Raw genomic sequence first — 144,179 nt, 5'->3', positions numbered from 1 at the left:
TTCAGGCCCACGTGTCCTCGTAGCATTTTACTCAGACCTCTCTGTTACTATTATCTCACTGTGTTATCAAAGTTTTTTTACAAAGCCTTTTTCTTCCTGGGATAGAATTCCTCAAGGGCAGAACTCACGCTTATTAAATGAATGAATGGACGGATGAAAAATGGTGACATATTATTTCTCCCAGGACAAAGAGATGATGGCTCCACAAGCCCTTACGCTCTACCCCCTCCAGCAGCAGTGATCATTCATTTAGTTTATTGGCTTGAACTGAATTGTCCTTACTGACAAACCACAGTAAAGTGCCATCCTTCCCCCTTTTTGATCACGACGTCCAGAGAGAATTTCTTTAAATTCAAATGTCTTCTGTGGGAAAACTGAGAGGATTTTACTGAGATTCAAACATACCAACAATTAGAAACTGATAAAATGCATATATGAATGACAAGACTGTGTTGCTAAAGTTGCTTTTACACCTCAGGGTGTTCTGCCACTCACGCGTTAAAAAAGAAGAAAGCTACCACCCAGAAAGGCTTTGAGCACTGAGTGAGATAACACGCACAGATCATCAGGGACAGTGCTTACTCACTTCATCCTTTCTCCTTCAAGGACATTTCCTGAGCTCCTACTATGTGCCTGATAGACAGTGTTTTGGGCACTGATGGTAGACAGTTAACAAAATAGATCAAATCCTCCCCTCAGGAAGCTGACACGTGAGTTGGGAAAAGGGGGCAGGGGGTGGGGAGTATGGCAAGGAGAGATTCTGACAAATGAGCAAATGAATTGTGGTATGGAGCAAAGCAAAGGGGACAGGAAACCGGCATGCTGGGAAGGGCTGATTCAGCTAGGAGAGCCCTCGAGGTCCTCTCAGAGCTGTGACACTTGAGCAAAGAGCTGCTGAAGTGAGAGAGTGCCCCACGACAATGTGTGGGGAAAAGCATTTCAGAGAGGACAGGGAAGATAAGAGGACAGGAAGATAAAGGCTCCCCTAGGGTGGAAAGATGCCTGGCTCAGTAAATGCCTCAAGGTGTTCCTTCACACCTTCGATTCCACACCTGAGCCCTTCGGTTTTCCCGATGTGGCTCCCATGATCCCATTGATTTAAGCTATGTAAATATTGGCCATGTCTGTGTAGAGATACCATCAACAAAGACCTGGCCCTTGCCATATGCCTCCAAGGCTATAAAGAAAAGTAGCCAAGGTGAAGTTCTCTGTGGCAAGACCATTCCCGCTTCATGACTACGTGATGTTGTAAAGGATGACTGGCTAGACCACAGGATCCTACTTAACGTCTAAAGGGGATGGAATGTGGGACATTTGTAATAGAATGCAGTGGAAAACAACTCTGTTAGCAGTGTATAACACAACGTTCTAAATTCCATTTCAGCTCTGACAGTCTGTAATTCTATGATATATAAAAGGAGCAAAGGGAAAATTCATTACCTGTACTAGGGGTTGAATGAGTCTTTGTGGGTTGACCTGGAGACCCACAAACACTTAGAACACTCTCTCTACAGAAAAATGAGTTCTGGGTTTCAAATGCTAGGCTTATAGACATTCCACACACAGACCATTCATGAATCAGAGCCTCCCCCCGGGGTGGGTGAGAGCGTCCCTGGTGGCAATGGGCAGGAAGGGTTCGAGAACAAAGCCCAGAACCACGGTAGCTGCAGCCTTATGGGGAAACACTCATGACAGAGAACCCAGTTATAGAGTCCTCGGGGAGCTGCCAGCCGCAGCATCACGTGGCTACTGGTGTCACCACGGAAGGCCAGCAAAACGGGCTCTGTAGGGTACACGGCAAAAACTCTGTGGCCAATGGACGGGGCTCTGGACAGAAGTCTAAAAATGTTAATGCGCTTTTCTCTCTACACTTTAGGGGTACGTGCCCTTTTTTCCCAGAACAGCCTGAAGTGTCATCTGTCTCTAGGATTAAGATGGTTACAGCAGAAACGCCAAGTGGCAAAGAATCTGATATTTTGAATAATAGCTTTAGTTATTCAAAATAGGATTTTGTAGCAACACACTAAGCCTAAAACCCAGGCTTAATTCAGAGAGGGAGAAAGTTGTTCCACATTCTTTTATTTCCTTCTTTGACATATGAAAACCCATAAGGACCATAAAAGTCCACATAGGAAATAAAATAGAGATGAGAGGAAAGTCTTTGTCTCTAGACCCAGGCGCTGGTAGGAAAGGGAAAGAAGTTGATGGATCAGGTGAGACGAGCTTCTTCATACTCACTTGGTACCAAGATGCTTGCACCAGTGACGGTGAATCAGCTCCCTGCTTCATTCATCGAGAAATCTTCAAAAGCCTTAAAAATTTGGCTGAACTACACCCTGTGCTTACTGATAACAGCAAAAATGGAATGACATTGAGGCCAGTATGTTCAGTCCAAATCATCCTCTTTATTAGGTGTTACTATGGATGCTGATGCGTAACAGAAACATTTGTTTCTTGAGGGGGCACGATGGTGGTCGAGGGGGGAAGCTTGAACTGTGACGGGAGCTCGTAGCGTTTCTGCAAGGTGGGACTCCGGAATGCTTGAACTGTGACGGGAGCTCGTAGCGTTTCTGCAAGGTGAGAAACCACCTTAGTCCCAGCTCTCGTCGGTGTGAACGGGACAGCCCACTTGCTTCTTTGTTTGACGTCATCAATATTTTTAACAATCATAACACTTCCATGCACAGAAGGAAGGCAGCAAGTTCTTCAATGTTAGAGCAGATCAAAGGGCACACATGCAAGTTAGGAGCTTGGGATCACGGTTTCTACATACGTGGTGACAATAATTGTAAGTGAGGAAGATGGTGATGCTGGTACGGCCCACCGAAGAAAGGATGACGCGCCTTAAGTGTTCGGTAGGATGTTTTGAATTTTTCCACTGAAAAGATGTTCACACATAGGAAATCGATGGATATGGAATCCATTTCTGTCATCAAAGAGCTTTTAAATATTCCATAGTTATGAAGAAAGAAAATACTAGAATTTTTTTTCATTTTTAATTAAACGTATTCATATTTAATATTTAAAATATCAGTAGATGGTACATATAGTTCATAAATAGATATACATACACTGGGGGTAGGGGCTTTAACAGTTTTGCTAATTGGGATGCACATTCCATAACGTTTGGAGTCCACCAGATTACAAGATACAAATATCTGGATATTTTAGCCTGATGCAATTAAAGATTTGATTTCTTTAGTTCCCACTTGTACTGATTCCTTGTGGTTATGTCCCACCACAGGTGTGTATCTATATGGAAAGAGAATGCTGAAGATACAGACCCAATATCTCTAGACAAGTGACCATGATTTCTTACGCCGAGGTACTAAAGTGCTTTCTGATTATGATTTAGTTCGCCACATAGCTTAACAACAGGAAAAATATGTGAAGAGTCCAGTCCATTGAAAACCCAGTTGCTGACATTTTGCTCTTTACTCCAGTCTCCTGAAGCGAGTCTCCAATGTGTGTTAATCTCTCAGAGCTGGAGGAATCTGAGGCCTTCCTTGTGGGGATTCTGGAATGAGGTGACCCGTCCATGAGTGATCCTGCAAGATCTGCCAGCCACCAAAGGCTTTCTTTTAAACCGGTGGTTTCCAAACTGTGCTCCCAGAGCCCTGTCCTTCCCCGATGTTCTCCATTCCACCCCACCCCCAACTCACGGTTCTGCCTTCATCTAGTGTGTATTTTCAGCTTTGGCATAAGATTCGTTTCTAAGAAATGACTGCCCTACCCACATGCCACCATTTGTATCTGCTCTCAGTGCTGAGTTCCCTGGTCTCACCTAATCCCACCTGGAGATCTACAGACATGTCTTTTCTTCAGTGAGTGTGTCTTTACCAGGCTCCATTTGTCTGTCCCCATTTCAGGCTGGGGCTCCCTGCTCTGGGTGCTCCTGGCTGAACACTCCTCCCCTCTCCCGCCTCGGATCCTTAGGAATTCCTGGACTCCCTCAGACGGCACCTCTGTCCACTCCCGCCTGCAGAGGCTCTCTGGTCCTCCGAAGCGCCTATAGAATCTAGCCCACTCTACACAGTAGCTGCTTGGTCAAGCTGTGTTGATGTGAATTACTGATGAAGGAACAGGAGGAAGTGTTAGGAAATCCCATCAAAGGCGCCAGTAATAAGACTTTAATTGACTAAAGGGTTGTCCCAGCTTAATATCTGTTTTCTGGTTGCTATGGAAACCAGGCACTCTGTAGTCCTCCATGTTTTGAAGCCCAGAAGATTGAGGACAATTGGCTAGAGAGAATGCAGCAAAGAGACCATTGCTGGAAAAGTGATCTGGCCTATTACTCAATTTGCTCATGGGTAAAGCCAAGGGGACAGACTAGATGACGTCTCAGTCCCTGGGCTGGTATTCAGCCTGTGTGTCCCCACAAGAGTATTCCAGGTCTTAATATGTTGAAACACTTTCCTACTGGTGGGTAGATGGCTGCTGGCACATTTCCCCGCAGGGCTCCCCTGCAACCTCCCTATCCTCCCTGTCCAGACCCTTCTGCGCATTCTCATTCCTTCCAGATCTCCCAGATCGGGCAACAAAGGTCTAAAGCCTGACTCAGCAGGGGACTGCCAGACCCAAGCCAGCCCTGTAGACATGCCATGCCCACCCTGGTCAGGCCCGCACCATATTCAGCAATCCAGCCTCCTTGAGTCCACAATGGAATATGGGGGTGGCCCTCCTCGGAAGGTTTGGCTGGGTGGGAAGAGGAAGACTTGCTCAGGTCCGAAGCCCAGACTGTGTCTCCATCTCTGTACTGGTGCATTGCTCAGGTAAGGCCTGGGAAAGCAGGAAAAGGCACGATCCACAGGGACAGGCTTGGAGTCTGCAGCCGAGGAGAGGCGAACACATCCGAGCTGGACAATTCATGGTTCGGTGGGACATTCCTCTGTGAGGGCTGACTTTAAGCTGCTTGTGCAGATGTATTTAGTTGACCCAGGCCATGGCCAGTGCATTGCAAACTCAAGGCTACTGTTGGAGATAAAGGAAAGGTTTGTATCAAAATTCAAGCCGCGGGAAGGGATTTGAAGCTCAAGTCCACAGAAATGTACCTGAAGACTCAGAGAATTAACTGGATTCACTTTTCCTTCCTTTCACATCCTCTTCGGTACTTGTATTGATGGCTAAACCCTGGCATGATATCACAGTGTCGTACAATGTTTTGCAGTCTGCACAGGACTCTCACGGGCACAATTGTATTCGCTTCTCACAACCACCGCACGCTGGGCAGTAATGATTATTACTCAGTTTACAAATGAGGAAACCAAGGAATCTCAGAGAGTTGCAATAACCTGCCCGCAGTCCTTTTGAAATCAGGCCCTCAGACTTTAAATCCAATGTTTCCTATTATATTGTGTTGTTTCTTAAAGTCCTTTGAACAAAGACAGGGCCCTCTTTTGTTTGACTTAGCGGGAGGCAGCCCCGTGAAGCTTTGTGATGTCTGCTCATTCCTTTTTTTTTCCCCCCAAAATTTTTATTTATATATTTGACAGAGAGAGAGCGCGCGTGAGCACAAGCAGGGGGAGCGGCAGACGCAGAGGGAGAAGCAAACTCCCTGCTGAGCAGGGAGCCTGATGTGGGACTTGATCCCAGGACCCTGGGATCATGACCTGAGCCAAAGGCACACACTTAACCCACTAGGCCACCCAGGCATCCCTGTCTGTTCATTTCTGAGACAGCTAGATGAGGTAGAGTTTGCAAGGAAATGTCAGGCGCTTGCTGCTTTATCAGTAAAATGGTACATAAATGCATGAAACTCCTAATAAAAAATACAGGAACCCATCCTTCTTTTGTTGTAAGAACTTACTGATTTCTCTATGGATAAGTACAGTTCATTGCAATGTTGCCTTTTTAACAGCAAGTGAAATAAACACGAAACCCAGCAGTAGAAAATTCACTTGTTGGATACGTACCTATAAGCAAGGAGAAAGAATAGGATGACAGATTTAGTTCATGGGGAAGAAGATTTCCCAGGATTTGGAAAGAATGCAGAAGAAAGAACGGCGTAGTACTCTGATGGAAGTGTTGGGAGAGGCGACAAATTCAGGCGACACAAGTTTGGTAAGCCTGCTAAGGGAAGGCATTAGGAGAAACCTTCAGACATTCTCATCCTCGCCTGTCTGGGGTTTCTATGTGGATTGTCTTCTGTGGAGGAAAAGACTGAATAACTTTTCATGTAATTTCCTGGTTTTATGACCGCCTTACCTGCCATTTGGGTCAGGAGGGGAAGACATTTCTGTGCTTTCAGTGGCTGGTAGGTGAATTCCTCTTCACGGGAGGCTCATCCTTGTTGGGGAAATACTCAGTTGGGCCACTCAGAGCAGATTAGTCTGGGACGGGGTTGGGGAGACTGGCCAAGGCCATGATGCCACAGGGAAAGGGCAGGCGATGCAAGGAGATGGGATTGTCTGCTCCCCATGGACGGAGGGAGGTAGAGTTAGGAAGTGGGGTCGGAGGAAGAGGAGAAGGGAAGATATAGGAGATGTCAGGCTGTGGGGTGTGGCATCCGATGACCCCTTGGACTCCTCTCTGACACTATTAACTTTTAGAGATGACTGAATAGAAGGACTAGTTACAGAAGCTTCCAAGGATCTGAGTTTCCAGGTTGAGAGGGAGACAAAACAAAGCAACATTTGTGAATGTAGGAGCCCAGCCTAAATGCCCAAAGCACAGCTGGTCCTAGCTGACAACGGGGTTCCATAGTTCGTCCCTTTAAAACATTTTTTTTTTAAATATCTGAACCAGTACACATTGTGTGCTTTGTTAGTATTCAAATTTGGGGTGAGCTGTACCAGGTATCTTTTTGGTTCTCCTCAACTCAAGGCACCATGATTCCTTTTATGCTCTAAATTGTAGTTTCTGAAACTCTGGTCTTTGAAGGCCCTCCAGGTGGTCTGTGGTTGCCCAAATGCAATGAGTAGGTTTTGTTCGAAGAGTATTTTCTGCTAGAGATTTGAACTCTCCATAAAAAGCATACAGAAATAGATATTTGATGATTATAACCACAAAGATGGTCACATGCTAAGCAGACACTTCAAATGGTGTGGTTGTGGTGGTAGTGGTGGTGGTGGTGTGTGTGTGTGTGTGTGTGTGTTCCATGGTTGTAAGCAGAGGTTTTGAGGTGGGTGGTCCAAGGGATTCTTTCAATGTGGTTCACAGTCTGAAATCTCACTTGGGATGAAGCGAAGCCAAACACTTATAAGACACCAAGAAATCAAACCACTTTGTTTGAGAATCTTTAAAATTGGTATTTAAAACTGATACTTCAATTGAGAAAATATCTTGACCCTAAACCTTTGCAATTTCATTTCTGACCATAATGGAAGGATATCTTGGCCACATAACCCTCATATCCAATTTTATTTCTAGTAGTATAAGTAGCTACTCAGCTTTGAAGTTTAGTGCTGAGCCATATTTTAGGGGAAGGTTTGGGAAGAGATTGGCTAGGAAATCCATCCTCAGAAAAGGTCTTTTGAAAACCTTCATTAATCTTTATCACCATACCTATCTTCTAACTTCGTTGAAAAAAAAAGTAGTATTCTACCCATGGGTTCAAAACCATGGCAAGAATGTAGACCATTCAGATAGCAAGAACTCGTGGCAGTAGAGTTTTATTTTATCCCCAGATCATAAAAAACAGACATAGCTACAGGATGATGAAAGAAAAAACGCCAAGGACACCTTCAACAAACCGAGGTGAAAAGGAATTCCCAGGATTCCATACCTTCATGATTTGGCTGTGTGTGCCAAAACCTGAGATAGCAGCAAGACTTGAGAGACGAGGGAAAGACTGGAAAGATCTATGAGCCTGAGTATCTATAAATGACCAGCCTAATTCATCCCTGAAAGAAGAGAGCCATGTTAGGAGAACCTAGGTGAGCAAATTGAAAATCATCCAGTAAACAAGGCTCCAGTCGGTAAGATGGCGGCTGGGCTGTGCCGCTGTGGTGGTCTGGATCACAACCCCTCAAATACGCCCGTGTTCTAGACCCTGGAACCTGTGAATGTGTTTCCTTACATGGCACGAGGGACTTAGTAAAAGTAATTAAGTTAAGGATCTTGAGATGGGGGAGGTTATCCCAAGCTATCCAGGTGGGCACAATATAACCACAAGGGTCCTTATAGGAGGAAAGCAGGAGGATCACAGTCAGAAAGGAGATATCACGACCGAAACAGAGGTTGGAGCGACATATTTTGAAGATGGGTGAAGGGACCACAAGCCAAGAATGCAGGTGCCTCTGGAGGCTGGAAAAGGTAAGGACGTGAACTCGCCCTCAGAGTCAACAGAGGGAGTGGGGCACCGCCAATACCTTGATTTTAACCAAGTGGAACATATTTGGGATTTCTGACCTCAAGAATTGTAAGCTACTAAGTTTGCATTTTTAGCCACTGAATTTCTGGTGATCTGTTATAGCAGTAGTAAGAAACGAATACAGTGGAAACCACATCTCCCAGAATCCCCTTTCCCGTATGTCCTGGTTAGAGTTGGCCAAAAGACAAACTTGGACAAGATTCGGGAAGTGAGAGTAAGTGAAGTAAGAGCCATTTCTCTCTGACAGTCTTTGTGATACGGTGCCCTGCAGGGTCCATCCCGGTTGGCCTCTCTCTCCTGTGCTACATGTCTAGCTCTTCCAGACGACGGGCCCTGCTGAGCCATGGCAGCCCTGGGCCTCCCATCAGGTGCTTAGGTGTGAACCCACGAGGCCATAGCAACGCTGAGGCAAGAGCTTCCTAGAGATTCCCTCTACGAGTTCCCCTTCATGGCCCCGCTTCAGCACTGGACAGGCTTTTTGGATTCCATTGCATTCTCCTACCTGTCCTGTAAGATCAGAGCCTTGGGAGGACTTGTTCAATAATGTTGGTGTTTCTCCAAGTGATTCTACCATTTACTCTGCAATGAGTGGATTTTTCTATTGCCCCACAACCTCAACAACACTTACTACGGACTGATTCATTTTGAATAATCCATAAGCTATGTGCTGATCTCTCCTTGCGGCTTTGCATTTCTCTAATAACTGATGAGGTTGGGCATCTTTCAGTATTTTCAGCGGCCTTCTGGATCTCCTTGTTTTTGAAGCACATGTGACTTTTGCCTGTCTTTGTACCAGGTTGTCTCCCCTTTTCTTACTGATTCATGATTCTTTATATACTCTGCATATTAGCCCTTTATCAGTATTCTGTATTGCAAACATCTTCTCCCAGGATGTGGCTTGCCTTTTCACTATCTTTAAAGATTTATCAGTCTTTTTTTTTTTTATGGTTAGTGCTTATTATGCATGCTAAAACCCAGCAATTCTTCTTCTGGATATGTGCCCTACAAAAACTCTTGCACAATTCTCCAGGTACAGGAATACTCACAGAAATGGAGAGAGAGAAACCTAGAAGCACTGTAAGTGTCCATGAGAGAGGAGATGGGGACACCTGAGCTCTACGGCTCAGTCCGTAGAGCATGTGACTCTTGATCTGGGGGTTGTGAGTTTGAGCCCCATGCTATGGGTAGAGTTCACTTGAACAAAGACAAGAGAGAAAGAGGAGATGAATCCAGGTGGGCGTGTCCCTACACAGTAATGAACTACAAACCCAGGTGTCCCTATGGATTTGTCTCAAAAGCCTACCGTTAACGGAAAAAAAACAATTCCTTTTATTAAAAATTCAAAATCAGCCCAAGTTAAATATATTATTTAGGGAATAAAAAAAAAAAAAAAAAAAAAAAAAAACAGAAACCCAGAGGTGTTAAGCTCTAAAGAGAAGGAAGGGGGTGATTCCTACAAACCTCAGGATCATGGTCCCCTCTGGAGGGAGGGAGGGGATGGGAGGCGAGACCGGCACACGGGCTTCTAAGGGGCTGGCGACATTCTACGTTTCAACCTAACGGGTGTTGGCACAGCTCTTTCCCCTTATTCTTCTTCTTTGAAATGAACGTATGTTTTAGATAGTCATTGTTACGTGATCTATTTTCCCAATAAAACATTTTAACAGGTATTATTCTCCAAACGATCATATTTGTCGTCCTGGGTTAAGGTCGCTGAAGATAATCGAAGATTCACAATACTTTAGTAGGCCAGTTGTGCAGTTGTCTCATCAGAGTCAGGCGGGCCGTGGGTTAAAACTACGGTGGGCCAGCCGCCCCACCCCCACCCCTGCCCCCGCCGCTTCTGAATCAGAATGTCCAGGGTGAAGCGGAGGGATCAGGGATCGATGTCACTTTCCCAGGTTTGGGAGGGCCCAAGTCCCCCACCATCCTCAGCCTCAGGAGTGGCTCTCTACTGCCCTCTCGTGGCCAGTCTTCCCGTCCAAACTGAGCAGAGTCAACCAGCCAAGAAGGTTTAAACGGTGCAGACTCTGTCTCGGCATCAGTGGTCTGTCCAGGCTTGGTGGCAGCTCTGAGGACTCGTACAACTGAACTAGATGCCAGCACCCACTAGCTTGTCTAGTATTTCTTTCTGGAGTCCTAAGTGCTCTAGGCTGGCTTACTTGCCTATAACTTAATCCATGCTCCTCCTGACACATGATCTCCTGGACCCAAAGTCCCCTCCTACCTGCTCCAGACCCTCTTGCGGCTTGGTCCTCCCTCCCCACGGGCATGCCGGGACTCTGTATGCTGCCTCCCCACCTGGAATCACCATCTGCACACACCTGCCCAAATTAGCGGCCTCCTTTTCCGCCTGAACAAACATCTGGTGTAAGTAGATCCTCCCTAATCCCGGGCTCTCCTGCACAATTCCATCCTGCCCTTTGGCTTCTGCAAGGCCAGCGCTATTAATGGGGTAAGGCTCAAAAGCCACAGAGAAATGCAGCCCTGAGGCAGAATTTTCTGTGTCCGCTGCTTCTCCATCCCCATCCTCCATCATCCTTTTCCTCTTTCTCTTCCTCAATCAGTCAGAGTTTCTGATTCCTGACACAAAGCTTGGAATGGGCAGGTTCATTCAGAAAAAATCCTAGAATTAATGTCACTCACAATCCCAGGGCAGCAGCTCCTTCTGCCCATGGGTCCTGTTTCTGTGCTTTAATAAACCACCATTTTGCACAGAAAAAAAAAATTGTGTCACTTAAAGGAACAGCCTGGATCAGACCCCGGGGGCAGAATCCAAGTGTGTAGAGTCCCTGCTCACTTCGCCCATCTCTGTCCCCAGATGAGACCCCGTTAGAATCCTGAGTTTGCTGTACATGGTCATTGACCCCTCTTGAGCAAATAAGTTCTCACTTCGCCCCCATATATTGGCTCCCCCAGGAGCCAATAACCTGCCCAATAGAAGGTGGTGTAATGTAATAATTAAAAATGAATTTAGAATAGGAATTGGATTGGAATCTCTGCCTGCTTATATGCTTGGTAGTCTTGGGACATTGTTTTAACATCTTTTTTTTTTCTAATAATATTTTTTTTATTATATTATGTTAGTCACCATACAGTACATCCCTGGTTTTTGATGTAAAGTTCGATGATTCATTAGCTGCGTATAACACCCAGTGCACCATGCAATACGTGCCCTCCTTACTACCCATCACCAGCCTATCCCATTCCCCCACCCCCTCCCCTCTGAAGCCCTCAGTTTGTTTCTCAGAGTCCATAGTCTCTCATGCTTCATTCCCCCTTCTGATTACCTCCCCCCTTTCTTTATCCCTTTCTTCCCCTACCGATCTTCCTAGTTCTTATGTTCCATAGATGAGAGAAACCATATGATAATTGTCTTTCTCTGCTTGACTTATTTCACTTAGCATTATCTCCTCCAGTGCCGTCAATGTTGCAGCAAATGTTGAGAACTCGTTCTTTTTGATAGCTGAGTAATATTCCATTGTATATATGGATCACAACTTCTTAATCCAGTCATCTGTTGAAGGGCATCTCGGCTCCTTCCACGATTTAGCTATTGTGGACAATGCTGCTATGAACATTGGGGTGCATATGGCCCTTCTCTTCACTACGTCTGTATCTTTGGGGTAGATACCCAGTAGTGCAATGGCTGGATCGTAGGGTAGCTCAATGTTTAACTTTTTAAGGGACCTGTTTTCCAGAGCGGCTGTACCAACTTGCATTCTTTAAATCTCAATTTCCTCCCCTGTATAATGAAGATAATAACATTTAACTCAATATTTGTTGTGATTATCGAATGAGAGCATGAAAAAAACGTTTATCACATTTTATACTCACGGAAATACTAAAGAAATACACTTGTTATTATTTATTATGAAGTCCAGGCCTGTTAGGACTCAAAGCGCTGTATCTTAGGGGCAGAGTCGTTTGGAGCCCTTGGAAGCCTCTGTTGCCCAAAGGCTCCGCTTGGAACAGCCTGCAAAAGGGTCCAGTGTGACTCCATCCTGCTTGTCTCCTCCAAACCCCAGCAGGACCCTGGCCCAGCAGCTGGATTCACACCCTCAGCCCAGAGATCACCCGCCCCTCCTGTCAGGTAGGCCCCAACCCTGCTCCATCAGGAGAGGCAGCCCCCTTTCTGTCTGCTCTCCCGCTGGCTTGCTCCCTCCCCTTCCCGCCTTCTCCTCACCAACATTTTCACCGGGTACAGTTTTCCCCACATCCAGCTGTTGTCACTCAGAGTCTGGGGACGGAGGCTTCTGGGTCCGCAGAACACTGTGCTTCCTAACCGGTGTCACATCATTACATGCTTCAGATGTAACAGTTGACTCCCTCAAAGCAACTCTTCAGAGCACCCCTGGGGGAACAAAACAAAACAAACAAAGAAGCAAAGCATTTGTGATGTGCTTGAGAACACTCAGCTGTGAAGCCCTCTGTGCCCAGGTCAGCATGGCCAGCCCACTTCTGCTCCCGCCCTCCACCTTGCCTTGCTTGCTCAGTGCTTTCTTCCTCCTGCCCTCACCGCAGGTCAAGTCTCTGGGGGAGGAGCACGGAGCACTCCTTGGGCTGCCCCTCCTTGAAGATGGCAGCCCCAGGCCTGCGAGATGGCCCATTGCTAGGGATGACAGAATTGACCAGAACGCACACCCGAAGCAGCCCCCGCCTGGCTCACTGGCGACGTTTCCTTAAGCCATCCCTCCGTTCTCTAGGACACAGAGCCTGTCGTGTTGTTGAGAACACCGTGAGCACGCTCGCCTTGCTTCTAACCACAAAATAAGCTCATTATTCATCATTAGACATGGAGGTCACCAGAACCCTTGTGGCAATGGTGAGATCTGAGTTACAGGTCCAGCTCTGCACTTACAGACTATGTGACCTTGCTAAGTTATTTTTCCCTCTCTGGGCTCCTCATCCGTCAGATGAGGGGGGTGGGCTGGATGCTCTCAGAAAGCCTCTTCAGCTCTCATGGGTCACCATCAGGTCCACCAAGGCACAAGGTAGTCACCCCTGCTCTTTCCGTAGCACCACCCTGTGGAGAAGCTCCAGGCACTCGGACGGACGGGTCTGTCCGCTTTGGTCCTCCACACAACTTCAGGGCTAGGTCCTTGACTCATCGATGACAGAGATCCTTTAAGGGGACTTGCTTCAAGCCACAAAGTAAATCGATGTCAGAGGCAGAACAGCCACTCGGCTCTCCCTCTCACCTTTGTTTATTCCATCAAGCCAGCCCAAGACTATAAACGACCCTTGCCCCTGCCACCCCCAGAAAAAGTCCTCCTAGCTCTACATTGTGCAAAACATCTAACTTGAATTTTAACCTTCAGCATGCTGTGGCTTTAACATAGACGGTCGCTGTTCAACACTCTTCCTTTAACCTGCATGAAACAACACTTAGAAATTGTGAAACTATATCCATCAGCTTTTTCTTCTCATGCTTTGTTTTTTAAAACACAAGAACTTCAGTTGCAGTACACGGCCCCACGCCACTGAGGCCCCAGTGGGCGCTGATTGGACGTGGGGTACTCGGGATTCGCGTCAGGAGCTGACTGCTTTATAGGCACAAGCTGGCTGGCACAAAACCCGCACTGACTCAGGGGAGTATTGAATCCCCGCAGACCAGTCGGGCTCCCAGGAGGAAAACCACTGAAAGCAAACATTTTTTTTCCCCAAAGGCAACATTATCTTATCTCTGACTTTGTTCCCTTATCTAAGAAGAGAGGATCGAATTCTTCCTGCTTTCCCAGAGCAGTGCTCGTGCTGTTGGAAGCAAGGCTGGTTTCTTATTTTCCCTCTATGATAGTCACAACTGGCACACAACTGTGTTAGGGGAAAGTCGGGATTTGGAAAATCTCGTGGTCAGGAAGTCTCTCTTTAGATAACTCTGCTTTATTGGGTCACCATTATTTTTATGAATAGGCTGGTTTGTCTCAGAAAGTTCTGCTACCCCACCCAGGTAGGAGAGTGGGCAAGAGTTTCTAAAAGCCCTAGGGATAGAGTGGAGAGCTGGGGAGCAGAGTGCTGGGAGGGCCAGAGAGCAGAAAAAGCTTATGCTTGGGACCCAAAAGAAACAAAATGCCAGACCTTGAAACCAAAGGCCAGGGACACGAGCAGCTGAAGGCAGAGCCTGAACCCAAGGACGGGGTGGAGATAGGGCTTGGGGGGGTGGGTGGGCAGAAACAAGCTCCCTGGAATGAGAAGCGAATGGGAATGGAGCATGGCCACACTGGCGAGGTGCCAGGATGACACAGGAGCCTCCCCAAGAGCTTAGCTCACCCTCAGGGAGAATGAGAGAAGGTGCATCAGAGTGGAAGATTCCCGGATTTAAAAATCTAGAAGTAGCTGAATTACCTTGAACGGGTGATTTTGACCTCTTCCAGTGCATCGCTAGCCAGGATGAAAAGAGCCTCCACCAAGCTCAATCACAGATTAAGAGCGCAAGTGACATTTCTGCATTTTTGAATCTTACCACTGAAAGTCCTATCTGCTCTATTAGCAATATTTTGCTTTATTAAAGAATGTCGTAGTAGTTCTGCATAAGGCTGCACTAACTCCCTAACTCCCACACTGTTTGTGAAGGTAAAAGCCAGAATCTTTGTTTCTTTTTTTAAGGTGCCATTAGACATGGAGCACCTCCTCAAATGTTTCATGTCCAACATGAAATTTGTTTATATGTGTACAAAGGAAAAAGAGTAAATGCTGTTTTTGTATGAATACAAATATGATTTATACAAAACAAAGCTCCTTCTTGACCTCCTATATTTTTAGACCTCTGTTAATCATGTTGCTGGCAACATAATATGTTGGAACACATTCTCCTTCTTCATACAGACTTTGCTCCTTCAAGTGTGAAATCACAATAGCAGGAGAGCTAGCTCATGATCAGACGCCCTGTTCCCTAAAGTCAGTTAATTGGCTAGCATTACTCTCAGGGGATAGGAAATATCTGGGCCTGAGCTGTTCTAATAAGACGCCAGGTTTAGAAATCTGACTCACTTGTATTGAAATATATAAAGGGAGACACCAGATCTGTTCATGAAGCAATTTTGTTTGCTTACCCAGAAGTTTCTTTGCACAATTGCCTTCCTATTCTGGCTGTTTGACAGAGTCCACCTCCTACAGCAGAGGTGCAAATGACAGTTACTTGTTTTTCTAAAACAGCTCTCTTTTGGCAATGGCATGGGTATGAGCAGTTATGGCCATGGAGACATAAGGAATATCCGGGGAAATTTTCCTTAATCATAAAAAGAAAGATGCAGGAGGATAGCCTCCTTCTTCTTTCCTGCCTTTAGAAGCAGTTGTGAGAGGGCATGATTCCTGGAGCTGTGGCAGCCATCTTGCAACCATGAGGATGCAGGCCTAGGATGAACGTCAATATGCTGTGGGTTGCAAACTGGAAATATAGAAAGTGTCTGGCTCCTAATGATACTGTTGAGATGCTGAATCAATCAGACCTCCAGACTTTTTGAGATGTGAGATAAGAAAAACCTTAAGAGTTTAAGACACGTCAAGTTGTCTTTCTATTACTTGCAGCCAAGTAATACGTTGAAAGTCATCGGAAAGAGAACTAATTTCCACCAGCTGTGAAAATAGAGTAAATATATTTTAGTCTGTGTTCTGATTTTCCTGCTGTGATTCTCTGGTTTTAGTGTTATTAGAGTCCTCTTCTCTTTCCCCTCCATCCCATTCTCCAGAGGTAAATGCTTCATTCTCTCTGAGGGTCCACAAGCCCAGCTCCCAGCTCGCCTGTCCTCTCAGTACCACCCCCTCAGTGCTTTGCCTCGCATTCTGGATTTGTTCCTGATAGAGGTTTCTCTGGCACTCTGTTTGCAGTGCTTTTAGACAGCTCTTGCATGGTACCATGACAGACCAAATAAGTGACTGCCTTATTATCTTGAATATGTGGCTGTTGTAAACATACACGAGCACAGAGTGGAGAGCTTCTGTACTATTTTTTGTGACCCCATCTCCACCTAGATTTTCATTCTTTGTTTTCTCCTTCCTTCCACAGCTCTCAAAGTCCCTGTGTACTCCCTTTAAAGATCTAATCGATGATCTCAAAAAGTGAGTCTAATAAGTGCCTTAAGCCATAGGGTACAGGATAAACAAAAAGTACCAAGAGGCATATTCCCTTTGAGTTGGAATCTTGAGAACGGGAACAAGTGTGGGCCTTTCTTACCCTTTCTCATCTTTGTGCTCGCCCTCTCTTTCTCTCTCTCACTCACAGGAGAAATTGCTTGAAGAACCTCTAATGAAGTACTCGATTTCCCAAATCTGAATTTCATTTGCTTTCTTTCAACATGGTCTTCGAGCTTCTTTTTGCATAAAACACCAAAAATGACTAAAGACCAGATTTAACAGTGGTTCCTCCAGTATAAGGCTGCCTGACCTCATTTTTACTTTGGAAATTCAGCAGATCACCATCCCTACTGCAACAAGCAATGGTTCTCAAAGTGTGGTCCGTGCGACATCAAGTCAGAATAATATTTTGAAATGCAAATTCCTGGGCCCCATCTCAGAGCTAAGAATCTGAAGACTTGTAGTCAGAGAATCCATAAAATAAGCAAGCAGTCCAGTTGATATATACGCACATAAATATCTTCAGTTTACCAATCTTTCAGTTTACCATTTTCATTACAAATGCTACCTAGATTTAGTGGGCTTTGCAAAGCAGAAACCAGTGACGGTAAACCTTGTTGAAGTATATATATATATATATATATGTTTAGAAAGAATTACAAACACTGGATAGTATAATTCTGATGAGAAAAGTAGTTTGATAAACAGAGTTAGCTTGAGGGAAAACTTAGGTCTCTGAGGTGAGGTCAAAAAAGTCCATTTAATTTTGGAAACTTGAGTTCTCCTTTCTCAGCTTCCCTCCAATTCCATATCCCATGACCAAATAGGCCTTTCTCTTCTGTAACCTACCTTACCTGGCATTAACCAATTAAAAAAAATTTTTTTTTTTAACAATCACGTAGGCTGGTTACATATGTGCAAACTTGTCAAAACTTCAGGTTGAAAAGTAAAGAATTCAGATGCCAAGGCATTTTAATTTACCCGTCCATCTATTTATTCATTCAATACATATTAGTGAATGTCAAGTATCAAGGATAGAAAATGAATAAGATATAGCCCATGCTTTTAAGAAAAATTATCTAAACTTAGAAATGAGGAACTCACCTCACATTCTTTTGATGTTTGGGCGTTGCTTAACAAGCCTGCCCAGGGAGTATTTAATTCTTTAGGAAAATGTACGTGTGTTTGACTGGGCTACTCACTGTTAGTTAAGGGCTGAGGTTCCATGATGGGACCTGTTGGCTTATAGATCTACCAGCACCTAGTGCATGAATATCCTACACATTCTACAAATAATTGTCTAGTGCCCAAATTCGGCAGGACTGAAGTTGGAAAACCCTGTTCCAAAGAGCTTCAAAGGTAATAATTTGGGAAATCAGAAGACCTTTGTCCTCTTCGTGAGAGCAGTTTTAGTGGTTTCTGCCCTGGGCTGATAAATGGTTGGGGAAGCAGGAAACGAAGTCTGTGAATGGGAAGTTTTCTCTTAGTTTCTGGTTGTGCCCGGTGTGAGATAAGGGAGAAACACCAGAGGGGAGGCAGGGTTAACAAGTTTTTGTAGGTGGGCGCCTGGGTGGCTCAGTCATTAAGCGTCTGCCTTTGGCTCAGGGCGTGATCCCGGTGTTCTGGGATCGAGCCCCATGTCAGGCTCCTCCACTGGGAGCCTGCTTCTTCCTCTCCCACTCCCCCTGCTTGTGTTCCCTCTCTCACTGGCTGTCTCTATCTCTGTCAAATAAATAAATAAAATCTTAAAAAAAAAAAAAGAAAGAAGTTTTTGTAGGAAGGATAATTGATGGTAGTAAAGTATTTAAAAATATTTGGATCAACTGAAATTTTCATTTTTCCTTTAGCTATTTGATGCCTTTGAAGCCCTAACCTAAGCCACAATGACAATAGAGCATGTTGTTGAAAGATCTTTGCAGTTTTTACACCTTAAAAAGGGGAGAAAAAAATACACCTTATTTTTGGTCGTGTCTTCAAAATCGCAAATATTTAGCAAAGGAAAAGAATAGAAGTGCCTTTATGGCGAAAGTTGGATTCTCACAATTAATTTTTTTTTTTTTTGGAATTACTGTCGCTCTGTAAAGTTGTATTGCATTTTTCTATGTGAATATCTACATGATAAAATTAGTTTAACAGTCTTTCATTTATTCATTACAGACACCCCTTGAGTTATACTTCTTATACCATGAGTGACTAGCCAGTCATACGTCTAGGAGAAAAGTTCCTTCTGTTTGAGAAAGGCGAGGTTTCCATTACAGAGAGAGAGAGAGAATAAATGTCATTACTGTTGGAATTGTCTTTTTATTTTATTTTTTTAAGGAGCATAGAACAGTTGTTTTGCCTCAGTTGAGAAATCAAAGAGCCCTGTGGCTGAATGGATAGTTCTTTCCTTGCTAGAAAACTCAGCAGAGGCTGTGGTTGGAGGTAGGAAGATGTTTGTTTGTTTGTTTGTTTGTTTGTTTTAATTAGTTGGTAGGCAGATGCCATAGCTAGAAGATGGGGTCTCTCTTTTCATTGGACAGATATTAGCTGTTGCAACTGGCAGGGACAAGTCCACGTTATTTTTTTCTTTCTCCCTAAGTGGAAACAGCTAAGGCCATAGCTACAGATGGGTGATATCCTAATATCAGCAGTTCTGAGTGAGAATTCAGATGAAACCATATAGTTTGTTTTCATATAGATTACGAAGGATTTTATGGGGTTACTTAGAAAACAAACCACAGTTTATAGTGTGATTTTCGTAAGATCTGTCCCAAGTTCCAAACAAACTATAATTATTTTGGACCCTAATACCTATGGGTTACTCACTTGCTTTACGGGGCAAGCTTTCCTCTAAAATCATTACAGTGGTGAATTTCAATTTTCTTCTTTTTCTAGGTTCACTTTTCTGTGTCTTAATTGTAATGGTGAGAGTATAATCTTTATAAAATGGAAAAAGTTTTAACAATGGTTGGTGAATTAATGTGTCTCTATTGGGCACAAGAGTGGATTCTTCCTATAGATTTATTTGCATACAAGAGGCTGTCTCTACTGAGCAATTTTTTGAAAGAGATCTGTTTCTAAGGCGAAAATAACTTGTCTTTATATAGTCTGAGGACAGTGGGTCTGGGAAACTGCTAACCTACATTCTCCCCAGCTGAACCTTGTCCAAAATTGACTAACCACCCAAGTTCAAAATGAAATCTTTTGTTCTGCTTATGTATAAGTGTAACTATCCAGTTATTTTAACTAATTTGTACAAACACTATTTTGCCTAACTGATGAACATTTGACTTTGTTTTGAACCTGCCACAAGGAAACTGACCTTGGCTTGTGAAGTTGAAACACAAATCGTCAAGAATGTCCCTGAACATTTTCTCTCAAGATGAAGAAAAAATGCAGAAGGGAGGGGCAAGATTCCTCTTTACTCTGAATCTGTTGGGTTCCATTTTTGAGTGAATCCAAAGCTGTGCTTGGAACAGGCTGACTACAGGAAACCAGTGTAAGACTGTGACTTAGAAAGCCCTTTGCAATTTCTGAGGAAATTTCATTCCTATCCTTAAGTGTCCTGGAACAACTGCTAATCATCACTGAGCAAGGTTGGTATCAATCGGGCAAAGTATATGCATTTCTGAAAATGACTGTTTCTTCATTGAACAAAAACTTAATTTTTCTAGCCAAACAGGAAGTTTCTAACAAGAATTCCATATTTCAGTGAGGTCGTTGTATTTTTAATAAATGGTTTCAACATTGGATTGCTAAGTAGTATTACATAAATATTGTTGCTAATTTTTCTTTCCTACGTGTTTTTCTAAAATTCCATTTAAATTTTATTCAGCACAGGAAAATTGGATCAACTATTTTATTGGATTTAAGTGATTAATAGTTTATTACACTAACTACTTAGTCTTGTGGAAACAGTTAAGAAACTTACTCATGCCTTCTTCAAACAAAACATTTTTCCCTTGGAAGGTCCAATCTAGTCACAGTAATCTCAGAGTAATTTCATAATTTGGGGGGGTAATTTTCTTGTGTTCTGGGGCCCCCTAAGAGGAAAAATGCCCCCCAAGACACCCCATCTGCATTAGACACAGTATTATTTTTCCTCTTTTCCGCAAGCTTATTCCTAGCCTAACCTGACCATGCTAGGCCCACCATAATTCTGTATGTACCCTGCGGCTTAGAGATAACAGTTAACCCCTGGAGAGAAGCTCCCCGGGCGGGTAAGGTGCTCTGATCTGGAGATTCAGGCCCTCTTGTAAGAGGAGAAGCGAAGGCTGTGAACCCCACCAATAACTCACATGGGAGAGGCAGACTGGACTGTGTCACCTGCAAACTTCTGGATGTGCTTATGAAAGGTGTTCTGATGAGCCTCCTTCGAATGTTCTATCAGGCATCAAGATGGCTGGCCTCACAGGGCGTGGTTGAGAGGAAAGGCTCTCAGACAAAGCTCGGTTTGGTTATTGCCTTTAAAAATGACTGTGTGACTGGGGCCAAGTTTCTTCACCTCTGCAAGCCTCTGCTTCCTTACCTGAAACATTACTTATCTCACAGGATTGCTGGGACGGTGGACTGAGACGATTCATACGAAGACGGAAGCAGGAACTCAGCGTAAGACGCAATCAGTATTTTTGCTGTGGCTGGTGTTGCTGTTGGCTCTCGTCTGGCCTCCAGGTCTGATTTGGGAAACTTGGAGCTTCAGTTGCGCCGGCTGGCTTCCCTCTGCGCCTCTTTGTACGGCCAGCCTTGGATCTCTCGCTCTTCACGGTTAGTGTGTTCTTAATTTTCAAATAATGTCTTCAGTTATTGAGCACCAAAATACTTCCCTGACCCCAGCCTGGAGAAGAAGGTAGATGTTGCTGTTTTGAGGTAGGAACTGGGGGTGACGTGGTCATACTTATTATATTTACAGCTCAACCTGCAGTTCACAGAAGTTCAGGTTGTACATTAGAACCTTCGGAGAGCAAAAATATAATGTATTGGAATGTAAATGGCAATATCTGACCATCACCAATTCCTGAGTCTTAAAGTAAAATCCAGGTCAAATTTCTAGAACAAAAAAAGAGTTTATCTTCTCAAGGAAATGGAGGCAAAACTCTTGATTACCTTCAAACTAAACAGTTTCATCGCCCTTAATGGTCTGTTCTCTGAGTAAGTTGATAGGTGATAAAAAGGTTTGGAAATAATTACACAAGGAAATATAAGAATAGTTAACTATAGAGTAGATTGATAACTGTTACAGGGCTAAAACCAACTTGGTCATTCGATTGCTTTCTGGAAATAAAGCCTCTTAGATAAAACCCAAGAAACAAACAAACAAACAAACAAAAACAGAAAAGAAAAGAAAAAAAAAAAACCCTGATAAACCCATAACATGCACTTTACTACAGGAAGGACTACAAATTTCTTAATGCTTTTCTCTTGACTATCCATATTACCTTCAAAACTTTTTTTTCGAAATATTTGTTTAACACTGGCTATGTGCACTGTGCCAGGCACTGGGGATACCAAGACAGATACACTCTTGCCTTGAAAAGGGTCCCAATCTCAAGGACCCCTAGGCACTGACCAGGCCGTAATAATACAGTGCACAAGAGAGAGGTGTATGCGAGGCAGCAGGGAGGCTTTTGGGGTTTGTTTAAATCCTTATCCTTCCACAAAAGTTTTGATGGGGCCATGGATGGATACATCGTTTGGGGAGGAGAAAAATGTACAGAGTAGCTTCTCAAGGGAAGCAGATTAAAGTGGAAGAATTGGTTTTTGACAAGCAGTGAACAGTAGTAGTGTATTCTAGGCACAGAGAGCAGCCTGAAAAGGACACAGAGACTGGAAAATCTGTGGCTGATGGAAAGATGATAAGTCCGTTTGGCTATAGCCGAAGTATGGGATGATGCCTGGTAAGAAAAAGCTGGAAAAGCAGGTGAGGAAAAACTGCGAAGGGCCAGATAATGGTAGCACTGTGCTAGCTGTGATGGAGGAAAGTGTCTTCATCAGCTCCAGCTGCTTTAGCAAATTACCACAGGCCGGCTGGCTTCAAGGACACTTATTTCTCACAGCCCCAGAGGCTGGAAATCCAAGGTCACGGTGCCAGTGTGGTTGGGTTCTGGTAAGAGTCCTTTTCCAGGGGGCAGACAGCTGGCTTCTCACTGTACCCTCACGTGGCAGAGAAAGAGAGCTCTGGCCCCTTAGTCTTCTTATAAGAGCAGTAATCCTATTCACAGGGCTCCAACCTTGTAACCAAATTATCTGCCAAAGGCCCCGCCTCCAAATCGCGTCACTTAGGGGATTAGGGTTTGATAATATGAACTTTGAGGGAACACAGACCTTTGTCCATGGCAAACAGAAACTCTGAAACTCCTAATGGTTGTTTCCCACACCCCCCTTTAGTAGTTCCTTTGACGCTACACTCGGGTAAGGGTGGGGGAGTCATTTCTTCTTTTTTAGGTTATCCCTACAACAGTGCCCGGCAAGGATAGCTCCTCTCTCTGCTGTTTAGTTTGAACTTTACCAAAGATCAATGGCTACCACTATCTCAGTTTCTACCTCTCAAATAATTTTCCCTGAGCAATGAACGGAATCAAAGATACTGGCGGTAGGCCAAGGAGCAGGCACTACGTAGGCATACAGAAGTCCAGCTATTTCACCCTCCTTCCTGAACCTGAATAACAAGTCAGTGCCAGCTGCCGTCTTCCTCTTGGAGCAGAGAGTTGGTAAGGCCTTGTTCTCAGTTCACACTCCGTATTTTTCTTGAGGACCTCTTCTGTGCTGTGTACTGAGGACACAGCAGTGGGCTGCTTTTGGAAAAGCTAAAATTGCAAGATGCTTTAAGCTTCTTTTAAGTATTACGGTAGAGACAGTATAGTTACTTTTGTATCTAAATCCCATTTAAAAAAAAAAAAAACCTATTATCACCCTGAATAACAGGTTTACGTTACACAGTATTCTGATTAAACAAAGCAAATATTAGCATTATATTGTAATATCCTTGCAAACCATAAAATGAGAATGAAAGTGGTTTTTGGAATGGAGTGCTATTCTAGCTAGTTTCAACTCTTAGAAGTATTAGCTTGCTGTCTTCCAAAATATAACTTTGTTTTAATAAAATGACTGTGGCTATGGGTAGGCTCACTTAATTATTTAATGCAGCTTGCCTAAAACTCAAAAAACACCTTACAGCCTCAAGGATCCTATAGAATCCCCATCAGTAAATAGCATTGTATAGATTATAAAATGAGCCTTTTAATTTTTCACAGAGCAGGATTTTTCTTTTTTTTATAAATAGGAGTGATTCGTTTTTAATTCCATTCAGTACATTGGTGAGGAATTTAGTAATCAAGACTAAGGTCTCTGCAAGCCTAAATTTAAAGCCCAAAGTGTTGGTTGGCAATACAGAAAGGAGTGTGCTGTTTTTGTTTGGCAGAGTTTGTTTTCATCGTACAAACCACAGAAAATAAAGCTGGGTAAAATCTCTTATGTCAAGTATCTGAGAAGCCTGTGGTTTTCAGCTAAAGGCAACTCAGAATGCTGGGGGTATGAAGAGGTTGGGGATTTTAGTTATTAAAATGGAACGTGAGTTAAAGTTAAGAAAACGTGGTTTCGGACACGGTTACTAATTAGTGCAAGACTTCTGCGCAACCCTGTAATGCGGATCAAACTTCAAGGTTGTGCCCTGGGGCGGCGGGGGGGGGGGGGGCAACAAAGAAGTTTGGGCGCGGGAAAAAGCCAGGGGCAGGCGGGTTTGGGAGCTGCAGGGATGGGAAGAACGCGATGGGCCGGGCGCGAGTGGCCCGGAGCCAGGGCGGGGGGCCCCGGGGAGATGGGCTTGGAGGGGGAGGCGGCATCCCGGCAACAATGTGCGGTGGGAGCCGAGGCGCCGGCGGAGCGCATTCTCCTTCTGGAAAAGGTGCGCTTGGCGCCCGCCCGGGTAAGTCGAACCCCCCGCGGGAAGAGGCGGGAGCCGTAGGGCGAGCGGCCGTGGGCTCCTCCCCCGGCGCCTCCGCTATCTGGGTCAGGACGCGGCGGGCCGCGGGGCCGGACGTGGGGACCCGCGGGCTTCGGGCTGCTGTCCGCCCGCCGCTCCGCTCCCGTCCGCCCGGCCGCAGGTCCCCAGTCCCCGGTCTCCGACGGCAGAGAGGCCCGCGGGGCGAACTCAGGTGCGTGCGGAGGTGGGCAGTGGGCGGCTCGGCGGGCGGAGGCCGGACGCGCCGCGGGTGCGGAGGGCTGAGGCGGCACTTCCGGCGGCCGCCGCGGCACTTCCGGGTTTCGCGGGGGTCCCCGCCGCCGACTCCCCGCGGGGCATCTTTCCGCCGGCCGACGCGGCGCTGTGTCCTCCCGGTGGCTGAGCCGGCTGGCGGTGGCTTTCCCGTCCCGGAGCAGTCCTGTCGAGCCGGCGTCTGGAAGCGTCGGTCCTGGAACTCGCCGGTGTTTGCACGCGGGCCGCCCGTCGTGGGTGCGTGGGGAGCCGGCGGGGTGCTGTCGCGGCCCGGCCGGTCCCCGAAAACCGGAGAAGTTGCCGCCGGAGACACGGTCGCCTCAGTAGCCTCCGCTCCCGGGTCTTACCTTTCAGCCTCCCTCAGACATGTTTGTCATGTTTTGCCCTGACTCCGATTCTCTACCTATTTTATATGAAAGGAAGGCCAGATTTTCAGTGCCACAAACATTTGTAAATAAGCCAAACATCAGAGAGCCCTTACTTTAAAAGAAATTATTAAGTAGGAAAAATAGAACCTGATGAAATCGGAGTATCAGAATTCATTAGAAGGTATTAGGTTATCCAGATCGCTGTGAGGAATCTGATTGCCAATTCAAGGTCTCAGAGATAATCTTTTGGGAAACAAACCTCAGGCCTGAGTGTAACCCATGGTGTTCCTTTACCCTTCTTGCAAAATTTTTCATACATCTTCCAAGTACCAGAGTTACATATTTTATGTACTTCCCCTAAGATTCTGCTGATGAATTAAATGAATATATACACCAGATACTGCTGAAAACATTGTAAGCACAATTTCCATTTCTAAAAATTAATTTTAATGTAGAAATTTCTTCAGCGATAATAGTTTGGTGATTATTACTTCAGTAGGATTCTTGGTTCTCATCCGCAAATAATGAATTATGTATTACCCATTAATTTTAGATGACAATATTTTTTATTAAAACAATGTCTCGTTTTCTATCATTATTACTAACACCTTACAAATCAAAACTTGTAACGGGAATAATACTTAGCATTTGATTTTCTAGTCAATACATTTTTTAATTACTGTGTGTTTATACTAAAGGGTAGTGTATACTAATTTGATAACTAAACATATAAAAGTTACATAAAAAATGTCGTATACTGCCTGCAGGCAAGTGTTCTGATTTATTACTTTGCTAGTTACTTTTTTTTTTTTTTTTAAGATTATTTTTAGAGAGAGAGTGTGTGAATGCAGGGGTCAGGGAAAGGGAGAGGGAGACAGTCTTAAGCAGACTCCAAGGTGAGTTGGAGGAGGGGCTCGACCTCACCAGTTTGAGCTCCTGACCTGAGCAGAAACCAGGAGTCTGGAACTTAACCAAATGCCTCACCCAGGTGCCCTTGCTAATTAATTACTATTTTTAATTAGTGGCATTTTTCACATCGGTGGCTCAGAAGCAGGTTTATTTTATACTGATAATAAAACTCAAACATAGCTTGTGCTATCAGTCTCTAACTGTGGTTATTTAAAAGCAATACCTGCTCTACTGATTGATTCTAGCTTTTTCCCCAGTTGATTTTTACAGTTCTGAAATCCTATTTCAGTTGCAAACATCTCTGCCCAGTCAGCATCCTCCTTCATATCCTTATGGATGCTTTCTGAATCTTCATCATCCCGCAGTACATCCAGGAGTTATCAGGGTAATGGTTTTCCTGGCCTACTCGGATGGCCCCTGGGTAAATGACTTAACGGTTGCATGCCTCAGTTTGCTTATCTGGACCTGCCTCCAAGAGATAATGTGGAATTGGTATAATTCCTAAAGAAAAGGCCAAACAAAAATTCATGCTCCTGGCCATGTATTTAAACCTGGGACAGTCTCAGGGATCAGATCGCCTTCCTAGGTAGATTTTGAATTCCATTTATTTACTTGATTAAATGAAAATAATTTCAAATAAGGTTACATTTTTTCATGTAACGTTCAAGGAAGGCCCATCAGGAATGAGCCAAGAAAGCAATCAGAATAGGAAGATTTCTTTTAATAGACCTCCGGATCAGCATGTGAACATTCTGCATTAATCTTTTGACAAAAAGCCAAGATCAAGTTTGATGCATGGTTATTAGATGTAAGGCAAATGGAAGTCATGGGCACGTAGTGACTTTTCTTATTCTCTGTTGCCTTTTTGCAATAATCTTTCAAAATTTAGTTTGGTGATATATTTTTGTGTGTGTGGAAATAAGTGTACAGCTAATAATAATCACCCACAACTTCAGCTGAATTGATCCGTCTACTGCTGGCATGTCTCCTGGATGGGATAGGAGAGGACAAGTCGTTAGATTTACAGTTCCATTCTACCAATTAGGTTAAAATGATTTTTGCTTAGAAAAATTAATTCCAGGTAAACTTCCCTGAGGTCAGGCAGGCCAGATTAAGCACACGGCCATTCTACTAGAATCTTTGGTTTTAGAAGAAGGGATTCTTAATTCTCTTGGATATAATATTCACCAACATCTGAGGTAATTTCTGGAAAGTGATTATTTTAAAATCATTAGTCCTTCTCTTTCACACTGAGACCTGTAATGAAATGGAGCATCCGAATAGGATACTCTCTGTGTTCAATGTATATCATCTATTACTAACGGAATCTGAAAAGATGTTCTCTTAGGCAGACTTCTTGGAAATAATCTTTCTCTCCCGTGGGGCATCATTTGATGCACCACCTTTAGTTGCTCATTTAGAGAATAAGAAGCAATGCCTTGCTCAGGTATGTGGGATCATAGCATATAGACCATAGGAAGGCACATTTTAGGTACACAACTGAATTCAGAATTTGCATCTTTCCAGTGTGCCTTCCCCCATTCTCACCCTCAGCTCTGTATTTTGTTTCCTAGTTCACTTAGAACAATGAAGCAACCACAGAGAACTTCCATAAGCTCCCACTGTCACATCTACCCACCTTCCTGAATCTGTTCACATAATCTGCCTTTTCTTTCATTGCTATGAATGAACGGTTTGTGTTTCCATCAAAGGTCAACGTCTGTGCCTGTGTACTGCAGACCAACCATCCCTCTGCCTTCTCAAGTTTACTGCTGCAGTGATTCTCTGATCTTTTACTTCATCATTGTACCTTCCTTTTTTTAAAAAAATTGGATCTCGTCCATGCCCAAATAGAAATGCTATTATTTCTCCATCTTTCTGGCACCATTTTCCAATATAGTCATGACATCATTTCTTCTCTCCTTACCTGCTTTCTGTTTGCCCTTTTGTTCTTTTTTCTCCCTTTTCTGACTTCTTTTGGATTAATTGAATATCTTTAGTCTTATATTTTTATCTCCACTCTTGGCTTATTATTTATACCTTTATGAAGTTTTTTCAAAGTGTTACGGTTGTTTGTTTAGTGTTTGCCCTTGGATTTACAACTGTACATCTTTGGCTTCTAGTATGACACTGCATTATAATCCAAGACCCTTACAACACGATACCCTATTTTGTCCCCTCCATACTTTGGGCTATTGTTGCCCTCATTTTTTTACCTCTACGTATGTTATAAACCCATAATTGGTTAATATCATTTTTGCTATAATAAGCAAATATTTTATAAAGAAATCTTAAAGTGAGAAAAATGACCTTCATATTTACCCTCATATTTGCCACTACTGACGTAATTCGTCTTCCGTGTAGATTCAGGTTTCTGTTACCATTTTCCTTCTGCCTAAAAAACCTCTGTTAGCATTTCTAGTAGTCCATGTCTGGTGGCAATGAATTCTCTCAACTTTTCTTTGTCTAAAAGAGTCTTTGTTTGGAACACCAGGATGGCTCAGTTGGTTAAGTGTCTGCCTTCAGCTCAGGTCATGATCCCAGAGTCCTGGGATCGAGTCCTGTGTTGGGCTCCTTGCTCAGCAGGGAGTCTGCTTCTCCTTCTGCCTGCTGCTCCCCCTGCATGTGCCCCCCGCCCCGGAAAATAAATAAATAAAATCTTAAAAAAAAAACAACCACTTTAAAAAGTCTTTGTTTTACCTTCATTTTTGGAAAATATTTCACTGGGTATAGAAATGTAAGTTGACAGTTTCTTCCAGTACTTTAAAGATGTCACTCCTGTTTCTTTGCCTGAATAGTTTCTAAGATGATGTCTCTGAGACAATGTCTGCTGTAATCTTATCCTTTTTTCTCTGTACACAATATGTCATTTTTTCCCACTGACTACTTTTAAGATTTCTTCTTTATCACTGGTTTGCAGTGTTTTTGTCTAATTTGGAAATTTTTTGGCTATTTTTCCTTCAAATATTTCTTGTACCCCTTTTTCTTCCCTGTAACTTGAACTATATATGTTTTAGAGTGCTTGATATTGCCATAGGCTGTGCTTGATTTTTTGTTTTTTTGTTTCTTAGTCTTAATATGTGTGTGTGTATACAAATATTTTGTAATCTTTAAAAAATTTTTTTACATTTAAAATTTTAAAAAAAATTTAATTTCTCTGTTTCATTTTGTATATACTATAGACCGGGTGGCAACAGAACATTTATTACAAAACAACAGAAATTTATTTCTCACAGTTCTAAAGCTGGGAAATCCAAGAACAGGGCACTGGCAGATTCATTGTCTTATGAAGGCCCGCTGGTTCATAGACAGCACCTTCTCCTTATAACTTTACAGGGTGGAAGGGGACAGGGATATCTATGGGTTCTCTTTTATGAGTGCCCTAATCTCATTTATGAAGGCTCTGCCTCCTGAAGGCCCTACCTTCTAAGACTATTATCTTGGGAATTAAGATTTCAACATATGAACTTAGAGGGGACACAAACATTTAGTCTGTAGTAGATGGTTTCTGTTGCTTTTTCTTCAGGTTTGCTGATTTTTTTCTCCACAATGTTTTCTCTTCTGTTAATCTCATTCAATAATATTTTATTTCAGATATTTTATTTTTCATCTCCAGAAGTTCTCTTTGGTTCTGCTTAATACCTTCTATTTCTCTCCTCATCATGTTTATGTGTTTCTTTGACATATTTTTAATATTTATATTAAATAGCAAACATATTTGTAATAGTTGTTTTAACATCCTATCTGCTAACTACATCATCTCTGTCATTTTCCTGCTTCTTTGGGTATCTAGTAATTTTCGATTGGATGATCAACATTGTGATTTTATGTCGTTGCATTCTGAACTTTTCAAAGAGTTTTGGACTTTCTCTTGAAGGCACTTAAATTATTTGGGTGAATTAGTTTGATCCTTTGGAGGTGTGTTTTTAGTCTGTTTCAGAGCAAGTCTAAATAGATCTTAACTCTAGGGTTAATTAGGCCTTATTTCCAAGGCATCACCCTTCTGAGATCTCTATTGAAACCCTCAGATATTTGGTAAACACTGTCCACTCTGGCTGGTGGGAATTTGTGTAATCTTTAGGAAGTTAAGTTTATAGCTTCCTGGAAATTGTTAATTTGCCTGGCCTGATGGGGTTTGATGCTATGCATGTTCAGACTGGTATTCAGTTAAAGATTTAAGGAGACTCCTATGTATATTTCTAGAGCTCTTTCTGTACATACTTTACTCACCTTCAGTACTGTGCCACACAAATTCTAGGTCCTTCAGTTTCTCTGAACTCTGTTCTTTGTTCAACTCAGTAGACTACCAGGCTTTGTTTGGTTTTCCCCTTCCTGTGCCACAGTCCAAAAATGCCTCCAATCATAGGGAGATCATAGGACTTACCTTGTGTGTTTCCTTTTTCTTTGGGATCATAGGTGGAAGTGCTGTAATAGTCTGCTCCTTGAGAAAGTGTAAAAAAAAAAACAAATGAAAATTTTGTGAATTCAGATTCCTGTAATGGACAGTTTATCATTATTTGTAACATTTCTCTCAAATGGCTAACAAAATTTAATAAAGTTGTTTACAAAATAGTGCATATTGATGGGAAAATAATTTGGGGAACTTCAAAGTCTGTAAAGAAGCCTCACTACATTTTATTCTAAACACAGAAGTTTATCATAGCATTAATATACTTATTGCCATTTTAAAGTCTGGGAAGGAAAGGGGCTTTATATTATTATAAATATTATATTTATATTATATCATATTTTATATATTTTTATTTATTTAATATTATATGTTTATTTTTATGTATTTAATATTATATATTTATTTGGTTATGTATTATTATTATATTATATCATATTATATTATTGTTTTCCATTAATGGTCTTCTGATTTTCAGAACAGAGATAAGCAATAAAACTAGTGAAGATGGGAAAAGAACAATTATGGTGCATTTAGTCAAAGTAGCTGAGTTTATGTGGAATTAGGCAGGTTAGTGCTTGAGCCTTGAATGTAAAACAGTGAAAGTTCAGATGAAGAAAAGAGTCAAGAAAAGAGATTTTTGCTACTTTGAAAAAGAGGAAAATTTGAAAGAAAATAAAAACATTAAGACTTCAGCCAGAAATAGAAATGTAAGTAGCAGAGGCATTCTGGGTCAAAAGGAGAAAGGAGATGAAGCCTGCATGTGTTAGCATTTTTGCTCTGCATGCTGAATAAAACAGAGATGACGTGGGTTCCAGACTTGCCAGAGCTCTCTGATATATATTATTTTCCAAATCCTTGGGCTTTTAAAATGTTTATTACTCTAAGTATACATGTGAACTGGATGCTAAGAAAAAGCTCCTTGGACTTCCTTAAAGATAGGATAAGACTCAGAAATCAGCATACGAATTTTATACAGATAAAAGTTTCAAACACAGTTAAGCACAATTTGAATTCTTTTTTTTTTTTTTAAAGATTTTATTTATTTATTTGACAGAGACAGCCAGCGAGAGAGGGAACACAAGCAGGGGGAGTGGGAGAGAAAAAAGCAGGCTTCCAGCGGAGGAGCCTGATGTGGGGCTCGATCCCGGAACGCCGGGATCACGCCCTGAGCCAAAAGCAGACGCTTAACGACTGTGCCACCCAGGCGCCCCACAATTTGAATTCTTAAATAGCTTTTTTCCCCCCAGAGATATATAATGATGCTTTTACCACTATTTATCATACTCTTTAAAAATATGATAAAGAGTAAATTTCAGATCAGCCATGTAGAATACAAATTCTGAATTAAAATTGAAACTTTACACTGGACTTCAGTGATATCCTTAAAGTAAATATTTCTATTAGGCCACACACATTTTAGAGGTAAATATAGTATACTTATATTATATTTTAGTTTATGATTTATTGTGTGTGTGTTTGTGTGTGCGTGTGTGTCTACGATGTAGACTTCTGTTGATTGAGAAAGCTTTAATATTTTTGTCTTGGGCAAAGACAGAAACAACATTCATTTACATTTATGCTTTCAATTTTAGAAATAAAATTCAAGAAATGCCTCATTCCACAAACAAAGAACTGATACTTGGCATCATGGTGGGAACTACTGGAATCAGCCTGCTTCTTTTGTGGTACCGCAAGATTTGTAAATCAAGGACAACATTGAATTTACCTAAATTTCTTTCTCTGGGTAACAAGCTTGATTCCGTGACTTTTCAAGATGAAATGTATAATGGCCAAGGAACAGCAGCAATCTTTCAAGGAAGGCAGCTTCAGATATTGGAGAAGTTAAATGAATTACTGACAAATATGGAAGAACTCAAAGAGGAAATCAGAGTTCTTAAAGAAACCATTCCGAAGCTGGAGGAATATATACAAGGTGAACTTGGAGGGAAGATAACACTTCATAAGATAAGTCCCCAGCACAGAGCTAGAAAAAGAAGGCTTCCCACAGTTCAAAGTTCTGGAACAAGTAATAGTTCAGAGGAAGCAGAAAGTGAAGGGGGGTAAGTTTCTTGATGATGTTTCCCATGTTGAATTGATTATTTCATTATTGCTATTATTTAGGGACTTTCATTGTGCATTTCCAGTTATATATTCTGCCACTAGTAAGATTTAAAAAAGAAATGATTACTTGGCTGACATCATAATTAAAACCATATTCAGTAGTGGTCTGTATTTAAGATAGTTTAGACTGCATTGACAAAAAGAATATAAGTGGCTTGCTAGCACCAGGTGCCATATGTGAGTAATGAAAAAGTCAGTAATTGTTTGCCAGAATTGTAACCTATTTATATATGTGGCCACGGTGTGACCCTTTCTATAAGAACTGTCCAAGAAGTGCTCCCAGCTAGAACTTTCCATGATGATGGAAATGGTCTAAATCTAGGCTGCCAATATGGTAGCCATTAGCCACATTAGCCATTAAGCACCTGAAATGTAGTAGTACAACTGGGAAACTGAATTTTTAATCTTATTTAATTGTAATTAATTTAAACAGCCATGGGACTAGTGGCTTACTGAATTGGGCAGCGCAGAGCTGAAAACCTTTGAGAAGGTACAAGTGATTCAGTTTCATCCTCACCATCCTCAATGGCAGTCCTTTGAATTCTAAAACCAAGAACATAAATAATATTCTTTTAGAAGAAAAACAAATGATTTATGAATTTTAAAAAAAACCTGTGCTCTGCTAGTGTTTTTGAGGAGTAAAATAGGCAAGTAAATAAAGAGTCACCAGGGGTTCTTTAGGGCAGGGACACTATGTTTTCTTTGTTATATTCTTAACACCTTATTCTTGTACCTAGCACAGAGTAGATGCCAAGAAATATTTCACAAATGAATGACTGTTCTGCTAAATCACCACGGAATTGGGAGAAGGGAGAAGGGAGGAGGAAGAAGAAGAGAGGAAACAAAGCGTAGGGATAAAAGTGTGTTTCATAGATAAAGAAATGTAAATGGTTGATCAGATCTTTGACATCATGCTAGAATTGGAATTACTTAGCATTTTTATATATGAACTGGAGACATAACTATATGAAGAATCTTTCAGATAGGGAAGAGCCACAAATGATAGATTAAATAACGGGAAGGTTTTAAACATTTGTGTTCCTGAACAACAAGTTGTAGACTGATTTTAAAATTGGCAGTGGGGTGTTTAAAAGGAATTGGAAAGAGTTCTAAATATTCCAGAACTGTAACTCTGAAAAGGCACTGTTAATTATTAAGGGTATAGAGAACGCAGCTTAGTACTCTAATGAGGACAAAGATCCTAACAACATTGGATATCAATGAAAGTTATTGAAGACCAGCAATGATTATCATACCTTTATGTAAATCCAGGGCATTTCCTCATGAGGAATCCTGTGTGCAGCTTTGGCAAGCACATCTTCGAAAGGACATAAGGGAACTAAGGACTAGCCAGAGAAGATCTCCTAGACTGGGCGGAGAGATGGCAGTCCTGGTGTAGGAGTGGAGGCCAAAAGACTGAGTAGCCCTTCATCTAAAATGACACAGGTTAGATAGCGCACAGGCTTGTTCAAGAAATTCTAAAATTCTAGGAAGAGAGGCAACCTTTCAGAAGTTTAAGATAAGTTTGGGACCATCAGAGAAAGACAATTATTATACGGTTTCACTCATATGTGGAATATAAGAAACAGCCCAGAGGACAATAGGGGAAGGGAGGGAAAACTGAAGGGGAAGTCTTCAGAGAGTGAGACAAACCATGAGAGACTCTTAACTACAGGGAAAAAACTGAGGGTTGCGGAAAGGGGAGGCGATGGGGTAACTGAGTGATGGACATTAAGGAGGCCACCTGATGTGATGAGCACTGGGTGTTATACTCAACTGATGAATTATTGAACACTACATCTGAAACTAATGACATATTATATATTGGCTAATTGAATTTAAATAAAAAAAGATAAGTTTGGACAAAGAAAAACAAGATAATTGTGGGACTTAATTAACTTCAAGTAATAGTATAGACATAAGTTGTTTATGTGAGTTCAAGAAGGATTTGTCTAATTTATGAAAGACAGTCATAGACGGCTAATAAAAACTTTAAGATTTAATATCAGGTAAGACATTCCCTTTTCTTGCTCGATCCTGAGTACCTTTGTTAGCAATAGAACACCAGAATAGAGGCAAGGGAGCCCTAGTGACTTGGACTAGATTACAGTGAATGGCCCTTAATAAATTAGAAGGCAACTTTTTCCTATTTACTATACTTCAATAGAATAAACAAAACAAGCAAACAGACACTTAATGTGGATTTTTTTGAGAGAGAAATAAGATACAGAAAGATTTAATACCTCTTTCTAAATAAAAACCTAGAGACAAACTTTTTAAATAAATAATATACTTTTTAAAAACAAGGTTTCTATAAAATGTATTTGTGTAAATTTTAGATTGCCTGTCCTAATAAACCTCCCACGGGACAGAAGTGACTGGTCATGGTAAGATACAGTCCTTGCCCCATTAACATATTTAAGATGAGATATATCCTTGATACAGCAGTGTCCTTGACAGCAAAATTAAAACATCAAATGATAATTACATATTCCCTATGTACTCTTTTGCCAAAGGTTCCTGGAGCTTTTGATTTCTTTCAGTAAAAAAGATGCCAGTCACAGTTTGCTGACACTGTTCTACACAAGAAAAGGGGAAAAAAAAGAATTATAGCCTTAGGTGGTATCAAAAGCTCGAGTGGATAGGTCAGTAGAACGCATTTTCTGCAAACACTATCTTCTGCATGCCTGCCTTAGCACATGGTATCATTATGGATGTATGGATTTATGCCTTTTTTGGACTTAGCTAATTTCATCTCCTTCGTTGTGGAGGTGGTGGTGCCTGAGGCTCAGATTCTCATAATGCGGCCATCAGAGGGTCTGTCAAGTTTTTTCCTTTCCCTTCTTAGCAGTAGTGCGAACATCTTGGAAAGTATCTGTGCTTCTTGGTAATATTATGTTTCGACTGATTTTGTTTTTGTCCCTGCTCCAAGACTTGGAGTCAGCCACTGCCTTGGCGACGTTGATTCCTTTCAGTGACAACTGGTACTAGACAGCAGCAGCTGGGTGTCCAGACACCGACTGTTTGTAGGCACGATGATACCAGAGCATGTGTGGGCCCATTTAGGGTCAGGGTAAAGAAAGATCATTTTAAATATTTTCAAGGTCACGAGTTCACATTGGTGTTTTCAGCTTAAACAGAAGTCCTTCCTTATTTCTGGAAACTTTTTAGCTCATTTTCTTTTTCAAGCTGCTCACTGCTCTTTTTTCTGTCAACCTTTATCTGTATTGCTCTATGGAACCATGGGTTTAAAAGTTATTTAAATCACAATGTTATGTAAAGCTTTAGAAACCTCTCTTGCAAAAGTTCCATCTTGTTCCAGTTTAAAGTAATATCCCATAATAAAGTCATAGTTCTTCGTTTTAAGTGAGCTTTATGAAGAATAGATGTGTTTCAGGGCACCTGGGTGGCTCAGTTGGTTGGGCATCTGCCTTCGGCTCAGGTCATGATCTTGGGGTCCTGAATTGAGCCCCACGTCAGGCTCCCTGCCCCTCGGGGAACCCTCTTCTCCCTCTCTCTCTGCCACTCTCCCTGGCTTGTGCTTGCTCTATCTCTCTCTCAAATAAATAAATAAAATCTTAAAAAAAAAAAAAAAGAAAGGAATAGATGTGTTTCAAAATGAAACATTCCTTTTGGGTAAATCAGGGTTGTATAGTAATCCTACAGGCCTTCTTTCTTTTTTTCCTGATATAGGTATTTTCCTTTTAGTGTTAAGTTCATATGATAGCTTCGGATAGTATCAACAGACACACGATTATTTGAAAAGAAAAACCCCACAGATCTACCCTCAAAGGAACACCAAGCCATAACACAAACCATAATACCTAGTACCTTGGATATTACTCTACAAATCATAGAGGACGGTGATGTCAGCAAGACCACAGACAGAAACAGGCTTTTGAGGTTTTATTTAAAACTATTTAAGCAGAGAGGACATTAGGAGAAGGAAGGGAAAAATGAAGGGGGGGGAACAGAGGGGGAGACGAACCACGAGAGACTATGGACTCCGGGAAACAAACTGAGAGTTTTAGAATGGAAGGGGGTGAGGGGATGGGCTAGCCCAGTGATGGGTATTAAGGAGGGCACGTATTGCATGGAGCACTGGGTGTTCTACGCAAACAATGAATCATGGAACACTACATCGAAAACTAATGATGTACTGTACGGTGACTAACATAATATAATAATTTTAAAAATGAGGAAAAAATAAAATAAAATAAAACTATTTAAATTTTCAGGGCGCCTGGATGGCTCAGTCAGTTAAGCATCCAACTTTTTTTAATTTCAGCTCAGCTTATGATCTTGGGGTTGCGAGACTGAGCCCTGCCTCGGTCTCTATGCTCAGCGGGAAGTCTGCTTGGGATTCTCTCTCTCCCTCTCCTTCTGCCCCTCCCCCTGCTCGCTCACTCGTGCTCTCTCTCAAATAAATAAGTAAATAAATAATCTTTTAAAAAATCTTTACATTTTCATTTCACGAGCCAAAATATTGTCTTTGCTTTTTGTTCATTTACATTTTTTATTCTTGCTATTATTTACTTCTGCCAAGTCAGTTTTACTGTTGGACTTCAATTTCTCAAGCCCTCGAGAGAAAGACAAATTCAGATATTCGTGATGTGGTGCTTCCGTAATCTTTCATGTTGTGGAAGAGCACGTTTGCACACCAAAAAATCGTTTTTTGTTTAGGATTTTTAAAAAATAAAACATTACCGCATAAATGAAATCCTTTTCGTAGTCCTTGCTCTTGGAGGTAACCATTACTTTAAAGTTGGTGCAGATTCTTGCCTTGGAAGTTTGAATGTTTCTCTTACACGTGCATGTTTACATCAACAATGAATAAATGGTGCTTGGTTCTTAAAATTTACATAAATGGCATTATATGGTATATAACATTTTGTAACTTGCTTTTGCATCAAATGTTTCTTTAAGATTTTTCCAGATTGTTGTATGTGAATTTATTTCATTTTTTTCAGTTGCCGTGTTGTATTCCATTGTATGAAATGGCTTAATTTATTTCCTTATGGATGGATGTTTATTTAGGTCACCATTTTTGGTTCTTCTAAACAAGGCTTTATTGAACCCCTTCATATTTCCTTACGCACATGTGGAATAATTTCAAAGTATATACTTAGAAGTGGATGCTGAGTTATAGACCAAATATAGTGCTATGCTGTATTACTAAACTGTTCCTCAGAGTGTGCCGGTGTATGAGAATTCTTGTTTTCCCATACAAATTTTTACAGATAGACTTTTTAATTTTAGGCAACCTGACAGAGATAAAGTAGTAACTGATCATTATTTCCGTTTGCATTTCCCCGAACACTAAGAGGATTGGGCATCTCATCAGTATTTGTATTTCGGTCTTCTTATCTATGAATTTCTTTTAAAAATGAAATCATAAAGGAAGGTAACACTAACAGTTGGTGTCCTCTTCATTGATTCACTGACAATGTCTGCTCGGTGCCGGGCACCCGGTAGGCTCTGGAGGTACATTAGGAAACAAAACAAAGTCCTCTAAGTCAAATACAGGTTTTTTAAAACAATGTAACAGAATGCGAAAGAGAGAGACTGTGTTCTAATTTTAACCAGAGCCAAAGGCCAAGAAGAGAGCAGTCCAGACCAAGTCCTCTTGCATTCTAAACCTCCTGGGCAGGACTTGCCAAAACATGGAAGCCGGTGCCAGCGTGAGCATTCCCCCGCCAGGAGCCTGTGAAAGGAAGCAGCTGAAGGGCTGAGAGAAGCATTTCTTCAGGGAGAGTCGGTCCTGTGCCAGGCATCCCACCAGTATGTGTATGATGCTGAATGCTGTAGGGAGGGACGGCGTTGCTCGGGCAGAATGTATCGCATGGGAAGAGTGAAAAGGTAGAGTGCAGAGCCTTTTGGAACCAGTACCGAGGGAGTGGGCGGAAGTGGGGGAACATGCCTTTGGTGTTCTATCTAAAAAGTCATTGCCAGACCCAGATTTATCTAGGTTTTCTCCTGTGTTATCTTCTCAGAGTTTTATAGTTTTGCATTTTATATTTAGGTCTATGTTCCATTTTGAGTTAATATTTGTGAAGGGTAGGAGGTCTGCATGTCTGACCATTCTTTGGCTAGGCCATATGTCAGGACTGTGGGGAAAAACCCTGAGGAATGAGGTGATGTTCCCCTCCAGGACCAGCAGCACATTTAGCAGATTTGCTTACTGCTTGGGGTAAATATAGTGGGTTCCCTAAGCTCAGCATTCCTTCCTTTGTAACATGAATCTGTACAAACGATGAATCTCCAGGCTCTCTGCATTGCCCTTGTGGGACCTGGGGTCTGGGAGGACCAGCGCAAATATGTCAGTGATCCTACCGCGGGATTCGCTGTGCGTAATAAAGTCCTCTTCTTCTGACCCCTAAGAACCATGTGTGAGACATTAACCGATGAATATATTAGCTTCTATGTAGGGTAAAATCAGATCACCAAACTGACAATTACATGATGAAAATGAGAGAGCATTAGGCCTTTGAAAAGTAATTTGTTCAAAGGTTTCCCAAAGAAGATTGTTAGGAAGGGAACAAAATCAGAAGGTTACGGTAGCAGGGTATTCAGGATATCAAGAACTAAAAAAGTTTATATTCAAGGCAGTGTTTTATGTCATCGCTGGCTTGACACACGTACCTATTATATGGATAGGGCTCCAAGGTGGTTTGGAAAAGGAGAGGACGGTATTTGTTTTCTGATAACTCTGTTACCCTTGTCTTTAAATGGGTATGAGTTGTTTCAAGGAGTTAGAAACAGTGACCCAGCAGATCTCTGTTATTGGGGCATGTGGCCCACACGATCAGACGGCATGCTTTACTGCCAACATAGATAAAGCTGATTTCATTCTGGGGGGCAGTGATGTTGGCTATTTAGGTTTGGGTTTTTTGTTTTGTTTTTTTTTTCCCTTCTCCATATATCTTTGGACCAAAGTCTGTAATGGTGGCTTTTCCATATCACTGGAGGGTATAAAAACCTGGGGTGAAAAGTGTTCATGTGAAAGTAGAATGAATTAGTAAGCCAGGGGTGTGTAGGGCGGCTTGTGAGAGAGTCAGTCCCAAGCAAAAGATTGTGCAGATATTATATACGTTACTGCCTCCATCCTGTTTTCTCCCGCCTTGATTTATTGGCTGACTCCTTGAATATGGTGAAGTTAGAATACGCATTCCCCCTCGGCCTGTGAATTGCAGCTTTTCAGAAAGGCGAGCCGCAGAACAGTTTTATGCAAACCTGATGTCACGAGATTCTAGAGTCTGCTGTCATCACATTCTGTGTTATTGCCATGTTAATTCCACACGCAGCTGAAGCGTTCAGTCTTCTCAACTGTTCCACCTACACAGGGCATTTTGTGGCTTAAGGATGATGGCTTAGGAAGGAAGGGAGAGATTTACTTTGGATTAAATTCAGTATGGGAAAATGCTTAAGGTAAGCCTTTAAAAAGAAAAGAAAAACCCCCACCGTGCCATATGTTTCATGAGCTGAAGAACATTGACGTGCTCATGAACCCAGCTTTAATGCTTCCTTTAATTCCCCGCAATAACTGAGTACGAGGCCTATCTGGATGTTTTTCTGAAGTATTCTTTCCAGAGAGGTCCTGCTTCATCCACGGTTAATATTTTAAAATGTATTAGTCAACAGGGCATACATTTATTCTACCTAACTCCCTTAAATATGGTAGTTCAAGAATCTCAAACAGATACTATGATTTACTATTTTTAAAAGAGGAAGCCCTCTCCTTGCCTTCAGGGGATATTTTCGTTCTCGTGCCTTGTTGTATGTTTTCCCTCGTCTGTCTTTCTGCCTGTTTCCCTGAATCTTTCAACTGATCTTCCCAAGGTTTAATAGATGGGGCAGGTGCTGTGTAAGTAGAGAGAATCTTTTAGACTAGGGCATTTTGGAGGGGGTACACCTGTGTGACCATCCATTCAGCTACCATAATTTTCTCATTCCCTATTGTTTCCATATTGATAAAGTGCATATGACTCTTCAAGAGGCTTGGCAGGTTTCCACCTCTGCTCCCTATTTTTTTTTCCTCATTTGACACTTTTCTCACTCTAGCCGCAGCAAACAGGACCAGAGCTTGCATCCAAATTATCCTGCAGATCAAGTTACTTCAGACCCCCTGAAGCATGAAGCCTCTTCTTTTATTCATCGAACTCTATCTCTTGATCCTAAAAGAGCTCGTCTGTCTGCAATATGTAACATCAGTTCATATAGAGAAAGTAAAAATGTATCTTCAAATTTATTTACTCGCTCATCTTTCTCTGGAAGAAGACATTCCTTACTTGCTAGATTTCAGAAAAGCAATATTTTCCCCGGCCATCAACACAGTAGAGCTAACTTTGATTCTCAAGAGAAAAGAATCTTCAGTGATTTAAAATCTTCCTCAGACCATCTTGGCCTTAGATCCCAAGGTTTTTTCACTTCCCCTAAACTAAGTGTAATTTCCTGTTACGAGAATGCTAGTTTTTTTGATCTTCAATCAAGTGGTCGTAGAATCTTTAATGCAGAAGAAATGGGAATAGTTTCTAAAAACTCAAGTATTACTGGCCCTGGAAAATATCTAAACTCTTGTTCTCCTGAATATAACATTATACATTTTATGAGTTTTGGGACAAAAACTAATTCTTCAACTTATACACACTCTGAGGGTGAAAACTCCTGTCAACACAGCACAACAACCTTAACTTCTCTTCTAGGTGTTATTTCCTATACCTGTCAACTAAATGAAACCGGCACCGATATTGAAGAAGGAGGCCAATCAAGGAAAGTTTCCTTTAATCCCGTTCCCAAAGTCACCACACAGATCATTCTCCACCTGTGGTTCAACAGCATCCCTCTCAGGATAACTGCCCCTGTTTTCCGTAATGTTGGATTTTCTTCATTTTATTAAAAAAAAAAAAAAAAAACAACGCTACTTGCTTTATCCCACCTCAGAAGGATGTTGCTTCAGAGTCCTTTGAAGATGAAAACATTGCTATTTCGTCTCATGATGAAGACAGATCTTCATCAATGCAATTCCTAAAATAAGGTCACCTCAGACTTTCCCCTCTCTTAGAAGGGTGGCTCAAATCAGAAATGTTTCCACCAAGCATGCTCTGTAGAAATCACGGCTCAGCTCTCCTAGAAGAGTCTCCAATCTCACTAAGCTTCACTGCCTCTTCAGAAAAAAGACCTCCACGTTGCAGTCTATATTTAACTTTAATTGCTTTATTTTATTTTATTTTTTTGGAATGATAGCTTATTGACATTCTTGGAATTTGGAAGTCAGAGATTATTAATCTGTTGCAGGCTTTTAACAGATTGTTGACAGGTTGACCAGTCTCAGATTTCTGGATGATTATTGTAAGATTTCTGTGGTCCGAAAATAACATCAAGCATTGATATATAAGTCTTCTAGATGTGTGACATTCTCTGAGCATTTTAACATCTTCTTTTATCCTACCGTAGTCATTAAAGACAGTATTCCTACCTATGTCATCTTGAGCTATATTCAGAAATTCACAAATTTTAATTTGTATCAGCCTTGTAAGCTACATTTCTCATGCCAGATAGCCCAGTGACAGATGATATTTTTACTAATACAAGGATCAAAGGATGAGTAAAAAATATTACAATGGAAATATATAGAATATATTGAAACCAGGTATTTTAACTAAATAATTTTAATACACATTTGTGTGTGCATGTCTGAGACTTCAGAGAACTCTGAGATCAGAGGTAATAAATGCATATAGTCTTTATTTTTCAAAGTGAATATTTTTCAGATTTTTTCCAAAATTTTTCCTTTAAAAAATTTTTAAATAAAAATTTTATTTTAAAAAGTGTCTCCCAAAATTTTATTTTTGAGTAAATATCTTTCAGTTTTTTCCCATTATATCAAAGTCTATAGATATATTTATCAGAATAACTAATGACTGAAAAAAGGCATATAGACAATTTAAAATACTTGTTAGAATATAGTTAGTCTTTGTAGAGGAAAGAAATTGGCCCTATGTTCAATTATATATCATGATAAAATGCCCTCTAAACCTGTATCATCAGGCTAAGATGTTACTTTTACTTTTGTGTTTTTCTCCAAGTTTTAGCATGTATCGTAAAAAAATTTTTTTCTACTTCATTTTTTAAAATTGTGGTGAAATACACATCACATAAAATTTACTGTCTTAACCATTTTTAAGTTTAGTGGCATTAAGTACATCATATTGTTTTGCAACCGTTATCACCATTTTTCTCCAGAGCTTTTTTCATCTTCCAAACAGATCTCTGGACGCGTTAAAATCACTCCGTACTCTCCCATCCCCCCAGCCTCTGGCAACCACTTTTCTACTTTCTATGTGTATTTGATTCCTCTAGGCACCTTAAAGAAGTGGAATTATGTGATATTTGTCTTTTTGTAACAGATGTTTCACTCAGCATAATGTCCTCAAGGTTCATCTATGTTATAACGTGTCAGTTTCCCCTTTTAAGGTTGAACAGTATTACTTTGTATGTATAGACCACATCTTACTTATTTCTTCATCTGTTGATAGGCCTTTTGTTGCTTCTACCTTTTAGCTGTTGTGAATAATGCTGCTGTGAACATGGGTGTACAAATATCTCTTCAAGACCCTACTTTTGGTTCTTTTGACTGTATATCCAGAAATGGAATTACTGAATCATATGGCAATTCTGTTTTTAATTTTTTTGAGGTACTGCCATATTTTTTCCACAGCAGCTACACCACTTTATGTTCCTCCAAGAGTTCATAAGGATTCCAGTTTCTCCACATCGATGCCAACATTTGTTCTTTTCTGGTTTTTGACAGTAACCATCGTAATTGGTATAAGGTGGTATCCCATTGTGGTTTGCATCTCCCTAATGTTTAGTGACATTGAGCATTTTTTCATGTGCTTATTGGCCTTTTGTATATCTTCTTTGAGAAAATGTCTGTTCAAGTCCTTTGCCCATTTTTTAATTGGGTTGTTTGCTTTTTGTTGTTGTTGAGTTGTAGGAGTTCTTTATATGTCCTGGATATTAACCCTTTATCAGATATATGATTTACAAATCTTTTCTCCCATTGTATGGGCGCCTTTCACTCTGTTGAGTGTGTCCTTTGATGCACAAAATTTCATTTTAATTTTGATGTCTAATTTATCTATTTTAATTTTGATGTCTGATTTATCTATTTTAATTTTGGTGTCTAGTTTATCTATTTTGCTTCTCTTGCCTGTGCTTTTGTTGTCACATCCAAGAAATTATTACCAAACACAATGTCATGAAGCTTTTCCCCTATGTTTTCTTCTAAGAGTTTTATAGTTTTAGATTTTACATTTAGTAAATGATCCATTTTGAGTTAACTTTTAATTTTTGTATGGAGAGAGTCTGATGTCATTCTTTTGCATGTGAATATCCAGTTTTACCAGCACCGTTTGTTGAAGAGACTACTCTTTCTCCATTGATTGATCTTGGCACCCCTGTCAAAAATCATTTGACCACATATGTGAGAGTTTACTTCTGGGCTTTCTGTTCTATTGCATTGATGTATATATGTGACTTTATGTCAGTCAACATTATTCTGATTACTGTAACTTTGTAATAAGTTTTAAAATCAGGAAGTGTGAGACCTCCACTTTATTCTTTTTCAAGGTGGTTTTGGCTATTCAGGGTCCCTTGAGATTCCACATGAATTTTAGGATGGATTTTTCTCTTTACAAAAAGCATTGTTGGGGTTTTGAGAGGGATTGCACTGAATCTATAAATTGCTTTGGAAAATATTGACATCCTAACAATATTAGTCTCCACATCCATGGCGTGGAATTTCCATGTCTTCTTTAATTTTTTTCAATAATGTTTTATAGTTTTGAGTATATAAATCTTTCATCTCCTTTGTTAAGTTTATTCCTAAGTATTTTATTCTTTTTGATGCTATTATAGTCATTTTTTATTTGCTTTTTAGATTGCTTCTTGTTAATGTATAGAAACACAACTGATTTTTACAAATTGATTTATATTCTGAAACTTTGCTGAATTTGTTTATTAATTCTTACTCTGTGTGTGTGTGTGTGTGTGTGTGAAATCTTTAGGATTTTCTACATTTAAGATTATGTCATCTGCTAAGAGATCATTTTATTTCTTCCTTTCTGATTTAGGTGTCTATTATTTCTTTTTCTTGCCTAATTGCTCTGGCTAGGACTCCTAGTACTGTACTGAATAGTAGTGGCGAATAGTAGTGGCAAAAGCAGGTACTCTTGTCTTGTCCCTGATGTGAGAGGAAAAGCTTTCAGTCTTTCACCACTGAGTATGATGTTAGCTATGGGCTTCTCATATATGTCCTATATTATGTTGAGGTAGTTTCCTTCTATTGCTAGTTCGTTACACATTTTTTTAAGTAGGCTCCACACCCAGGGTGGAGCCCAACATGGGGCTTGAACTCACAACCCTGAGATCAACACCCAAACCTAGGCCAAGAGTCGGATGCTCAACCTACTGAACCAGGAAGGTGCCCCAAGTTGTTACACATTTTCATCATGAAAAGGTGTTAAATATTGTCAAGTGCTTTTTTTCTGCATCAGTGGTTATGTAGGTTTTTTCCCCCCTTAATTCTGTTAATGTGGTGTATCACATTGATTTTCATATGTTGAACCATCCTTGCATTCCCACTTGGTCATAGTGTATAATTGCTTTCAAATCCTGTTTGCTAGTATTTCTTTCAGGATTTTTGCATCAATAGTCATCAAAGATGTTGGTCTGGTTTTCTTTTCTTATAGTGTATTTGTACGGCTTTGGGATCAGGGGAATAATGGCCTAATAGAATGAGCTAGGAAATGTTCCTTTCTCTTCAGGTTTTTGGGGAGTTTGAGGAATACTGGTTAATTCCTTAAATGTCTGGTGGAATTCACCAGTAAAGCCATGTGGTCCTGGGCATTTTGTTAGGAGGTTTTTGATTACTAATTCAGTCTCCTTACTATTTATAGATCTGTTCAGATTTTCTGTTTCTTCCTAATTCAGACTTGGTAGGTTGTACATTTCTAGGAATTTGTTCATTTCATCTAGGTTATCCAATTTGTTGGCATGTTATCCTTCATTGTACTCTCTTATAACCCTTTTATTTCTGTTAAATTGATGGTGATATTCCTCTTCCATTTCTGAATTTAGTTATTTGATTTTCTATCCTTTTTTCTTAGTCTAGCTTAAGGTTTGTCAATTTTGTTGATCTTTTTGAAGAACCAACCCTTGGTTTCATTGATTTTCTTTCCTTTTTTTAAATTCTCAATTATGTTCATTTCTGCTTTAATCTTTTTCCTTTCTTTTGCTAGCTTTGGGTTTCGTTTGCTCTTCTTTTTCTAGTTTCTTAAGCTATGAATTTAGGTTGTTGACTTGATACCTTTTTAATGAAAGCATTTATAACTATAAATTCACCCCTTATCACTGCTTTCACGGTATCCTGTACATTTTGGTATACTGTGTTTTGCTTCCTTTTCATTCAAGATATTTTGTAATTTCCCTTGTGATTTATTCTTTGACTCATTTGTTGTTTTAGTGTGTTGTTTAATTTCCATATATTTGTGATTTTCTAGTTTTCCTTCTGCCATTGATTTATACTTTCATTTCATTGCAATCAGAAAAGATGCTTTGTATGATTTTAATCTTTTAGAACTAATGAAGACTTGTTTTGCAGTATAATATTTGATGTATGCTGGGGAGTGTTCATGTTCACTTGAGAAGAATTGTATTCTTCTGTTGTTGAGTGGAGTAGTCTGTATTTGTCTGTTGGGTCAAATTGGTCTATAATGGTATTCAAGTCCTCTGTTTGCTTATTGATCTTCTTTTTTTTTTTTTTTTTTTAAAGATTTTATTTATTTATTTGACAGAGATAGAGACAGCCAGCGAGAGAGGGAACACAAGCAGGGGGAGTGGGAGAGGAAGAAGCAGGCTCACAGCGAAGGAGCCTGATGTGGGGCTCGATCCCACAACGCCGGGATCACGCCCTGAGCCGAAGGCAGGCGCTTAACCGCTGTGCCACCCAGGCGCCCCATGCTTATTGATCTTCTATCTGGTTGTTCTATCCATTATTAAAAGTGAGATATTGAAGTCTCCTACTATTATGTTACTGTCTGTTTCTCCCTTCAGTTCTGTCAATGTTTGCTTCAAATATTTAGAACCTCTAATGTTTGGTGCTCATATGTTTATTATTGTTGCATACTCTTGGCAAATTGAGTCTTTTATAATTATATAATGTCCTTCTTTGTCTCTTGTAACTTTTTGACTTAAAGTCATTTTGTTTGATATTAGTATAGCCAACCCTGTTTTCTTTTGGTTATTATTTACATGAAGCATCTTTTTTATCTTTTTACTCAACTCATATGTGTTTTCAGCTAAAGTGAGTCTCTTATAGATAGTACAGAGTTAATCCTGATTTTTAAAATCTATTATACCAACCTGCATTTTTTGATTAGAGAATTTAATCCATTTACATTTAAATTAATTACTAATTAATTAATTAGTAATTTAAATGAGTTACCAAATAATTACTAATTTATTTTGCTTTTTTTAAAGATTTATTTGTTTATTTGAGAGAGAGAGCGAGTATGAGTGGGGGAGGGGCAGAGGAAAAGAATCTCAAGCAGACCAACCCCACCCACCCCTGACCGAAGAGCCCAACTTGGGGCTGGATCTTATGACCCTGAGATGATGACCTGAGCTGAAATCAAGAGTTGGATGCTTAACTGACTGAACCACACAGGTGCCCCCAAATAATTACTAATTTAAAGTGATTAATAGAGAATAACACACTATTGCCATTTTACTATTTGTTTTCTGTATGTCTTATAGGTTTTTGGCCTTCATTTCCTCTGTTACAGCCTTCCTTTGTATTTACTTTATTTTTTGTAATGACATATTTTTATTTCCTTCTCATTTCCTTGGTGTGTATTCTGTGGATATTTTCTTTGTGTTTACCATGGGCATTGCATATAACATCTAAAGTTATAACAATCTATTTTAAATTGATACCAGTATAACCTCAATTGCATACAATAACTTCTTTAACAGCTCCACCCACCATTTAGTTATTGATGTCACAAATTATATCTTTATATATTATGTAGCCATAAACAGATTTATCATTATTTTATGCTTTTCTCTTTTAAATACTGTAAAAGAATAAAAAGTGGAGTACGAACCAAAAATTACAATAATACTGGTATTTATATTTATCCATGTATTTAGCTACATCAGAAAACTTTATATTTTCATATGCCTTCAAGTTGCTGCTAATGTCCTTTCATTTCTACTTGAAGGACTCCCTTTATTGTTTCTTATAGAACAGGTCTAGAGGTAAAGAACTCCCTCAGCTTTTGTTTATCTGGGAATGTCTTAATTTCTCTCTTATTTTTGAAGGACAGTTTTGTTGAATACAGAATTCTTGATTGACAGTTTTTTTTTTTTTTTATCTTTCAGCACTTTAAATATATTATCCCACTGCCTGCAGGCCAGAAGATTTCTGCTGAGAAATCCATTGAGAATCCTACTGGGGATCCCTTAGATATAATGAGTAGTTTTTCTTTTACTGTCTTCAAGATTTTTAAGATTTGTCTTTAACTTCCTACAGTTCAAGGGAGTATGTGGATTTTTAAAAATTTATCCTACTTGGAATTCTCTGACTTTCCTGCATTTGTATATCCATATGTTTCCTCAAATTTGGGGAGTTTTTGGTCATTATTCCCCAAAATAAGCTCTTTATCCCTTTTTCTCTTCTTCTTCTGGTGTTCTAATAACATATATTGGTCTGGTTTATGTTAGTCCACAGAGTTTCTTAGACTTTGTTAACTTTTCTTCATTTTTGACCTTTCAGGTTCAAGAATTTAAACTAAGCTGTCTTCAAGTTTGCTGATTCTTTTTTTTTTTTTTTTTTAAGATTTTATTTATTTATTTGACAGAGACAGCCAGTGAGAGAGGGAACACAGGCAGGGGGAGTGGGAGAGGAAGAAGCAGGCTCATAGCGGAGGAGCCTGATGTGGGGCTCGATCCCAGGACTCCGGGATCACGCCCTGAGCCGAAGGCAGACGCCCAACGACTGAGCCACCCAGGCGGCCCCAAGTTTGCTGATTCTTTATTCTGCTTGTTTGAATATGTTGTTGATTCCCTCTAGTGAATTTTTCAAGTTACTGATTTTATTTTTTCAGCTCCAGAATTTGTCTTATTTTAAAAAATAATTTCTAGCTCTTTGTTGATACTCTCATTTTGTTCATATACTCTTTTCCTGATTTTCTTTTGTTCTCTCTCCATATTTTCCTTTAGCTCTTTGAGTACACTTACAACTGTTGTTTTAAAATTGTTTAAGTCTAAAGCCTGTATTTCTTTAGAGTCAGGTTCTGGAAATTTATTTTGTTCATTTAAATAGTCCATCTTATCCTGTTTCTTTGTATGGTTTCTGATCTTTTGTTGAAAATTGCACATTTTGGAGCACCTGGGTGGCTCAGTCAGTTAAGCCTCTGACTCTTGATCTCAGCTCAGGTCTTGATTTTGGGGTTTGAGGTCAAGCCCCACATTGGGCTCCATGCTGGGCATGGAGCCTACTTAAAAAAAAGAAAGGAAAGAAAAGAAAACTGCACATTTGAAAAAACAGACACATACCCTAGCCTTTGTAGATTGGCTCCATGCAGCAGAAGACCCTCACTAATTAGCCCAGTGTGAGGGCTTAAGGACTTCTCGGGTCTTTTCTAGGCACTAGTTTTCCCTGGGCCCATGTGTGTGTGTTTTTCCCCTAATTATCCCACATACGTGACTGTTTTTAAATATCTTAATTTCAGTGAGTCTTACTCCTGTTCTTAGATGTCTCATGGTATTCCTCTCCCCATAATCTCTTGCATGAAGGCACCCAGGAGTTTGCAGTCCCCCTGTAATTCTCACATGCCACAGTGCCTGCCACTGCTTTTGGTGATCTCCAATCTGATATCCAAATGATGCCTTTATTTCTGTCTGATCTCTGAAGCAAGCAAAACAGAAAACAGTCTCCCAGGAAGCCATTAGACATGCCAGAATGTTGCAAACAAGATCCACTCTTTTCCTTCTGCCCCAAGGGAGGAGCTGGGAATTGGAAACTTCCCATCAGTGCTATATGATGCCAGGGAGGGGTGAGGCAAGGATGAACAGAAACACCATGAAGTTTCCTACCATTCTGAGTGTGGCTTTTTCTTGATTTGGCATTCACTTCATTACTGCAAATCCTTGACTAGCTTCTAAATCTCCCACAAAACTGTTTCATTCTATCTGTTGTCCATCTAGAGTTTCCATGTAGGAATGAGGACCTAGAGCTTCCTCTTCGCTATCTTGCTGACATCAGTCTCTTTTTGCATGTATATATTTTGGGGGAAAAGAAGTGGGGGGAAGTGAGGTATTGGATAAGGCTGAGCAAAAGGAACTAAATCAGGATGCCTGATATGGTGAGATGATGCCATACTGTAACCAGACTTGTTTTTGCCTATTCTGATACAACTCACTACTAATTGACTTTTGTAAATACGCTACTTTACTTTCATAGAAAATAATATCATTTTCTCTTTAGTTCAGTGATACCTTCAGAGATGCTGTTGTTGCTATTGAAGCAAGTAATTGATTATGCAGAGGAAATGAAGGGATAGGGGAAATGGCATAGTTCTTATTCAAATTGGGAGCAGAAAATAGGGCCAGAAAAGTACATGAAGTTGCAAATGTTTGTAAGTAAATTTGACATTTTATGGTAGAATCTCTCTAGACCTGCTAAAAGAGTGTTGGAAAATTCTGTTTGATATCAGATAACCTATGAATTGCCTTTTTTTTTTTTGCCCCCATACAAATCTCAGCTGTAACCCAAAATTAATACGTATGTTTGCAGTTTGCCATGTCTATTTAGATATACCCGATTTTTAAAATTTGCTTTCAAAACTTTCTTATAATTTTTGATAAATGCCCAGTTGTAAGTAGAAGATTCCTATGCAAAGTAGGAAAACAGTTTCCCCACACTTGAGTGTTTCTAAATGTGGGGAAGAGACTAGCTCAGTGTTCTCTTTTGTTTTATTGGCCAGTTTGTCTGTTGTTAATGTCAATAACACACTGACTTCTTATAGCTTTATCCTTTATGCTGTAGTCCTTATTATTATTTAAAAGTGTCTTTGCTCTTCTTGCATTTGCCTTTCCATATTAATTTTAGAGTCGGGTAAGTTCTTAAAAGGAAAAACCATTGTGGTTTTGGTTGGAATTGCATTAAAGTGTAGTTAAATTTAGGGCCATGCAAAATTGGTATAATGTTAAGTTTTTCTATCTATGGATCTTTGTCCATTTATTTAGATATTCTTTAATGTCCTCAAATAATATTTTTTTTTAATTTTCTGTAGAAACGTAAAAAAAAAAGTGGAATTTTTTTCCCCAGATACTGTGTATTTTTCCTGTAAATGTTACATTTTATGAAATAACATTCTCTAGGGATCCCCGGGTGGCTCAGTCAGTTAAGCATCTGCCTTTGGCTCAGGTCATGATCCCAGGGTCCTGGGATTGAGCCACATGTCAGGCTCCCTGCCAACCTCCTCCCTCTGCCTGCTGCTCCCCCTGCTTGTGTGCTCTCTCTGACAATAAATTAATAAAACCTTCAAAAAAAAAAAAAAGAAAAAGAAAAAGAAATTACATTTCCTAACTTGTTTTATAGATATAAGGACATGATTGATTTTCAAAAATTGATCATAAATGTTAATTAGCTTTATTTACTTACCTGTAAATTCTGATAGGATTTTTATTCTATTGCATAAACTTTAAATAATAATAGTTCTGTTTCTTCTTTCCCAGTTCTTTAATTTTTTTTTTAAGATTTTATTTATTTATTTGACAGAGATAGAGACAGCCAGCGAGAGAGGGAACACAAGCAGGGGGAGTGGGAGAGGAAGAAGCAGGCTCACAGCGGAGGAGCCCGATGTTGGGCTCGATCCCACAACGCCGGGATCACGCCCTGAGCCGAAGGCAGACGCTTAACCGCTGTGCCACCCAGGCGCCCCGCCAGTTCTTTAATTTTTATTTGTTTTCTTTTAATATTGTGCTAACAGGACCTGCAGTACATTGTTGAATAGAAGCAACAATATTGAACATCCTTTTCTAGTTCTCGTTTTAAGGAGAATGCTTCTAATGTTTCATCATTAAGTGTGAAATGTATTACAGTTTTGGCATATAACCTTGTGTTCAGAAGTCCCCTTCTACTCCTTGTTCACAGGTTTGCTATTTCTTTGTCCTGAAATGGAACTGAATTTATTGAGAAAAAAATTTGGTAATCACTGAAATGATCATGCAGTTTTTCTCATTCTATCTGTTGTGCTAAAGAAATGTTCTAATGTTAAATAAACTGTGCTTGTAATTCCTGGGAGAAATCCAGTTTGGTTATGAGGCATTCTTTCATGTTTGTTACAGTTTTTTGATATTTTTGATGTCTTTGATATCTTTGGCTGGTATTTTTACATCTATATTATGTGTGAAATTGGTTTATAAACATTATAAAGTTCATTTCTTATACTATCCTTCTTTGATTTTGGTGTCAGTTTTACCAGCTTCAAAAAATGAGCTGAGGGGTGTTCCCTCTGAATTTCTTAGAAGAATTTGAATAAATCTAATTCTTTGGATATTTGATAGAATTCCCCATGAGAGAAACTGACTCTCTCTCTCTCTGTCTCTCTGTTTCTGTCTCTCTTTCTGTGTGTGTGTGTGTGTGTGTGTGTGTGTGTGTGTGTGTTGAAATAGATACACAGATTCTGGTTTAATTTATTTAATGGCTATAGTAATAGTCACATTTTTGTTCTTTTTCCTTATAAAAATAAAATCTTTATTGAGATAGTCTTCATATGCTGTAAAATTCACCCCTTTAAAGTGTACAATTTGGTGGGGTTTAGTTTATTCACGTAGTTGTATCGCCATCACCACTACCTAATTTCCAAACACTTTCATCACTCAAAAAAAAGGCCATGTACCCTGTACCCACTCATTCTTTAGCTTCCCACATCCCCAGGCCCTGTCAACCATTATTCTTACTTTCTGTTTCCATGGCTTAGCTTATCCTGTATATTTCATGTACAGGCCTTTCACTAAGCATAATGTGTTCAAGGTCCATTCATGTTGTATCATGCAATAGTACTTCATTCCTTTGTATTACCAAATAATATTCCATTGTTTACTCATTTTGTTTACCCATTCATCAGATGAAGGGCATTTGGGTTGTTTTCATTTTTGGGCTATGACAAATAAGTTTCTATGTACATTCCTATGCAGGTTTTTGTGTGGACATAGTTTTTCAGTTCTCTTGGATGTTTACTTAGAAGTTTAATTGCTGAGTCACATGATAAGTCTATGTTAAACATTTTGAGGAACTACTGAATTGTTTTCTAAACTTGATGCACCATTTTACAATCCCATCAGCAATGTAGGAGGGTTTCAGTTTTTCCACATCTCTGTCAATAGTTGTTATTGTCTCTTTTATTGTAGCCATCCTCAAAGGTGTGAAGTGATAATTCATTGTGGTTTTGATTTGCATTTCACTCATGACTAATGATATTGAGCATCTCTTCATGTGTTCTTTGGCTATTTGTTTTCATCTTTTGATGAAATATCTATTAAGTCCTTTCTCCATTTTTAAATTGAATTTATTGTCTTTTTGTTATTGAGTTGTAAATCCATCTGTGTACTTGTTGGATATACTTGTTAGATATGCGTCAGATATATGACTTGAAAGTATTTTATTCCATTTTTAAAGTATCTTTCGTTTTCTTGGTGAAGAAAATTTCCTTTAAGCACCAAAGTTTAAAATTTTGTAAAATCTTTCTTATCTATTTTTTCTTTTGTCACTTGTGCTAGACCATTGCCTAGTCCAAGGTCACAAATATTTACTCCTATGTTTTCTCCTGAGAGTTTTATAATATTAGCTCTTACATTTAGGTTTTTGATCCATTTTGAGTTAATGTTTATATATGGTGTGAGGTAAAGTTCCAACTTCATTCTTCTGCATGTGGATATCTATTTATCCCAGTACTATTTGTTGAAAATAAAATTGTATCCTCCACCAAGTTGGCTTGGTTCTCTTGTCAAAACAAATTGACCATAAACATAAGGGTTTATTTCTAGACTCTGAATTTTTAACAGGCCTTTAATCCCTATTCCATATGTCTGTCATCCTTAAGCCAGTACTGTCTTGACTACTGTGGCTTTATAGTAAATTTTGAAGTCTGGAAGTGTGAATTCCCTAACTTTATTCTTCTTTTACAACATTATTTTGGCTCTATTGGGTTCCTTGCATTTCCACATGAAATTTAGGATCAGCTTGTCAATTTCTGGGAGAAAATGTTGTCAGCTGAGATTTAATAGAAATTACTTTGAACCTGTAGATAAATTGGGGGAAAGCTGCCATCATAATAACTAAATCTTCTGATTCGTGAGCACAAGACTTCTTTTCACATACTTAGATCCTATTCTTTAAGTTCAGCAATGTTTGATAGTTTACAGTATATAAGTCTTGCACATATTTTGTTAAATTCAATCCTAAGAATTTTATTCTTTTTAAAAAAGATTATTTATTTCTTTGTTTATTTGAGAGAGAGAGAAAGGGAGAGAGGGAGAGAGGGAGTGAGCATGAGTGGGGGGAGGGGCAGAGGGAGAGGATCTCGAGTAGACTCCCTGTTGAGCCCAGAGCCCTACTCGGGGCTTGATCTCACCACCCATGAGATCATGACCTGAGCCAAAATCATGAGTCTGACACCCAACTGACTGAGCCACCCAGGTGCTGCAGAATTTAATTTTTTTTTTAATAACATTGTAAGTGAAATTATTTTCTTCATTTCATTTTTGGATTGTTTGTTGTTAGATGTATAGAAATACAACTGACTTTTATAAGTTGGTCTGGTATTTTGCAATCTTGTTGAACTTGTTCTTATTAGTTCTTATAATAGCTTTTTATGGATTCATTAGGATTTTTATATGAACAAGATGATGTCATCTGTGATTAGAGATAAGTTTACTTCTTTCTTTCCAATATGGGCACCTTTTATTTCATTTTCTAGACTGATTGATTGCTTTTTTTTCTTGAGCAGTTTTAGCCAATTATATTTTTCTAGGTGGTTGTCTTTCACTTTAAAGTTTAAATTTATTAGCATAAAATTGTTCATGGTAATCCGTTATTTAAATCTATGCTCCATCTGTAGTAACAATGGCGCTTTGTTTCATTCCTGATGCTGTTTATAACAACTTCTGCTTTTCTTTCTTTTCTTACATTCTCTTATGCATGAGATGTATCTTTTTAAAATTCTTTTTAAACTTTATGAAATGCAGAGTACATGCGGAAAAGCATACACATAACAAGTACACAGATGGATTTTCAGACTGAACACAGTGGTAAAGTCAGCACCCAGATTTAGAGACAGAATATTACAATACCTCAGATATTCCCAGCGTACTCTCATCCAGTCACTCCCTGGCACCTATAGGAAAACCCGTCTTGATTTCCAAATGCATATGTTAGTTAAAATTATGTTTGTACTTAATCTAAATGAAATAATGCCCTACGTACTCGTTTGTGTCTAGCTTCTCCCAGTTGACATGATCTTGTGATATTCATCCATTTTGTTGTGTGTGGTTGTAGGCCATTCTCACTACTAAAAACTCTTCCACTGTGTTAATATACCACAGTATATAAGCTTCTTATTCTTTTTTTTTTTTTTTAAAGATTTTATTTATTTATTTGACAGAGATAGAGACAGCCAGCGAGAGAGGGAACACAAGCAGGGGGAGTGGGAGAGGAAGAAGCAGGCTCATAGCGGAGGAGCCTGATGTGGGGCTCGATCCCATAATGCCGGGATCACACCCTGAGCCGAAGGCAGACGCCCAACCGCTATGCCACCCAGGCACCCCATAAGCTTCCTATTCTTGATAGGCATTTGGTACTTTCCAGCTACAGACTATTATGATTGGATAAACATATGTAGACATTTCCACTAGGTTTATACCTAGGAGTGAAATGACTGGATTCATAGACTATGCATATGCCAGCTTTAGGATGTATTGCGAAACATATTTCCAAAGTGGTTTTTCCAATTTAGACTCTCATCATCTATGTATAAGAGCTCCATTGGCTCCACATCCTCACCAATTCTTGGTATTTTTTGTGTTTTCATTTTAGCCATTCTAGTGGGCATGTAGATGGAAATGTTTCCATTATTTTTAAATTTGGGTGTTTTCTCACCTACTCTTTAGTGGTGATTTCTAACTTAGTTGCATCGTGAACAGAAAATATGGTCTACACAACAGATTGTTTGTTACCATTTGTGGCTTGCTTTGTGCCTTGTGTATGTGGCTAATTCATAGATATTCCATATGACATTGTTTTCCGGGGACTCAGTGTCTAGTTCTATATGTGTTGGTTGGATTTGAGTTTGTTAATTTTGGTGTTTAAATTGTACCCTCACTTTTTATTACACTTTATCAAGTACTTAGAATGTTATGTTAAAAATTTACCGTTCTGATAGTGGATTCAATTTCTCTTTATATGTGTTAATTTATGTTTTCTGTATATCTGAGACTTGTGTTTTTAGATGCATAGAAGTCTAGAACTGCCCTTTCTTTATCATAAATTGTACCATTTAGCTTTGGTGTCCCTCTTTAAATTTAATGCTTTTTGCTCTAAAGAATATTATGTTTGATATTAAACTAGTTACTTCCTTTTGGCTATCATTTTCTTATTATATCTCAGGTACGTAGAATTGGGTTGAAAACTACTTTTAGCTCTTACAAACTCTGAGGACTGGTCCATGCATGTGTCACTTTTATTCAGTTGGTTAGTTATTATAAATAATGTAAAAGCTTCCATGAAATTACCTCCTAAAACAAAAGATAGAACCTAAACAATAATCCTTATCAAACCATTTGCCTTCCCTGCCTTCCCTCCCCTGAAGGTAATAATTACCCTGAATGTATAATTTATATTGTTCATTCCTTCCTTTTCTAATATATCATTTTATTGCAGTGTGTGTATATTCCTTAAGATGCATATTTAATTTTGATTGTTTTTATGGAAAGGGGATTGTGTTGTATATAGTTTTAAGAGCTTTTTTTTTCCACTTAGTAAGTTTGTTAAGATTCCTTCATATTTTGCACATCACTGTATTTCTTTCCTTCTGACTGTTGTATAATATTCACTCACTCTTTGATGGGCATTTAGGTTGTTTCTTGGTGTTTGCTATTTGAAAGTACTGCTGTCTCTATTATGCATATCTTTTTTTGCACATATGCAAGAGACCAGGTTATTGGGTCTTAGGGCATGTGAAAGTTCACTATAAAAGATAACTCCAAAGTGCTTTCCCAGCTGGGTTCACCAGTTTGCATTCATATCAGAGCCTGTGGATTGACTTCATCCCCTGCATTTGGTACTGTCAGACTTTTTACATAATATTTCTCTGTCGTCTTTATCTGTATTTCTCTAATTGCTAGTGAATGTTGAACATCTTTTCTTATGTTTATTGACTCTATGTATTTTCTCATTTGGGAAAGCCTATTTATATCTCTCAAGCATATTTCTGTTGAGTTCACTGCGTCTTTTATTATCTAATTTTAGGAAAGCATTTATGTGTTCTTGATATCAATGTTCTCCACATGTGTGTGTTGCAAAACATCTATTCCTGGTTTTTAATTTGTGTTCTTATATTTTTGAAATTGTCTTTTGATTCGCAGCAGTTTTTCATTTTAATATAGCTAAACTGATGAGTCATTCATAATTAATCATTTATAGTTAGTGCTTTCATATCTTGGTTAAGAAAATTTTTTGCTCCCAAAACTAGAAGATATTCACCTATAGTTTTCTACTTAGGGTTTAGAAAATTATTTTTAACACTCAATTCCTTTTATCATCCAGAGTTACTTTTATAATAGTGTCTGAAAGAGATTCATTTTCATTGTTTTCCATAGGAATAGCTATTTTCTTTCCTGGCCCTTCCCTTACTTTCCCAGTGATCTGACAGGCCAGCTCCGTCATGCACCACAGCTCCATATATGGACGGATCAACTTCTGACCTCTTTTATTTCACCAGTCGCTCATCTGTTCTTGTATTCACAGCATACTGGCTTGTATTTTAAAAGAATCACTCAGGCTGTTATTATATAGCTTTCAAGAGATTTGATCATTATTTACTATTTCTGAATTTTAGGTATATTACAGCTAATACTGACACAGAAGAACAGAATTTTCCAGTCCCTAAGGCATTTAACACACACATAGAGGAATTAAATTTAGATGTCCTTCTTCAGAAGGCTGATAATTTACGTATGAATGAATGTAGCAAGATGGAAAGTTTTGAACTACTTTGTGATCACAAAGAAAAGGTAAGAGATATGAGACAATAACGTTTGTATAGTTTTAATTTTTAATTTAATCTGCTATCCCATTCATGTTATGACTGTAACAATTGTGTTACAGTTTACACAAGCCAAGTGGTTGATGCAAAATTTTTCCATAATCTAACTGTAATTTTCAAAAAGTAAATTATAAGAGTTTATTAGGCTCTAAGATCATGAAAATGAGAACCAGAGATATAATTATACACATCTGTTTTTCTTTGATTCTTATTAATTTGCCATATTTAAGATGTACTTTATAAAATAAAGAATAAGACCTACTGCTTCTGTTGGGGCAGGAAAAGCTACATTTTAAGTTTTCCATCTTACAGTTATTAGTGTAACAGCCATCAGTTTTCAGTGTGTTTCTGCTAATGGTCATTTTTCAACATTTAATGTTGGGCTGAATTGAGAAAGCCCATCCCTCCCTCTACTACCACCAAAGAGAAAGAGAGAAAGAAGGAAAGAAGGAAGAAAGGAAAGAAGTGGAAGAAAGAAAGGAAAGAAGGGGAAGAAAGGTGAAGTAAGTCAAGCAGAAAAAGACAATTATCATATGGTTTCACTTGTATGTGGAGCATAAGGAATAACGCGGAGGACGACAGGGGAAGAAGGGAGGGAAGACTGAATGGGAAGAAAACAGAGAGGGAGACAAACCACGAGACTCTGGACTCGGGGAACCAAACTGAGGGTTACAGAAGGAGGGGGTGAGGGGATGGGGTAACCAGGTGATGGATATTAAGGAGGGCACGTGTTGTGATGAGCACTGGGTGTTCTATGCAACTAATGAATCGTTGAACACTACATCAAAAACTAATGATGTACTGTATGCTGGCTAATTGAACATAATAATAAAAAATAAATAATGAAATGAAAGAAAGGGAAGAAGGGAAGGGAAGAAGGAAGGAAGAAAAGGAAGAGAAAATAAAAAAGAAAAGTTCTCAGTATCCCAGTGAGCAATAAATCTTCCTTTCCTGTGAGCAATTTAAGTCTTAAATCCTTTGAGGATTTAGCAACTCTAAACACAATGATTATGATTATATTTGTAGGTAACTTAGGTTAAAAATGGACTGCTCTTTTGAGTATATGTGATCTGTAATGCTCACTGAGGCATTATATTGACGGTAGGTAACTTAGAAAGGAAAATAAAAAGAGGACACGACAATCCAGGGAAAACTTACAGATTCCGGCACCTATCAGTTCTCTCTTCCTTGTTGGTGTAGAGCCCGTGTCTGGATAACACTCGTTAGTTTTAAGATCCAAATGTCACGCTGTATTAAATCACATTTTGTAGCCATGAATATTTGAATTTAAAATGTTGTATGCACATGAATAGATTCAGTCATCTATAAATATCAGTACACCTGCCTAATTTTTTAAAAGTTACAGTGGAAAACATTTATAATCTGGTTAAGTTTCTGAGCTAATCTAATATACCATTCTATCTTTTCTTTTCAGTTTAGGGATGAAATAGAGTTTATTTGGCGGTTAGCTCGTGCTTACGGAGACATGTATGAGCTATCTACTAACGCTCAAGAAAAGAAACATTATGCTAATATCGGTAAGTATTTGGACAGATCGATTCCTCAAGTGACAATCATTATCTACAATAGCCCACTAATGAATTTTAATCGAAGTTAAATTATCTTAGCTAAAACCAATATGTTTAATCTATTTTAATATATCCTAGTACTGAAAAATATACAGTCTAAGGACAGAAAGGATTTCTTAGGACTAAAGTATATATTCTTTTTAAAAAAAGTTTGAGCATATTAGAATAGGCAACTGAAAAACTCAAACTTCAGATATGAAAGTTTATAAAAATCACAGAAAGACGAAACATTCAGAGGTAATGTTTGAGGAGCAAAAGAGGCAGAGGACAGTTGTCTTAGCACAATCAAGAGCACCCTCCCTGCCTCCCTTAATGTAGAACTTCAGGCGCCAGAGAAGGAGCTGCTCAGGCTTCCCTGCTTTTCTCCAAAATTCGTCTTGATAAAACAAGATTAGCCTTGAGTTGACATCGTTTACACTAAGGCATATAGTACACGGTGGTTTACTAGACTTTTTTTTGCATATTTCTGACATTTTCCATAGTAACAACAGAAGAAAAACAGCCGGAATGTCGGATCTTTCCTATATATATATATCTGTCTCACCTTGGCTCTCACTATCAAAACCCTTTCTTGCAAAAAGCCCCTTAGCTGCCATTCTCTGAGCTTCAGCCTAGTAACCTCAAATCAAAACTTCTTTAATTCTTCTTTTATTCCGAACCTCCTCTTTTCCAAGCTTTCTTTCTCTAAGATAGCATTAAGAAACAGCAAAGCATAATGATACCACAGACCTCGTTCCAGTCTCGTTCACTGTCATCTTTATTTCCAAGAAGGTCTTATCTCCACACTCGTAATTACACACCTTCCACTTGTGGATTTCCTCGCCCAATGACTTTCGCACAAAGAGAAAAAACTGATTTATGTTTGTATCTACTGAGAAAATCACAGAATATCTATGTAAACTGTTTCAACATTCATCAATATGAAATACTTTTTATTTCCCCGTAAGTCCCTGCCCTACCCTGAGCCTCAGGGCTCCGCCTGAGTGGATAGGAGATTAGAAATGATAGCAGAATCACATGTTCTCACACTCTAGACCAGCCGATGGCTTTGTGGAGGAAGCAGTATTATTGAAATAATCATACATATAAAGAAACAGACGGAAACCCATTGTGAGGAAAGGAGAATGCAGCACGTTAAGAGTAATAACAGCAAGATATGATGGCAGGGGCTGGGGGTCGATGCAGGGAAGGCTCTCCCAGGGAGGGAAGAGTCAGGGTGAAATTACTTGGGATCTCTATTTTTAAACAGAGTAGAAGTTTAATTGAGTTAATGTATGAGGTGGTAAAAATGGAAAAAGAGGCTGGAGGAAACTGGGGGACAAAAATGGAGTGGAGATTGGAATAGGCTCTATTTAAAAAGGAGAGAAACTTTTATGATGTCAAAAAAAGGGGGCGAAAGCCTCAAATGCATTCATTCAGATATTGAAATATAGTGAAAAGAATTCTTTTTCCTATCCATTTAAGAAATATTTATTTGAAATTACCGTGTCCAGGAACAATGTTAAAATGAGGGGTGGAGGGAGGCGTGACGGGAGAGAGGAGGGAGGTGAATGTGATTCAGATGATGCGCTACTAAGGAACTTGCTAGAAAGATGAACATCAAGACAGCCCAGTCATACTTCAGGGTTCAGGTAGTGAGTGCTTGCGAAAGGTGACGCCACAGTATGCTCGAGCCCAGACCAGCACTGGGGGACACTGGAACTCGGTGTGGGGGAGGAGGAAGTGCGGAATGTTATTCCCCATAAACAGTGTTAAGCCAAGGGAAGGTGTGATCGCGGGGGGCGGGGTGCAGAATTCTTTCGGTGTACTCACGCTGCCATGGAGTATTATGCAGCACATCCTTTGAAGTACTCTGGTCATAATTTGTATTCCAAATATAATATGAATCTCCTATCTAAAGGAACATTATTATAATTTCCGGAATTAAATGATCACTACAAGTGCCTCAAGTAGATCACGAAGTACCATGTTGTAAGGGCACCAGCTTTCCCTTCAGACTCCACCGCATCAGCGAGCCTGCAACACCAGGCTGCAAACTACCCAGCTCCCTTTTATAGTCCCAGGGTAATGGACTTTCTATTTTAGGCGTGTGGTACCGCGCTCAAAGCTCTTTTTGTTCGTTTGGCCAAGTAGCTAAAATATTGATCTTGTTTCTAATATTTAAATGTATATTTAAAACTATGTGTTTCAGCCGTTTATTTAAAAATTGTTCTTTTAATATATCTACGGTGTACCGTCAGTTAGTGTTCAAACACTTCACTTTTTAATTTTCTCCGGTTTAGGTAGATTTCTACACAAGATGGTTCTAATGGATAGAGCTGTAAATGACAGAGTGCACCCCCTTAACAAATGAACAAATAGGATGGTTTTAGAATAAAAGATCCTTATTTATAAAGGTGATCTCAGCCACTTATTTAGAAGAGCATTTTGCAGATCCCTGGGTATTCTCTTCAAGGCCACAACAGCAAAAACAAGGAGATGGTGTAAGACAAAGCAGCCCCTTTTTGAGAAGGATTCTCAGACGGTTCAGTTTTGTTAGGAGCATTTTGACTTTTCAGGCCAATAGACAAACCTCTATCCAAAGTAATTATGACACTATGAAAAGTTACCCTAAAACCAAGGGAAATGATTTGGGACGATTATTTACGGACCGAGCCTGTTCATTATAGTGCGTGACTAGGTAGCACTTCCCTGGGAAGCCTTCCCTTGATATGGACTTAGTCACTCTGTTCCCTGCTTTTGGTTTTTGCGTGCACTTTGTTTGCTTTCAAATAATGATTGAGGGACTTTTCTTGCACCTGGTTACATCACTTCAGCCAGTGGGCTCAACACTTGAGCGTACAGCGAATCTCTAGAGGCTAGCAGTTGAGACAGATTGCTGAGCCCAGACCTTGTTAGGGAGTGAGTCTCCCTTGTAGTCCCAAATTCGCTTTTCTCACAAGTTCCCAGGTGATACTTCCGGTCTTGGGACTATATTTTGGGAACCACTGACCTAATGCAATAATCCACTCCTCCACCAGCTCGCGTGAAGGTACTAAATGTGAGTACATTTGTTTTTCAGGAAAGACATTAGGGGAAAGAGCGATTACTAGAGCACCCACGAACGGACATTGCCATCTGTGGTAAGTACTCAGAACTTACGTGGTCTTTTTAGATCCTCCTATGCCTCTACATACGTTACAACTGATTTTCAAGATATTATTGACCCATTTCACCTGTCTGTCACATTCACTGAAAAACATATTTAGTAGATAGCAGAGTAACTATTCTTATGTATTTTTATATTTTACATATATTCAAAGTAAACTTTCACTGACGATTTCATAAGTGAATCTAGCAAGTGCAGTGCCTCTGAACATGATAAATTCTAATTCAATATAATTTAACGTTTTGTTTGAAAACAAATACCATGAAGGGATACCATGTTTCTAAATGAGATGTAGGAAGAATGCTTCAAAGAATAAAAGACTGTCACTCATTTCTTATACCTTAATGAGTCCATGTGTCCAAATTCTACAGGTCAAAGCAAAGCCATTTTTAATATAAGAAATATAATATAAGAAAGCTCAAACAAAGGGAATTTAATTCGCTGGGTTGGCGAATATCCTTGGGGAAACAAATTTATTCTTGAGTATATTTTGTTTTGGATCCTTTGTATGTTTGGAATTACAAAACACAAATAAGAAGAAATATATTGTTTTAAATTAACACTGTGGTTGCATTTTTTAAAAAGATTTTATTTATTTGAGAGAGAGAGCGTGAGCAGGGTAAGGGGAGAGACTCCCTGATGAGCAGGGGGCCCAGGGCAGGGATCGATCCTGGACTCCAGGATCACAACCTGAGCCAAAGGCAGACACTTAACCAACCGAGCCACCCAGGCGCCCCTGTGGTTTCATTTTTACAGTATCTTTTAGTTTCTTACAGCAATACAGGTACTTCAGGTGCTAGGAAGATAACAATAAGAAGTTAATTTATGACCCTTCTCTTAGACCTAGGTTTCCAGAAATCTACCTCTCTTCGGGATTATTTTTATTCTTCTGGAGCACTTTGAGGCAAAATCTCTCTCAGAATGGCTCCGTTTCTGCAGGGCCTCATTTGCCCCCCAGAAAATTCATTTTCATTCCACCAGCTAACTCTGAAACAGCAGTTTTCCCAAAGCTGACCTGTTTCTTTACACTCTGCCACCAGCAGGGGGAGCTCCACGCACACGCTCATCTTAAAGCTTCTCTGGTCAGGAGTCAAGGAACATTTTTTATGTCGTTAAGTGACACAGGCCAAAATAAAAACACGTCTTTTTAAATTTTATTTAATTAATTATTTTATTTATGTATTTGACAGAGACAGCCAGCGAGAGAGGGAACACAAGCAGGGGGAGTGGGAGAGGAAGAAGCAGGCTTCTAACGGAGGAGCCTGATGTGGGGCTCGATCCCAAAACGCTGGGATCACGCCCTGAGCTGAAGGCAGACGCGTAACGACTGTGCCACCCAGGCATCCCTAAAAACAGATCTTTTGGCGTGCCCTCACTTGGCTTAAGGGAGGCACAAGCCTCCCTCCTGCCCCCTCCCATGAGAAGGTGGGAGGCCGCGCCCACTGTCCGCCTATCCACAGGAATCCTTCTTTACCTTCTCTTCTGTAGCCTGGAGAAGGGTGAAGGGCCGAGCCTGGCAGAACCTATGAATCGTTTCCTCAGTGTGTCACGCACGGGCAGTGGAGCACCTTGCTTTAGGAATTGGAGTACCTGATAAAGTATCGTTCTGTGCCCCTGGTGCCTCTGCCACAACTCTAAGAGAAAGTTTTGCAGTTAACACCCTGGTACCTAGCTTTAAGACCATTTTCCCAGTAGGTAAGGGTCTTGGCTATTATTTCTATAGCCAAATATACCTTCTCACCTAATCTGCAAATTCGTATTAATAAATTAACATATGTATGCATCAAATTTGCAGATTAGTGTCAATAAATTACCATGCGTATGCATTAAGTATTAATAAATTAACATATGTATGCATTCAGGTACTTCTGTTCTTCCACTTTTAGTCGTAACTGTAATGAATTTGTACGGATCAGCCATAAGCTCTTCCTCTCCTCTGATGCTGGAGGTGTTTGGGAGCTGGTTGGCCAGGTTTAGATGCAGAAAGAACCCCCAAGCCCTACTCTTCACTCTGAACTGCCGCTCCTCTTTCTCTCATTCCCGCTGCATTGCTCTCCCTCTGTTGTCCTCTTCCTTCTCCCACACGTACATCTGTGTCCGTGAAGAGTCACGTTGAAAATGTACAGTGGATTTCAGTCTTCAGTTTGAGGGCATTTATCTCTGTAAGCTTCACATTTTCATAGAGGACCAATGTTGCGTCTTCTCTGGGGGCTTCATAAGTACCTTGAAATCCATCTTGTAAGAAGAAATTATGCGTAGCTCTGCCCTAGGAGGGTCTGTCATATGCTATCCTGGCTGCTTTTCTTTTGTTCATCTTCTTGCACTTTTTGTTGTGAACGGATTGCCTTGTTTCTAACTATGGTATTTGACTCCAAGTTCAAATCTCACACACACACACACACACACACACACACAGAGTAATGATCCCATTGTGTTGCACGTGATCTCTTATTCAGTCTCAGTTTTTAATTTTAAAAAAATGTTAAAATCTCTTCAGTTGATAAAATTTAACAAATTCAAATGTCAATTTTAAGGTAGTTCTTAGAACGTATTATAATGTGTAGTGAATACAAGAGTTCTCATTCAAATAGTAGAGGTTTAGGGTGATGAAAAAAGAGAAATTAAAACTTTGACTTGAGAAGCAGTGGTTAAAATTTAGGCTAACTGATTCCACATTTAATTGTAATAAAATAGCATAAAAAGATCTTTTTCAGGATGTTAGGACATTTTCTCATTCATTCAGCATAAATGACAAACTACGGCCCAGGGCCAATGCCTATTTTTGTAAATAGTCTTACTGGCGCCCAGCCACACCTGTGTGCATAGCAGCGAAGTTGAGTAGCTGCAACCTTGACTATCTGACCCCAAAGCCTAAAGTGTTTGCTACAAATTCTGTCGCTTTTATTGTGCCCAGCCTAAAATACTTCTAGAACCCAGAGAGTAAAGTCACCGTGGATTTGCAGTTTGTTAGCCCGATAGGCCTGACCTTAATTACAAATAACGTCTTACATATTTGTTGTGCTCTACTGTTCACAAATTATATCCCCATGGCTTACAGCACATGAATCACAGAGCAACCTGCGTCCGTTTTACAGAGAAGGATGAGCAAGGTAGCGTGTCTAGAAGGTGTGGGGGGCGAAATACGCTGATGAGTAAGCAAGAGTCACACAATAAATAGACAAAAACCAGATCTTTTATTCTTAGATACTCATTATTTTTTCTATTACATTATTTTTCCACTGCTTTCTCACAGGATAAGTAGCATTCATGCTGACTTGGAAGTATGCAAGGAAACTAATGGGGTTATTTTAGTAGTTGTTGAAACAGGAATGTTGGTCATGTATTAAAGATATATTCAGTATCAATGCAAAGAAACACAGAATTTTTGTCAAAGCATGTATGGTGAGCCTGACCTCTAGATGGAGGTAATAGACCATATTGTGAATTAACGTTCTTCAGCGTTCCCGTCAGCTTGGGATGGTTCATGAAGTAAAGTTTTAAATTACATGTTTAAAGATGAACAGCATAAAAGCACAAAAACACACAGACACACAGAGACATAAGTGGAACTGATTGCCAGAAAAGAAGTGATGATCCTTTGCGAAAAAGTGGTCTGGTGAACTTTGAACTTACGAGGTGTAGAAAGATAAACAATATTTTAGACTTTAAAGAAACAGACTTCAGGGGGCATCTGGGTGGCTCAGTCAGTTAAGCATCTGATTCTTGATCTCAGCTCAGGAAAAAAAAAAGAAAGAAAGAAACAGACTTCAAAAAAAGATTATGAAAAGCATTAAGACTGATTAGTCATAAGGAAATGTGCATATTTCATATAATAGTATTCATAAGTCATAGGGTTTTTTTCCCCTTTTTCCTCACTCAGAGTAGCTTGGAGAGTGTGCTGAGAGAGCAGTCCGTGCCTAGCGCTGTGCACAGAGTCATTCTGATGCTGACGTTTAGCATCAGGAGATGATTGGTCCCACCACTCAAGATCAGTGAACATACATTGTTTCCTTTTGATTCCAGCACAAATATTTGGGTTGTTCTGTAAATCTCTGGATGACAAAGTTCAAATAGATTTGACAGATTTTTCTAAAAATGTGACATGATTTGTGTTTTATTTCTTTGCCAGCATATAGTGTAGGGAAATTGAGCTAGTCTGTCTGGATTTAAGCAAGGCATGAAGCTAAGTTTACTTACAACAATCTTGTGGACAAGATGTAGAAATGTGGGCAAGCTTCTGGGTTACCCACATCGAGAGAAGGGGTCAAGGCTCAGCTATCCAACAGAGTAACTTGCGTGACGAGACTTTTTCAGAGAGCCTCTTTGTGACTTCGATGTTGAGGATGGTGATAGCAACAGCTCATATGTCTTGGAACTCTCTACATGCCAGGTAGTATTCTAAGCAATTATGTGTTTTAGGCGTCTTGCCCTCGCAGCGTACGTATGAGATGGTGCTAGTCTCCCCAGTTAGAGGTGAGGAAACTGGCCTCATGTTCACGTCAGGTATTTTTTATTTTTAGGGCCCTTGCGTCCATATGAATACTTCTGTCAAATATTAATGAATGCTTTAGAGATTTTTTTAAATGTTATATTTGATGGTATTTGATAGTATCCTCTGCTTTTATCCTTTTCAGGTATGCGGTTTTGTGTGGCTACGTATCTGAGTTTGAGGGCTTACAAAACAAAATCAACTATGGGCATCGCTTCAAGGTATATCTTGATATTAACAATATTTTAATGTAGCTCTATGTTCCCTTAAAAGATAGAAATCAAATTATTCAGTGAATGAATCTCAAGGAATTTATCTTTTTTATTTAAATGAAGTGACAGTCTTGACTCGTACTGCACAAAAAAGAATGAAACTTTGGGAGACTGAAGACTATTATTACTCTGGATCTTGAAAGAAGTCACACAGTAGATGAGTATGGCTTTTTCAAAGACTGAGGATTAGTCTTTTGGTTATGAGCTCAACAACATCATCAACATGACTGGGACTAATTAGTTACACTCCTTGCCTGTTGATTTGGCAGGAGGAGGAGAATCCAATCTACGGCTTAAACGTAACATGATAAGTGAGTGAAGTAAATAAGGCCCATGCACGTCATTTATAACGTGCCTCTAGCTTTGATAGCTCCATGTAAGTGGTCAGAGTTTGTTTTCCAGCTCCCTATAACCATTAAAGTGATGTCAGGGATGTCGATTTCTCTACCACCTAGTTCTGCTATTCTTCCCCACGTTATACCCTCATCATTTGATATTTGCAAGCATGCTTCCTAAGTATCAGCAAGGCAAGGCATGGGCAGACAAAAAAGTCACTCAGACGTTTTCTGTTTTTAGAGTGACATTTGGTTTTAAGTTATCCATCGCTTAATTAAATCATAGCCACAGTCTGGTTCTAGTTGTGAGCCGTCATTCCTGATAATTGAATTATTGGTAAGACTTACTTGTATTAGTGATAGGGATTGAGGAGGAGGACCAAACAACACGGTAAAGCCTCCTTGACATTACTAGGCACACTCCCATTCAACACTGCCTGAAATCTGAGGGATGGTATTTGTTTTGGATTTTCTTCCAGGAACATCTAGATAAAGCAATCCAATTTTTACCTGAAGAACCCTTTTTGTATTACCTCAAAGGAAGATACTGTTATACTGTGAGTTGAATGTTTTTATCTATAAATCTTGTTTAAGTATACTATGATTACAGGGTATATTTTCAGTGACTTATTCTTTAAGTGTTTTACCTTGTGCCTACTGTAGGGAAAATGATAAGATCAGTACATATTTTATGAGTTTATTATTGATTTGTTTAAATACTGTGTTACATACAGTATATGATTTTATATATATATATATGTGTGTGTGTGTGTGTGTGTGTGTACGTATCTGTATTTTTCCCCTGACCACCTGTCTGTTTCCCCTGGCAGCAGTCACATGTCCCCTTTGTGCTCTCGGTTGGTGGTCAGCCACCTACACGCATGTGCTCTCTGTTGGTGTACTACTCTGTGTTTTGTGAGAGGACTTTTTCATTTATCAGAGTGTGTTGAGCATAAATTATGTGCCCACTGTTCTTGTCTTCAAAGAACTGAATTTAGAAAGGCACATGAAACATATAGAAATAAATCAAGGCAGCTGGCAAGTCTAAGATCCAGTGTCTTAAATGATGTTAGTTTATAGAAAATTAACAGAATGTGAAAATCTGTCTTAAGAGATGCGTGAAAAATTATGCTGAAGAGAAATGCTATTTCTGAATGAGAAAATTAGCATAAGCAAAAGAGGAAGCTTTTTAATTGAGGTTTGAGGATTAGGAACAGAGAAGGAAGCTCTTTTATTGAACACCTGCTATGTATCAAATGTGCAGTTTATACTTGGTATTTCTTATCTCCTTTAATCCTTAAAACAGCCCTGTAAGCAGTTTTTATCATGCCAGTTTTAAATATTAAGAATCTGAGTCTTCATTAAGGTAAAAGACCCCTCAGGCTTAAAAACCATTGACCCTATTTCACATGAGTCTGGGACTTGAATGTACATTATTTGTTGAGGCTTAAAAAAAAATCTGGAAAGACCACATCTACACAAAGGTTAAATAACATGCTACTAAACAGTGAATGGATCAACCAAGAAATCAAAGAAGAAATTTAAAAAAAAAAGGCATGGAGACAAATGAAAATGAAAACACAATGATCCAAAATTTCTGAAACGCAGCAAAAGTGATTCTAAGAGGAAAATGTATAGCAACAGAGGCCTGCCTCAAGAAGCAAGAAAAATCTCAAATAACCTAACCTTACACCTAAAAGAGCTAGAAAAAGAAGAACAACAAAACCCAAATCCAGCAGAAGGAAGAAAATAATAGCGATTAGAGCAGTAATAAATGATAATTGAAACTAAAAAAAGAAAAGAAAAGAAAGAAAAAAGAACAGATCAATGAAACCAGGATTGGTTCTTTGAACAAATAAACAAAATTGATAAACCTATAGTCAGACTCATCCAAAAAAAAAAAAAAAAGAGGACTCAAATAAACAAAATCAGAAAAGAAAGAGGAGAAATAACAACTGACACCACAGAAATACAAAGGATTGTAAGAGAATATTATGAAAAATTATATGCCAACAAACTGGACAACCTAGAAGAGATGGATAAATTCCTAGAAACACATAACCTACCGAAACTGAAACAGGAAGAAATAGAAAATTTGAACAGACCAACTACCAGTGATGAAATTGAATCAGTAATCAAAACTCTCCCAACCAAAAAAAAGTCCAGATGTCTTCACAGGTGAATTCTATCATATATTTAAAGAAGAGCTAATATCTATTCTTCTCAAACTTTTCCAAAAAATAGAATAGGAAAAAAAAAAACTTCCAAATTCCTGATTCCAAAATCAGATGAAGACACAACAACAAAAAAGAACTACAGGCCAGTATCTCTGATGAACATAGATGCAAAATCCTCAACAAAATATTAGCAAGACAAATCCAACAATACATTAAAAAAATCATTCACTGTGACCAATGGGATTTATTCCTGGAATGCAGGGGTGGTTCAGTATTTGCAAATCAATCAGTGTGATATATCACATTATTAAGAGAAAGGATAAAAACCATGTGATCATTTCAATAGATACAGAAAAAGCATTTGACAGAGTGTACAACATCCATTCATGATAAAACCCTCAACAAAGTCGATTTAAAGGGAATATACCTCAACATAATAATGGCATTATATGAAAAATCCACAGCTAACATTATACTCAATGGTGAAGAACTGAGCGCTTTTCCCCTAAGATCAGGAACAAGACAAGGATGTTCATTCTCGCTACTTTTATTCAACATAGTACTGGAAGTCCTAGCCACACCAATCAGATAAGAGGAAGAAATAAAAGGCTTCCAAATTGGTAAGGAAGAAGTAAAACTCACTATTCATGGATGAGATGATACTATATATAGAAAACCCGAAGGACTCCGCCAAAAAACTATTGGAACTGATAAATGAATTCAGTAAGGTCATAGGATAGAAAGTCCCCATGTACACAAATCCATTGCATTTCTAAAAAGCAGAAAGAGAAATTAAGAAAACAATCCCATTTACAATTACAAAAATAATAAAATACCTAGGAATAAACGTAACTAAAGAGGTAAAAGACCTGTACTCTGAAAACTGTAAAAAATTGATGAAAGAAATTAAAGATGACCTAAAGAAATGGGAAGACATTCCATGCTTATGGATTAAAAGAACAAATATAGACAGTCCCAACTGTCTATACTACCCAAAGCAATCTATAGACTTAATGCAATCCCTAACAAATTACCAACAGCATTTTTCACAGAACTAGAACAAACAATCCTGAAATTTGTATGGAACCACCCAAATAGCCAAAGCAATGTGGAGAAAGAAAAACAAGGTTGTGGATATCACAATTCCAGGTTTCAAGTTATATAACAAAGCTGTAGTAATCAAAACAGTATGTTACTCACACAAAAATAGACACATAGATCAATAGAACAGAATAAAAAGCCCAGAAGTAAACCCACACTTACATGGTTAATTAATCTTTGACAAAGGAGACAAGACTATGTCATGGGAAAAAGACAGTCTCTTCAACAAGTGGTGTTGGGAAAACTGGACAGCTACATGCAGAAGAATGAAACTGGACCACGTTCTTACATCATGCACCAAAAAAACTCAAAATGGACTAAAGACCCAAAAATGTTTCTGCACAGCAAAGGAAACAACCAACAAAACTAAAAGACAACCTACTGAATGGGGAAGATATTTGCAAATGACATATCCAATAAAGGGTAAGTGTCCAAAATACATGAAGAACTGATACAACTCAACACTCAAAAACAAATAATCCAATTTAAAAATTGGCAGAAGGATGAACAGACCTGTCTCCAAAGAAGAAATACAGATGGCCAACAGACACATTTGGAAAGATGCTCAACATCACTCCTCATCAGGGAAATGCTAATCAAAACCGCAATGAGATATCACCTCACATCTATCAGAATGGCTAAAATAAAAGCACAAGAAATATCAAGTGTTGACGAGGAGTAGAGAAATAGGTATCCTCATGCCTGTTGGTGGGAATGCAAACTGGTGTAGACACTGTGAAGATAGTACGGAGGTTCCTCAAAAATGAAAAATAGAACTACCTTATGATCCAGTAATCGCACTACTGAGTACCCAAAGAATACAAAAACTTTAATTCAAAGGGATACATGCAACCCGATGTTTATTGTAGCATATTTTCAATAGCCAAATTATGGAAGCAACCTAAAGTGTCCATCAATAGATGAATAGATAAAGAAGAAGTGGTATATTATACCATATAATGGAATATTATTCAGCCCTAAAAAAGAATGAAATCATGCCATTAGCAGCAACATGGATGGACCTAGACTATAATGCTAAGTGAAATAAGTCAGTCAGAGAAAGATAGATACCATATGCTTTCACTCTTATATGGAATTTAAGAAACAAAACAAATGAACAAGGGAACTAAAAAGACACAAACCAAAAAAACAGACTCTTAACTACAGAGAACAAATAGATGGTTATCAGAGGTGAGGTGGGTGAAACAGATGAAGGGGATTAAGAGTACATTTCTCTTGTAGAGCACTGAGTAATCTATGGAATTGTTGAATCACTATATTGTGCACCTGAAAAGAATATAACCCTGTATGGACTGCACTGGAATTAAAATGGGGAAAAAAGGAAGCAAAAAATAAATGATAATATGAATTTTAATTTTGGTGGTTACTGGTTTAAAAAATTTTCTCCTGGATTGCGAATATGTGTACTGGGCCCTCACTCTATACTCCCTCCGGGGTAAGGATCCTTCTATTTACATTTCTGGGATGCTGTGTTCTTGGTGAGGTTGGCAGCAGGGCGTAGGCAGGAAGGAAGCAAAGGTGGGGGCTTGTAGCTCCTACACTGTGTGCAAAGAAATACTATGCGGTCATCTCAGAATCTTGACTCACATAGACAAACAGGGTCAGCATGATTCCCCATCCCCATCCCTTTCTCTGATTGAACACAGATCTGCTCATGAGTATTTCAAATCGATTTGGCAACCAGTGCTTTTAGAGCTCATAGTTTGTTAGAACTATAAAAAGGGGAAGGTAAAATATCAATAAAGATGATCTCTGTCATATATGTCATTTATGGATATGTTTATATTTATATATTCTATGCATATACATACACGTACACCTGCACACACACACGTCTAACTGAGGAGAGAGTATTCATTCAAAAGGTGAGCAACTTTCTAAGAATGATGTCGCCTCCCTGTTTGCAGGTCTCGAAACTGAGCTGGATTGAGAAAAAAATGGCTGCTACTCTGTTTGGAAAAATACCGTCCTCAACTGTAGAAGAAGCATTGCAGAATTTCCTTAAGGTCTATTTTGTCTATCCGTTATTTTAGTATCAAACTGGCTACAACCTGCACCAATCCCTCCTACCCTTCTCCATGTGTAGCTCTCTAACGGAAGCTCCAGGTTGAATCCTAGTTTGGGCGTGTTCCAACTGCTTCCCAGAGCAGCGAGTTATGCCCTTGGTCCTAGGTGCACAGCCCTTGCTACCAAATCCAAGAGCAGCTCTCCAGGTCGTGTGAGTAAATGCAAAAGCATTCATGTCCCAATTAGTAGACTTGTTCCCAAATACTCCCAAGTAACCTAATATAGAAGCAGTTTAATCTTGAAGAATTAAAAGATGCCAAAAGGGAGAGTTATTATTTTAAAAGCCATTCCATAAGTTGCAGACAGTTCTGTGGAACATGGGGCATCAGACCAAACCAGTATTTTCATTCCTGTCTTAAAATGTATAATTGCTAGACTAGTAAAACTCTAAACAGTAATAACGCGCATGTGCATATAATCAGCTTCCTGGTGGGCTAATCCCTTTACCTTTCTCTGGAAGCAATTATAGAATCTTATAGACAATGAGATGACTTTTCTTTCCATATCTACCTATTTCAGATTTGTAACCATATGGACAAAATCAAGCTCTAAACTGTATTATCCAACATATTATGTATGCTCATATTTTTTTGTTGTATCTTAGGGGTTGATCTTGCAGAACTAAGAGGGAATTTAGAGAACATATATTCTAAGATCGCAAATAGGTTTCATTGCACTTTCCATTTCTTTATGAATGGTTAGCGGCTGCTTACAATGCCCTATGGAAAAAATAAGTGTTCTGAGATCAAGCCTGAGCCCAGTGGAAAAGAGTGCAGGGTATAAAAGCACAGGGGCCAGACGTGTCTTTTTTTTGTTTTTTAACATGAGGTTTTTAATTTTATAAATAGGAAATCAAGACCTCAGGAACTTAATTTTTTCTAGGGTCACACAATGGCAGACCAAAGATATGCATGTAGTCTGAGACTGTGTCATCCCCGTTTCTTCAGCTTTTAATCTACCACTGAGAATTAGTTCTTTCATTTTACATTTTATAGGAATTTACATTTACATTTTATAAGATCATGTTATATTTAAGATAGTTCATAGAAGGTGCTAAGCTAATTAGGGAAAATATCATTTGGACTTGAAACTCATTTTTTCACTGTACCGAAGTTATAAATGGGGGCTCAGGTTTTCAGGACATTGCACAGAAGTTCTTAAGGTGCTGATGTACCTGAAATATTTCCCAGATAAAATCAAAAATGATCAGAGACCCAATAATGTAGAGGTAAGGATTGCAAACTCTAGAACCAGACCACCTGGTTAAATCTCAGTCCTGCCACTTACCAACTGATTAACGTCGGTTAAGTTACTTAACCTCTCTTTCAATTTAATCAATGACATGGAGATAGTAGTACCCGACTCATAGTGTTGTGAAGATTCAATAAGTTAATACAAGGAAATTGCTTAGAGAGGGCCCCAAACCTAGTAAGCTCAATAAAAGCTCACGGAATTTTAACTCCATTAAATTGTAAACACCTTGGCAAACCATCTTGGGGGCCTCATCGTTCAGTCATGACTTAGATTCTGTCTGAAAATGCATTTTACGGTATTTGTTAAGGGAGTGAGAAGGCATCAGGAAAGCTTCCGCCTGTACTGACTGTCACAGCTAAGGGTCCTGAGGAGCCCAGAGTGCTAAGGGCGAAGGCTGGGGAGGAAGTAAGAAAACTGGGAAGTGGAGGGGAAGGAACTGGGATCCCACACCCAAGGGGAGTCTGCAACCCTTGGTCCCAGCAGGAAGTTGTGGTTTTGGACCCCAGACTGTAGGACTCCTGTCCCCAACTCTGTCCCTCGAAAGAGGGTTCACAGGGGCCAGGAATGTGTCCCCAGACCATCCAGTTCAGTTCTGTAGAGATCTGGAGCTCTGGCTTTATTTATTTTTTGTTTTTAAAGATTTTGTTTATTTGACAGAGAGAGACAGCCAGCGAGAGAGGGATCACAAGCAGGGGGAGTGGGAGAGGAAGAAGCAGGCTCATAGCGGAGGAGCCTGATGTGGGGCTCGATCCCAGAATGCTGGGATCACGCCCTGAGCCAAAGGCAGACGCTTAACGACTGTGCCACCCAGGTGCCCCTGGAGCTCTGGCTTTAGAATCAGTTTTGGACCAATATGTAGAAATGGTCCCATATTAATTTTTTTTCAAAAGCAGATATTTTTATTTGTGTATACTTGTTAAAGGTCTGATGGGATGCATGTCAAACTGTTGATAGTGGTTACCCCTGGGGAATGAGATTGAAATCAAAAATAAAATTAGAACAGAGAAACTTTCACTTTTTAATTTTAGAAATGTCCGTATTATTTGTATCTTGTAAAACAGGCATATCTTTGTAAATTTTTTAAAGTAACCTTCTTCTCTTGGGTTCTGCGTCTCTCTGGGCTGGGTTCCGGGGTCAGATTGGGAACTTATTTGCATATGCCCTTACAACAGCAGAAGCTGACCCTGACCAAAGATTGATTTAGGTTCTAAGAAGTGCTTTCTAGTAGCAATGCCAGATGCCTGAAAAAATTCTTCTTCACCAGAGATATAGAAAGTGAACTGGTGCATAAGAGTTTAGTAGATGAGGAGTAAAGTGCCTGCATAATACCCACTTATTAAAATCTGCAAGTAGGTCTGCTACTTGGACTAGTTTCATGGGTCTGCATTTTCTTTAAAAATACTTGATGTGAAAAAAAATACTTGATGTGATGGATTTCAGGTATGATTCAATTCATGGAATATGTTGAAATCCTAAGAAATCAAATATTAATGCAGTGGAGGATGCTTGCCATGGGATACCAGTCATCCTGTCCTCATTTCCTAAACAGATTGTAAATTGTGTAGGAATTGTCCTGGGAGAGTATATCACCAACTGTTTTTGTTCTTGAACGGACAAAGGAGAAAGGATAGGTTATACAAAGGAATCCCAAAATCTTAAAATATCTTGTTTTTTTGTAAGGTTTATGAACATAATAATAACTTCATTTTAATGGATAATCTCAAAAGCTCTATTTTCTACCCAGGGGATACTTGAACTGATAAAATTATTCTGATGTAGCACAATCAACCTAAATTTTTAGGACAATTTGGTTAGTATTTCATTTATTGAAATATATCCTCTTTACTGGTTGTTGTTGTTGTTTTAATATTGTCCCATTATTATCTTTTCTGTTTTCTCTTAAAATCAGGTTGAAGAACTACACCCTGGTTTTTCTAAGTCCAATTACTTATTCTTGGCCAAGGTAAGGAAGACCACTGTCTTTAGGTTTTTTTTTTTTTTTTTTTTAAGATTTTATTTATTGGGGAGCCTGGGTGGCTCAGATGGTTGAGCGCTAGCCTTTAGCTCAGGTCATGATCTCCAGGTCCTGGAATCGAGCCCCACGTCAGGCTCCCAGCTCAGTGGAGAGCCTGCTTCTCCCACTTCCTCTCCCTCTCCCCCTGCTTGTGCTCTATCTCTCTCTCAAATGAATAAATAAAATCTTAAAAAAAAAGATTTTATTTATTTATTGGAAGAGAGACACAGAGAGAGAGAGAGTACAAGTGGGGTGAAAGGCAGAGGGAGAGAGAGAATCTTAAACAGACTCTGCACTGAGCACAGAGCCCTACTTGGGGCTCGATCCCATGACCCTGAGATCATGACTTGAGCCAAAATTAATAGTAAGATGCTTAACCAGCTGAGCTACCCAGGTGCCCCAGGAAGACCACTGTTTTAAGATCACTTTGAGTCCATTACATAAAAATGTGCTTGCCTTTCATACTGACTATTTCTCATTTCTAGTGTTACATTGATCTCGAACAAACAGACAACGCTATGAAGTTTTGTAACCTGGCAGTGTTGCTTCCTTGTGTTACCAAAGAGGTAAGTCCCAACAGTGCCAATGAGGGCTGTTATTTTATTAGTCCTTTTCTGGCTTAAATATGGATTAGATACATCTGGATTTTTCTTGCATACTAAAACTTTGGATTTAACGTGTAGTATGAAGTTTTTAAAAATTGCTGTAGGTAACCCTTCACCAGCAGACTCCCTATATCTTTAAGGGACACACAAGTCATGGGCCAGCAGTTAAAACATCCTAATGACTGTTAAGTGTTAGATAGCAGGGAATAGGCTAAGCCCCGCTGGGGGAAGGAAGAGGGCAGCCTAATTCTGGGGAGCCGATGATGACACTGTGATAGGCAGCAGACAAGAAGGCAGGCTGCCCACCTTGGAGCAAGAGCAAGAGACTGTCGTCTTCAGTCCTTAGCTCACAGCAGGGGATGGCTGTCCTCTAGCAGGAAGAAGATTTGAAATCATGTGTTCACATTTTTTTGGTCTTTGAACACCTACCAATAATGAAGAAGAAACTATCGTATGGCTTCTTATCCTTTTGTTCACTAATTCAGTGTTCAGGATGTGCTCTGTTTTAGGAATTTCAGAGTTAACAGTCCAGTCTGTGTTTCTGTGAGCCATATATGGGTATTGTGGGAACAAAAGAAAATCGATAAATGTTCTCCTGTTCCCTTTTCATACCACCAAATATTATCATCCTCTGAATCACAGCTAAAAGAAATAAATGCCTCAGTGGGCGCCTGGGTGGCTCAGTCAGTTAAGTGTCTGACTCTTGATCTCAGCTCAGGTCTTGGTCTCAGGGTCATGAGTTCAAGCCCCACGTTGGGCTCTGCACTGGGTATGGAGCCTATGTAATTAATTAATGCATACGTACATACATACCTACCTCAGAAATAAGCATCCCTCTTCTCTGTTGGAGCAACGCTGGCTCCGATGTTTGTTGTGATCCCAAATATAAGCATGGAAGGCATGCCCACAGCCCTCTAGAATAGCCCACAGTCCTCTACAGCCCAGAATAGAAGTTATATATCCAAATAACTGTAGCTCAGGGTGGAAAGCCTAAAGTGCTAAGAGAGGCACAAATAATTGGTTATGGAAAGAGTGAAGATGGAAATTATTTTCACCTAGAAGAGATCAAGTATCATCAGAGGTGGGCTTTGAAGGTGTGGAGGTGTGAGTGAAGCACATTGCAGGTCATGAACAAAGGCGCGGCGGTGCAAGAGCGGAGATTTGTGTGCTTGGAGGGAACGGGGTGTCCAGGGCAGTCGTGGGAAATATGGATGATGGGGGAAGTGGAATGAGGCCTGCTGGGAGCTTCAGGGTTCGGGGATGCCCACGTCTGTAGACAGGGCTGGTCAGCCTTCCCGGCGCCTTCCCCGCAACGACCTGAGCCAGGTCTAGCTGGCTTCTGGGTTCGGGCTTTCCTGCAGGGTTCGTTGTCCTTTGCCTCAGATCCGTCAGTGGGTTCCGTTGGTCAGTTCTGAGCTCAACAGCACAGGCTCAGTAGTGGCATTTCCCCAGAAGACACGTTATGTAATTCTGGGGGCAGATTTTTCCCTCTGGTTGCCTGCTCCATTTCGGAGATGGGGACCCTACCATGCATTCTTATTAGAATTCGAGATTAGACTACAGAATGATAATGAGGCATAATATGTGGTGTGACATGCAAATATCCGTGCACGAAATTTAGAGCTCTCACACAAGGGCTAAATATCGATGACCCCCTAAGTCTCTCTTCTCCTCTTACCTTTTGTCCTCCCTACCCCACAAGCCTCTTGTCCGTGACTTCAAATACTATCTCCTTGCCAGGAGTCCTCAAATCAGTATCTCTAGACCTCCCCTCTGAGCTGTAGACCTGATTATCCAACTTCCCGTGTGACATCTCTACCTGGATGTTTCACAGACATCTCAAACTTAACTCGTCATCAGGCCTTTGGGTCTGCCCTTCTCCATCTTCCCATCTACTAAATGGCACATTCATTCATCAATCGGGAGTGCTGAGAATCATCCTTGACCCCTCCTTCTCCCTCGGCCCCCAACACAGACATCCACCCAGTCCCGACGTTCTCAGAATTCCTCTCCTAAAACATGCCGTGAGCCACCCAACGGCTCTCTCGCTCTGCTGCCACCACTCCAAGCACAAAAGCCCCCAAGTTCACCTGAACTGCGATGTGGGAGCCTCCCACTGGCCCCACAGCTTTCTTCCTCCCTCCAGTGCATTCTTGGCTCTTCATAGCAGCCACGGCAACAGATTAAACAAACCTCACTCTGTCCCTTCCCTGCTTGAAAAGTCCTAAATGTGTAGCACGTCCTTCACGGCTCTGATGGATGTGCCCCGCTCTCCTCACCTCTGCACCATGCTCTTCCCTGCCTCACACCCTCGGATCCTGTTGTTACCTCTTCCTGCAACACTCCCATCCAAGCCCTCCACTCCCTTCACCACCTTTATTCCTACTCACCCTTCAAGCCTCACCACGAATGTCATTTCTGTAGGAACGACTTCCTTGACGCTCCCAGGCAAGAAAGTACCTCATGCTTTTCCTTCATATCGATTAGCAGGGCTGTGGTGGCCTCGTTATGTGCGTTATTGTTCCACGAGAGTCTCAGCTAGGTGTGTTTCGCTCACCCCTCTATGCCTAGTGCCAGGTGCCAGGCCTGGCATATAATAAGCCCTCGTAAGTCCTGGTAGGAAGAATCAGAAGACTAATACCATGGGGCGCCTGGGTGGCACAGCGGTTAGGCGTCTGCCTTCGGCTCAGGGCGTGATCCCGGCATTATGGGATCGAGCCCCACGTCAGGCTCCTCCGCTAGGAGCCTGCTTCTTCCTCTCCCACTCCCCCTGCTTGTGTTCCCTCTCTCGCTGGCTGTCTCTATCTCTGTCGAATAAATAAATAAAATCTTTAAAAAAAAAAAAAAAGAAGACTAATACCATGCAAATAAAAATACTAGTGCTGATAAGTAGGACTGATTACGAATATAACTAAGAGAGCTGGGCACTGTGGAAATACTTATGTAATAAGCGAAACAGCATTAGTAAATATTTCCCATGTTATTTTTTTTTCCCCAGTGATGTTTCCATTTGTATTTTCTGGGAGGTTTGGGTTTTTTGTTTTTTTCAAGTAGTAAATGTACTGTCGGGAATATCTCAGTTTCTTTTTCAGTTAGCAGATAGACTGAGGAGAGTTATCTGTGGCACCCCTCATCTCGGTAAGGTTTTCCTGACTGAAATATACCCCATTAGTGATTCTGTTGACCAGTCTAGTCATTTCCAAAAAGTCCAGCAGAGTCACTAATGACATTGAAGGCCACTGGGCCATTGGCGTGACCTGTTCGCTTCTTCCTAAGGGCACGTATAACCTGTTCCTGGCGAGGTAGTCACTTGTGAGCTGTCTTCCGCCCCTTTTGGGGAGCTCTCACTCATCACGCTGCACTCGGTACTGGCCATGTCAGCCCCTGGGCTCTAGGGCCCAGATTCATGCGTGTGAGCAGCTCCGTATTCCCAGAACTTGAAACTGCAGTATGTTATTATTCATGTGGACTTTTCTTGACCCTGGGAAGGTAATCTCAGGTCCTGAGAAACATTCTGTTTTTAAAATAAGAGGGATTCCTGTGTCTAAGGCAGGGTGAGAATGCTTGATGAACGAATTCGGGACCACACCAGCAGCCCGGGAGCTATTTGCCAGCAGGAAGCGTCCAAGTTACTGACCTGGACGGCGCTGCCAGCGCTCCGCGGGCCAAGCAGTGCGTAGGGTTGTGTTACCACGAGCGGTGCGCTGATCGGTAAAGGAACAGACTGTTCCTAAACGGCTGTGATATTTTGAAGTGGCATTAATTGCTCTTCTAAGACAAAGCTTAGAGGACAGTAAATAAAGTATACGAGAAACAACTCCAGGAAGAAGAGGACGCCGGGAGCACTCAAAGTAAAGACTGCTGTGTCCCGGCCAACAAGGAAGTTACCTGCGGTTTAAAATCCTGGGCGGTACCTCCATGCTGTTACATAGATGAAGAATCAGCCCACGTATTAGTAACCACTCTTAGCGATAAAATCCTAATCCTGCTTTTAATCTTCTGACTTAGTTAAGACCTCATATTTGATTTTTTTAATTAGGAGATTGGTGCTTCAGAGAAGTTTATAAAATAGAATTAGTCTACAGATGTTCACCCTGCCTTCCTGTTAAGGGAACAGGACAGCGCAGTAATGAGTGGGTCACTTACTGGAACCCAGCAGTGTTGTCCAGGGTCCCATTTGTTAGAAATTCTGATTTGCCAATTTATCTCTGGTATGGATTTATTTCTTATAGATTAAGTCATCTGTGGCATCCACACCTGGAGAATTCATTCTTCCTGGTACATTTTAAAAGAAATTAATAAGCCGCTAAAGGACGGACAGACTTGTCCCACTCTCTGAACAGACGTTTTCATGAGCTGCAGGTGGGGGTGCTGCTCTGCTCACAATCCCCTAATTCTACTCTTTTGGCTCTTCTCTTATATTGATTGGCGTTCTGAAATATATTCTTCGTTAAGCTTTCTAGATATATAATGGTCTTGGTTGTAGTTTTTAAGTTGATCTTAAAAACACCTGGAAGAAGTTTCTAAGATCTCCTTTTAATGATTTTCTTAAAATAACTGATAACACAGCATCGGTTTGGAATCGTTGTTCTTAAGCAGTATCCGGTCTAGTCAAGTTGATGTTGGTAATCCTCACCCAAATGCCAGGAGTATAACAATGTAATATAAGCAAGTCTCTCTCGTACTTGTGCAAAGTCTTTGGCAGAGAGTGGCAATATATTTTCCCATATGTGCTTCTTTCTTGTGGCACTCGTAATCTCTTCCTGGCATGGTAGTTACTTGTGACAAGTCTTCTGTCCCTTGCAGGGAGCTCTAAGCTCATCAACTGCACTTGATACTGAGAAGGTCAGCCCTTGGGCTCTAGGGCCTAGATGCATGCATGAGAACAACTTTCTATTCCCGGAATTTGAAACTGCAGTGTTTTGTGGAGAGTAAGTGTGCTGTCTCGGCAGAAAGATTTGGATAGTCTGAATCTGGGGAAGAAAGGAGTAACCTGAACTCAAAACCATAACCTGAGTCCTCAGAAGATGACATTTGCAAAATATGGCCAATATAGCGAGTGCTTGACACATAATGAAGACCTCAAAATTAATCAGCTAGCTGTGCAGTTGACATGCTATGAAGGAAAAAACTTACATGCAGGCAGGCGAGTATCACACCATGTGAGTGTAACCAAAGTGGCAAAGACTTCAATTGGAGAGTGTCGCCGAAGGATCAGCATAGAATTCCTATGTAGAAAAATGAATTGATGGATGGATGTAGTCAGACGTGCAGCAGCCTCTCCTCTCCCCCTTAGTAGCAGAGATTCCACACTGGAGAGGAGCTCTTTGAATACGATGAACGTGGGGAACTAGCCACGGCTCAACTGACTCAGTCTGTGGTACTGGAGAGAATCCCTACACATGTAATGAGTGTGGCAGACTCTTCAGCCGGAGGGCTGACTTTTGTTTATATGAGAGAATTCACACAGGAGAAGAACCCTTTGCCCGTAATCAGTGTGGAAATGGCTCCGGTAATGACTTATCCTTTAAACAGCGTGAGTGAATTCACACTGCAGAGAAACTATACGAATGTCATCTGTGTGGAAAGCCCTTAGCTGATGCTCTGACCTTACCCATCATGAGAACACACTGGAATGAAACCCTATACATGTAATGAATGTAGAAGAACCTTCAGCCTCAGCTTTAACCTTTACACAAGAGTTGCCACAGGGGAGACACGCTGCATCCTTCAGCCAAAGCTCAGGCCTTGGAATGCACAAACACTGAGCAAAACAAGATGGAAAACAGCAAGTCTTTCCCAGGAGGAAGAAGCCGTTTGAGAAATACCGGATAATTCATGTTAGAGAAGCAATTCAAGGAAATCAACAGGAGAAACCCTTTCCTCACAGAGTAACATTCCAGGACCTGTGAGGGTTCTCACTGTATGAAACACCGTCAGCATCACGAATGAAGGAAAGCCTTGAGTGATCGTGCATACCTTAGTCAGCCTTCAAGTTCTCACACTGGGGAGTCCCTCAGGCTTCAAGTCCAAGTAGAAATGCCTTTATCTGCAGTTTATATAAGAAAACTCCTACAAAACTCTTAAGAACCCTTTAGAACACAATTCAGCATAAAACTTAGACTTTTGGCAAATGACATGGCACTGAAAATAATGTAGTGTAAAAAGGTAGAACTGTAATGCATTCTTGGAAATGTTGAAAGCAGAATTTGGTAAAATGTAATAGGCAGTAAGATAATCCCTCAGTAGATTAATAAAAGTTGTTGATAAAAAAAATCTAATACATTGGTATTTGGCTTCAAAAAGTCATGAAATGTTATGCTGAATAATCAGGCCATTTTCCCTTTGGTAGATCACTGTTGAAAGCTGATCAGTTTCTATTATTAATGCAGCTGTAAACATATTTACAAAGACTTTGTTCAATCAGAAAACAACTTTCAATGTAACTGAAAAATGTAGAACACAAAATATTGTGTTCTAATGATTATATTGGTGTTGAAATATGTATCTACATGGCAAAGGTGAATGGAAACATGGACAAATAAACACACACTATGTGATTCAGATAACTCAGGTGATACTGATGTGGGTCATATATATATACATGCCCTACTTTATAAGACACTAAAAACAAATGAAGGCTTGGAATTCACAAATATGCCTACAAGCATTGAATCAGATGTACAATATGGCTGAAATATTGAGTAGTAGAGGGAGAAAAGAGATGAGAACCTTGTGTACCTTTTTCTTAAAGGCAAGGGGAAACCATTACAGGGTCTTAAGCAGCAAGTCTACACAATGAGGTTTGGGGGAGGGCACACTAGTTACCATGTGGAGACTGGCGGCTTGGAGGGGAGCAGAATTGGAAGAAGGAGTACCATTTAGGTAACTACTACAATAACGCAGGCATGAGCCAGTGACCCGGACCAAGATGATGGCAGTAAGGAGTGAAAGGAGAGCACAAATTTAACAGATATGTGGGTGGTACTCTCTACAAGACGTAGAAATTGAATTTCCAGGAGACAAAGGACTCAAGAATGAGATCTCAGTTTCTGGCTTTAGAAACTGACCAGGGTAGATGGAGGTACCTTTTAAGGATCTAGGGGACATCAGAGAATCAGATTTGGTAGAGAAAGTGAGTTCAGTTATGGACCTTTTAAGTTTGTGTCTGTGAGGTTTTGTAGCCCATAAAGTGATTGTGTATTTATCTTATAACTGAGGCCTGGAGCCACAAGATGGCAGAGATCACCCAGTAAAGCGATGGAGTATTTGAAAGACAGCGGGCCAAGGATCAACTCTGAGAAACACCAACATAATGGAAGGGGAGGAGGAAAAGGAAGCTGCAGGTGAGGTGGAAAGAAGTGGCCACAGGAGACGGGGCCTCAGAAGCCAAAGGATGGGGGAAGTGGTCACCTCTGTCAGACACTCTGAAGAAGTCAGGACTGGAATGAGCTGAATTTAATGGTGTCTCTGTTACTGGGGCTCTTCACCCAGATTGTTTCCGTGGAACGATAGAAACAGAGACAGTGCAGAGCACCAGAGGTAAGAAAAGGCCGTCAGGACGTGTAGGCACCTTCCAGTAACTTGATGGCGAGAAGAGAGAGGTCAGGTGGCAGTTAAGGTGGTGCCAGAGTTGAGAAATCATATTTTTTTAGATGGGAAATAGGGGAGCATATTTAAATGATGAGAAAGGGCCAGCAAAGAAGGCAGGGTTCTAGAAAGACTGGGGAGAGAGGAGGTAATTGATAGAGTAAGGTCCTGAGGAGGTCAGAAAGGGATCTAGAGCACATCACGGTCCTCTTTTTCTGTCGTGGCCTCAATAGAAAACTCAGTGGGTTTGTAGACGTGTGGGTTTGTAGAGAACCGGGGCAGGCGCCACAGACAGAGAAACGGTTTTGATCTTTTGCTAAGAGAGTCGATGGATGTAGGACCTAAAGTGGGTAGAAAATAAGTCAAGGCAGGGGAAAGCCGATAGAGAACAGTAAGGGAAAAATCACTTAATAAACCTGCAGAAGTTGAAAAATTGGTGTTATTGAGAGTGATTGGATAAACGACCCGAAAAGATAGGGAGTTGTGTTCAGAGAGCAGGATGCCTATTTCAGACGTAGAGCAGTTCTAGGTCGTGATGCAGCCCAGGGTGTGCTCACGGGGGTGGTGGGGAAGGACATCGAAGATGAGGAGACCAACTCCTGGGAGGCTGGGATCCACAGGCCACGAGGACAAGGATGTCTCCAACAGTGATGGCAGACGGTGTGCAGAATGACCCAGGTGCTGAAGTCATAAAAAAATAAACCTAAGGAGGAGAGTGACCAGGAGTTTAACAGCTATAAGAAGTGGTAGAGGGCAATTATCTTCTACCATTGGCTCCAGCCCCTCCGTCAGTAATATCCCTCATCCTCTCCCCTTGCCCCCAAAATATATTCTCCCAGCAAATGCATTACCAGTGATGGAAAAGTGGCTTCAAAACAAGTCCCCATCAGGGAGTTCTGTAGAAATGTCTGAGAAAAAAGGAGAAGGTGAGAGGTTGAGTCAAAGAGGAATACCCCCGAGGATTGATGGTGTAAAGGACATATAATTTGGACTCTACCAGAGGAGAGCATGGTCGGAGGTGGTGGCTTTAGCTGGCTTTTTGGGCTAAAAAGCTCTGCCAGTACCCTCTGTACATAAAAACCTAAGTAAATAAAGTACTTGGATGGAGGCCCTGGGAAAGAGGTGAAGTGGGGGGGATGTTGTGGGCGTGTGAGTGTGCGCATTCACTGCCAGCTGAATGGGGGTGGAGGTTGGAGGAATTCTTTGTGGTGCGTGAGTGCAAATATTGCTATGCTCTGATCCTAATTTTAAGTCTTTCATTATGGTTTATGCATTTTCATTTCTTTAGGCATCTGATTGAAATAATTCTCTCATGAATGTCATTATTCTGTAAGAAACTGAGTCCTGGAGATTAATTGATGGAAAATGTTACTGTATGTTCTAGCATCAAACCGCTAATAGTAGGCATCCGTTTCGAGACTTCTAGGTGCCAGGCACTCAGCTAGCCGTAGGGTTGCAAAGATAAACATGGGTTACAGCTTATTTTTTATACGTTCTTTTAAATAATACATTAATACCCTAAATTCATTCATCATATTTTCTCACAACCTTCAGAAAATATTTATTTGACAGAAGCAGACATCCTATTGATCAGACACTACTTTATGAGTAAAACTATTGAAGAACTTCCAGGTTTGGTTTTTTTTTTTTAATCTAACAGCTACTTCCAAATATTACTTGTTCATTTTTCCTCATCTGTTTATTTTAATTTGTTACATCCCTTAAATTCTTTCTGATTAGGTGCTCAATAAATGTTTGGGTTTGTTTTTTTTTTTTTTAAGATTTTATTTATTTGAGAGACAGCATAAGCAGGAGGGAGAGGCAGAGGGGGAAACAGATTCCCCAGCGTGGAGTCCGACACAGGGCTCGGTCCCAGCACCCGAGATCATGACCTGAGCTTAACCAACTGAGCCACCCAGGCACCCCTCCATAAATGTTAAATGCAAAAGTATAGAGGAGTACCCTGCAGTCTGAATTTACTGCCACTGTTTCTAACCTCCACACTTGTTTTAAAGAAATGACAATACATGTGCGATGCTAAAAAACATATTACATGGTTTTTCATCCTAAATGTAAACTACTTGATAAAGTCAGTAATGAAAGTTTTATTTGCTAGTCTGGATCTTGCAGTGGAATCTCAGATTTCCTCAGATCCTTCTGCTAGGGCTGGGACTTCTTCCACGTGGTACAAGTTGAAGAAGAAAACAGAGTTAACCATTAGCACATTGGTGATACTGAGTGTGTCCGCTACACGGAAGGCTCTCTTCTCCCTGTATTCCCACCACTCCAGGCCTGGTGGGGGAAAAGCCTGGAAATAGCTCTCCACGTGACATGTATTCTCAGAGATCTGAATCATGCCCGGATCTAAGAAATCTGTAATTTCTTTGTAGTGGTCCTTCAGAAAGTATCGCCTCACTCCACCAAAGATTGCTTCAAAGTACCCAGAATAGCAGGGTCAATGTGTGAAATTTCATTGTGTACTTGTATTTTCTTTATAGGATAAAGATGCACAGAAAGAAGTGAAAAAAATAAGCACGTCCTTGAAGAGGTAAATAAAAGAGCTTACTCTTCAACAAATCAGATGTGGTCTACTAAAAATTTAAACTAATCCAAGTTGTGTTTTTTATTATCCTTTTTTCTTTTTTGAAGTAAGGGTAATGTGCTCAGATTTGAAGGTAAAACCGCATTTCTGCAGAATGCATTCCAATAGTAACACTTCGAAACTAATCATGTTATTTGGAGAAATCAGGTTCCCATAATGTCAGTACAAAATGATCTTTAAACATGTATGATTTATATTTTTCCTATCAATAAACTATAGTCTTCAGAATATTTCTTAATAAAATATTTAAATCAATTCAATTAAATGAACACTAGTGAGTGTTTTATTGCTGCTTCAATGGGAGACTTTACAAAACAAAATTTCATTAATGTGGATGAAAAATGAGAAAAATGGGCAAAGGTCATAAACAAATTGTTGACAGAAGAGGAAAAACAAAAGAGTAAATACTTTGTAACTAGTAATCAGAAATGTGAGTAAAATTACAGTAAGATACTGTTTTGTCATCAAATTAGCAAGGAATTTTTCTTTCAAGAGATGTTCAGTGCTGGTAATGATGCCACAAGTTTGGAACATTCTCAACCACAGCTGGCCCAAGGGTATTTTAAACACAAACATTTGGTACAATGTATCCTGAGCCTTAAAAATGTGTTAACTCTTTAACCTTGAAATGTCATTTCAGGGAAATAGTCCTAAAGAGAAAAAGTGCAATTACTTATGCACAAATGTTTATAACAACAATATTTATTATAGCAGAGCACTAAGTCCTATGATAAAAAAGCACCGTATGAGAATATAACCATATTAGGATAAAACTACAACAGGATATTATTTTGACATTGAAAACGTTACAAAAATTGTGCAACGCTCGAATCATCTTAAGAGCAAGTACAAGGCAAAGTAGTGTGTACATGTCATCTCGGCTATATGAAAACGTGTGCGGAAAAGCATCACCTGGAAAGATACTAATCTGGTAGCAGTTCATATTTCTGTGGAGTTGCATTTTATTTCTTGTATTTCCCAATTTTTAATAAACTAAAAGGATTTTTTGTTTCGTTGAACTTAGCTCGCTGTGATCTATAAAGATTCCTCACTGCACTTCAACCAGCCTCATCCTGGAAATCGGGTCAAAACTTGAATTTCCTGCTTGCGATCCCAAACACATACACACATTTATACACTCAAGATTTCAAGCCCTGGCCTAGAGATGCCATTTAATCACAATGAGCTGGTTCCTCCCTCTTTTCCAGTGACCCATCGAGATACCTGAATGGGTTCGACTGATTCTTGCCCAAACTCGGACAGCTGGTCTAATGTTGACACCGCCGGCTGGAAGCGACAGGAGTCTTGTAGGTCCCTGCTCAGATACGCGGTATCCACAGGCTCGGATGCCTCTGGCTCTCTCTAAAGAGCTCAAGGAATGTGCCAGTTGAGACAGGTGATTGTCACTGGCAGCAAATGACAGAATCAACCACGTGGGAGCAGCTCATCCCAGTGGAGAGCAGTGCAAAGACTTCTGCTAGGAAATATGAGGGACATCGAACCGATCTCCATTTGTTTTAACAAAATTCCTGTTTGGTCCCTGGAGTCAATATGTCTTCCGTGGACAGGCTGATGTCCCTTGGTGGAGTGATCCAGTTTCTGGATAAGGACTTGACCCCAACGGGAGTGTAACACTCCTAAAAGTTACTGGAACCTTTAAAGCATCAGGAATTGCTGACACATTCGACAATTTCTTCAGCAGGATGTTAGCAGAGGAAGTCTCCCTCCTCGTCATGCTTCTCCTGGATCCCCTTCAAATGAACGTTAAAGCCCTGTGGTCTAGGTCACAACGGAACACAGTCTCCGCATTAAATCTGCCCCCTTTGAAAAGCTGAGTGTTTTTCTCAAATGGCAGCTCTATTGTAGATGGTAATACTCCAGTGAATTTCCCACGAAGCGAGTCACGTGAACTGACTGTAGCTTTCTTTCCGTGGTTGCTTCACTCGCCGCTCATGCTGCTGGCCTGCGAGAAGACAGCATTGCTCCAGAGCACTTCCGAAATGATTTCTCCGGGGGTCCCTGAGGCCAAGCTAGCGGTGCGCCGTCCACCACAAGCAAGATACTCCAACTCCTAAACTTCCAAGAGACTTCACGCACAGCTTTGAAAAGGGGAGGTTCTGATCCAGAAGATCATAAACTGCATGTTTAAATTTCTCATAAAACATTAAGTCAGCGTTCTGCTAAAATTTTAGCAATCGTCCTAACAATTGTCAAAAAGCTTTTCATTTGATAATATTTGTATAATTCTGAATTCTAAAAAGCAGCACTAACAGCTGGATGGGACCGTGGAGACAGTCTTCTAGACCAGCCTTCTCCTTCTCCCCAGTAAACAGTCTAAGCTCTGATGCGTAGATCACATGGAAGGGGTTGGGGCGCTGGGCACTGGCCGAGCCAGGACTAGGTTCCAGCTCTTGGAATCTTGTGCCCTCTGCCCTCTTCTCTGAGCCCAGTTACATTTAACTGATGGCAGCCCAGCATGTCTGTCGTAGATTAGGGGCTCCCGGAATGGTAGCACTGCATTGTGTTAACCCATGGTTCTGCCTGTTTTAAGTGCTTTACCTACAGCAACTCATTTAATCCTCACAGCTGCATGATGAGAAGGAACCTTTGCTATTACCCTATTTACAGACAGGGCGGCTAAGGCAGGCGATATTAAATACCGCACGGGGCTCAGCATAAGATTTGAACTTGGGCCGTCTGCTTCAGTCCACGCTGTAGTCTGAACCACTGTGCAATCCTGCCAGCAAATGGGGGTCCAAAGGGATGTGGGGGTAAAAGAAAAAACTTGTATTTATTTTTTGGATATTGATATCCATTTTCTGGGTCACATAAATTTCTAATAGCCTGTTGTGTATCTTGCCTTATATTAAATCTATTTTCATATTCCCCTCCTTCTCCTTTCCCAAGATAGGAAGGAGGAAAAGAGGTGGTGAAACCTGTTTTAAAGGATGCGTTCCCCTCGATCTGTGTGGTGGGAAAGCCTCCGTAGAGACTTTATGGCCTATTTTTGGACAGTTAACAAGAATATTTTATTTCACAGTTAGAGACAAGGTCACATTTCAGAACTAAGTATCATTAATATCTTGCTGTTCCATGACTTCCGCTGCTTCCAAGCCAGGATTTTGCTCTAGGTACCCAAAGTCATGTCATTAGTTTCAAAAATAGCTTTATTGAGGTGTGATTGGCATATGTACACCAAAATGTACATATTTAAGGTGGATAACTTGATGTGTGTGTGTGTGTGTGTATCCCTGAAACCATCACCACAAGGTAACAGACATTTCCATCACCCCAAAAGTTCCTTCACACCCTTTGCAACCCCTCCCTCCTGACTCTCCCTGCACCTTCCATCCCCAAACAACCACTGACCTGCCTTCTGTCATCTAGATTGCATTTTCTAGACTTTTATATAATTGGGATTGTACGTTATGTTTTCTCTTTTTTTGTCTGATTTCTTTCACTCAAAATTATTTTGAGATTCGTTCATCTCGTCGTGTGTTCTTTCTATTGTTGGGGTATTTTATTGCACGGACATATCGCAGTTGTTTCTCTCCATTCACCTGTTGATGAACATTTGGGAAGTTTCCAGTATTTGATTATTACAAATAAATCTATGAATATTCATATAAATTCTTCAAGTAGACATGTGCTTTCATTTCTCTTGGATAAATACGTAGGAGTAGAATGGCTGAATCATGTGATCTATGTTCAGCGTTTTAAAAAATGGTCAAACTGCTTTCCAAAGTGGTTATCCCATTTTATCTTCCCACCAGCTATGAATGAGAGTTCCACTTCCCCTACCTTCTTAACAACACTTGGTATGGTCATTCTCCATAATTTAGCTATTGCTCTGTGTGTAGCGATATCTAATTGGGGGTTAATTTGCATTTCCCTAGTGGCAAACTACATTGAGTATTTTTTCATGTGCTTATTTGCCATTTGTATATCTTTGGTGAAGTATCTATTCAAATTTTTTTGTCCATTATTTTAATTAAGATACTTGTTTTCTTTTTTATTGAATTTTGAGAATTCTTTATATATTCTATATGATAGAAGTCCTTTATTAGATAGGTAATTTGCCAATATTTTTTCTCTGTGGCTTATCTTTTAATTTCCTTAACAGTGTCTTTGACAGGACAAAAATTTTTCATTTTGATGGATCAATTTATACTTTCATGTATGTTGCTTTTGGTGGTGTTTCTAAATATCCTTGCTTAATCCGAGGTCATAAAAATTTTGTCCTATGTTTTCTTCTAGGAACTTTGTATGTGGAGTTTTACCTTTAAATCTATGATCCATTCTGGGTTCATTTTTGTATATGGCATGAGGTATGGATTGAAGTTCATTCGTTGTGTATATGGATATATCATTGTTCTAGCACCATCTGTTGAAAAGACTATCGTTCTCCCACCAAGTTGCCTTTGCACCTTTGTCAGAACTCAGTTTTCCATAAACGGACGTACTTTCTATTTTGTTCCATTGATCTGTTTATCAGTATTCATGCCAGTACCACACTGCTGATTACTGTGGTTTTATATTCTCTTGAAATCAGGAACTGTTATTCCTCCATCTTTGTTTCTTCTCAAACTTGTTTTGGCTATGCTAGCTTCTTGGCATTTCCATATGAATCTTAGAATCAATTTTTTAATTTCTAAGAAAAAAAATCTACCTGGGATTTTGATGGGCATTTTGTTGATCAGTTTGTCTCTTCCACTCAAGGAGGTTGTGGGGCTCCTCTCGGGCTCCCCCTCTGTGCGCTGTTGCCTGGAAACTGTCCTAAGGCAGTAACCCCAGCCAATTGTAGGGCTTACCTTGTTTGTTACAGTCTCCCAGCCATGACTGTCCTTTCTTTCTCGCTGTCCAGTATCTTGATAACCATTGATTCATACATTTTCATCCATGTTTTGGATTTTGAAGAACAGAAATTGTAACTTCAGGGAGTTGTCATTCTGGAGCACTTCTCAGTCCTCTAAACCGTTATTTTGTATACAGCAAGCTCAAACGTATTAAATTGCTATTTAAAACAAGTTTCTATAATGTTCAGATGTATCCATTCTATAATACAAAACAAGTTGAACAATTGTACTATGAAATTATTTAATTAGACTTTGGTTACAACTCAGATAATTTGTTTTTAAACAGCATTCTTAACCATTGGCAAATAAAGTCTACATACGAAGAATTAAATTATACCTTTCTTCCTTCTTGAATACTTTAGATTTACATAACCCAACTAATTTAAATTTGGGAAACTTGACTGGGAAAAGAATCTGCTGAAAATCACAAGTAGAAGCAGCATTAGGAGTTATTAATGTCACTCAACTGTGCTGTTCGCAGAGCCCTAAGTGAGCAATCACTTCCTGTCAGGTAGACCAGTCACACCGTGGTGTGTATGAAATCACTGGAACCCAACATTGGCTGCCCTAATTTTTAAAAGGTCCCAGTCAGGGGAGCCTGGGTGGCTCAGTCGGCTAAGTGTCCAACTCAGTTTCAGCTCAGGTCATGATCTCAGGGTCCTGCAATTGAGCCCCAAGTTGTGGACATCTCTCTAACCCACTGGAGCCCTGGCTCAAGTGACAGAAGCTCCACCATAAAACCTTCCTGATTCACATAACCAGATGTGCTCTCTCCTTCCCCAAATAGCAAGGCACTTTTTGTGTCCTTTGTTAGCCTGACCAGCCATCAGATCTTCAGCAAGACAAGGACTATGGATTAGTCACTTTTGTATTGCCTGTCTAGCAGTATGCACTCAATTAACATGTGTTCACTAAGAAACACAAAAGCACTTCACAGCTCCTAGGCTTCCTAAAAAAGAAAATTAAGGGTCATTTCTGCTCGGAGATGATGTGACAGGGAGCAAGCAGAGGGAGGGAAGGGAGAGCAGGGCAGGAAATGGAGCGGCCCTGCAGCTCAGGGACTAGGCCAGAGGCAGTAAGCTCGAGGCAACGCCAAGACCAGCCCTTGACTTCAAATTCCTAGTACTCTCTTACTGCCCTAAACAACACAGACACGTGGACATTCCATTTTCTTTTTTTACTACGCACTGAATGGAATATAGACCATATACGAGGGTTAATCATTGTGGCATTTCTAGGACCCAATTGCTTTTTTTTTTCTTTTTGAAATTTTAATTCATATTCCATTTCTAGGCTGCGGTTTGCAGTCTCTTGGTTTAGTAATGAAGTAACTCCTGCCATCCCCCAGCGTGGAACTTGAGACGATTTAGAGCGATGACAGAGGACCGTTCCTAACAGCCACCTGGTGCGAGTGAACACTGTTCTTGGAGGACACTTAGCCCTTGTGCTTGCTGCTAACAGATTGGAAGATTTTAAAATGAGATGATTTTTATTGCTTTAGGGACCAGTCCTACAGCATGTACATCTAGTGATAGCACATATATTATGTTCGTAACATTGTCAAAGTTATCTTTTAAATGCAAAAAACCCCACTGCTTTATATTTATATCAAACTTTCGGTTTTTCAAAGTGTTAGCACCAGATGTAACATTTCAGTGCAAGCTTTTTCCTTGCTGAGATTGGGAAAGACATGGTGCCATCTTAACTTGACCGTGAGGAACCGGAAGGAGGTTCGATTTGCTGGAGGTCACATACCTAGCTAATGAGAGAGTGGAGACCGCCCCGGGTGCTGACTCCCAGCCCCGACCTGTGCAGGGAGAGAGGAAATCCTATTCGGAACCATACAGTCAGCTTTAAGCCATTTTAGATTTAATGTACTTAGGAACTCTTTCTTTTTCCTTTGTTTTTATTTACCTAAAAAGTGCCTATGGCAGTCTATCTTTTGTTTCTAAAAACAAAGACTTCTTGAAATTCGTGTAATTGTTAACTTAGCCAATGACACACAAGTATCTCCCAGGGTGGGGGAAATGGTTCATTGGAAAGGAAAATAGTAATTAAGATGGGCTTTGGATAGGGAGTTCAGTGTCCATAGAATATAAATTCACGGGAAAGTCCTGGAAAGGAGCCTTACTCAGGGAACAATTTACATACATCTGGTTGTGGTCATTTCTCTACGAGATGCTGCTCACAGTTGTACTTTGTTTCCATTTTAATTTCAGTGTAATTATGTGAATCCTCACTGTTCCATAACTATAATTTGCATTTCAGAACCTACTTAGTGGAGATTATGATCTATCTCACAGTTGCAAATCTCCCCTCCCCACATCTAGACTGCTCCAATGTGGCTCACTGAGTTGGCTGAGAAGTTTGGGGGTGAAGGGGAAGTTTATTTGGATTTTCCCCAAACTCAGCAACGTGCTATGAACACATGGTTTCTTTACAAAGAGGCAGAAGCGAAAGCTGCCCATCTCCTTCTGACCTCCCACCTTGTCTCAGACTGGAAATGCTCTCAGAACAGGGACCCTCTTCAGGATGCCCAAGGCCCATGAGGAATGCTCTTTCAAAGCACAGTTAGCGAGGCCCCCCAACTTAAGTTTCTTGTTCAAGAGAGGAGCCAGTGAATTGAGTTGGGTCTCGAAGAAACAGCCAACCAAGCAGACCCTGCACCGTGGCTGCCAGGCTCTGACTGAGCCTTCATCCTCGTGCCTCGCAGTAGAAGATGTGGGGCTGAGCTGCTCACTGTCCCTCACCCCCCGGGCACTGCTCAGAGGTGAGTGCTCTCTCTCGCTGGATCACCCGCGCTGAAAGCCCGTTCATCCGAGGAAGGCCGCCTCCTCCTCTTCTTACATCAGCCTCACTGAGGTATACATTACATACAACCAAGTGCATTCATTTTAAGTGTACAGTGTGACGAGTCGGGACGAATTTATACACCAGTTTAAGCCCTACCACAGTCGAGATATAAAATACATGCATCACTCCAGAAAGTTCCCTTATGGCCCTTCCCACTCCATCTCCGGCCCGCACCCCAGGCTCAGGCAACCGTAAATCTGCTTTCTGGCACTATAGGTTGTTTTTGAGAATAGCACAGGAAGGGAATCATTCCTTCTCCAAGCACATTTTTGAGGTTCATCCGTGGTATCAGGGGTACCAATAGTTCATTCCGTTGTGTTACTGTGTAATATGTGTAATACTGCGTAACTCGAATATCATAAATGGTTTATCAGTTCACCTGTTTGGGGTTGTGCGCAGTTTGGGGTTATTATGAACGAAGCTCATGTGAACATTCATATACTAGTCTTTCAAGGACATGTTTTTATTTGGAAGGTGGAGACAAAGACCTTGGCATGGAATTGTCACAGGGCAAGCATATGTTCATTTTACAAGAAACCACCATACTGCTTTTCCGCTGGCAGCGCCATTTTGCATTCCCATCAGAAATGGATGAGAGTTCCACATCCTCACCACTTGGCACGGCCAGACTGTCTTTAATCTTAGCCATTCTAATGGCCATGTGGTGCCATTGCGTTGTGGTTTTAATTTGCACTTCGCTAATAACTGAGCATCTTTTCATGATTTCATCGGGTATCTACTTCCTTGACTGAATTGCTCTGACTAGCAAATGGCACTAAACTCAATAATCCTACAGCCAAAAACATTCTTCTCACTTGCTGGTAGGCTGTTACTTTTTCTTTCTTTCCTTGACACTGGCAGCACGTGAGAAAGCTGACAGAAGTTCTGATTTGCCTCCCGTCCCAGGATGAGGTCATCAGAACAGACCTTCAGAAACCCCAGGTATAGATGGTTGGGCAGGTGGATTGAGCCTGTGACACTGGAACAATGCTGGGAGAAGGAAGATAAATCATATGTCTCTCTAACCCCCTTTGCTCCACTGTACTTACAGGAACCCCCACTGGTACAATCCCAACAACCAGTCATGAGTTTTCTAACCTCTTGCAATACAGTCCATGCTTCTCATTTTGTTATTCATTCTCTATTTCTTTTTTTTTTTTAAGTTTTTATTTATTTATTTGAGAGAGAGCAAAAGCGAGAGCCATCACAGAGGGAGAAGGAGAAGCAGACTCACTGCTGAGCAGAGAGCCTGATGTGGGGCTCAATCCCAGGACCCCAGCTCAGGTCATGAGCTGAAAGCAGACGCTTAACTGACTGAGCCACCCAGGTACCCCACAATTCTGTATTTCTTTGAATCGTTATCAACTCCATATGCACATGTATTCACTCCTTAAATAGGTTAAAAGTCACTCCATTTTATCTTGCTTCTGTGTTCCCATGGTGTTCAGTGAGTACTTTTAAAGTTGAATTAAATTTGCAATTTTCAACATATATGTTTATTATATATATATATATAAATATATATGTATATGTATAGAGAGAGAGAGAGGAAAAGGGAAGGAGAGAGAGGAAGGGAGGGAGGGATATGGAGGGAAGGAAGGAGACTGAGACAGAACTTACTTTTGATTATAGAGTAGTCATTCCATGTGGACCCAAACTTTTCATTTCCAGACTTTACAAGATTCCTCCCCCAACTCCCTACTCCTGTTGACAATGTAAAACAAACCACAGCTAGCTTGAGAATTATCTTTATGGAAGAAATCAGCATGTTGTTTTGAGTTTTTGCACTCCATGTATTAATTTGAAAAGAACACATGTCTCGGTTCAGTAAAAATTTGCAGAAAGCCAGACATCCCATAAAAAGAATTTGTTGGTTGAGATGTTTATCCCTCTAGCCATCTTTTCCTCTTTCGTGACTACAGAGAATACTTGTGTTTCTTTACTTGTCATCATCTGCTCGAGAAGACTTCTGGCAGTGGCCCTGACAGGAGGTCCCACTGCGCTGAAGCAATGAGTCTTTCTGAGGTCTGGTTCCTTCGCATCCTTTGAGCGGTCTGTCCCTAGGTGTGTCACCACCTTGCCTCTGCCAGAAAGAGCATCTTTCAACTGGGACACTCTGTTTGTCCAAGGCATGCTTCAGAGAGGCAGGGTTCAGGCTACACAGGCCCACCCTCTACCCCTCCTCTGTCATATTATGGTGCCTTCACGATTGGGGGTGTGGCTGGGGAAACCCAGCATATTGCTGCTTCCCTGAAACCGTTCAATGTAGAGGAAGACTTTCAGAAGGCCACAGAAATCAGACTTTTTCAGAGGTGAACTAAGGCTTTCCAATGATTGATGCTTAGTTAGCCAATCTCCCATCAACTGAGAAGATAACCTATATCCATAATGATGAACCTAAAACATTCAGATCCTCAAGTGACTTCTGCATTTAAAAAAATTATATATGGTAAATGTTAATATTTTAATATAAGTAATTTTATTACAATCTTGTAAGCCCATTGGTCTCCAAGCTTTTTTGATTGCATGCTTGGTGCAGTTTTTAAAAGTTGGCATCCCCCAACATATTTACATTCATTTATTTATAAATTACAAACATTAAAACTCTATTAAAATACTTATAAAACATACACACAAATAGAACTTTTCAAAGTATAGGATTGCCTCCTTTCTTGATTAAAAAAGAAATTCTTTAAAAAATAGAAATAAGGGTGCCTGGGTGGCTCAGTCGGTTAAGTGTCTGCCTTCAGCTCAGGTCATGATCCCAGCGCCCTGGGATCAAGCCCCACACTGGGCTCCCTGCTTGGCAGGGGGCCTGCTTCTCCCTCTGCCCCTTCCCACCTCAGCTTGTGCTCTCTCTCTCTCACTTGCTCTCTCAAATAAATACATAAAATCTTTTTTAAAAATGTATCTATTTATTTATTTAGAGAGAACGTGAGCAGGGGGAGGGGCAGAGGGAGAGAGACAGAGAATCTCAAGCCGACTCCAGGCTGAGTGCAGAGCCCCATGTGGGGCTCGATCTCACCGCCCCAAGATCATGACCTGAGCAGAAATCAAGAGTCAGACGCTCAACCAACTGAGCCACCCAGGCGCCCTGGTACTAGCTCTAATTTAAAAAGACAAGTAAATTACAACGTCCGCTTGGAAGTAATATATTAACAGTATAATAACTATTGTTATTTATGTAGGTAAAGCGACCTGCATACACGCAAACCTGAGAGAAGTAGCTGAAAAACTATTTCCAAACATGAGAGAGTTTACTAAGAGTGCAGTGCGTAGGGACCAACAGCCGTCCCAAACACAAACAGCCGGTTCGAAGAGGTAGTGGAAGGTAAGGCCTTATGTACCATAACCACAAGACAGAATCCAGTCTCTAGGAATAGACACAAGAAACACGCCTGATAAACAGCAGAAATCTAAGGGCCTCAAGGGTTTGAACAAGTAGAAAGACCTACTATAATTTTGACTAAGAGGACAGCATCCTGAAGTTACCAAAGCTTCCTCAGTTAATCTACAAATTTAGCATAATTCCCATTAAAATGCCAACAAGATTCTTTTCAGGTCCCAAGATTCAAACGGACAAGCGACAGCAAGAGTGGTTGTAGAGACTCTGAAAAAGTCAAGGAAGGAAGGGCAAGCATACCTACCAGATAGGAAAAAAATGTGTTATTAATCTCTAAGAATTAAGGCTGTATTGTGAGTGAATAGATGAAGCGATCAGGGGCGCAGAATAGAGAGGCTGTAAGTACACCCAGATACACGTGCCAATTTAATATGGGATCCAGGGGGCCCGTGCAATGGATGATGCAGTAAAGGAGCCCTTAGCAGAAGAGGGTGGGAAGATGGACAATACTGCCGGCTTGTTTCCCAGCAGGAGGCAGCAGCATCCTGAGACCCGTCCTCCCGAGGCACGGTTGTTCACAGCCCCACGCCGGGCATCGCCCCGTCATAGGCACCCTCCTGCACGCAGTAACTGCTCGGGGAGGTCCGGACGCTCGTCAGCCCTGAATACCACAGCAGGGAAGAGTATGCTATCCAGGAAGGAATGCAAGGCTCAGGGGCAACGAGGACAAGTGGAAAAAGAGCTTCGCTGGGCACACATCCGGGGGACCCTTGTTGATGGGCCCGACTTGAGGATAAAGAAAGAGGTGCCGACGATGGAGGATCATGGAGATCTCATCACAGAGAGACCTGAGGTGTCGCCTAGGGCCATCCACCCCCTGCAGGACAGTCTTACCAGGAGCCCAGAGGCACGGCTCAGGGTGTGAGCAAGGCAAGTACGTGTTGGGGAGACTCCTCCCTGCCGTGCCCAGCGCATAGGCTTCCTGCAAGAAGGCCACGAAATGACAAATGTGAGCGCACTTTGCAAACTCTGGTCAGAGGCCAGTGTTCACTCCCAGTTGCACCTTGCTTGTAACATGCACGCCCCTTGCCGTTGTCACCTTTCATTTCCAAAGGAGCCATGGGCTTTGGAGCCCCAGCAAGAATCCAGACACCCTCCCCCGAAGGAAGAGAAGGTTGGGAGCCATGGAATAATCAGCACCCCATTCAAAGGCAGGTCCCGGGAGGCGTGTTCCCCCTGGGAGCGTCGCGCTTCGTTTGCCCTCATCTTGGCAGGCAGCGCGGCGTCCCGAGGAGCTCGATGAGAGCCAGAGCAGGGGAGCAGCGAGGCTCTCCTGGACGCGGAGCCGCCCCCAAAGCCCCCTCGTCCGCGCGGACATGTGTAACTCTTTAGCCGGTCTGATCACACATCCTGAGACAGCCGCTCGGGTTCCCGCGGGGAGAAACCAGAGCCGGAGACGAGCTGTGCGGAGCTGGCAGAGACGCAGATCTATGGGAAGCACCCGGGCCAGAACCCCGTGGTGGGGACGGGCACGCTGCCTCGGGGTGCTGGGGGCTTCGTGCTCTATTTCCAGAGAAAGAGCAGGAAGGGCATGCGAAGCAAAGACTGTGGGGAACATGTGCCGCTTTATCCCTGGAGTTCGTTTATTTTCCATAAACAGAGGCTTCCAGGGGAAGGGGTCACGATGTGAGAGAGAAACAGTACTGCGTTCAGAAGCGGATTCCAATCCAGGCCCGCTCTCGCTCCGCGCACACAGCTGCACCTGGGACTTCAGCTCTGTGAGCCTTCGTTTCCCATTCATCAAGCGGTGCTGGAAAGTGCTACGATGCAACATTTTGTGAGAGAGATTAAATGCATGCAAGTAAAATAATTGACATAGGGACCCGGAGAGGATTTCTCAGCTTCCCTCCTGCGGGGGCCAGCGAGCCACATCTTCTCGAGATGTTGCCACGTTGCTTCTTATCCCCGTTAACGCTGTCATGTCACCGAAGTTGCCCACATGTAAGAATGAGGTTAAGTGCTTGCTGACTCTGCATCTAGATTCTGGTTGTTGAATGACTATCTGCAGGGACAGGTGACAGGCCCAGAAGCCCAGAGGAAGGGTCGGGCGGGGTCCACAGACTCAGGGTGGGGCGGTGGGGGGGGGCGACGACACACACTCGTTGGGGAGTCTGCCTCGGTTTCCTTGACTTAATTGGGTCTCGAAATGAGTTCAGAATCCTGATGAGTCTTTCCTGAACTCACATATTTTGTTCGATCATGTTTTCAGGTTTCCGTTGGCTGCTGAGAGCTTGAAAGAAACTCAGGCAGGCAGTTCACAAACCACTCAGGGAACACACTGCATGAAATGCTTGTGCATGACACTCCGGCTGTTGTCCTTCTCTCCCCCACAAGGTCATTATGCCCATTTTACAGGTGATAAAACAGACGCTCCCTGCAGCTAAATGACTCCTGCAGTGTGACCGACCTCAGGGCTGGGAGTCGCACCCAGAGCTGCCGGAAAGAGAGGGGAGGGAACGAGAATTTCAAGAAAAGGTTAAATGCGATGCTTTGGAGTGGTTTGTCAGCGTGTAGAGTTCTGGAGCCTGGTAGTTTTGACTTCACCTTCAAGTCTGGCGTCCAGGACGCTGGCTGCCTTCCTTCTGTCCTCTCGTGTCTCTTCTCCCTTGTTCCCTTCTTTGTTTCCACTTCCTCCCGCAGTTAGACCAAGGAAGGCACTTAGTGGCTCCGATGAGCCAGCCCCCCAAGGGAGGCCTTCAGGGACTTTCCACTGGAGGGCTTTATTCTGGCCTTGGGGGTGGGGGGAGCCCTGCGCGGAGGCGTCCTGGTCCCCCCGCCGGGCAGGGAGCATGTGGGCAAGGCCACCACTAGCTGCCAGTCTCTCTGCACCAAACACTTTGGCCTCCCTTCCCTTGGGGTGTTTTTGGTTTTTCCCAACAATCAAATAAGCCGAGTGTTCTGTGTAACTGGTTCAGTTATCTTGGTACATGGGGGAAGGAGCCAAGGAGAAAACTGATACCCCGTGTTGTGTAAGCTGTTTTCTGGGAAATTCAGCACTGTCTCCTGCGAGGCTCAGGGCTGCAGCCCCGATGTCTGCAGCCCACGCTGTGGGGCCGTTTGTGTCTGCAGGCCAAGGGCCTGCGCATTCGGGGGCCTGGTCTGTGGCTTCCTTCCATCTTCCTGAGCTGTGTGCAAGCAACAGAAACCACACACCTCAGTCTTTGCACCCACAGCATCTAGAACGAACCCTGCCACGCAGCAGGCACCCGGTAAAAGTCTTTTGAAATCAAAAGGAAACTGGGGGCTTCTTGGAACCCCGCAGAGTTGAGACTAACAGGTAGACTCGGACAGGTAGAGAAGCAGACGCTTTGGTCTCACCAGACCTGATTCTGGAGTCTGGATCTGAGGGCCGTGGGTCATGTCCTGGCATCTCCCATGCCAGCGCTGCCCTGAGAAGTGCCCTCTCAGCACCAGGAGGGTCTGGCCTGTTTCCGGTTCGGGTATGTCCCCTAGAAGCCAAGCAGGGAGTGCAGGGGTTTTTTTGCACCCAAACTTGATTTGAAATTTTTAAATGATGATGAAAACACAGTAATGATTTTTTTAAGCAACAGTTAAAGGCCAAATGCTATTCAACATTCCATATTCCGTAAATATTAAAAAATAAATACTTTTAATGTATATGATTGTCCTGGAAAAGTCACTCTTCATTTTAGGACTGTCCTTTAGGGTTTTAGCCATGGTATTTGGTATTGTTCTTGTTTTATAAGTGCAAAACTATTGTCCAGAGAGTCTAACTAACTTGTCTAAGGTCATAAAACTAGTGAGTCGCAAAATGACTCAAAACTGTGGTTTCTAAATGCATAGATTGGCCCTGGCATCTGTGGCAGGTGACATGCAGTCTGTAAAGCTTTTCCTGAGCGTCCCCAGGCACCCCTGTTTTTTACTTCTTCCTCAGAAGCTGTGACTTCCTTTTACTTAAGGGACACGGTCCCTCCTGTATCACCCCCTGCTCCTCTGATACCTCATTTCTGTGTTGATGGAAACATTCCCCCTCCCTTTCACTCCTATTGTGAACCAGAAGGCCCTGCCTCCATGCAGAGGAATTAGGTTTGCAGACAGATGAGGGAAGCCCCCTCTTCCTCCCTTGCTACAAAATTATCCATCGTGTTCCCTGAGGGGTCAGGAAGGACAGCAGGGAAGGATGCCGGGCTGGCCCTGCCCTCCCAAGGCCCTAATGTCTCCTGTTTCACCACCTGCCCCTGGATGCCAAGGGTCAGGCCTTGCTGTGAGGATTCAGTGAGGCAAGGAATGTGAACATGCCCAGCACCGTGTCTGACAAACCCACAGCAAGCCCTTCTCGCCCCCCTCCCACTTCCCGGTATCCCCTCCTCTCCTCAGGCTATCGGGCCATGCCATTCGCCCAGCGGGGCTCCCTGCGCTTCCAGCACAATCCACGACCGTGTCCCAGGCAGGTGAAGACCCTTGCCCTCCAGCATCCAGTGGACCAGCAGCAATCAGCAAGTCCAAGTTGGAGGAAGGCCAATGTGGGTTGAGAAGAAAGAAGAAGGCACGCCCGACCCAGTGTCCCCATGTGCTGTGCCTTCCATGTTCTGCTGCCTTCTCAGGGACTTCACTCCTACAACCGGCTCCTTTCTGTCCTGCCTCATCGTCTCCTCCCTGTGGGACCGCTGTGGCCAGCACACCCACCTGCTCCAGCATTACCTACTTTGCCAAAATCCGTCCCTTGACCATCCATCTCCTTCCACACATCCCCACTTGTAGCCCCAATTTCTCTGATTCTCCTCTCGTGTTCGTGAAGAGGCGAGCAACATCACCAGCCCGTTATATTGTTTCCAGATCTCGGATGTTCTTGCAGCGTCTGTAAAAGTCATGGGGCCTCTGCCCTGGCTGCCTGGGGTGCAATCTAGTCTTTAATTGGGCAGAACTGGATATTGGATATATCCAGGGCAGAATTGGGCCCTGGATATCCCACCATGCTTCAGTTTCTAAGAGCTTCCGGTCACCTCATTGTGAACTTGGAACCGAGAGAAAACATGACCCGACACGAAGGCCACATGTATTTCTTGACGTAAGATCGGAGGACTATTCACTCCGTGGCCCTGAGCGCTGACCATCACCTCCTCTTCTGTCTCAGTATAACAACATGTCGTTCTATGGAGTTGTCGGGATTCGTGTTGTCCTCTACAGGATCGATGTAAACAAAAAACCAGGCCGTCAGTATAAAGACCTTAAAAAGTTAGGACCACTCTGAGAGCAAGCGGCCCCTTAAAAGACACGAGTTTAAGAAATTGAAATGAGTTCTTACTTAATTTTGGAAGATTATGCCTAGGATTGTTATTTACGGTTTCCCCCAACATGCTTAATAGAAGCATCATAATTTGAAGTCGAATAGCAGTTCTTCATCTGAGTCTAGCTTCGTGGCTGTGAGAGAGAGGCACCCGACTTCAGAGATCAAGTGGGACAACCCCCCGTGGCCGATGCCTGAGGATCAGAAGGAAACGAGAGAGGCGAGCAGCGTCCCAAGAAGGCTCATGGGTAACCCCGTGCTTTTGTCAGTCTTCCACCTGGAAGAATTACCTGGAAAGTATCATGAAGGGCACGTTATTTTTAAAGGCCAGAATCGGAGCTGCAGAGAGGGAGAGCAAGTTAGAACGTGGCCTCGTGGGGCTCGCTGTGCCCCGGGGGGCCCGCGAGCCTCTTCAGGAAAGACATCCCCAAGCCCGGTGACAAGGATTAAGATTTCCTTCAGGGCATGAAACCTCATTAGCTCAGGCTTCATCAACCTGGAATTTATGCAATTAGACCAAGTCTGGTTTGATGTTTATCTTTGATTTGCCAACCCCCTTTTTCAGGGTCACGCGGATTCATAGCAAAACCACACTGCCAGGGGAGTGTTGACGGTATCGCTGACCCCTGGCAGTCAGGAGGGGTGTGTCGGGAGGTGTTCGTGCACGGCAGCGGGCTTTTGCACGCCCTCTGTACAATGCAGTCAAGTGGAAATGGAAATTCTGCGTGACCTCCGTACTCTTAATGATTCTCCACAGGCACTGATGAACCCGCCTGAGGACCCTTCTTTGTCTGAAGACTTCTCTGTCTCTTTATTGTCATCACCAGCAGTTGTTGTTTGTCCTGGGGACATTTTCTACAAACTATTTTTCTGAATCGGTTCCCAAGAATTACAGGACTCTGAAGTCAAGTGGAAAATGTTAATGCTTTTTTGACATGGGCAGGTGGGCAGTGGGCTGGGTTCACCAGCTAATGGATTCACTCCCATCCTCCGGCCTCGCTGGCCATGGGATTCAAGTTTGTGCCTCAGAAAAATCACTATATGGCACAGATCCTCGGTCACGAACTCCACGACTGCCGAATCTATAAATGTCAGGGCTCTTTGTCATACAAAGCACTGGTCCTCAGTCCCAGTTATTATATCTTCATCACTGTGAGATTGAAAGTCATTTGTTCACAAAAGTAAAGTACCAGCAAGTACAAAGAATAATGTCCCTTAAAAATAAATGAGTGGGGGCGCCTGGGTGGCTCAGTGGGTTAAGCGACCGACTCTTGATTTCGGCTCAGGTCATGATCTCCAGGCCATGAGATCCAGCCCCGCATTGGGCTCTCCACTGAGCACGGAGCCTGCTTGGGATTCTCTCTCTCTCTGCCCCTCCCTGGCATGCTCGAAACAAACAAGCAAACAGAGAGCAGTGATTTAAGATTATTCTTATAATAATATAACTTTCTCACTTGAATCATGATATGCTTTTTTGAGTGAAAGAATAGTGCCTTCCAAATACAGCTGCCAGAGACGCCCAGCCTGTCTGACCTCAGACGGAACAGCGCACAGGTGGCTGGTACTGGCTTGTTGTGAACAGTCGGCTATCTCAGCACTGGTAGCAGAAGTGTCCTGGGCGGTGCGGGAGGCTTCACAGCCGTGTCAACGATGTACAGAAATGCGGCTGAAGAGAGGGTGCAGCTGTTTCCGGGGGCTCCAAGACGAGCTATTTATTTATCCACGGACGCATGAAAAATCAAATTGAAAGTCTCATCTCATCCCCGCATGGTTCTCAAATAGCACGGTACCGCGCACGCAAACAAGCCCCCGCTCCATCTGGATTATCACGACCCCCCAGCACGTCAGCTTCCTTCATCCAGCAGGTATTTACTGAGCACGGACGAGGCGCCAGCACCGTTGTAAGCACTGGAGACCCAGCAGGGAGCCAGACAGACCCCCAGGCCCTTCCGCCCCTCAGCGCCTATCCAGGATCTTTTCAGCCCCCCTTGCCGAGCATCCTGTCTCTCTGGTCAACCCCAAGCATCTTTCGAGGCCCAGCTCACATGTAACCTCCTCTTCAGAGCCATTTCCGACCCTCATGTCCCCACATTCCTTAGGCGAATTAGGTGTTTTCTAATCTTTATTGCCCCTGCACTTCGTTCGAAATCGTTGCCGCGTCTATCCCACTGTGTTCGGTCGGGGTGCTTGAGTGTGTCTCTTCGGACAGAGAATAAACACCACTGAATCAGGAACTGTGTTTGTCTTTATAGTAGTTTTCTCTTATAACAAAATCTAACAGTGCTTAACAATGCTTAGAAGCATAAATTGGATGTGAATAAATGATCTGAATGTATATAAAATTATACTTGATTTACTCTGCTCTGCACATAAGATCGTATGAGAATTGCTCAAAACCACACTTCAGAGTGTCCCCTGTGACCATATAAGATGAAGAATTTCATTTATTGGATTGGTTGCCTTATCTCAGGCTACACGTAATAATTGCGCAGGGCACCCTTTCAGATGATACACACTTACGGAAACCAAATCGTTCAGGAAGAGGAAATAATTGAGCAAGAACTTCAACTCCTGACCCCACGATCTGTTTTTTGTTTTTGTTTTTGTTTTTTTATATTTTTTTTCAGTGATGTTACCACACTGCGTGGGTCTGAATGTTGCCTGAACATAACTGCTGTGTTCTCTAGTCTGTGATTAAATGCCTTCCTTTTCAAGCACTCTGGAATAGCGCCTTGGTAAAAAAATGCCTGTCGCCCATTTCTGCTCCTGAATGACCTCCCCTGGGGTGTGGGCTTTGTGGGTTCATGTCTATCTGTGAAGTGGCCTCGGCCTGCCAGAGCCTGCCGGAGCCCAGGACGATCCAAGACCGAGGGGAAAATGGCGCCCGGGGAAGTGTTCTGTCAGCCATAACGTGCTTGAGGAGCATGAGGAAGTTATTATCAACGTCCACCAGAGCCGCGAGAAGTTGATGGTACAGACCAGGACCGGCACCCTTCCTCTGTAAAGGGCCAGAGAGTAAATATGGTCGGCTTCTCGGGCCTCGTGGTCCACGTCACAACTTCTCAACTCTGCTTCCGGGAAGGAAAACAAGTCATAGACAAAAAGCCAATAAATGGGTGTCGTTGTGTCCCAGCATAACTTGATTTACGGAAACGGAATTTTGAGTTTCATGAAATGTTCACGTGTCACCAAATACTATTCTTCTTTTGATATCTGCCAACCATTAAAAAACGTAGAAACCGGTCATAGCTCACAAGCTGGAAGAAAAGGACACCATGGGCCGGATGTGGTCTGTGGGTTGCGGTTTGCTGACCTCTGGCGTGAACCACAGAAGATGGCATCTCTCTAGATGGCCGGGGGCCAGCCGAGCCCTCTGGGGCTGTCCTAGCGGTGTCGGAAGAGGCACTCCGAAGTTTTCAAATCGGATTAGTGGCATTAGAGAGCTACACCAGCTCTTCGAAAGGTAATGGTTTTCTGTGGAAATCACTGTGCTCCTCACATGCCTTGTTCCTTTGCCCCGAGTTTATCTTCCCATGGGGAGTATATGAGAGAAGTCCAGGCTCACACAGGTCAGCACCCATGGGCTCAGGGGAGAGGGCGAATGAGCCCAGGTGGAGAATCTCAGATACCCGAAAAATCACATTCCATCGCTCGTCATCCTACGATAGAACTCTTTAGGTCAGGACTTCAAGCTTTGTTCTGCACGGGCAGTGGCATGAGGAGAAGATTCTCCCTGCATTGCGACTCCCAGACAGAGGGCAAGACTCAGAGAAGCAGCCATTCACGTGTTGTTGGTTTCCACCTGCTTCTCCCAGCTCTGTGCAGGCACAGGATGTCAGGACCAGAAGTCTTCATTCCTGGGGGACTCGTTGTCCCAAGGCAAAGGTGAGGGAGGAGTAAAAGCAGAACTCCAAAGCCATGGGAATATCACTGTTAATCTCCTTGTGTGTTCACTTTCCCATCAGGTTGTTACTTTATACGGGTCCTCTCCTCTAGTCATCTCAATGTGTTGCGTGTTCTGTGCTTTCAAACTAAAGTAATGGGCAGTTTTCTGTTTCAGACCCACCTCCTCCAAGAAGTCCTCCTTGACTTCCTACCCTGAAATGGAAAATATAAATCTCTCCTTCCTTTGAATTCCTGCAGTACTTCATCTGTATCTACCTCCAGGTTTTTGATACGTATCTTTTCATATTATATTTATCTTCAGACCCACTTGCTGAAAGAAGAAAATTCTCCGAATCCTCCCTGGGCAACATGCATTTCTTACGATGATGCCTTACTCCAAGTAGACACTAAGTAGATAGCTACCGCTTGGATGAAAGAAAAAAATCCAATACGTTGACAAACTGATTCCCCCGTGGCAGTGCTGTCCGGTAGAACTTTCTGCTCTGACGGAAGTGTTTTATATGTGCGCTGTCCCCAGCAGTAGCCGCTAGCCACACGTGGCTTCGGGGCACCTGAAATATGGCTGGCAAGACCCTGGAGCTGAACTTCAATTTTTTCAATCTTAACTACTTTAAATTTAAATAGACACATGTGACTAATGGCTATCTTATTGGACAGCACAGGTCTATACGACAATGATTCACTAATTTTGTGTGTGTGTGAATGGATTGTTTATTTCGGGCAGTGATTGGACCACACAGATGTTGTGTAGAAAACCTAGTGGGATGATCAGATATTCTACTTTCCAAGCAACATAAAGATGCCCATTCTTACATTCTGTGGAGTGAGGTCCATTAGAGAGAGACAGTACGCCGTAAACAAGGCGGAAAGGTTAGGTTTATGTTATATTAGCCGAAAGTATGTGCTATGCAAAAGGAAAAAAGAAACGCCGGAAACGTAGAGTAAGATAAGGAGAGCTGAGAGTGCCTGGCGGTGGTCGCAGTACGCTTCATCCAGACGGTGAGGGTGAGGGCTGAGCTCGGGCTGGAGCGAGGGGCGAGGAGCAAGTGGGGCAAAGAAAGTGACAAAGGAGCCGCACTCTGCAGAGCCCAGGGGCGACTCTGGATAGTGGACTGAACACCCTGCCCCATCGTCACAGAGACAATGGGCCTGGAGGGGCCCTGAGGAGAGAGGACCGTGTCTGGGGGGTTTGTTAACAAACCCCTTGATATGTGTTTCCAGAACCATCTCGTGAAGTTAGAAATGAAAACTAAGTGGCAAGCAGGCTTGCTCTGCTTTTTACCACAATGAGTTTCTGGAAACCACGTTGGAAAACACAACAGTAAAAAACCAACCTTATTCTTCCACGTCTTTGTTCCAGCCTGTGTTTCCCCACTTTTTCCGTCAACGTCAATGCCAAGTGCTAGGAAAGCAGAGTGCCAGCTGGATTTGCTCGGGGACCGTGGAAACTGCAGAAGCAGGGTCTGAAGTTAAAACAATGATTGCTGAGAGGGGCAGTCGGAGAGCCGAGGTGCCCCATGGCCCCCTGAAGTGGGGCAGCAGTGAAAGGGGGGGAGCACCCAAGGAGGTGTCAGAAGGACCAGTCCCAAAGGAACTGTGAACACTCTCGAAGCTGGGTGTGACCTGAGATCTGGCGTCTGAGTGACACACAGCAAAGCAAGGCACACGAGGACAGCCTCTGCAGACGCGCAGTGCGGCACCGGGGGAGCAGGACCCGGGACACAGCAACCCCAGACTGCTGGCTCTTCCCCGCAAGCCTGCGGAGATGAGGGCAGAAATCCTTTTTCAAGCAGATACAATAAAACTTTCATTTGAAGGCCAGAGGTAAAGTCTGAGAAATATTCCAGAAGATCCATTAAGTGCTCCGAAGAAGCAGTTTGAAATCCTTCGCTGCTTGTAAAGTTGAAGAATCCACAGGCCCTTTTAACTTGTGTTTTTTGAAGCACCGTTGCCAAGCACGTGAGCGCCAACATCCATACGTGCGCAGAGGGCCCCCTGGCTGGGGATGCTGCGGAGCTGGTTCAGTGCTCCCGGGGAGGAGCTTGGAGGCAGAGGCAGGAGCGGGCTGGACCGGACCGACGCCGTGTGGCAAAACCAAACGCCCAGGCTGACGACGGGCTTGCCCACAGCAGCTGTCACTGGGCGCGCTGAGGTGATTTTATTTCAGACTGTGGCCTGTGACTCATTAGGGACCATAGAATCGATTGAATGAGTTGTAACCAGCTCTTTTTTTTTTTTTTTTTTGGTAACTAATTTATTCTCTGAAAACTCAGTGCCGGTTATTTCCTACACAAAGGGTGGGAGGAAGAGGATGCTTGTCCTTAATTCTACTCCTTGCCACCTCCTTCAGAAAGGCTTCCCTGACTGCTCCTTCTAGAGTCCCCCAACAGCACATACACACACACACACACACACACACACACACACACACTCCACTCTGCTTCATTGTCTTTACAACACAGGGCACTTACTACTAACTGAAGTCTTCTTTCTTTCTTTTCTCTCTCCATGTTCACTCCACTAGAATGTCCACTCCAAGAGCTCAGAGCCAGGTGTCGTCCTCGCCGTTCTATCTCCCGTGCCCAGAACAGTGCCCGCCACACAGTAGGTCCTCGGTTAACACTTACGGTATCGAATTTAAGTCGTGCCAAGCAGCAGGTTCCAACTCACGACTTCTAGCTGCTGTTGTTCACCCCCAAACACTGGCTTCTTACCTTCTGGTTCTGCCCTGCGAGCCTGCTACCACCCTGTTCCCTCAGCCGACAAGGGCTCAACACAGGCCAAGAGCCTGGTTCACACACCTGGACTTGACCTTCTGAGTTCAGGGCTTCCCTGGCTTCCAGCAGCTGCTGTCCTGTCTGCTGGCCTCCCTTCAGCTTCCCTGAAGCGTGTTTGCACCAACTCTCCTTCAAAAATACTTTCCAGCCTCTTTTAATGTACAGTTTATAAGTTTTAACACACGTGTAGGTCTGCGTAACTATATTATCGCAGTCAGAAACCTCCCCAACACTCCGCGTTCTGTAGTCACAGCCTCCCGCCAGCCCTAACCCTTGACGGCCAGTGATGCGCTCTCCATCACTGTACTTGTGTCTTTTTAGCCCGTCACACAACTAGATTCAGAGAGTATAGAAGCACTTGAGGGTGGCTTCTTGACTCAATGGTGCTCCCTCGAGATTCCTCCAGGCGGGTGCACAGACCAGCTGAGTTCATGGCTTTTTTATTGCTGAGTGTCACGCCTCTGAGTGGACGTCCCAAGGCTTGTTTAGCCAATCACCTGTGAAGCACACTTGGGGTGTTTCCAGTTTGCGGTGATTATGCATAAAGCTGCTATAAATGTTAATGTAAAGCTTTTATGTGAGTGAATTTTCATTTCTGTAGGATAACTATCCAGGAGTGGGATTGCTGGATCACGCCGTACCGTGTTGCGCTCCCCACCAGCAATGTTTGAGTGCTCTAGTAGCTTCAATGACCTCTAGCGCTTGTTATGATTCGGTGTTTGTTTTCTAATTCAACCTCTATCAGAGCTTTGTGCTGGTATCTCATTACAGTATATCTTTAATGAAAAATAAAATAGATTTGAAAACAGATCGCATCACAGAAAACAACAGGAAATCCTATTTTTTAAAAAGGTTTTATTTATTTATTTATTTATTTGACACCGAGAGAGGAGGAGAAAGAGCACAAGCAGGGGGAGAGGCAGAGGGAGAGGAAGAAGCAAACTCCCTGCTGAGCAGAGAGCCCGAAGTGGAGCTCGATCCCAGGACCCTGGGATCATGACCTGAGCCGAAGGCAGACGCTTAACTGACTGAGCCACCCAGGCGCCCCAGTAAATGCTATTTTTGTATAAGTATGTAAGTACACACACACATAGGTACATACTAAGTCATAATGCAAAATGTATTTTATCCTGCAGATTATGGTAAAAAATGTTTGAAAGCCACTGTTCATACCACAGGAGGAAAACCCAGGACTGGCATTTCTGCTTGCCACAGCGTGAGTTAGAGAGGACCTCGGAACCTTCACTAAGCTCAATAGTACAGCAGGGAGAGGAAACCGAGGTCAGATTTCAAGGGCACGGATTGAGAATGGGGTCAGGGGAAAGATGGTGTCATTCATGTTCACAAGCAGGTTCAACAGAACTCACTCCTTTGTTCGTTCATAATTGCATATGCAAACCACCATTCAATAGCAAATTGTTGGCACCTGGTGCCTGCTTTTAATGACCGTAGCATCGAAGAGAGATGTGACAGAACTACAAATATATCTACAGGACATATTGAAAAATGAGGGTAGACATCTCTTTAAAAAAAAACCTATTTAATGCATTATACCTCCCTAAACAGTGTATTTCATGTAAAAAAAAAATAATGAGGTCATTTCCATGTGTTGGTGGGGACGTAGGTGTAGAGGGACCGTCACATGGCTGATGGGAGTGTGCCTGATGGCATCCTGGAGAACGTGCTTACTGTCCCTAAATCACGTAGACACGGCCTTGCTAACTTGACAGTTCCGATCGTGGGTATGGCGTGTATTATGGACTTCTCACAGGTCCGTAAGAGAACACGTACAAAAATGCTCCTTGCAGCATTATCTGGGGACACATGAAGTTGGAGGCCATTTGGGTGCCCATCCCCAAGACTTGGATAGAGAAAATGTGGATGAATGCCCGGAAGCATGAGGCAGCGGGTAGAAGCCATGGGATTAGACGACATTGAAAGTACCGTACAGAGAGAAGACTAAGCAACGAGATGAGATAGAGCGCCAACACAAATCAAAACCACATGTATACAAAACAATACTACAAGTGTTACTGGAACACCCGCGAACAAAAAGTACCCATCAAGCCCCAAGAGAGGGAGAGAAACAAAAAAAGGCAGGTAGGAATAAAAAAACAGAATTAAAAATTTTTAAGAGAGCTTAGAAGATTTTCCTGGCTGGTGGAGTGACTCTTAGCTCTGACCCGAAGAGATCTCAGCGGCTGTTGGGTTTGTGCTGCTATATTGTGCAATTTGTGCAATATCGTGTTGTTTACTTAGCATAATACTCACTTAGCTGGTTAGTTTATTTAGCCTCTCTATCACCTAAAGGGAGCTCAGGTGGTCCAATGCCAGCTCCAGTAGCTCCAGGAAGCTCTTTCAAAGGCAGGCTTCCGGTCAACATGCCTGTCTCATTCATGCCTTGGTTTTGCACTCTCTCCGCGGATGTTGTGTGTTCACCCTACTCCAGTTCACCGGGAGCAGGAAAGGTTCTGATCGGTCACGTGAGCCAATGTTCACTGTGGTTCCCCCCCCCCCCCCCATTAGGAGAATGCTTGAATCAGGCCACTTCACAGGCAACCGGTCCTACCTATGGATGGCCTTTGGCTCGGGCAAGGATCCCTAGCCCAAACAGATTATAGGCTAGAGGTTTTAGGATTGTAAAACAAAGCATGACTCTTTCTCTCTGTCTTTCTCTTTCTCTCTCTCTCTTTTTTCTCTTTCTTACTTTCTTTTTCCTTCCTTCTTTTTCTTTCTTTCTCTCTCTTTCTTTCTCTCTCCCTTTCCTTCCCCCCCTGCCTCCCTCCCTCCCTTCCATTCTTTCTTTTTAACAAGGAAGTTGAGGGTGCTTTTCTCAGGAGACAGGGGTGTTGTGAGTCTTCCCGGCACTTCACAACGTCAGCTACACCCTGATTGCCGTGTGCAATGTGCCCCAGACACAGGAGGTGTGTGGCTGTGAAACCCAAGGATCGTGGAGATTGAAATACAGACGGACTGGACTGTCCCCCCAAACACGGCCAGGTCGCAAGGTGACACTACAGCAGGATGACAATGGGCTTTGGAGTCCGTTCACGTCTCGAGCGTCAGTTCATCTCTCCACCGCCAACTTCTCGGTGTAGGACACACCACATGAGTGCGCCCCGCACAGAATTCTTGGGCGGCTCTGCTCCGCTTGGCGGTTCAAACGGCGTCGGCGCTCAGCACGTGCCGGCTGTGCGTCCCCCGCTCCCCCCGCAGCCCGGGCAGCGTCAGCAGCAGCTCCAGGCTCTAGTCCTTGCTGCCCGTAGCTTGCCCAAACCCATTCAAACCAGATTTTCTCCAGTCTTTCCCATTACAAATAATTGCTTCTGAACGTATTCTTTTCTTTTTCTTCCCTTCTCTGAGAATTATAGCCTGTAGGTCAGAACTGCAGAGCAGAGAGCATATGCGTCGCGGAGGCGAAGTGAGGAGTGTCAACAGGCAGACTTCCGCAGAAAAATGGACTGGCTTCAAGGTCAGAGAAATAACCTCTACGCGTTTGCAGCAATCATGCCTGTCTTCTGTCTAAAGCTACATCCGTTTCCCACCCTGCCCTCCAGCCTTACATTTTAGTGCATTGATGGGATGGAATTCAACTCTGCTTGACATTTTTGCAAACACCTGACCCCACTTAGAATTTTGTTAAAATGTCTCCTATGGAAAAATGTATTTCACTCATCCTAAAACTTTACGACCATTCTGAAGATCCTATGTTAGCACCTTCGGAAAACAAGTGGGTCTTCTCTTAAACCAATTTATAGCCATACCTTTGATAGTTGCTGAAATGACATTGTCAAGCCAAGGCATCAGTAACACTGTGTGCAACTTGACTTCCCAATTTCTTTCCCTGTTTTCACGGTAATGGGAGCTTCGGTCTGGAAGAAATGAGAGCCCTCGGCATTGCACACCCTGCCATCCGTGCGGGTGGGGCTGTGAGAGCCCGGAGAGTCCCAGCAGAGGCTCTGGGAAGTCACATCTTTCACCCAGTGAAAAGGTCGCAGAAAATATTTCCACAGAGTATGTGACAGAATGTTTTCTCTTCTATTTTTATTGGACATGAATTGTATATATTAAGGCACATGTACCTTAAAAATGAATGAACAAATGTGTATCAGCCAAATTGAAGACAAAAACTTTCAAAACACACACACACACATACACACACACGAAAGCTTTCATGACAAAAGGAAACAAAATGAATGAATGAAATACTAGGGGAAAGGACTGGTGAGCTGCTGAGGGGTGAAAGGGCATCCTGCAGTTTTTAGATGAAGCAGAAATGAAAGGCTGGAGTCTTAAAAATCTCAATCTAGTCTATCTTTCAAAATTAAAAATTAACTCCCACTTTGCTAGGTATTTGCCACTGAAATTTAACCTCTGTGTTGGTTCTTATAAACTCAAAAATACAGAGATCAGGAATTTGGTAGGAAACTGAATGCTGAAAGCCTATTAAAAAAAAAAAGCAAAAAGCCTAAAATGTCAAATGGCCAAGTAAGATGTTTACAATGTAACATTTTAATCCAAGCACTTATAAGTAGTAGTTGAAATGAATGGATGCAGTAAGAATGGATGCATGTTGGAAAAATGTAGCATATTTGCTACAACATAAAGTAAAACTTCATAACGAGATTATGAAAGTGATTTTTATTACTTTGGTAATGGTGTCCGGTTATAGGTAATTACAGATACAGAATTTTTTCATCTGGTATATCAAACAAAGATACATTTTAACGCTGTGTTGCTGTATTTGAGTTACGACGAAGGATGACAGCTGCTCTGTACATGTTGGAGGCATACACGATAAAATACAAAAATAAGAAAAGGCTAAATAAAAAGTTATCGTTGAGCTATAAACATCTACTAAAGTACCACATAGTGCGTCATAGCTAAAAACATACAAATGAATATAAAGGCTATGCAGCTATCTGATCTAATATAGATCTAACAAGGAAATATTAAGGCCGTAATAGCATTTCACAGGTGAAGGCTAAGTTCTGAGACATGAAAGCTTCCGGAGGGGGAAAAAGAAAGCCTTCAGATAACCCACAAAACACACCTGAGACGTCTTTTTGTTTGGGAAAAAAGTGATCTTCTTGCAAAGTCAAAGCTTCGGTATATCAAGGAAGCATTTAAGAAATAATATACTTTAACTATCACAGTAACCTGGAGTTGATATTCTGACTACACTAGTGACCAGCGAATACATTCTTTCTCTGGAAGGAATAAAATAAGATTTTCTGATTAAACCAGTAGCCAGATTATTGTAGCCTCCAAGTTTGGTTAGTTGTATTTGTTTCTTTTTGGTTTTGCTTTCCCTCCTTTAACTAGAGTATAAAATAGAGAATAACCTAGTTGTATTTAAATAAGCCAGGTAGCCTCCAAGAGCCCACCTCACTTCCTCCTACGTAGCATAGCTTCTCCATCGCCAGAAGTCCCAGACGGACTGAGCCTGCGTCCGTACCAACAGATCCTAGCACATCTGCACTTGGTTGGCTTAATGAGGCATCCAGATTGGTACGTGATTACTCTTGGTACCACACACGTCTCAGAGTAAGCGGGCTAGGGCAGCCTAAAATCACTGTCTCGGCCCTGCCTAGGGGTGGGGGGTAATCACGTTTTGGAATAGCTGTGTGACAAAAAAAATTTTAATGTAGTGAGTAAGCCTTATGTCTACAGCTGGTTTTAGTGCCTTTAAAAATACCGGCACAGTTCTCCATACTCAAGAGGTAGAGCGATGAGATTTTATTGATTAAAATTATATGAAATGTCTATTAATAAAAGAATTCCAAATTGCAAAATAGATCTGTGTTGTAGACGTGTTTGTTTTTTTTTTAGTCTACTTGGGATTTAAAGGCGGTCCATGAAACATCTTTTTTCTAAGTGTTCATATTCCAAATTTCGTGCTTCAGATGAACTAATTTGGAATGCGTGGGGAAAGGCCTAACCATATTTCTTCCTTTTCCTTTTTCACTTTTTTTCTCACCACCCTTCGCACAGCCAGACACTCCTCCCTTTGTAATTCTGATTAAAAGATTCCAAAAACCTTAATAGAATGTAAGAAGCAGTAAACCTTCAGAACATGGGCTACCTTCCTGCAAGTTCACAGCAACGCAAGTCAAAGCTCCAACCTTCACTTTGAACTTTCACCATCTTCCATTTGTTTTGGGTTTGTTTTAAAGGTTTTCTGGTTCTTTACGTAAGCGGAACATACGTATTTTGTTCAGGCTTCATGTTTTCAGTTACCAAAGTGCTCACGGGGCAGCCTTCCTGAACAGCATGTCTCACCTGATCAGCTCCCATGGAATGTGATGTAATCTTCAAAACAGCCTCCCAACACTACCTTCTGATTCTGACTTTCCAAAACACAGACATGAATGCTATTTTTAAAAAATCATTTAAGAAACTAGGCCTATTATGATGGGAATTCCCCCCCCCACCCTGGTTCTCTAATAAAGACAACATCTAGATAATTCATTGCATTTTTCCCTATTCATCAGGCAGACACGGGTTAAATTTCTCTGCCTTGCACAGACTAATGGACAGATTTCCAGTAACTTCAACTGAACTCAACAATAAAAAGTTATCGTTGAGCTAAATTTTAATGGCTTTAAAATTTAATTAAAATTTAAGCATGCCAAGAGTTTGGAATTATATTAACTACATCGATTTCACAAGAAGATTCTAGATTATGAATGTAATTTTAGAAAATATGTTGTAAAGTAATAAGGAACACATCTTGGAGATCCAATTTTGAGATTTTTCAGTTCTCATTCAAGTTACAGATGAGAGAATGGACTTTGCTTTCATTTGGTTTCCATGATGTCAAAATAGGCTCATTTCACGTATTTGAGCCCTAATTGGTTGAATTGTACTTTTTAATTTGTCTTTCTTTTGGAAAGACGTACATTATTCAAACTTATCTTAACCAAAATAACTAATACTATATAATAGTCCAATAACATACATACTGGTTATGAATAACTATCTATGTAAATATATTGAATAGTATTTGGTGACTTTTTTTAACCTATGAGACTTACTGAAATCAGTGCATTATGATCATATAATATAAACCTTAGCCGGGCTGGTAAATCTTTTTTTTTTTTCTTCTCATCATTGAAATTCTGTACTTTGGCAACAATAGAGGTATGACTTCGGCCTGGAGTTTTTTACATTTCAACAACTTACACTTTAAAATTCATAATAAATCATTGAAGCCTCCTATAATCACTGAATCAACCACTATTAATTTCTTTGTATGCAAATGACTTTATGATTTAGGCAAAAAAGAGAAAGCCTATCAGTAGGCAAAGAGACAAACCCAGCCGACCTCAACTATTTTTGATTGAAGAGGTGCGAGAGAGATTTCTGGTCTGGACCCTTTTCCCTTTCCCCCTCCATCCCATGTCTCACACGGAAATTATTTGCCTCTGCGTATTCAACAAAACATTCTGGAACTTCGCTTACTACGGTTTTCTGCGGAGCAGACTCAGCGCCGGAGCGTCCGTCTTGGACGCCGCCCGCGAAGGCCGGGCTGCGGGGCCTCTTCTCCGTTAGGTCATTGCGCGCGCATGCGGGTTCCAGCTCCCGAGGATGCTCCCCGAGAGCCCGTAACGAGCGCTCGATATTGTGTCGGAATTCCGGGACCCTTTAGTTCCTGGGCTGCGAACCCGCCCAGGCGCCCCCTCTCCGCCCAGCGCTCCTCTGACACGCGGGCGGCACTTCGTCTGCCCGTCGGTGGGTTTCTGTTCACTTTAGAGGCGAATTGAGAAAGGGGCCCAGAGGCGCTAGAAAAGTCTACCCCCCACCCCCCACTCTTGAGTACGTCTGCAGCTTGAACTTGCTTCTGGCTTCTCACTGGCAGTCCTCCTCGGCCCGTAACTTCTGGACAGCGCCGTCGAGGAGCTCCATGGACTCGCGGAGAGTGACGTTGATTCTGAATGACTTGGGTTTAATGGTCAGACCGTAATTAAAATCCATCTTCGAGGGTTCGTCGGGATTGGCCTTGAAATTGCACTGGTGAGCCAGGATGGAAGTGAAGAGAAACAGCTGCATCTTGGAAAGCTCTTCCCCGATGCACCGCCGTTTGCCCACCGAAAAAATCATCACGCCGCTGGCCAGGTCCTTGTCGATGAAGCCGTCTTTGTCCAAGAACCGGCCCGGGTCAAAGCGCTCCGGGTCAGGCCACTTCGCCGGGTCATGATTCACAGACCACTGGTTAACAAAAACCACCGTGTCCTTGGGAATGTGGTAGCCCAGGACAGAGGCGTGGGTGGTGGTGGCATGAGGAATGGTGACGGGCACGAAGCTGGAGAAGCGCATGGCTTCATACAGAAAGGCCATGACGTAGGGCAGGTGGGGCTGGTCGTCCAGGCAGGGGAGCCGGGCTCGACCCACGACCCTATCCAGTTCGGCCTGGACCCGAGCCTGCACTTCAGGATACCTGTCGGGTTGTTAGAAGGAGAAAATAAGTGAGGCAAATGAATTCTCCTCTCATCTGGAAAGCACACGACCATTTAATTCCACTTTCTTTATCTGAATCACTGGCTGAACTAACACTGCCAGGCCCCAAAGAGAAAAGAATCCCAGCTTCCTAATTTTCACTAAGTTACAGGATGGATAAATTAATAGTTACGTTTCCTGTTATAAGCCTCACACGGCTGATGTTCTCCTTCCCACCATAAGTTGAAAACAGTCTTAAGGTGTCTAGCCTGAAGAAGCTCCTAACAGACAAAGACAACTTCTCCATGAGGCACAGCAGACAGTGCGAAGGACCCACAAAACTTTTCAGGGGCCCATGAAAATGTTTTCATTTCATTCAAAATCAGAACAAGAAAAATAGAACTGTTAGGTCAAAGAAAATGTTTTAATATGTAATTTTAACATATTTATCTTTACTCCAATGTAGCAATAAAATGTCATTAAAAATCTCTTACGGGGTACACCGTCTACAGAGGCCTAAGTGCCCAGGCCCACAAAAGTAAAAAAGCAGCCCCCAAAATGAATCCTTTTTCCCCACTCATGTCCCAGGATAATTCTAGCACATACACTGCTCTCACCCTGCACAAACTTTATCCTGATAGATAAAGCTACACTTCTTCTCAATTTAAATTTAAAAGGAAATTCCCAGGGGCGCCTGGGTGGCTCAGTCGTTAAGCATCTGCCTTTGGCTCAGGGCGTGATCCCAGCGTTCTGGGATGGAGCCCCAGCCCCACATCAGGCCCCTCCGCTGGGAGCCTGCTTCTTCCTCTCCCACTCCCCCTGCTTGTGTTCCCTCTCTTGCTGGCTGTCTCTATCTCTGTCAAATAAATAAATAAAATCTTTAAAAAAATAAAAAATAAATAAAAGGAAATTCCCAATGTTCAAGAGAGAACGGTACAAACTGTAATGCTTATTCGCTGTTGGTAATACAAATAGTTTGTCCTTTTGGAAAACAAAATCTGAGTACAAAGCAAGATGCAGAAGGGTAACTCCCCCCCACTCTTTTTAAACCCAGTAATCCATGCCTAGAAATATATGTGCAGGAAACAACAGGTACAAAAATATGTAACTACAACGATAGCCGAAATTTTGAAAATGAAATTGACAACATTACAAGAAGTGATCATGTATAAGGGTGCTATTATGACAAAAATACTAGGGAGCCATCAAAAATCACCAAAATAAAGTTTAAAAGACAGGCAAATGTCCATTACAATAAGTGAAAATGTCAGAAGTTAAAAAAAAGTAAATAATTATTGCATCTCTGAAAAAAATTTAAGCATGTATGGTATGAAATTATGGATGATCTAAAAATTGCTTCATGAGTATCATACTTTCGGGTCTGCAAACTTGTTCATGAAAGGCCAGAGAGTAAACATAAATGTGATTTGCCAACCTCCGTCATACTGTCTTTTCACTAAAAAGAAGAAAAACGTATTCATCAGCAATATTGAATTGAAAGTGACTCCAAAATTGTTTTATTTACTTTTGCTGCCCAATTCAGTTTCTGATTTAAAAAAAAAAGGCAGTTTCAAAAGATGATATGGTGGGATGCAAAGGGCCTATTGATCTCATTTGGGGATGTCTTCTTTCTGATCTCTTATTGACTTCTTTGTGTCTGATTTCTGCTCATTGCGCATATGTGTTTCTGTGCTCTTAGTACTGAAAAGCAGTTAAATATACAAAAAATTCAATCTATAAAAGTAGTTGCAGAGGATCTCAGGGCATATAGGTTGCAGGATTCTAATAAGAAGCGAAGCAGTCTTTGCCTTCCAATTTCTGGATTGCCAGCAAATTCAGTAACCCCCACCGCTGCCTTCCGCGCCAAGAAATGGCCCAACCAGGGCTTCAGGTCTTCCAAAGCAACCAAGATGTGCCTTGAAGGAGACATCTGCCCCTGGAGCAGGGTTGCCAGACAAAAACAGGCTGCTCTGTTAAATCTAAATTTCAGATCAACAGTGGTTTAATCTTTTAGCAAGAGCATGTCCTATGTGAATTTTTTTTATTTTCTAATAAACCCTCTCCCAGCAATCCGTTTGCTTCCTGCGTGCGGAGCTTCCTTGAGCTCTGCGACCGTAATCCAGGTGGACACTGCCGACCAGTTTGGCAACCGAGCCGGGCCCGGGGACCAGAAAAGTCCGTCCGCAGACCCCTCCTGGATACCCGGTTTGCCTTTCGAGACGCTGCTCTGCGCTCCGTGAAAGTGACTGCTTCTCCGGTTTGTTACCCGGACACTTCCGACACAACTAGCGCGGCCGCTTCGTAAACCCAGCGCAACCAGCTAGTTTCTGGCCGCCTTCCTAAAGCTTCCGCGCCGAGTAAGCGCCGCCGAGCGCTCCCTCTGCCCGGGAACAAAGCCCGGACGCGCGGCTGGCTTGCAGCGCCGGGGCTGGGCGGCCTCTGAGCTGCTCCCGGACTGGCCGAGCCGATTAGCGGCTGTGTTTGTTTAACGTATTTCCCGTTACCCTTTCTTTCGGACCCGTGCCAATTCTGCTTCTGCTGTGCCAAGGAGGCAGAGATCGGGGCTGACCTGCGGACACTTAAAAGATCTTGCCTTTCAGGGGGTTCTCACAAATTTGTCCCCACTTGGAGAGGTAGCGAACGCCAAGATCAAAGACGCTGGCGGTCCGGGCCCGGCTGGGTAGGGGGCGCGCGCGGTCTCGGCCCGCACGCTGCCTTCCTTCCCGAGCTGGGCTTTTGAGAGGTGGGGACCTGGCGCCGAACCCCCAACCCTGGGCGTTCGTCGCGACCTCAGCATATTCTAGTCCTACCCCGCCTTTTACAGGGGAGGAAAGGCAGGCCCGGCCCACACCTCCTGGAGGCTTTACCTGGTGAAAAGGACGAGCAGCCACTGCAGCGCGGTGGAGAGCGTGTCCTGGCTGGCGCCGAAGATATCGGTGACAGTGGCCGGCACGTACTCCAGGTCCAGCCGCGCGCCGCCGTCGTCTGAGCCCTCCACCGCCTCCGTTCCCGCCGAGAGGATGAAGGCGTCCATCATGTCGCGGGGGCCGGCCCCGGGCTGCAGGCTTTCGCGGTGCCGCAGGAACTTGTCGAGGACGAAGTTGCTGAAGTTGCGGTTGAGCTGCTGGAACTCGCGGAAGGCTGTGCGCACGGGGTTGGGGAAGCGCTGCAGCCAGGGCAGCACGTCCACCAAGCTGCCTGCGCCCACCGTGCGCCCGAACTCCTCGTTGTGGCTGAGCAGCTCGCGGAACTCGGCGTCGTCGTGGCTGTAGCGGCAGCCGAAGCACACGGCGCTCATGACGTTGGCCACGGCCACCACGGTCAGCGGCCGCGGGTCGAGGAAGGCGCCGCCCTCGCTACCGCGCACCAGCAGCGCCACCAGCTCCCGCGCCTCGCCCAGCACGTGGCCCTCGAGGACGCGCCGGCTGCGCGGCTGGCGCGTGGAGAAGGCCCGCATGGTGCTCTGCGCCGCGCGCCGCTGCACCTTCCACTGCTGGGAGTACTGGCCGAAAGCCAGGCTGCGGCCACCGGACACCCAGCGAAAGGAAGCGAAGCGCGGCCGGTCTGCGAAGGCGGCGCCCTGCTGCACCAGCGCCTGGCGGATGGCGCGCTCGCCGTTCAGCACCACCACCGGGCAGTTGCCCAGGCGGATCTGGAAGACGTCGCCGTAGCGCCGCGCCAGGCGCGCGAACGAGAGGTGCGGCGCGGGGCCCATCGCCGCCGCGTTTCCGATCAGCGGCCACGCGAAAGGGCCCGGTGGCGCCGACCCCCGCTGCCGCCGCTGCTGCCGCAGCAGCCACTGGCCCACGTGCACCGCGGCCAGCACCGAAAGGAGCAGCAGGAGCGTGGTCTGCTGGGACGACAGCGCACTGGGCTGCAGGGGAGCGTCGGGACCGAGGCTGGTGGCCATGCTGGAGAGAGAAGGGCGAAGGCGTGACGCTCAGGTGTGCCGAGAAGGGAGCTGGCGCCCCACGCCCCTACGCCTGGCGTCCGGCTACAGTGCGCCGGTGGGAAGGGAGGAGGTCGCGCGTAGGACAGGGCAGGGTAGGGCGGGCTCACTGGGGAAGCAGCAGAGGACGCTTCTTCCCATCCCAAACCCATTCCCCGAAGGAGAAGGCAAAGAGCGTATCTCCACCTCTCTGTGACCCGCACTCTCGGTCCCCACCTCAATCCCCAACTGCGTAACGGTTCCAGCAATTCGGGGACAACCCGGAGGGCATCAAGACGGAGGCGCTCAATTCCTTCTCAGTGTCTACCACCCCGGCTCCCCCCCCCCCCCCGCAACTCAAGGCCGCGAGAAGGCGGCTCCGGGGAAAGACTGACCTGCGAGGTGGCGCGGTTTCCAGCGGCGCGGGACGGACGGCTCCGAAACCGGGCTGGGGCCTTTGTGGAGGGCAAGACGTCTCCAGGAACTTGGAGGCCTCGCCCGGACACCTGCTGCTCTGGGAGCTTGAGCACCCACTTTGGAGCCTCTGGGCGTCGTCCGAGCCAGGGGCGCTGGGATTGGGATGGGGACCGAGAAGGGTGCCTCCTTTGCCGAGCCCCGCTATACCTGGGGCCTCGGCAAAGCGGGGGTTTTCTCACAGGGTGCGGCCTGAGACTGGGGGTCAACGAGTGCAGTCAGTTCCCAGCTCTCAGGACCCCCGCGCGTCTCTGACAGCTGGTGTCGCAGAGGCGTGGCCCGTTTGCACACAGTCACTCCAGAGTCAAAACGCGCCATCCCGCCTGGCTTTTAAGGTCTGCGTAGGAGGAGACTGCGGAACCTGGCGAGGCGGGGCTTGAGGGGGGCGGGGCGCCGGGGCAGTTCGAGTGGCTCAGACCCGGACCACGGTCGCCGTGCTCCCGCGGTCACGCGAGGCGGCGGCGATTCTCCCGACGGCCTTGGCGCAGCGGCTGGCGGCTTTGCTAGAAGCTGAGGTGTGAACTTCCCGTTCGCCGGAAAACCACTCTTAATCAGTCCCTCCCCATCGAAGCCGCAGTTTCCCGGAAGCGCCCTGGGAACAGAACCTGCCCATCCCGTGGCGCTCTCCGTGGAAGCGCGCCCCCCGCCCGGAGCGCACGAGCCCCCTCCCCTCTCGGTGACTGAGCTCCGTTCCCCGAGACAAACCCGCTCGGGATCCGTGGCCGCCCGGGCCGAGAGAGGGAACCTGTCCGTTTGGGAACGCGGAATGCCCGGTTGTGCCTTTACAGCGTCCCTAGTTGTTTTATTTTATTGTAACTTTCTTGCAAACACATATACCCCTTGGATGAGGCCCTTTGGCGCGCAAAGTTCTCCTTCCACCTCGTGCAGCGAGATAAAGAATCCTGGAAAGACGCCGCTCCCAGACCCCAAGCCCGGCGGTGCTGGGCACACAAAGGCCAGCGCCGGCCGGGCGCAGCTGGTCGCGAGGTTTCCCGCTTCTCAACCCCCAGGTGGCGCCGCCCACTGCCCCGCGGCGGGTCGCGCTGGCCGCGTCCGGGACCCTCGGCACAGAGCCCAGAGCCAAGCTAGGGCAAACGCGGGGCGCGGGGCGGAGGGAGGGCTCTCTGATGATCCCGGAGGGAGGGACGAGGGGGAGGAGGAGCAGGAGGCCGTTCTCTTCGCGCCTACCAATTTTATCGGGTTGAAGTTTCCTCTGCTGTCCCTCCCCCTTGCGTGCGGAGCAGGGCTTTGCGTGCGCGGCTTCTGGAAAGTCTTGGGCTCTGGTCATATCCTTGGGCGCTTCTCACGGCACCTGACACGCCGAGGCGGGGGGGCGGAGGCCCAGGGCGGGGTACCGGCCGCCACCACCCTCCGCGGCGCACGCACGGCCGCACCCCGGCTGGCCGGGGAGGCGGACGCCCCGACCACGCTATCGGGAGGCGGATCTGGGCGCTGTGAACGCGAGAGGGGGACGCTTCCTTCGAAGGGGAAGCTGGAGGTGCTCGGGGCCCCGGTAGCGTCCCCGGCCGGCTGCGCCCTTCCTTACTGGCTGGTACAAAGCATTTTCAAGCCCCTGGGGAGAAAAGTCTTCTCCGTAAGACTGGGGAAAGGGCGAGCCCGGGGAAGGGTGGGATGTATGGTAGTTGACCAGGGTGGGCTTGTATCCCCGCGCCTCTGGGATCCTCAAGTGTCAATATAAAAGTTGGGCGTTTACCACACGACAACTCTGCGCTTTGAGTATTACCCACGCTGGGAATCTCTATTGTTCTGTTGCTTCTCAGTTTACAGATGTGGAAACTGGTGTTCGGAGAGGTTATGTGACTTAACCAAGATCACACACACTGCAATAATACAATTCCAGTCATACAGTATAATCTTGGGGCGCGTGGGTGGCTCAGTCTCTTAAGCCTCAGACTCTTGATTTCCGCTGAGGTCATGATCTCAGGGTTGTGAGATTGAGCCCCATGTGGACTCCGCACTGGGCGTGGAGCCTGCTTAAAATTCTCTCTCTCTCTCCCTCTGCCCCTCCACCCCTGTCTTTCTCCCTCTCTAAAAAGGAAAAATTTTAAAAATTAAATATAAAAGTAAAAATTAAAAAAAAGTAAAAATTAAAAAATATATATATAATCTTAAATGATTCTTCTTTTCAAGGAAGTGATTGAAATGCTTGATGGATTTCTCCCCTTCCCACCTCTTACCAGCTATCAAGAGGTGAAGCCAGAATTCGAACCCCGAGTCCCATTCCAGATCCATCATACACGTTTATGTGGAGGGAAATCCTCAGATGGTAAAAGCACAAATGCCGTCTTTCCTTCCTGCCTTAAAAAAAAAAAATCAGCTGGGAGAATTTTTTTTTTAATAGTTGTTTTTGTTTACAGAAGTGAGGGCTCTGAGGCCCACAAAGAAGAAATAGTGGGATCGCCTTTGCAGTAAAATCGGATGAGAGAGGCCTGTGTACTACGCCTCATAGCTGACCTTGAAATACGTGGTTCGATGTTAAAGAAGCCTAAAGAGGTATCTGAAAATCAGACCTTGTGAGAGACTGAAACCAACAATAACCAATCTGACCTGATAAGAAAATGCTTTTTGTAGAAGTCTCCATTCAGTAGTGTTTGAGAGGTTCCCTGAAAATGATTTCATGCCCTGTAAGGGGGCACTGCCATCCACGATGAAGTTGTTCTTGAGCGACTGGGTAAATAAGCGTCGGTCTCCCAGAGCTGCGCTGGCCTACACAACCTTTGAAATGAGTGTCATAACCTTACCACGTCCAGCTTTAGCAAGACCCTTGCCTGATGATTCTGTTCAAGACAGCTGCACACGTCAATCTCTCAGTAGGCTTTAATTTAAGAGACGGGAATTGTCCACGGGCTTATGCCAATTCTGAGCTGTCCACATTCCTGAAAGCTCTGTCCCAGTATCTCTATCGGGAACAGAGCAAATAGGGGTTGCCTTTAAACCAAGCAAATTACTGTTTTCAAAAATATAACCCAAGGCTTTTCCCAAGACCTCTTGTTAATAATTCCTGAATAATGTTGTGTGGTTTTTAGATAAACTAGATGTATGCCTTCTTGCCAGAGAGAATAGTGTAAACATATCCTCCAAGCAATGGTACGTTGGGCTCAGCTCTTGTTCTAGGACATGCGGAGTAACCATTTGGGCCCGTGCTGTCAAAAGGACAGGTCCTTATGGATCATGACAAAGCCAAGTGACTGGCTATGGTAATTTGCTGAATTGGCAGGTCTCAGCTTCTCTCAGACTTTGTGGTGTAGACCTCCATTGGAGGACCCATCTGGTACTTGATGGAGACATAGGGTAAATCCTAGGTGGCCAGTGGGGACCCCTGACCCAGCTCAAAGCAGGGCCCTCCCTCCAGGGAGACCCCACACCAGGCTCTTTAGTTATCAACACAACTTCTCGACCAAAGCCAGTAGTGTTTAAGGCCCTGGGATCTCCTTTCAGTCAATAGCACAGGATGTGGGAATTTCGCCCTCCCAAATCCCAAACTTGAATTGTGTGGTGCAAATAACTTTCAAAAGAACAGCTAAGCTAGAGAGAGAGTTTAAAGTGGAGATTTAAAATACCTTATATTATATTGATTCAAAGAACAGAAATCCAGCTTAAGCTTGTTTAAGCAGAACAGGAATGCACTGGCTCATGTGCTGGGAAGGATAACTGTGGTACCTTACAAGATGGAAGGCTCTGGGCTGCTCTCCTCAATCTCTGTTATGCTGGTCTCTGCTTGGGCTTTGTTCTGGAGACTCTCCTTATGTGCTGGGAAAGCTGGCCGTGAGCAGCCCCAAATGAACCACCCCAAGAAAAAGAGAATATCTCTCTTCCAAGGTCATTATACAAGACCCTGGAAGGACTCTGACACGCCAGGCCAGCATCAGGCCACGGTCTAGGTCTGATATCAGAAAAAGAGGGATGGGGGCAGAGAGAACATGCTAGGAAGCCGAAGATAGAAGCCTCCTCGGTGCTCATGTATCTCACTTCTGTCCATCACTCCCTTTTGGGTTGAAGGATACCCCGAACCTATTATCATCATTTTTATTTTTATTTTTTTAGATTTTATTTATTTATTTGGGGTAGGGGAGCAGAGAGGTAGGGAGAGGGACAAACAGACGGGGCTCGATCTCATGACCCTGAGATCAGGACCTGAGCTGAAATCAAGACTCAGATGCTTAACGGACTGAGTCACCCAAGCGCCCATTTCATCGTCATTTTATTTATTTATTTTTTTAAAGATTTTATTTATTTATTTGACAGAGAGAGACAGCCAGCGAGAGGGAACACAAGCAGAGGGAGTGGGAGAAGAAGAAGCAGGCCTCCAGCAGAGGAGCCTGATGTGGGGCTCGATCTCAGAACGCCGGGATCACGCCCTGAGCCCAAGGCAGATGCCCAACAACTGCGCCACCCAGGCGCCCCTCATCGTCATTTTAAATCAGCAAATCAGATAGACGCATTACACCTGGAGCCAATAGCCGGGAGAGTCAGCCCTTACGTCATCAGGCTAGACGTCGGTTTTCTTGACGGGCTTTCCCTCTGGCATAATCCCCCAGCATGATGTCAATTTTGCGGCTGAACACCGTGCTCTTCCAACCCCCCCCCCCAAACACACCTATGCACACGCACTGAGAGGAGAGTGGAGTACAAGCAACTGTCTCTGGCAAGTCTTTGACGTACGGGAGGCGCAAGAATCAGTCATCAGACCCACGCTAGCAGGCAGAGAAACAGCAATCAGGAGATACACGCAGTGCCCCGGGCGCCTGAGCATACGGAGGGAGGAGCAGTAGGAAGCTACAAATCACGTGCTGGGCCTTGAGGAGTCTTGGGGGGTAATAGCAAACCCCTGTGCCCTCCCTGACTTGTTTCTGCTTCCTCCCTCCTGGGCTAAGAAGCACGGAGCTAGATCTTTCCTCTTTCATCTAATCTAAGAAGTGATCATTTGTGGGACGCGCTGGCGTTGTTTTATGCATTAATATAAACACAGGGGGCTGCCATTTATAATTATGCCCTGATTAATAAGACAAGTCTCATTTCACAGATGTGAAAAACATCTCCAGCGTGCTCTGGGATGGACAAAGCACTGTGCGCACTGGCGGTGAGCCTCTGGTTCTCTGCGCTTGTATTCAGTAGTGGCGGCCCAGAGCTCGTAGACGAGGCCGCTGGGGCCAGGAGTGTTACCGACCAAAGCCATCTCCCCTTTCTTTTTTTTTTTTAATTTGATGTGAACAATTTTTTTTTTTTTTTAATTCCATGTAAAGCATAGGGAGAAGCTGCTCTGGGAGATTTTGCTAATTTTACTGACCTAAATAAAGCCAAGAAAATGGCCACTTACTAAATCAATGCGGCTTAAGACCATTTACTTAGCCCTCCTCCCCTTCCAACCTCAGTGCCCCACTAAGCGCTTTCCATATAGTCTGGTATTAGTGAAAGCCACAAAGCTACACTGTTATTATTCCAATTTCCCACCAGAATAGTTTCATGTGTATTTAGAAGTGAATGGGCATCAGTGTTTGCAACATACTTGCAAATAGTTCAAGAAAAAATAGAGGGAAGGAGGGAGAGAAGGGGAGAGAGAGAGAGAGAGAGGTGAAAATGATAAAACAAACATGGTAAAATGTCCATAATTGGAGAATTTGGGTAAATGAGAGTTCGTTGTGATGTTCTTGCAACATGTCTGTAAGTTTGAAATTGTATCCAATTTAAAAGTTATTCAAAAAAAGAATTTAAAATTACTAAGACTAGAAACTAGGAGCTTGAGAAAGAAATATCTTTCTGACATTATGATCCTGCACTGTCTCTTCAGTTTTTATTGAGAGTCTCTTATGAGAAAGGACAGTGAAACGAACCTGGGGTTGGCGTGTCCTTCAGGGTCCTTCATCTGGTCTGGCTCTTGGAGTTCCGGGCTAGAAAACGTGTGGGCTCAACTGGGATGGTTTCCCCAGTTTCCGACCTGGTTTGCCCCTTCCTTTCTTTGCTGTCCTTGCTCTTTGAATGCTCCAAGTGTATCTGGGTCTTTGATCTCCTTCAATTCCTTTTGAAAATAAAAGGACTATAATATACAAACAGTCTTGTTTCCAGGAGACAACCCACTTACCATTTCCCATGCTTGCATACAAGCCGCCAAGGGCTCGGTTCTCAGATCGCTTCGTCCTGCTTCTGTCAGTTTCCTTCCTCCTCAGCCTTCTTTCTTCCCCTTGCTCTGCATTCTTCCTCTTTTCCTGCCTTCATTCTCTCTCCTTCCCCCTTTTCTTGGGTCCACCCTTGCCTCACCTGCATTCCCTCCGAGACCTCTGTTCTGCCTGGAGCGACCATCGTCTCTGCTCTCCTTTGTCTCCCTCTCTCTCTACATCCTCCTGCTCAACTTTTCTCTGTTCTGGGACAGTAAAGAGTTAGGGGCAGAGGAGAAAAGAGAAGAAGAGTGAAGAAAGAAAAAGGATCAGCGAGCTAGAACAACTGAGAAAAGAAGAGGGGGCAAAAGCTCAAACTCCAGGGCTAGCAGAGAATGGAGTGCTCCGTTAGCGCGGGCTCCCAACCAACAGGTCTCTCCTGCTCCGTGTTCCTGGCAAGAAGCAATCACTAACTCAGGACAGTGACGTTCAAAGGAAGGGAAAGGATGCCGGGGTCCGGGGTTGCTTCTGTACATGTGTTCCCTGAGTTCTGACTACCAGAATCCAGTTCCTGAAACTCACCACGCTCACAGCGGAACTCAGCCTGCTGTCCACGACTTTGGTCGACAGAGAACAACTTAATGCTTACCTTTGATCAGGCAGAGAAAATCTTTAGGCAGATGAAGGATATTGTTTTTCATTTTTGTTTCCTAAAAATGAATATTTACCAGGTTACCAAGAAAATGCGTAAAGCAACAAAAAGGAAAGTACAACCAACAAACAAAACAAACAAAAATGTACGTTTGGGTTCCGGAAAATCCCAGTGCCTGGCCACGGGCTTGCTGACTGTACAGCTTCCAGGTCTGCGATAGGCTCTGGGCTGAGGACCCAGATTCCAGTCTTCTTTTACTCCATGAACCTCTGGGTTTTTAGGGTTAGATCTGTTTTCCTTAACAGGTTTTCTTCTCTTTCCACAAAGGGACAAAACTTCAGGTCGAAAATTATAGTCATATCCAGGACTTAAGAAAATATTGGGTAGTTAAATAACCTAAGTTGTTATCCCTCCCCTGCTCATTCCCACAAGGGAGCGCGAGGGCTGGGTAATTATACGTTGGCTTTTTGACCACCAACCCCCAACAGGATTTTTCTGTTCTATGATGGAAGTGTTCATTTCTCAACCGTGGCCTGTCCTGTTGTTGGACTGCTCGGGTTAGAAAGCTCTAGACGTTAGAAGGTTCTTTCCAGGGTTACGAAAGAACCTGGAGTGAACATTCTTGTCTTCTGCTGAACTTAAGCTACCCTTTGGAGAGACATAAACCAAGACTAATGTCCCTTTCATGTAAGAGCCCTTCACATGTTTGAAGATGGCTGTTGTACTGCCACGAAGCCATCCTTCCACCAACCAAGAAAGGCCTCAGTTCCTCAAGTCATTCTTTGAATAACTTGGTTTCTAGAGCTTTATTCAGCTTACCTGTGCCTCCTAGACAGCGTAGTTTTTCAATATGCCTGAATGTGTACCTGAAACTGAACACCATACCCCCAAAGGTGACCTCCTGTCCAGCCCAGAGGGACACAGTTACCTCCCAGAAGACTGACAGTGTTCCTTCTAATGCAAACTAAGGTTTTTGTACTGTTTTAAAAATCTGCATTCCACTGTTGTGCGCATACTAAACTGTTGATCAGCCAAAGTCTTCAGCTTTCATTAGAAGACTTGATACCATCCTGAGCCTTTAATTGCCCTTAGGCAACCTATTTTTTTTTTTTTAAACTAAGAATGAGATTTGCATGAACTCTTATTAAATGCATCTTGGGGCTTTAAGACAGTGTTCTGGTCCATGGAGCCTATGTGAAACTCTTGCCGACCCTCAGGGCCAGAGACTAGGAGCAGGAAAACAACATGGGGATACATATTTATTTATTTAATATAAATATATATTTATTTTATAGTTATAATATATATTTATTTTGTATATGTATGTATGTATACATATAAAGTATATTTTCTGTTTTGGTCAGATATAAATTTTTAAAGCACACAAGTAGCACATAAATAGATTCTTGCTGCAAATGCTTTAATCAGAATGTAAGAATAGTCAGGAAAATCGAAGGCCCACGCTCCCACCCCTTCTCAGATGTAACCCCGGGAACCATGTACCTTCTGCTTACGTACGTGCATATGTTTATACGTATGTATGTATTTTTAATACAAATGGGGTTGTAAATTACTGTTCAGTGACTTTTTTTTCCATTTGGTGACCACAATAGAAAGTATAGACCTACCTCATGCTTTCGAACTATTGTAGAGTATGACTGTAACATCATTATCTAACCAACTCTTAGATGGTCATTCGTGCTGTGTCTCCCTCGTTATAGACTTCAACGGAAGTACGTCACTCTTCTGCAATTCTATATACACTTGCAAGTGTTTCTCCAGTAGAGGTGTTTAAACCACGGGCACATGCATTTAAAGGGTCTTGTTACCCCCCAGGTTTGCATCCTCAGGAACCTGGGGTTTTATACCGAGGAGTCTGTGCCCAAATCCTCTTCCGTCTATACAGAACCATGGCTTTCATTTAGCTTTGCAAATGTAGAAAGAGAACAAACAAAACAAAACGCTACTTGTCTTTCCCACCTCTTCCTTTTTTGAAAGGATACGTGTGCTTGTGTTTGGATGTCTCCTCGTCTTGACAGATGAGGGAAATCCCCAGATTTAAGCCTGTGAAACGTCAGAGGGGGAACATTCCGGATCTCCACATCCCTGTGGAAGACAGTGCAGACGCCACGGTGGGAGAGTGACCTTGGTGTGCCTTGATATCCCCTCTGAGATTATGACAATTCTTTACAGGCTCCTGGGCGCAGGCCCAAATGCCTTCCAGGCTTGTCTAATCCTCCCGAGGAGATTAAAAACAGTAAAGCCAGCAAACCCCCATCACTTGCTTATTTAAAAGCGGTGACCTCGGCCAGGTTATCGAACTCTGCTGAGCCCTCATTTCCTCCTTTGTGCAAGAGAGGTAATGCTATCCCAACCCCGGAGGGCACTCCTGGAGATTAAATGAGATATTGTGAGGAAACCAGTTTGCCGGGTTGAATGCCCTGAGCGAGTCGTCGGTAAGTTAGCCCTTCCTCTTACTATTCCTGCTGGTGTTGACTACTGCTGCTCCTACTTCTAAGCCTAGGTTCATATATATATTTATTTTATATATGTATGTAGATCTATGTGTGTGTATATGTATATGTATAAATATAAAATATAAAGGGTCTGGCACCCGGTCCGGGCTCAGACAGTCTCAGCTATTGTCATTATTTTGTGGGAAGCCATTCGCTGGTGCCTGTAGGAGGCTGACGTCAGAGCCATCTGCTCGTGGCAGAAAGGCTCGGCACCAAGAGCCAACCCACATTTTCCGCCACCTCGCCCATGGCAGCCGTGCAGTACCCTTCCTCACCTCGTGTCACCTCACCTTGGACGGGCTCCACGCCAGGACTCTGGTACAGACGCAGTCCCTTAGGCGGGAGGATGCCATGTTCCCGCAAGAGTCTGGGCAAGGCCTTGCCGGGTTCCTTCCTCTCAGCTCGGCTTGGGGCCAGTCCCACTGTGGCTTCTGTGAATGCTTTGCAGCCCTAAGTAATGGGGCTCCAGGACAACAGTCATGCAACTCCCTGCCAAGGGAAGTTGAGAAAGCGCCACTCCACGTGGTGCAAACGGGAGAGAACTCAAGGGACCTCCCCGTGATTTGTACAAATGAGACCTTGCTGTCCAGCTTCCCAGAAGCTCTGGCCTTCTTTTCTGAGGTTACAGGTGGGACTGAAAGCGCATCTCACAACCACACTGAAGAGGCGGAGGCCATGCCCCGGAGTCCGAACTGCAAGGCAGGACAGGGAGACTCTCAGCTCCCCCTTCTTAAGTGACAGGCAGGAAATTGTCCAGAATGCTCCCCCATCCAAAATGGAAAGTTAAATTCAATAGTCTGGACTTCGGTGGTGACTAATCTCTGTTTTTCCTTTCCCCGTTGCCCTGAGTCAGTCCCTGGTGGCCTGTTCATTTTAAGGGTTCGGATGCAGAAGGAAGGAGGGTTCTGGCAGTTTCTGGGCCTTGAAAGCATGGCACCCTAGTTTGTTCAGGCGTGGGTGGGGCCATTTACCACCAGCTGTGCCCTCAGGCCCCTTGCTCTCTGTTCACTCTTTCAGGGGAAATGCCCTAAGAATGTGACTGAGCCCTGAGCTCCCAGGTTCCAGCACCAACCCCCAGAGGCTTACCTGGGGCTATGGGGTCAAATAGAAATCTCCCTCCCCAGCAAGGCCGCAGGAGGGATCTGGAGGCCCAGGAGCCCTCATTTCTGTTCCCGTTTACTGCTGGGCTCTCAGCACCATACCTGAGGCAGACCAGAGAGGTAAAAACCCAATTACACATATCACTGGATTCAACAAGGAGTAAACACAGCAACCCTGAGGGCCACGTGCAGAGCACGGTGCCGAGCGTGGGAGGACCATCCTCCTCTCTGATGTAACAGTCATAAGGTCAGGGCCTGTGCTTCCTGGCCCTCTATGCTCTTAGGGTGCCTAGCACCACAAAGCAAGTCGGGACAGAGAAAGACAAGGAGCTAACAGCCCTCCCCAGTGCCAGGAACTGTTTTCTGTGCTTCACATCTATTTCAGTGACCTCTCCTAATCATCCTAGAAGTATTGCTAGTTTCAGCCTAGTTTACATACAAGGTGATTAAGGTTCAGAAACAGTGAACTATTTGCCCAAAGTCACAGAGATTGCAAGAGAGGGGGCCAACACTCGAACTCGGGTCTGCAGGCTGCAAAGCTGATCCACACCCCAGCAGGAAGGACACATTAACTTTTGCCTAGGATCCTGAATCTTACAGCAGCCCCTCCCTCCCAACTCTATGCTGAGTTTAGACTTCTCTGGCATGGTTATGGCTGCTAAGGGCCTGGGTGACCCCAAGCCTCTCCACCCACCCCCTTCCTGCCAGGAGAGCTGACTCCCTCCAGTGGGCCGGGACCCCCCGCAGGCAAAGCCATCTTAGTTCCAGTGAGGGGTGCGATTCAAACCCTGTCTTTCCCCTCCCAGCAGAGCCTCTCCCTGGTATCTGCCCTGCACAATTTTTTTTTTAAAGATTTTATTTATTAATTTGACAGAGAGAAACAGCCAGCGAGAGAGGGAACACAAGCAGGGGGAGTGGGAGAGGAAGAAGCAGGCTCCCAGCAGAGGAGCCTGATGTGGGGCTCGATCCCATAACGCCAGGATCACACCCTGAGCCAAAGGCAGACGCTTAACGACTGCGCCACCCAGGCGCCCCTGCCCTGCACAATTTAATCTCTATAGTTAACAGTCTGGTCTTGGGAGAGCTTAGAAATTTTTCCTTTAAAACAGTGGCTGGAACATGCCGAGAGCTGGAATGAGAATTCTACGTGGGCTTCATGACTAGATCTGCTCCACTCAAATCATTACATTGAAATTACTATAAAATTCACACAATTCTAAATCTCTAGAAATGATGGTTCTATTTAGAAGTGAGCAAAGGGATGATTTCATAGACCCCAATGCCAAAATATTAGCTCAGTGCTTCTCAAATGTTTTGTTTTCGGGACCTCTTCATACTCCAAAAGATTATTGTTGAAACCAAAGAGCTCTTGTTCAATCTAAGTTATATCTACCAATATATACAATTTTCAAAAGGAACATGCAACAAATTTTAAAATATTTATTCGTTGGAAAAGAATAAACCTAATATATTTACGTTTACATAAATAACATGTTTTTAGGGAAAATATATTTTCCAAAAACCAAAAAAATATTAGCAAGAGTGGCATTGTTTTACATTTTTACAAATCTCCTTAATTTCTGACTTACCAGAAGACAGATGAATACTCATATCTAATTCTGCATTCAGTCTGTAGTGATCGCAAACGTCATGCGGCCCCTGAAAGGCCCCTGGTAAAGGTGAGACAAGGAGAGGGAGAAAGGCAAAGAATAGCCTATGACCATAGTTTTAAACTTGTGGATCCCCCGGCAGGGTCTTGGGGACCACCCACCCTCCCAAGGAGTCCCTGGAGCACACTTTGGGAATCGCTGTCTAAGCTTTAAAGTGTGGTAGTTCTGTTTTTGCTTTTCTTTGCCTTTGGAGTGTCTCTCCATCCAAACAATATCTATGGCGCTAGAGTCTTAATATAGGAAGTTGGTGGGAGTGGGGGTCAATCTCAGGGGCAGTGATGCCCCAGCTATTGGTTTGAGGAGGAAAGCCCTGGAGACACGTGTGGACACATCGGAACCGTGTGGCAGCCCAGGTCCGGCTAGGACGATGCACCTTAAGTCGCAAGTAGGGCCCGGAAGAAGAGGCAGGCTGGTAGCCCCAGCCCTGCCGCCGGAGCCGGGTGGGGTGGGGGTGGGGGTGGGGGTGGTCGTGGTGGTGGTGTCTGAATGGGGTGGCTGGGAGAGCGCGGGGGAGGAGGTGGGGGGTGCGGGATCCTGCTCAGGTGTGGGACCAGGATCTGAGCCACAGCCTGAAATGCAGCAACCCCTCGGATGGCAGCTCTGCCAGTCAGAACAACGACAACAATACGAATGCACGGCCAATAATGTGGAAGCGCCATTTATGGGCCCTTGGAGCCAGGCGGTGGGCCAAGCACTGGGCAGAAATCCTTTCATTAATCTCTCACAAGCAACCCTTTGAGGTAACTATTAACCATAATCCCTTTTCTACAGACAAACAAAGCAAGGCAGGAGCAGTTAGTTATCAACCGAGGTCACACAGCTCCCCGTGGCAGCCGAGCCAAAATTTGAATTCGGGTCTACCAGACCAAAAACTCTCCACCAGCTCCCAGCCGCACCAGGTGGGCGAACTTCTGATGGAAAACAATCCAAGTTTGAGGGCAGGAAGCCTGAATGTTACTGCTTCCCATTGGATGAGGTGTGGGGGCGGAGGGGACACCCTTTCCAGGTCCAACCACCCTCTAGGGGGCTTCGGAGCTGAATTGTATGGGGGTCATCAAAGACTGAGGACAGTGAGGAGCCAAGGTGACAGCTCTGGGTGTGTGGCCCCTGGCTTTCAGGGCCCCCCCAGTAGCCCTCCCCACCCGACCCTGCCCCCACCAGCCACCTTGCCATGGTTTCTACCAGCAGGGCAAGTGTGGGAATGGGCACCCCCCCTAAGCCTCCTCCCTGAAGGTCTGTAAGAATTCCACCCCTTCAAAGCCCTGCCTTAGGGTCCTTCAGCCCTGCTCCCCAGCAGACCGTCTGGCACAAGGCCACCTCCACAGCCCGCCCCTTCTGAGCTCAGGCTCCCAGAGGTGCGAACTTCTCATAAACAAGCCCTATCTGCCATTCCCTGAAAAAATAAACAGGGAGATTGTGAGAATTCTCTTCCAAGGCATTCTCCCTTCTCCCTAACCAGAGGCTCCGAGGAGTTCAGCTTTGCACGAACTTTTAATTTGCGTGCAGACAAGCACAAAAGGCCCAACCGGATATACCTGTTATTTCCCAATGACCTGAGAGTCCGAAGTTTACGTTAAGCCTTGGGTTATGGCTCAGCTTGCACGCAAGGCCCTGGGACTCCTGCAGGCAATCGAGAGGTGGTGGTGCAGAGAACGGGGGAGCAGCGCTCAAGTGACAGCACATAATTTAATTCCCCCTAAGCTTTCCAAGCATGCAGACTGTTCCTTTTTTGTCAGCCTATAACCTAAGTGGTTTGTTCTACTCAGGCAAGAAATGTCTAATTTAAACCATATTGCAGCTAAGCCTCACTGAGGAGAGCTCCCTGCAGCTTGGCGTGTGTGTGGTTAGGCTGCAAGGCTGCAGAGCAGAGCCCACTCCTTACCGCCCCTGCATTTCTAACCCAGGTCGTGACTGGAGACACTTGCATTCTTGGCCTCTAATCACCACACTCACTCTTCTTTCTCGTGCTTCATCCCTCATGAATGGGCTTAATTTTAGTAAGAATGTGTCTAGGAGAGCGCTGGCTCGTTGTCCCGTGTCCCGGGTTAGAGTTCCACGCGAGCCACCAGTGGCTGTGGGACTCCCGGTAAACCTCTCGAACTCCAGCCACCATTTTTTCTTCTCTGAAATGTAGCCAGAAATTTTCTCCAGGCATCAATTTCCTCATCTGTAAAATAAGTGACTTGGATGAGGTGGTCTTTAAAGTTCTTTCAGCTCTAAAAGATTATGTATGCCCTTAATCGCTTCCAGTTTGACCAAATAATAATAATAGTAGCTATTATTACTATTACTACCATTATTATTACTATCTGCGAGTCCCTTCTGTAATTCCAAAGAATTCACTGGCCAGGCAAATCTTCCTTTAAAGTTTTCAAGAAATACTTTTATATGCCTTACTTCCACAAAACAAGGATACAAGCCCTCGCCCCCTCCATGGTGAGATGTGATGTGAAAGTTCTAGTCCTACTCATTCCCGTCAAATTATTGAATTTCCCCTGTAACCTCGCCAGACAGCTAAAAATGGTCTCTAAATACAGCCTCATTTCAAGGCTGTTCCCTCAGCTGAAAACGCCCCCTCCCTTTCACTGCTGTGAAAAGCCTCATTGCCCTTTTGCTCCCCTCCCCATTATGGAAGGAATTGTTTTTCTCCTCTGAATCCCTTGAGCACTTTGCACTATTATTCCATTGACTTCATTCTATCATGTTATTTTTGGTTTCATATCCAATCTATCTCTGCTTAACTAGACCCTCAGGACTTGGGGAGTGGGGACTGGGTCGTCTGTACAGCCCGGCCTCGCTGCTCCCCTCCTTCCCTCTCCCTCCCCCAGCACCTGGTATATATTCAGTGTTCCTAGAAGAATTAAACTGTTGAGCCCTGTGGATTTTATCACAATGGGATAAGAATGCTCCGCGGGTTAGAAGTTCACAAGCCTGGGCTGAGCAACACTGATTCCCCTCCCCCTACGATCACTGATCAGGCTGGTGAACCCAAGGAGGCTGTGGGCTTGGGGGACTGGTTGGGATCCCAGGGGCATGTGTTGTGGGGCACAGGAGAAAGCTGGCTTTTTAGTAGTGGGCAAAGTTTGGTCTAGCCTCACTTTGTAAGAGGGGCTGCATAGTCCCTCCTCCGTAGCTAGGTTTAGAACCAGCTGGTCTACCCTCCTGTCAGAATGTTTTGTAAATACCACCCAACCTGGATTACATGGGAGCTTTTCTGAAATTTAAAGAATAATTGAGATTTAGTTTTACTTGCCCCAGGCTCTTCTTTCTTCCAGTATATGGTGACTCTCTTAGGAATGTTTCCATTTGCCCCACTCTTTCTCCAAGATGGACCCTTGCGTGCATCCATACCTTCCTTGCCTTTGGTGTAAAGGCATGTTTGCAGACGTCAAGCCCTGTATGGGCTTCTCTTTTCTTTGCTGAATGTAAATTCTGATTTAAAGCAAACTCCTTGATTTTTACTAGAGATTTTGCAGAAAATCTGATTGTTGTTTTAAAATGAGCTAGGATTTTAAAAATTTTATTCTAAATGAAGATTTGAGTTAGCCTAATTAAGAAAAGTTTAGGCGAAGTGCTTTTAAACAGTGGTAGAGAGATAAGGAAGAGCTGTGTTACTGGAAAGGTGATTTTACACTGGGCAAAGCTTTTTTACAATGAAAATGAACAAACAGAAAAATTTTGTGATGAACAGTGGCAGCCACCCCCAAAAAAGTTCTGAAATCCGCCCTTGAGTGTTGCCCTCCCGCAAGGAATGAAGGGTGCTGCAAACTTCGAACAATTTCTTCAGAAAAGGATCCATTTAATTGAAAAGCTGAATATCTCGGTAAAAATAGTGTAAGTATTGAAAGAATTAAGAGCTAAGAGAACTGTGTCCTTGGAGGTACCTTTTTCTTAAAATATGCGAATTATCTCACCAAAGACATCTGAAGAGAAACTCTGTGATTGTTGCATGTTGGTCACTAACGTCAAAGAAAGTTGGGGGTTTCATTTTCCCCGGGGCTTAAGAAAAGCCAGAGGGGGAATAGAGGTCATTTCTGGTGACTGGAAGAGCACTGTGTTGGGGATTCAATGGATAGTAGGTTAGTGTCCTTTTGCTAATATATAATAAACATGACAAATGCAACTTCACAGAACATTCTCAGAGTGAGCGAGCTGGGGAAGGCTGGGACAATTTACACCAATGCTTGGGAAGCAAAGCAGATAAAACCTGTTTGCTACCACAAGTGCAGATGGGGGAGCAATGTTCCAGAAATGGAGGGGAAATGAAGGAAATCTCAGGTCCCAGAGGGGAGAAGCAAGGCAGCGCTGACCTTTCCCCTCCCACCTGGCCTGGAATGCCGGCTCAGAAGAAAAGGAAGGGTTGGGGGTTTTATTTTTTAAGATGTCTCAGCAGAGATAGGAAACATGGCGCAGGTGACTTTCAAAGAGGAGGAGGAGGGCGAGAAAGGTAGCCTCGGCCTGTGGCAGCTGCGTGGGGGGGACCTGGGGGAGGAAAGAGGGCTTCTGAACCAAGGAGAGCATCTGTCAGCTTGGGTGGAAGGATTGCCAGACTGAGGTCCACAGACCCAACAGAGAAATGGAAGGGTAACAGGAACAACTTTGGGAGGAAGGCAGAAGGGTGGGGAGGGGGTTCTCCTTTCCCAATCGGAGGGGGGAGACTTCATGCTGACGAGAGACATGCAGGAGGGACAGGAAAGCCACCAGCAATGCCAGGAAGGCGTGTGGTCTCAGGACCTGACCTCAGCAACAATTTCTGCAGAGATGGTGACACCACAAGCCTGCGTCCCTTCACCTCTGCTCTCAAACTGTCATTAGTTGGGACGCCTGGGTGGCTCAGTTGGTTAAGCATCTTCCTTCAGCTCAGGTCATGATCCCAGGGTGTGGGGATCAAGTCCTGCATCAGGCTCCTAGCTCAGTGGGGAGCCTGCTTCTCTCTTTCCTGCTCTGCCTGCTGCTCCGCCTGCTTGGGCTCTCTCTCTCTCACAAATAAATAAAAAATCTTAAAAAAAAAATTTTTTTTTTAAATGAAAGTGCCATTAGCTAAATGTCTGTTTTACCAACGCTATGTGAAATTAGACTTATTTGTGGAATTCTGCAAGACACCTTACAGTCATGGGAGGGTATTGTGACCCAAGGAGAAGCCGACCCTTCTCTGAGGCCCCAGGGCTCTGGAGGCAATTCTTTGGGTTTCAAACCTTTTCTTGGAGATGTTGAAAAGTGTGAAATGGGAGAGAATGTTTACCTTAGAGTAATGTCAGGGAGCAAGAATTCCTGTCCCCTCCAAGGTCCTTCTAGCTGGACTAAGAATCAAGTTGACATGAGACAGATTAACAGGAGAAAATCAAATTTCATAGTGTACTAATGGGGAATCCAAACAGACGTGGAAATTCCAAAGACAGGCAGGCAAATGAGGTATAGAGGTCCTCCTGGACTAAGGAGAAGGGGCCAGAGTCTGAGGCTTTGAAGGGAAGAAATGCAATTCACAAGGCAGTAAGAAAAAGAGCAGATGTCTGGTAACTAGATGTTTGCCCTGCTCTACAGACGGGTCAGATAAAATTTATCTCTGGTAATAACCATTCTTCTGGGAAAGATTTCCAATTTAGATTCTTCTGTGTAGTTAAGGGAGGGGCAAAAAGTTTCTCTGGAGCTCACAGGGTCTCAATTGCTTTCAGCTCAAGACAATCTTTAGGCCAAAGTGGCCCACCTTGGGCGGGCCTGTCTTTGGCCCCTACAGTTCCATACTCTGAAACTGCCTGAAGTTTCGTACATTAAACCTTGAGCTGGTAGATTGTTTTGTCTCACTGAACCACTCTCCTTGGTCTTGACAATAGGTCAGTTTAGTTAAACTCATTTCAGGAGGTGGTGATGCAGGTGTGTTCTCCAAGTTAGGCCTGTGGTCGAGTAATCAGGTATTACATAAGAGGCATTTCTACAGAAACAAAAGAAGAGCAGTGGTTAGTGATTAGATCAAATTATAAACCAGTCTCTGAGTTCTGAGGGTAGCCAGTTGAGAAGACATCCAGATGTCAGGCTGGAAGCATCGTCACATTGTGAGGGCAGGCCATGGCAATCCGACAGATTTTCCTGGGCTGTTGCCCAAATGTCTCTGGTGATCCTTGAGCGGCCCATAGAGCAACAGGCACAAAGATGGTCTATACATGAGCTATTGTGGCGGTTTCTCTTAAGTTTATGTCACATCGTTTATATGAAGTTTGCAGGCCTTAGGAAAAAGGGAAGTTTCAGTTCTCTGATGATTCCAACTCAGAAAGATGGGAGAACATTCAGAAATGTTAGTTTGGAGAGTTGCAGCCAGGCATTGGCGGGCACTAGAAGAAACCAGGATCTAGTCCAGCGATTAATGAATAGTGTTAAAATCTCTTATTTACAAAGGTGTGTTATGGAAACATATTCTCTCTATAATCACCCTAATTTTTACCAAAGATAGCCAAATTAACACTAAATTATTTGCAAAATAAGTCTCATTTCAAAAGAACATAAACAAAAATCCCCCAAACTTGGCCTGATTATTTATGTAAGTACAGCAATAGTGGTTGACCATATAGGTTTTTTTAAACTCTACTTTGCTGGAACTTTTTATAAGGAATCCGTAGAATGAACTTTTAATATGACCTCTTGAGGCGAGAAGCCAAGCCAAATACTTGCCATCTGATTTCATCTGCAATACTTATAGATTTGGGTGAATTCCTCTCTTCTCAAGGTTCCAAAATACTCCGAGCTCCCTGTCCCTATCAGGGAGTGACCTTATTTACTCACCTGGTAAGCCCTCTGGGAACTCTGTAAGCAAGGCACCATGCTGGTATTTCCAAGGGGACTTATGGGCTCCATAAAGTCAACCTGAGTTCCTTAAAGCTGTCTGTTTATATCTGAGACCATGCGTATCCCTCTCAAATATGACATTCCAGCCAAAGCCTTGGTGACATAACCAAGATTTCCAATTATGTCCTGTCATAAAGAGAACAGACTCTTACTGAACTTAGTCACATAAGTATATTGACATAAAAATATAAGACAACTCACTGAGAGTTTCTGAATTCTGGCGGGTTTAGGTAGGAAGAAACAATAAACATTTCAATTTATTCATGAAGGTATATTTTATCAAATTGCTGTCAGTAAGCCTAAGAGAAAAAGTTTTCTTCAATCTGGAAGGAACAGTATTTTTGAACAGTATTTTTTTAAAGTCAGCAATGTTTCAAACAAAAAGTCATAAAAATTATAATTATCCTCCTCAGTTTATTCAGGTCCCATGTTATTATTAATTCCTGCTCTGCTTGAAACCAGTTTTTTCACTAGTTCTGCATTTTTTTTTTATTTTTATTTTTTTACCTAGTTCAGTTTTATGGTCTTGAGGTTATCGGAAACCTATACTCAGAGTTTTTTCCATGCACCTCCCTGAAGATAAAACACATTTGCAGGAAGCTTTTATAAAAGTATCTGAGTAAAAGTATAACTGTCAGGAAATAATAAAAGACTTAAAAATGGCCACAGTTAAAGATCTGATTAGAGTTCATCACAATGCAATTGACAAGGAAATTTGGTTAGTTTTGTGACTCAGAGCAGGTCAAGATAATAACATAACAGGACATCAGATTTCTAGGCATTTCATATACTTTTTAGAACACTGATATAAAACACACACACACACACACACACACTGATTTTAATAATGTCTCTACATAAATGTCATCTAAGAGGCTTTACTCTTAGTAGACAATGCTTCCCACGTAATTGAACACACCAAATAAGCCTAATTATTTTAATTTCTCAAAAACTTGTTTTTGAAGAGTTCCAGGGGCCCCCTGGAAAGGTTCAGTTAGATTGTGGTTGAAAACGTCATTTTAGAATTTGATTTTGGGAAATATGTCAAAAAATATGAATGAAAATTGGTTAAATAGGATCACAAATCCCTATGAAACAGTATCAAAAGATCCATGTAAACAAAATGACAATAAAAGATTACACAGCTGTGAGCAAAATTTAGCTCTTTTAATAAATACTGACTTGTTTTCTTAAGTAATCAAAGACCTGATAAATTTAGGAGATTATTTTGACAATACAGATCATTGTTTTTTAGGCAGATAACTTAAAAGATAAAGAAAACTTTTGTTTACATTTTCTCTTTAAGCGCAGACCCATAGTTTAAGGAAATTCTGTCCTTTTCACAAAGAGAAAACAAAATTTTAATTTTGCCTCAGTGTATTTTTGATACTAAAATTAATTTACTTACTTCAATTTATCTTAATCTTAGCCAGTACTGACCATGCACAAAAACTTTTTCCAAAGATTCTTTTTCCATAAACCTTCTGCAACTTTCTTTTTTACGTTCATATTTTGCCCTAAGTTTTCCCTCTCTAAATAACCAGTCTCACATTAGGACAAATTTTTCTTTTTCCTTCAACAAAGATATGTTTGTTTTTTCTTACCAAAAACACATTATCTTACCTTCCTTGCATACAGAATTATCTCCCTTAACTCCAGTAGTCTTAATTACATTTACTAGAATTCTTCATGCTTAGAAACCTTAATTTTTAGTGAAAACTAAATAGTAAAAAATTGTGAATTGTCAGCTCTACCAGAATTTTTCAGATTGGCAAATTTATAAATATATTTCATAATTTCTAAGAACGTGCTGTTTCATAATATAATCGGCTGATAAAGCATAAAACATGTTTACAAACAGATCCAAATTTATCTTGAGTTTCTCTGTAATAAGACAAAAGTAGATAAGTTATTTTCAGTATTAATGCTCGTTATTTGATCTCATTTAGAAATGATCCAGATAATTAATTAATTTAACTTTACTCACCATTTAACTTATTAGCAACACTTTAAAGTTTTAGGTTACCCATGATTTCAGAAGCTATTTAAGAGTTTGCCCACAAACGTTTTTGTCTTACTGACATCTACTGAATTCACTGGCTCCTAACAATTATGCTTAGACTACCCACAGAACTTCATGAGGCATTAGACAAAGTCAGCCCTTATTCTAAGGTTGTTTTTTTTTTTTTCCTGACAAATCTGGCAAGAGAGTTAACATGAACTTATATGACTTTTAGTAAACACAAGCAGAATGAAAGTTTTATATTTAATGCTGATAACTCTAAAGATAGGTCTATTTTAATTAAACCAGCAACCCTGAATTAGCTTTTGTTTCAGACATTTTTACAAATCACATGAACTTGAAAAA

At 42.7% G+C, this 144,179-nt stretch overlaps 2 protein-coding genes and 2 long non-coding RNA genes across 8 annotated transcripts; 2 read left to right on the top strand and 2 right to left on the bottom strand.

Moving 5' to 3' along the window:
* Positions 1 to 24,174: 24,174 nt before the first annotated feature.
* RMDN2 (regulator of microtubule dynamics 2) lies at positions 24,175 to 92,240 on the top strand. 5 transcript variants are annotated; one of them, XM_087863729.1, is made up of 12 exons: positions 24,175 to 24,287; positions 31,856 to 32,323; positions 57,569 to 57,743; positions 59,211 to 59,313; positions 62,426 to 62,486; positions 67,147 to 67,222; positions 68,088 to 68,165; positions 72,815 to 72,913; positions 76,138 to 76,191; positions 76,728 to 76,808; positions 86,936 to 86,985; positions 91,297 to 92,233. In XM_087863729.1, exons 2-12 carry the CDS (start codon positions 31,872 to 31,874, stop codon positions 91,331 to 91,333), a joined length of 1,266 nt encoding a protein of 421 aa, XP_087719855.1. In that variant the 5' UTR covers positions 24,175 to 24,287; positions 31,856 to 31,871; the 3' UTR covers positions 91,334 to 92,233. The 5 variants fall into 5 exon arrangements, with proteins under 5 accessions (XP_087719855.1, XP_045665008.1, XP_045665009.1 ...); XM_045809052.2 differs by lacking the exon at positions 24,175 to 24,287 and adding an exon at positions 24,353 to 24,516 and having other exon boundaries at positions 88,248 to 92,240; XM_045809053.2 differs by lacking the exon at positions 24,175 to 24,287 and adding an exon at positions 24,353 to 24,516 and having other exon boundaries at positions 88,064 to 92,240.
* A 22,464-nt stretch (positions 92,241 to 114,704) lies between these two features.
* CYP1B1 (cytochrome P450 family 1 subfamily B member 1) lies at positions 114,705 to 124,093 on the bottom strand. Its single transcript, XM_045809050.2, has 3 exons — positions 122,845 to 124,093; positions 121,389 to 122,432; positions 114,705 to 118,522 (listed from the first exon to the last, which is right to left on the bottom strand). The coding sequence occupies exons 2-3, from the start codon at positions 122,429 to 122,431 to the stop codon at positions 117,934 to 117,936; spliced, it is 1,632 nt and encodes a 543-aa protein (XP_045665006.1). The 5' UTR covers position 122,432; positions 122,845 to 124,093; the 3' UTR covers positions 114,705 to 117,933.
* On the top strand, positions 124,068 to 128,676 carry LOC123799823 (uncharacterized). Its single transcript, XR_006781717.2, has 3 exons — positions 124,068 to 125,210; positions 125,302 to 125,437; positions 127,190 to 128,676. It is a non-coding gene; the product is annotated as an uncharacterized LOC123799823 (long non-coding RNA).
* On the bottom strand, positions 125,114 to 130,262 carry LOC123799822 (uncharacterized). The gene is made up of 4 exons (XR_006781715.2): positions 129,838 to 130,262; positions 129,686 to 129,746; positions 128,776 to 128,960; positions 125,114 to 125,242 (listed from the first exon to the last, which is right to left on the bottom strand). It is a non-coding gene; the product is annotated as an uncharacterized LOC123799822 (long non-coding RNA).
* Between the last annotated feature and the right edge of the window lie 13,917 nt (positions 130,263 to 144,179).

This window comes from Ursus americanus, chromosome 7, assembly GCF_024610735.1.
Source record: "Ursus americanus isolate L20-20 chromosome 7, mUrsAme1.1.p, whole genome shotgun sequence".
Lineage (NCBI taxonomy): Eukaryota > Metazoa > Chordata > Mammalia > Carnivora > Ursidae > Ursus > Ursus americanus.
Note: the sequence above shows the minus strand (reverse complement) of the source record. Positions and strands in the feature narration are given on the sequence as shown.

Excerpts from the sequence above, each read along its gene's own strand:
- RMDN2 (XM_045809051.2), top strand. The coding sequence starts at position 31,872 with ATGCCTCATTCCACAAACAAAGAACTGATACTTGGCATCATGGTGGGA. Across the intron at positions 32,324-40,445 it reads GAAGCAGAAAGTGAAGGGGG|CCGCAGCAAACAGGACCAGA; the intron begins GTAAGTTTCTTG and ends TTCTCACTCTAG.
- CYP1B1 (XM_045809050.2), bottom strand. The coding sequence starts at position 122,431 with ATGGCCACCAGCCTCGGTCCCGACGCTCCCCTGCAGCCCAGTGCGCTG. Across the intron at positions 118,523-121,388 it reads CTGCTCGTCCTTTTCACCAG|GTATCCTGAAGTGCAGGCTC; the intron begins GTAAAGCCTCCA and ends ACAACCCGACAG.